The sequence below is a fragment of the Saccostrea echinata genome, unplaced genomic scaffold (assembly GCF_033153115.1).
Source record: "Saccostrea echinata isolate AGI-Se365-2 ecotype Australia unplaced genomic scaffold, CSIRO_AGI_Sech_v1 ptg000016l, whole genome shotgun sequence".
NCBI lineage: Eukaryota > Metazoa > Mollusca > Bivalvia > Ostreida > Ostreidae > Saccostrea > Saccostrea echinata.
In genome coordinates, this window is record NW_026889765.1 from 1,837,746 (window position 1) to 1,981,924 (window position 144,179).

The 144,179-nt window shown below is 34.5% G+C and overlaps 1 protein-coding gene and 2 pseudogenes across 1 annotated transcript; 2 read left to right on the plus strand and 1 right to left on the minus strand.

Annotated features, from left to right (window-relative positions):
• The first annotated feature begins 1,208 nt into the window (after window positions 1–1,208).
• LOC133188723 (putative nuclease HARBI1) lies at window positions 1,209–2,706 on the plus strand (annotated as a pseudogene).
• A 972-nt stretch (window positions 2,707–3,678) lies between these two features.
• Window positions 3,679–25,007, minus strand: LOC133188724 (uncharacterized; annotated as a pseudogene).
• Window positions 25,008–32,693: 7,686 nt separating this feature from the next.
• LOC133188802 (uncharacterized) lies at window positions 32,694–98,383 on the plus strand. Its single transcript, XM_061324288.1, has 13 exons — window positions 32,694–32,891; window positions 59,241–59,363; window positions 66,188–66,398; window positions 71,639–71,848; window positions 72,050–72,172; window positions 72,328–72,534; window positions 75,605–75,762; window positions 76,872–77,002; window positions 78,830–78,992; window positions 94,493–94,703; window positions 94,842–95,016; window positions 97,347–97,536; window positions 97,913–98,383. Exons 1-13 carry the CDS (start codon window positions 32,694–32,696, stop codon window positions 98,192–98,194), a joined length of 2,382 nt encoding a protein of 793 aa, XP_061180272.1. The 3' UTR covers window positions 98,195–98,383.
• Window positions 98,384–144,179: the final 45,796 nt, after the last annotated feature.

Sequence of the window (144,179 nt, forward strand, 5' to 3'; positions counted from 1 at the left end):
AAGTTGAAAAGCTGTCAAAACTTGCGGAGCAGACAGTCCTTTCATTGCATCACAAAGGAGAGACAGTGAGGTAAATTTAATTGCCATAGGTTTAGATATAGAAGATAAAAGGGTTACTCTCATAAACATATATGGTCCAAACACTGATAGTCCTGGGTTTTATGAATATGTTCGTAATATATTTTTGGAACATGATAATGAACATTACAATGTATATACTATTAGGAGACTCCAATCTTGCTTTAAATCCTGAGCTAGACACATAAAATTATAACCCAGTAAATAATCCAAAAGCTAGGGGAAAATTGTTGGAAATCATGGATGACCTTCATTTATTAGTTTATTTACTCATGGCATCTGATCCCACCTCTAAATTTTAAGGTCTGTGTTTGCTGTGCTCCAAATATGTATAGTTTAATTGAACTTTCGAGATTGAATACTGTTCGTTATCTTCATATTTCAGTCTACTATAGAATTATGAATCCACATAGAAGAGTTTATACATGGCATAAAAAGACGCCCCTAAAACAAGGTCTCTGGTTATATTTTGATTTCTGAAAGTTTGTCCATTCCGTGGAAACTTACTGGATAAAACCTGGTTACAGATCAGACCACTCCATTTTTATTATAGAATTAAAATTTAATTCTTTTAAAAGGAGACGCGGACTTTGGAATTTCAATAATTGTCTACTTTTAGACGGTGAATATGTACAACTGGAGAAAGAAACTGTTAATAAAACTTGTAAACAGGATGCAAAAGGGAACACCGATAACACTAGAATTGACGATAATGTTAATGATAGCTTATCCTTGAAGTTTTTTTTACTCATGGAGATTAGGGGTGTTACCATTTCATATTCTTCTTATAAGAAAAAAGAAAGAGAAAAAAAAAAAACAAGAAAAGTTACTTTTAGAAGAGATAGGTAATAAGAGTCTGATGAAAAAATTGATTTGCACCTAATAGAACAAAAAAGGTTGATATAAGAAAAAATTCGAAAAGAAAAAATGGAAGGGCATGTTTTTAGATCAAGAGCTAGATGGGTCGAGGATGGGGAGAAACCCACAAGGTATTTCTGCAACTTGGAAAAACGTAATTATTTAAATAAAAATATCTAAAAACTGGAACTGGAGGCAGACTGTAATATCTATGGGTGTATTTCTATTGTCTGTCCGGAAAGCATCCCGAACGTCCTATTCGCACTGTACCAATGAAATGCACGAGGATATTCCGGGTAAACATCATGGCGGACAATACATTGATTTTATTTTTCGTCACTGAACTGGACGATGACGATGAGGATAATCAAAACACCTACGATGCTGAATCAATTACCGCAATAGTTGCTTTATCAACATAGGTGCATGAATCGTAAATAAATGCGCGTTGCTTAACTATAAAGCGAGTTTTTGTTAGGTGATGTAGTTTCGGGTTGAGTGGGGAGTTGGTTGGTTGGTTACTGTCTCCATTCGAAAGGGGGGGGGATTGAACCCCCCTCCCCTCCCAATGTTGTATTCTTCTAAAATGATAATGTATTAACCGAAACTGAAAATAAAAGATTATTTTTACACAACTAAAACATGTAGGTTTTAAAGTGAATGTACAAAACAACAAATAATTATATTTTAGAACTTAGCAATTACTTAAAAAAATAATAACAATTTAACCTCTAGTTCTTTTCTTTCAGTGCCCGCCTGGAGAAAAATAAAGAACAGTGGATATGTGAATGAAGTAGTACCTCAGTACTGTTGCATGATTTTAAACGTTTCTTTAGAGTGACAAGAACAACCTTTGAAACTATTTGTGAAAATATTCAGATGTATCATGTGCTTCTACCAAGTTGGACAGGAGGCAGGGAGCATATACCTATTTCCAAGCAACTTCTAATCGTATTATGGTACGTTGCAAGCCAAGAAACACTAAACCATATAGCCGACAGATCTGATATTGCTGAAGTTTCTGTGGTTCGATGTAGAAATCGTGTGTTTCATGTTTTCTTGACTTACTTAAAAACAAAGTTCATGACCCCAAGAAGGAGTTCACAGACAAGAAGTTTTAGATGGTTTTGAAAGGAAAGCTAATTTCCCAGGTGTGTTAGGTACTATTGACGGTACACATATAAAAATAAAAGCACCAAAGCAACACCCAGAGACATATGTCAATCGAAAAGGGTACCACTCTGTGATTTTGCAGGCAGTATTTAGGGAAGATATGCGGTTCACACATGTTGTTGCAGGTAGCGTCGGCAGTTGTCATGATGCAAGGGTGCTGAGAACATCTGATCTCTGGGAAAATGGACCCGCGAGGTGTGGTGATGCTCACATAATAGGGGATGCTGCATATCCTCTCAGGAATTGGCTACTGACTCCTTACAGAGACAATGGACATTTAACCCCAACTCAACGCCACTATAATGCATGCCTGTCAACTACTCGAGTAACGGTTTAAATAGCGTGCATTTGGTGTGATTACGATATGTAGACATTCACAAAGTTGAAACTGCTGTTGACTTAATTATTGTTTGCTGTATTCTACACAATATTTGTATTCTGAACGAAGATAAAATGATAGACTACTTCGAAGACGATAATGCGATAAATCATAATCCTCTGCAGAATGCGGTAAATCATAACCCTCTGCAGAGAAATCAGGCAGATGGAAATGCTGAAACAAATGCCAAACGCGATATCATTGCAAACAGTCCTTGAACTTAAAAAGTGTTTGAACCTTTTTACAGACTTCTTTCTTGCTTGTACATATAATTGCAAACCTACTTTTAAATTGCAAAGACATAATCTTGGAACATTTATCTGTTGTTGGGAAAAACTCATTAAAGCGTCATTAATCCATGCAGATTTTTCCCAGTTAACCAGTATAATTACATTAAACCTTTAATATGGTTATTGTGTACAAGGTAATTTTCACTCACACAGACGGGTGTTTTAAAAGGGTCAAATTAAACAAGCATTCTGAGAGTACTGCATTAGCAATTCTAGTCCCCTACCGACAAGTTTAATCTGGTTCCCGTTAAAAATTGAAAATGCCATAATTCCGTCCAGAATCGATGAAGCGGAACGAAATGCAAATTTGATCTAAAACTCAAGATAAAGTCACATACCAAAACAAAAATCAGCTCAATATCTGCAAGCGTTCAGAAAAAAAAATTGCGGAAAGCCTAAAAATTAAAAAGGTCTTAATTTTGTCAAAAATCATTGAAGCGAAACGAAATGCGAACTTGATCTTTAACTCATCAAAATTCACTCACATACCAAAAATCAGCTCAATATCTACAAGCGTTTAGCAAGCTATTGATACAAACAAAAAATATAGTTTTGCAAGTATTACAGAAAGTATAGATTTTAATACTAATAAATTATTAGTATTAAAATCTATACTTATTAGTAATAATCATCAGTTGAAACAAAAAAAATATTTTGGTTCAAGATTCTAATTATCATATTTGACATCCCAATTTTAATACCACTATATATAGACTGAGAGTTTACCTGTAATCTTATGTTCTGTTAAAAAATGAGCAAATATTAAGTGGAAAAAAATCACAACCAACAAATCAGCATTGGTTGGATAATGGTAAACCAATTTTGTTAGTTTAGTCAGGGGTGATGTATTGTAAAAGATGACCGAATTTTGATAAGGCCAGTATTAAATGTTTTGAACATTTAAACCCTTCTTTTTGCATCATTGGCTCCTTTTTTAAGCAACTCAAGAAATCCGCCAAAGATTTCCATGCGTTCATTATGCATTTTCTCCTTTCTTTGACACTCGTCATCATACCTTTTCTGTTGTGTGTCAACGAAATTTTTAAGGACTTCAACAACTTCATTTGACCTTTTTCTCTTTGATTTTGGCTCATATTCAATAGATTCCTTTTTTACTTTCTTAGAAGCGCTCCTACCTGAATTTTCTGATATGGCATCAGACTCATTTTCATTTAAATTTTGTTGGTTATTAGTAGCAGTTGAACCTGCATCTACAGGCTTTGAAGCTTTTGAATTACCACTACCAGAGGACACAAAATAGGACTCTGCAATGTTTGGCTTTTCGGCCATGAAAGCCAACTCTTTATCATACGGATGATATTTGGGATTCTTTCCTGATTTCTTATGATCAAGCCCATTTTTTAATCCCCTCAAAAGGGTTTTCCACCTCCCCTCACATTGTGCACCTGACATTTTTGCGTGGACCCTGAGGTCCACGCAGAAAATATATAAACGTGGTTAAACCGGATCCCCTGGAGTTTGCGCGTCCTCCGTGGATTGGATGACGCAACCTATATTTATAGATCGGAAGTTACTTTATGCGGAGCGAAGCGGAGGCAGTCAAGCATTGCCGATTGGGAACAGATTGATCGGGATCAGAATGCAATACAATACAATGAGTAGGTAACGTGTGGCTTCGTCCCTATACATGTTGGCTTTGCACTTGTGGAATTTGGAATCTAGTTAAATCGCTCATGTGTTATGCTGTGTTTATGCGTGTGTGCTTTGGGAAAGCGTTTTAATGTATCTAAAGCGATCTATACAGTGAAATACATGTGTTGCGAACAGTCGCAATTTCAAGAACTTTTATAGAAATTTAATGAATTGATTTAGTTATGTGAAATCTAGAATGTTCTACATGTTACTTGAATGAATGATCAAGAATGCTCTAGAATATGTGAGAATATGATGACCTAGAATTTTACAGAACTTTCTATTTCTAGATGTTTCCTTCATAGTATATAAGTGACAGTTTTTGTGATCATAGATCAGATTGAGAAAAAGATTGAGATTAGATTGAAAACAAAGATTAAGTATATATTAGAAAACATTCCGAATATCTTAGCCAATGTGGTATTGTGATTGTTAACCGTTGTGGATTTGTTATTTGCCTTTAATCGCCATAATAAATGATAAAAAGGATTTCCGTGTGGTTGTGATTTGCCACAACATGTACCATTTTAATTGATTACGTTTAGATTTAAATAAAATGTATCTTTGTTGCGTAGACCCTGATTAAAATTTTTTGAGGCAAATCACAGAAATTGTTGGAATAAATTCACTCAGGTTAACCTATTTATATTACCTACATGATAAATAAAGTTGTAATTTTCGTGATTTTTGAAAAAAAAAAATTATATAAATTATAATGGGTCAAAACCACCCAGCGCGGACAAGTAATAGGGGCGAAACAACTCGAACTCCAACGAGCGCATGGTGAAGGAAAGGCGGGAAGATCATCGAGATGTCAACAATAAGTATGATTGCGTAGAATTTGAGCTTTGTTTTTGTTCCAGACAAAAAGTAAGCGATACAGTGTGTCTTTTTAAGAAAGATTATACTTAAGAGAATCATTAAGAAGTCTTTCGTTAGAACAATACAGGATTCATTGCACCAAGGTAGTCCTATATTTTTTCATGGTGGCTCACAATGCACTGCGATTGCATTCTTTGCCTTAGCATTGTTTTTACGTACGATTTCACATGCAATTTTTCTTCTGAGGATATTGACAATATTTTGATTCGAGGAGATAGCCTTTATGACCGTATTATTAGAGATTTGGGACATAGGGAGAAAGCTTATCTTGCACACTATGAAATGCCCAACACTGTTGTTGTAGCTGTGGTACCTTTGAATGCTCACATTCTGACATACTATTTGGTGTTGTAGGTGAAAATAATCTGGCACATGATGTAGGTGCTACAAACTTAATGGAAGCTTTAGAGACAGGGTTTTACGTTTCAGATCATTTACTTGCAACATTCCAACAGCTGAGTATTGCAATTAATTTTAACAGAAACAATGGGCATTATTTTGTGTTTGATTCTCACAGCAGAAATATAGTTGGTCAACACAATCCCTTTGGTACTGCTGTTCTATTAGAGGTTTCTGATTTCTCTTCTTTACTGGCATATTAAACAAGTGAATACCCAGGATCTATTTACAATATTTCTCCTGTTTTATTCAACCATCAAAGACCATCGTCATTTGAACACAACCAGTCAGAAAACACAGACTATGGGGGGTTCTTGGACGAGACACCAGGTACATCAAAGTATATTGATAATACAAGTAATCTCTGTGACGAAGATATCATCTCATTAAATTCATTCCAGAGTTTTTCACAAAGAAGTGAATTCCAAAGTACATTAAATTGCAATAGCTTAGAGCGAAAAATACTAATGAAGAATGTCTTGTTGAAAGTTATTTCAAAAGTGAAAGAAGGTTGCATGATTTCATACAACATGTAAATTCAACAACGGCTGTAACTCTAGAACATGGAAGGCCTGGTGAAGATATGTATTTAAGTAATCATTTGAATAGATCTTCAGTGGAACATAGTTATTGTTGTCCTGATGAATGCAAACGTAGGAAACGGAGAGAAAAATACAGCAAAAACAAAAGAATTTGCAATAATTCAGCATCTGTTAATTGCAGTGTGCTTGGAGACATACAAAAATCTGTTACACTAAAGGCAAACTTTGATGAAAACCACACATTAGTCTCTGAATGTGTGGAAGTTAACACAATATTTGAAAACAGTTCTGAACAAATGTCAAATCTCTCAAAAAATTCCATTTCCGAAATTTTTTTCAGGGAAATTAAACAGACCCCTTCCTTTATTTGTTCAAGTTGTGATAGAATTTTATATTGTGACCAGATCCACAAGCATACAAAATAAATTCTAGTAGCATTGTTTGTTCCTTTTACCATTGTTTGTTTCTTTTGCCAAGTCGCCCGCGTGGCGCAGTGGTTAGAGCGTCTGCTCTAGAGTCGCGAAGTAAGGAGTTGATCCTTACGTCGCGGGTTCGAATCCCACTGTGGGACGTGGAGACCGGTCCTTCGGATGAGACCGTTTAAACCGAGGTCCCGTGTCGCAGTAGGTGCTGGCAAGAAAAAGATCCCTCACTGCTCAATGGCCCTAAGTGCCGAGTATAGGATAAAATTTTCAGTTCTCCACCGGCAAGTGGTGGCGTCTCCATATAAGTGAAATATTCTCGAGAGGGACGTTAAACAAAATTCAATCAATCAATCAATCAATCCTTTTGCCATAGTCATATTAAAAAGAATGAAATGCCTCCTTTCAACAGTATACTATAAATGCTTTAGACCCAGGAAATATTCCTTCTTATCTGAAAAATCTAACTTATATGGAAAAAAAAAACTTCTTTGTAAAATTCAGGTGTTTATGACAGTGGTGATTTTACCAGGTGGCCAATTAGCAGAAAAGGGACTAGCAATTGATTTTCAAATAGAATTACAAAAGCAAGACTCTGTACTTCCTCAACCTTTAAAAATTCAATTGTTATCACAGTGTCATATGAGAATACCAATGTATTAAAACCAACTCACCTAGTAAGAAAGGAAAAATTATTACAAGCATTGTTGTGGTTTAAAGCAAATAATCAAATATATGCCAACATTTCTTTAAATTTTAGCTATATTCCTGAAGGTATAAACATCGAAAATGAACTAGCTGTAATCAATAACATTTATGAAGAGTATGCTGTAATACCCTCAGATTATGTAATGCTACAGATTGACATTGAAACTTTGTTGAATAGTGATATTCCTCATTTATCACTGAAAAGGTGCAAATGATATTTCAAGTAATCCTGATTTATTACAAAACTCTTATATGTTTATGAAATTCATCAAACAAACGGCTGCCTATTGGAAAAATAATTCATTAAATGTATTGGCAATGTTTAAATGTCTTGGACCTCCAACCTTATTTGTTACATTATCAGCAAATGACATGCATTTTTGGCCCGATTTGATCATGTCCCTTCAATGTTGCAGCTATGATACAGCATGTAAAATGACAAACTGTTTACATTTGGTGAAAAATGACCCAGTTTTGACAGCACTTCATTTTCAACGGCGCTTTAGGATACTACTGAAAGATGTTATTCTTGGTCCTTTAATCCCTATAGTAAAGGAGTCAATTATTTTGCAAGTGTAGAGTTCCAAAACCGCAGAAGCCCATATTATCATATCTTCTTTGGATTGAAAATTTTTCAGAAATATTTAGTGACCACAAAAAGCTTGTAAAGTATATCAATGACATAATAAGCACAAAACACAGCACAAGTCAGTATGCTTCAAAGTATCAAATTCATCGTCATTCTGACTACTGTTTTGAGAAAAACTGGCCGCTGTCGCTTTGGTTTTCCATTCAGAGAAATGAAGGAAACACTGATGCATTTTGAGTAATGTAGATTTACAATAAATGTTATCAAAGGCAGGTTTAATGAAACTGAACGCACAGCTGATGATTGTTAAATTAATGCTTTTAACCCAATCATTCTTAACCATTGGCAAGCTAATATGGACATACAAGTGAGAGGTAATTGTGAATCAGCTGCTTATTATGTCTGTGCTTATTTTTGTAAAGCGGAACCTGAAAATTTGAAATTTGAACTGTCAAAAGTCATTAAAAACTTAAATCAAATGACTGCATTGTCTCGGTGTTCTAGAATGCTAAAAATTGGATATTGTTTGTTAAAATCAAGAAAGCTAAGTGCTCAAGAAGCAGCATATAGGCTTCTTCCAGATTTAAATTTGATAATTAGCTCAAGGTCAGTTCAGACACTAAATACAAAACCACCACAAGAAAAGAGGTTTCGTGTACTGAAATCAAAACAAGAGCAAGGGACCAGATGATACAAGTACATACATATTTTGCAACAATGTGATAGACTATTATCATGCACGTCCAAATGAACTATTTAATCTATGTTTATTTGAATTTTCACAGTGGTACGTTATGTGTGCAGACAAGGATGTTGATAAATCTGTAGTTTCTTCAAGTAAGTAACCACGTATAAAGTTAAAGCCTCCGTTTCAACATGTTGTAAAGCGAAAGAGGTTAAAATCCTTGATAATTCGCTTCCCAAAGTTGCCATTGTTATCTGATGATTACTTTTGCAGTCTCTTGATGTGTTTTTTACTCCATCAAAATGAGGAAGAACTTTTACAAAGAAATCAGACATCCAATATTAATATAGCACAGCCAGAGATGCATTTATTGCTAAAAGACAGAACATGCAATTAGACTTCTTAGAATCAGCAACAGTAGTAGATGAAATTGAAAATGCAGTTCGTTTTATTCAGTGTTCTGTAAAAGAGATGGAGGTCTTTATTGTCCCATATACTAGTGAACATGTACATGTTGATGATGACTGTCTTTTGGAAGATCCCTCATTATCTATACCACACCCTAATAACTTGCATGATGTAGATTTTCAGAATACCAGTGAATTACAAAGTGAACTATGTTGTGAAAATAGTGATAGGTTGCACATAAATGAAATAAAATCATCATCTATATCTATAGATGAGATACAAAGCAGATTAGCAAGGTTAACAAGGTGTCAAAAACTGTAATGCGTTACATTTTTAATCATTATAAAAAGAAGGATGATTCTGGGCAACTTTCCATGTTTTTTAGTGGTGGAGCAGGAGTTGGAAGAAGTTACCTCACTAGACTGATAATTGACTGGTTAAACTGTTCTTGCCCAATTGTTTGTGGAAAATCCCCAGTAATGGTATCTGTTTCAACTTGAACAGCAGCTAGAAATATCTTGGGAATCACAATACATAGTGCACTGTATTTACCAGTACAACATGGAAATCAACCCAATTTTAATGAATTATCTGGGAAAAGTTTGAAGAAATTAAGATTCATTTATTCATACGTTCATACACTCATCATCGATGAAATTTCAATGGTTAGTGCAAAAAAATTTGAATACATTCATAGAAGACTAACTTCAATTAAAGATAATGATAAACCATTTGGAAATTTAAATGTTATTGTCATAGGGGATTTCCTTCAGCTGAGACCTGTTAAAGGCAAATATGCCTTTGAAAATCCAATTTTATGGTCAACTTTCAAGCCTTTTATCCTCAAAGAAAATGTACGACAATCTGAAGATATTACATATCCTTCAATTCTAAATCGAGCTAGGGTTGGCTTACTGAATGAAGATGATCTCAAGATTTTACAATCAAGGTTAATTCAACCCCCACAAACAGATGTTTCGTCCCTTCTTCATTTATTTTCTACACTAAAAGAAGTTTTAAGAACATATCAACAAAATGCAAGTGTTGTTAAGTCCAGAATGTATTGAAGTGAAAGTAAAACATTATTTTTCTGAAGATGACATAGAAAAAAAGGGTCCTATCTCAGATGATGATATCCCTGTAGATGATAGAAATGCAGGTGGTTTACCAAGCCAGTTACAAATATCTATTTGGACAAGGGTTATGTAAATAAAAATATCTATACATCAAAAGGACTAGTAAATGGAGCCCTTGGATATGTAGAATCAATAGAAATGCACAAAGAAATGACTGCAGAAGTTAATTTAATTTATGTAAAATTTGATGATCCAGATATTGGAGGTATTCTCAAAAAGGTTGAACATAATAATGCAATAGCTATTGAACCTTTATGTCAAGAATTTTATTACAATGGAAGAATACTTGTTAGAGAGCAATTCCCTCTTATTCAAGCATGGGCAACTACAATCCATAAAGTGCAGGTGCATCTTTATCACAAGAAGTTATTTCAATTGGTAACAGTGTTTTTGAAAATGGAATGGCTTATGTTGCTTTAAGCAGAATTAAAAAACTGTCAGGTTTATATTTACTAGCATTTAATTCTCAGAAAGTTACACCCCCTCTCAAAGCTTTTTGGAGGAATATGCAAGATTCAGTTCTTTAACAGAGTAATAAGCCATTTAATGTTGTATTTGTAGATATGTACAAGTTGCCTCCCTGTATACTGAAACCTTTTGAACACAAAAGCATTAAATTTATTTGATTTTTCCCTGTTAAATTCTAAAACGTGCAAAATTACAAAAAAAATTAAGACATTAAATGACCTATCTTCTTTATGCAACTGGTACCAGTATTACGTCTCCTTCGCTCAGATGACTGGATCTTGTCTTTAAAATATCATTTATTTCATGACATAACATTATAAATGACAATATAGGGTATTATTTGATTCATTCAGTATGAAAAGAGAAAATAGCTACTTAAATGTACACTGTAACAGCATTGATAAATGAAAGCAGTTTTCAAGAATATACTTTTAAAATATTTGATCATGAGGATCTAAAATTTACAAAGAACTGCGAACGATAGTATTGTTCTCCCGCCTACCTCCAAGTCAATTTTCAAAAGTGAAGATATTCGAATGATTTTTAATATTTATATTGATATTCATATGGATTTTCGTAAAACATCACTTCTTTGGGAAAACAACGAGAGATAACTCTAAAATTTTGGTAAAACTCGTGTTTTTCACTATAGAAATCAAAGGAAAACGGAAAATATTTTTAAAACATCTTCCCCCCCCCCCCCCCGTGAAACAAAAATTCCTTTTTACGGGTAATATGGACTGCCATTTCACAAATTCATACCAAAGCTTTTTGTGTTTCACGGGGGGGAACATATGTTTATATACAAAAAACGACAAAAATGCTTATTTTTTCAGCAATTTCCAAGTGCTTTACAACTGAAACATTATATTTTACTAATAAATATGCTTAGTTTTGTATGCATAAAACATAAGAAAAAGATTTAAGAAACATTTATTCATATCCAAGACTATTTCAGAATATGGTGATGCTTTATAGCCCGATTTCAGTGGAAAATATCGTCTACCCCCCTTATTTCAAGAGCTGGAATTAGGGATATTTTACTATTTAGCACTGGAATTAAAATAATTAATCAATTACCATTGAACTGTTCTTTGTATTAAACAAAGATTTTATGGCCAAATTGTCATCAATATTGAATTAAATGGTTGTAAAATGTAGGCGGGAATCAGGAGTTACCGTGCGTAGTTCTTATTGTTTCAAAATATGAATACAAATGATTGTGTAGACTATTGCAAAGAAGCCTCACATTGCATACATATTAAAAAAAAATATTACATGAAAAAAAGTAAAAAAAAATAGGTGCAAAATGTTTGATATGTAATTACAATACAATATTGTGAAAATTGCAGATGCTGAAAATAAAGGATATAGAAGACAAACATCCCAAAGACTTGCCACCATCCCCATCAGTGAGAGGAGTCGTGCTAGATGTTAGCGACATAGAAAAGTCACAAAATGAGCAATATAAAGATAAATTCTTCGCAATTCTTGAAGACAGGTGGAATATCAGTAACAGTGTATGATCCAAACAAAAGAAACAAATTTATTCAAGGAATGGCTGTAATTCTTATGAATATTCTTGTGAAGCAAAATTTCATAGCTGTTACAAGCAAAACAGATGTGGGAATATGAAGACCATTTGCTATCCCGGATGATGTTAAGCGTGAAGCCCCAACCCTTGCAGGACAAACAATGACTTTAAAAGCTGCATTAGCTTCACCAGTGAAAACATTACTTACAGTCAAGGGAAAATTTGTTAAGGTAGTATAAGATTTGAAGATTGAAATGTACATTATTTAGAATTTAAACTTCTCTATTTTTTTCCACATTTATTTCCCAGACCTATAACATTAAAGATGATATATAGGGCAGCTACCAGGGATGGGGCTCTGACTAAGCTCCCTCTATAACAATATATAATAATAATCCCTACAGCACCACGCAGGGTGCTACATTGTAAATATCTAAATCTTAATACAATGTCTCACATAATTTATTCATATCATACATTCAATATGTATATTAATTAAATTGTATAACATATAAAAAAAAAAAACCCAGAGAATATTTATCCGGATTCAATTTTGGTTCTAAATTTCTTGTTCGTATTTGCAATCCGGTGCGATTCATGAATGTATTGCAATATATTGAATAAATGGGAAAAAAATACATGGAACTTAATTTAAATCTGGATTGTGGAAAACAGGTAACAGTTTCTCGAATTTTGTTAATACAGTTAACGTTAAATTCATATCTCCCTTAAAATTGCGTTTATCATTTTTTAACAATTGGAAAATTAATTTCGTTTCTCTCGTGAATGCTTTTTGGAGCAATGAGGTAGTTATTTTTTTATTTTCTTACTTGATACTGTTTCTTGTTTTCCATATTGACCACTTATATATATAAATCAAAGTGTTAACACAAATTAACACAAATTCGAACGTTTTTGGGGTTCACTGGCAAATCCCAGTAGAACAGTACATGCATCAAATTTGATTGAATCCTTTACAGGTATTAGTAAAATTATTCTTTGTACCAATTCTAAAACTGGTTTGACGTGTTTACATTCAAAAAATAAATGCTTCTGGCTCTCAGTATTTGCTTTACAAAAAAGGCAATTCACACATCGGATCGACACAAAACTTCTCTATTTTAATTATGTCAATAAATACTTTAATATAATTTAGAGGTATGAATCAGTAAAATATGAAAAGACCTTTTTGGATTCTCCCATTTTCTAAATTATGTATTTTTATTTTCATTCAGTTGTCGCCAGCAAGCAAGAAAAGGGTTGAGCAAAATGATGTAAATTTTCAAGAGGTAATTCTGAAAGATGCGGATAGTCACACAACAGTTGCAGTGTGGGACTCAATGGTAAATACCATTCAAAAAGGCGAATGTGTGCAGATTACAAAATGCAGGGTGCGTTTGTTCAACGAGCAGAAGAGGTTAACCACTACAAGATCATCCTAATGTGAGGTTTGTTGTTTTACACATATAATCAATGGGATAATTCTATAAAACATTAAAATGTTGCAATGTTTATTGTATTGTTAAAAAATGATACATCTTAATGAGGCTGCATCAAAAGACCAAAAAATGCAACACATGTAATGACCAGATTAGAACACCATGATGATGCAACCGGAAACTGATTTATTAAGACTTTTAACATTAGAGAGTTCACATACTAATTAGATCATACATAAGATTATTCATGTCATTATATTACATACCCCTTCAATTAAATTTAAAGAATATTTTAGATGAAAATCAGCATCAAATTAAGCAGATCAAAACAATCAAATATTAATTATCAGAAATCATACCATATCAGATATAATCACATTTTATTACTTTTAATCAACAGTAAATGAAAGTAGCTTAATGTCAACATAATTGGGACTAGAAGGTTCACTGACTAGGTGATATCATAGAACTAAATTGTATTTTACTTGCTTTAGCATAACAATTGTAAGCACCTTGACCATGCAAATAAAGGGATTATTATGCCCTTTTTACAACCATTTACGTTTCACTGAATCACACGGTATAGTCAGAAAGGTACTTAGGTTTCACGACAGCTCGAGCCGAACGCGTTTTTTGTTGGTTGGTATCTGGTACTGGCAAAACTGGGTTCTTTTTGACTGTTGCTTCACTCTGTTGCACTGTGTTCGGTTTTGTGGTTAGCGGACTATTTGTTGACTGGTCTTTCGGAACCATAGTAATTGGAGGAATGCAGATTTCTTGTGTTGGTTGGATGGTGTGTGGATCTTCTCTGGTTTTCATCAACTTGCAATTGTTCCGGCGGTATGTTCGGGCTTGAATACCTGCTTTAACAAGGTGAGAACGTGGATTTTCAGTTTGCGAGATGTACTCAGCCGGTTTCCAACCCTCTGGAGTCTGAATGCGAATGGAATCGCCAGGCTCACACTGTTGTCTTGGCTTTGCGTGCTGATCGTAATAGAATTTCTGCTTTAGTCTGTATCCATTAGACGAGTTGAAACCTGATTCGGCTCTATGATGCATGGTTTACGTAGGTTGTCACTGGTAGGTATCAATGTTTTACCTCTTCTAGACACCAGACGCTGCATCGGAGATCCAATTCCAGAATAACTCGGGGTGTTGCGTAAATCAAGAAGACCCAAGTGTATATCATCTCCCGATTCTGCACATTTCTTTAGAATGTTCTTGACAGTTTGAACTGCCTTTTCCACCAAGCCATTGGATTGCAGATGTAAGGGCGATGATGTTATGTGTTCAATACCATAAGACCTTGTGAAATCCTTAAACTCTTGGCAGGCAAACTGTGGACCATTGTCGCTTACTAGCATGTCCATAATGATATAACGAGCGATATTCTCTTTGATTCTTTTGATGACAGTTGCTGCTCTTGTGTCCCGTTCCAATTCAGCAACTTCTATGAAATTCGAATAGTAATCAACCATAATGAGGAAATGGTGGTTGTCGAACTCAAAAAGATCTGTGCCAACTTTGCTCCAAGGAAGTGAAGGTATTGGATGGATGATCATTGGTTCTTTCTGTGGCTTGTTCCTATGCATCAAACAAGCGCTGCATCTACTAACAACATCTTCAATCTGTTTGTTCATCCCAGGCCAGAACACTAGCTCTCTAGCCTTTTGTTTGCATTTAAGAATCCCTTGATGAGAACTGTGGATAGTTTTCAGTGTTGTAGCTCGTAGCTCACTTGGTATGACTGTTCGTTCTCCACGATAGATTAACCCGTTGTAGGTAGATAACTCATCGCGAAACTCCCAGAACGGCATGACTTCAAGTGGTAAGTCACATTTTCTGTCTGGCCATCCTTGGCAGTTAACTTGTTTTAGAGTTTGTAAATGCTGATCTTTCTTCGTGGCTTCTACTAAGGTTTCGTGGTCTGTATGTGAAAGTGTTTCTACAGTAAAGACCATCATTTCATCGTCTATCACTTGTTCGTAGCTCCTCTGTAACGGTAACCTCTTCAAACAATCTGCCAATCCGATTTCCTTCCCCTTTACGTATATGAGATTAAATTCGTAAGGCTGCAGTCTTAACATCATTTTTTGAATTCGCATCGGTGCTGTGTGCATTGGTTTTTTCATGATGCTTTCCAGTGGCTTGTGGTCTGTTTCTATAGTTACGTCAGCTTTCCCATACAGCAGTTTGTGAAACCGTTCACACCCAAACAATACTGCGAGCATCTCCTTCTCGATTTGTGCATATTTGTGCGCTGGGGTTAGAGCTCGAGACGCATAAGCCACTACTCCATTTTTCTGCAAGATTGCTGCTACCAAACCTTTCATTATCGATGTATCAAATGTAACAGTCACTGGCTGTGTCGCATCAAAGTACTTCAAGACATCTGTTGATGCAAGTGCTTTCTTAACATTAGCGAATGCCTGTTGAGCTTCTGTGTCCCAGCTCCACTGGTCTCTAGTCTTAAGCTCTCGTAATGGTGATGTTAGTTCACTTAGTCTTGGAATGAACTTGGCCAAGTATGCGAGCATGCCCAACACAGTCTCTAGCTCGCTTCTATCCTCTGGATCCTTCATCTCAAGAATTACTCGTACTCTATCTCTTGACGGTTTTAGACCTTCTCCTGTGAGTTGATGACCAACATAATCTACTTCACAAGTACACACTTAGCTGAGTTTAATTTCAGACCAATTGATCGGGCCTTTTTGAGTACTGAAGTAAGTCTGTTTGTGTGCTCCTCCAGAGTCTTCCCATGAACCAGTATATCGTCAATCACAATTTCCACACCTTCCATGCTGCCAAAGTGAGTAACCATTTCTCTCTGGAACACTTCTCCTGAACATTTTAATCCCATTGGAATACGATGATATCGGTATCTTCCAAAAGGCGTGTTAAATGTTGTTAACAGGGAGCTTGCTTTGGTCAGTTTTATTTGATAGTAGCCCATATTGGCATCAAGGGTAGAAAAAAACATGCTTCCGTCAAACCTGGTTACTATGTCGTCTATGCTGTTCATAGGGTAATGCTCACGCCTAATCGCTTTATTGAGATCTGATGGATCAATGCAAATTCGTACACGACCGTTCTTCTTCCTTACACAAACCATACTGTTTACCCATGCGGTTGGTTCTTGGACTGGCGTAATGATTCCACAGCGAACGAGATTGTCAAGCTCACTTTTCACTTGCTCGCGAATGGCTACAGGAATAGCTCTTGGTGCGTGAATAACTGGTGTTACAGTGTTGTCAACTTTGATCTCATACTCGCCAGGTAGGCATCCAGGTTCCTGTCCGATAACATCTGTGAATTCTTGCTTAATTTGTTCCATGACGTCACTCACACTTACATTGTTTACTCTGGCTATAAGACCAAAAAGAATGCTGTCCTTCCTCCCCAGTAGCTGTAGTTGTAGAGAGTTGCATAAACAAAAGGTCTAGTCATTTGCCTTTCTAGTCAGATTTTGTCAAAAATTGTTTTAATGTTTATTTACCAAAGTGAAGACTAGTTTTATTTATAGTTTTTGTAATTTGTATGTACTGTTAATATACATGTATTTCAGTTTTTCTTTTTTGTCATGTATCTTTCTTTTTATATTCAAAAAGCTGTATCAACAAAAGCTCTCAAAATTCCTTTGTTTAAGTTAGTCATTATTTAACTACAACAAACAAATCTGCTTACATTTCATCACACAGTATCACCCTTCTACTGTTGAACTTTAAATAGCATATTAAAAGATTTTGTCTTGCTTTTTGTTCTAATGTACAAAGCTGTTCTTACATGCAGGACTGAGGAGAGTTGCACAAGCACAAGTTTTAACAATATTGTTTTTTTCAAAACTAATTCGGGGATACCAGCTCTTTCTCTTCTTATCAAACAAGTATTATTTGGGCAGATTGTTTCAGAACCCTTTATTCACTGCAGCTGCACATTAAGTTTTTTCAGTTGAAGTGACCTGTCCTTAGATCAAAAATTGAAAAAAAAATTGAAATCTTCAATATATTACTCAATTTGTAATCATTTTAAGCATTCAAGGCATTATGCTTAGATGAATTAAATTTTTATTTGCATGTTCTTTCCAATTTTTAGGTCACCCGAGTCACTCAGGTGACCTATTGCTATCCGTTTTCGTCCGTCGGCGTGCGTCGTGCGTTAACATTCGAACATTTTTAGCTTCTTCTCTGAAACCGCTTAACCAATCTCAACCAAATTTGGCACATAGCATCTATGGGTGAAGGGGAACAAAAATTGTGAATTTCAAGGTCCCTGCCCCCCTGGGTGGGGCTAAAACCACCAAAATTAATGCAATCTTTAAAAATCTTCTTTACTCCTGGACATCAAGCAGTCAAACTGTTGTCATGATTGTAATAAGCATTGAGCCCTCTACCAAAATTGTGAAATTCATGGTCCCAGGGTCAGGGGTTCAGGTGCTAGGGTGGGGTTAAGTAGATCATAAAGTGAAAGTGCATTATTCCTTTGAAAATATTCTTCTCTGCGCATGCTCCTGGGTATTAAAAAAAGTAACTTAGTACATAGTTATGATGAGCAAGAGTGCCTCTACCAAAATTGGGAATTTCATGGCCCCTTGGTCAGGGGTTCTGGTGTTAGGGCGGGGCTCTATTGATTATAAAGTGAAAATACATTAATTTTTTGAAAATCTTCTTCTCTGCTCCTGGGTATTAAATAAAGTAACTAAGCACATAGTTATGATGTGCAAGAGTGCCTCTTCCAAAATTGTGAATTTCATGGCCCTTGGGTCAGGGGTTCTGGTGTTAGGGCGGGGCTTTATTGATTATATAGTGAAAATGCATTAAGTCATTGAAAATCTTTTTCTCTGCTCCTGGGTATTAAATAAAGTAACTAAGCACATAGTTATGATGAACAAGAGTGCCTTTTCAGAAATTTTGAATTTTATGGCCCCTGGGTCAGGGGTTCAGGTGTAAGGGCGGGGCTCTATTGATTATATTGTAAAATTGCATTAATTTTTTGAAAATCTTTTTCTCTGCTCCTGGATATTAAATAAACTAAGTACCTAGTTATGATGAGCATGGTTGCCCCTTCCAAAGTTGTGACTTTCATCCCCCCTGTGTCAAGGGTTCTGGTGTTAGGGCGGGGCTCTATTGATTAAATAGGGAAAATGCATTAAATTCTTTCAAAATCTTCTCTTCTCCTGGGTATTATTCAAGTAAAGGAAGTGCATGGTTATGATAAGAAAGAATGCCTCTTCCAAAATTGTGAAATGTGTGACTCTATTGATTATATAGTGAAAATGCATATTTTCTTTCAAAATATTTTTTCTACTACTGGTTATAAAGCAAAGAAACAAGTGTATAGTTATGATGAGCAAGGGTGCTTCTTCCAGAATTGTGAGTTCATGGCCCCTGGGTCAGATGTTCTAGTATAAGGGTGGGGCTTTATTTATTTAATAATGTAGTGAAAATGCATTTCTTTGAAAATCTTCTATGCTTCTGGGCATATTCGAGGCAAACAGAGTAAAAGTTTTAATATGCAAAGGTATTTTTACCAGAATTTTGAACACCTGGACCATTTAGTCAAGTGTTCTGGACCTGGCCAGGGCTTCTATTATCTTGTATTCTGCTGAGCATTCAAGTTATTCTCCTTTGCCATTCACCTTTGATAATTAATCACTGTAAACAATGTATTTGAAAGGTCAATAGAATACGAGAATTATGCAAGAATATTTATTGTAAAATACAAAAAGTACTTTCGTAGTTTTAATGATCAGGTAGACTTGGAAATAATGGATGAATAAAAATGAGACAAAAATAACTTATCTTTTTAAATGTTCTTCAAAGGCCAAGAGAGGCCAATGTGAGAAGTAATTATATGGGGTTAAAGAATAGACATTTTGTTAATAGTCTGCATGATAATCGTGATAAATGGGGGACAGATTAGATACTAGACCAATTATTTTGTTGATGTTAATCATACTATTTTTTGCTTTATGGATTCTCTAAATTGTTGTATTGTACTCAGGTGACCGTTAAGGCCCTTGGGCCTCTTGTTCATATAAATGGCAGCTGCCTTAATATGTTGAACGTGAAATACATAAACTCAATATTCATACCATATTATATTTCATCAAATGTTCAAAAAAGGTTCACTGGTGTGTAATGGGTTCTTGTCTTTTATAAGCCATCAAAAATTATTTTTACCATTTTGTGTAGGTCACACAATCCTTATGTATAAACGTTTTTGTCATTTTTTAAAGGTGCTCATCATGCAAGAAAATTGCATTTACAATAGTTTTGTAATGGTTAGAGCCATGATCTTTAATATAGAACAGTTGTAGTGTTACAGTAGTTATATTTTGTTGTGTCTTTTTTTCAATTTGGTTTCACAAAGCAATGTAAATGAAAACTCCATAAGATTTTCCACTTTACACATTTACATGTTTTTGTCAAATATTGGTTATACAAGGTGTCCTTACAGAAGGATTTGTACTTGATTTATTGAAAGTTCTAGTTTTTTGCCAGTTCACCAAAATATTTTGTTAGTATGCTGCTTAAGAACATATGCAATGTTGTTTTGAACTTTATTTTCATATTCCCTGAATAATTTAATACCTACAATAATTGAGAGACCTTTATGCAGTTTTATAATGCATGGTTATGCTGCACACCTTTTCTGATTCAAATTTTGGAGTAATACCTGCTAAATTATTTTTCCTGAATTTTTCTTTAAAAAAAATAAAGGGATTTTCATCGTTTGATATCTGCTCAAAACTGGAAATGGATGCTGAATTCTTATCTACGAACATGTGATGGTATAACTGTTTTAAACTTAGAATCTATACTTATAAATTAATAAATTTTGCAAATAAACTCCGAAACGGGTGCACCAGAGTTCTCACTTACTCCTCTAACAAAACACTATATACAAGATGATGTCCGTAAACTATATTTAGATTTCACTTGCATAGTAAGTGTCGTACATAAAATTAAAAGTCTACTTTTATTTTCTATAAACAACCATGAAATAGCAAAAACGTGAGTACGGTGGCGTTTCCGGTTGGCGGATCTAAGTTACTGGCAATTTTTAATGAAACTGACAACAAGCAATCGTTTCTTTATTTCATAAAACGTCATCACTTTATTATTCAATAAAAACTTGATTTAAATGATATAAAAGAAATAAGTTGTGATAACCGATTAAAAAGGGAATGTGCAAATTACTTTCGTCATTCACCGATCTTAATATTGACGGAAGCTTCTAGAACATCATATAGCATCGAGCCCGATGTTAAAAAGAAAAACGAGGCGATTATAGCTAAATGAACATAAAAAAAAGCTTTTGTGTGAATGGTCAATGAAATAATGGTAAATCATTGATAACACTATAAGTTGTGAATATATTTATATATCGAAAGACTATTACATATATGTAGTAGGTTTTTCTAAAAAAAAATTATCGGTAAAATTTGTAAATTTGTCGGTAAAATTTGTATTTTCCTTACTCAGAGCATCGTGGTAACGAACCCGAAGTAGAATTTGTACTTCGTAATAAATTTGCTTATACGAAAAGGGAAAATTAATGAAAAAGGTATTGTTCAAATACAATTAAAGCTGTACAATTTTGTGCTTTAATCAATACATTTCAGATGTTTTCTGAATACAGTCTTTTGTATCAAATACTCGGCCTATTCATTGGGCGTTAAAAGCTAATCTTTACACAGGTACTTGGGTCTTGGTTTATAAATATGTATGTAACGGGTACCTTATTGATATGTAAAAAAGGTCATGTACATACTTATAAACGAAGACCCAAGTACCTTTGAATTGTTACCCCCCCCCCAATTAATTTATCAGTAAAATGTGCATATTCGTTCCTTTTATCCTTGACAGAAATGAAATAAGAGCATCTGAAATAGAATATCCATAACATAGTTATAACAGGTTTCACAATAAACGTCAATTAATGAAATTATTATTTTTTAAGTTAATACAAAAAAGGGATGGGATGGGGTATAGACGTACATCTACTTCCTGCGAGATTTTGAACAAAGTATTTCTTCTTTCTATAAGCCTGTAGTCTGTCAGTAGAAACAACAATATATTTTCTGTGGGTAGTGGTATAAATTCAATTCCCCGCGCTTGCTCGGGGTTTCATCTAGTATCTCAAAAAATTATAAGTAGGAAAGTTAAATTGTGAAGTACATGTACCTTGCATATGTCCTTAATGTTCTATACACAGTTAACAAAAGAAATTCAAAATATATATATATTATCTGTTTGCTTTCTGAAAAAAAAGTTTTTAAAAAGTTCCCTTTAATAAAATACCATTAATTTTATTCAGCCTTCTTTATTTATGCATGCACATGCATTGCATCAAATCCTCCACAGTAGAGGTACATGTAATATATTGCTGTTCATATTTTAAAATTGACATAATAAGAGAAATTGCACTGTGCTAGGGAATGAAAAGCAACATAAGGATAGTTTGTTCTAAGCATCAGCAGTTAAATAAATTAAAAATGCTCACCATACATGATGTTGAATTTACAAGGATATAAGTATATATAAGAACCCTGCCCTATTTCTTCAAAGTTTATAATTTGGCCATCTTTAAAAAAAATGTTTGCACTCTCCTGATCAACTGGCTAAAAATAGCGGACTCAAAACTTTTTTAACCCCCACGAAAAAAAAAATTGTCATACCTACATCTACACACCAACCTAATTTTCTTACTTTGGGTCTGGAGGCGTCAAGCAAACATTATTTTAAAGATGGCTTTATAGTTACGTGTAATCATACAGAGAAATCAATCTACAGTATATTTTCAGGACACATGAATATATAAAAGCACCAGTTCCGCTTTTTCAAGTTAAAAATTGACCTTCAAGAGTACATTTAGGATAAAAACTCCAGGGGGTAAATTAATTCATATTAAGTTCCTATTCGAAACACGTGCTTATTGTCCACGTATTGCAGTCCTTTTTTAAAGGACAGCAACTTGTATGTCCTTTTTCTCCCAAAACTTTACTTATTTGGTCCCACATTGATTTCTTTCTAAGCTTCCCACTGTTAAGTATATCCATTCTACTTTTGTATTCTTCTATTAGTACAAATATCATTTCTGCTTGAACTTTCAGTACGGCGTGATATTCTCGTACATATGTATACATAATTAGCGTCTCTCAAATAGTGTCTTAGATTCTCATTGGTTGCCAGATTAGCTCATCAATACTGAAATTTACACAGCTTTTCATTCACGGGTGAAATACACATGGAATAAAAATGGTTCAGACGTCAACGAGTGACGCAAGGAACCAATTACATCGTTTCTTACAGTAGAGGTGTGGCTTATGTCATCTCATTGTTTGTTAACAACAATCTTAAGTCGCTAATGTTATGAATTTCTTAACCAATGAGAATCTAGGTCAGCTTTTGAGAGACGCTAATTATGTATCGCCGAGATTGTCACGCCTTACTGAAAGTTCAAGCAGAAATGATATTTGTACGAAGAAGAGAGTTGCTGGCCGGTCCAAAACATACCTTGACCTTCTGAAGTTGAAGCACTGGAACTGGATGCTGTTGATTCCTATGCAGAGATAAAAGATCAAAATTCTGACAGTTTAACTTTTTTGTAAAAAATTATATCATAAATTGGAATCAAAATATAAAAATTCCCATGTTTATGTAATGTTGCTATGCATATGAAACGATTACAAGTATTGTTTTGCTTATTAGTATGTTTGCTTGAGAATTCTTCACTCACATGGAGATGTCACTATTTGTTAAATTTAAATTCAATATATTGATACCTTGAGTGCTAGGTTGAGCCCGGACACAGACATGTTTTGCAAAAATGTCCATACTGTAGAACATCTTTTTTGCAGTCTTGGCATTCATAGTTTTTCTTCTTTCTTGTGGGGTTGAATTCATTTCTAATATAAGGTCCTCTTCCTCTTCAACACTAGTTCCAACGCCAATAGGTTTTCTTTTATTGCCTAGATATATTTAAAAATAAGATTAAGCGTTACAAATAACATGGACCATCTTCGTAAAACCGTGTTTGATTACTTTCAACCATGTGATGAAACTGTGGGTTGGTAAGTGAGTAAAATTTGTGAATGTGTTTTGACATTGATTAAATTCCCCTCCCCCCCCCCCAAAAAAAAATCTTTAGTAGGGAAGACGACAAAGGTCCAGGGGCCCGTTTTCAAAAGAACTTACGACAAAGTCGTAAATATTTCAAGTCTCATAGAGTCATCCTCATGGTGCAAAATTCATATCAAATCAATTATTCCGAAATATTATAGGCCCTGCAAGGTATATTTTACTGGAATAATGTTTAATTTATCACTTACTAATGAATAATTAGTATTTTAAAATCAATTCATAAGTTCGTTTGTAAAACGCAGCCCTGGAATTCTGTTAATTAGTAAGTGAGGAATAACCCCCATTATTTCCTCCTTTGGAAAGGCACCTGAGTTTTGGATAGCGTGTTAAAAAAATATCGAGACGATAATTTCAAAGGAAAATATATACCCATCAATCACATCCGTGCAATCAGTTTGTACTTTCATCAACCCTTTAAATAAGCTGCTGCGGAAAATTCAAATTCAAATCCTCAATGGAATACACATTATAAATAGGACAAAACTGCTAGATGTATAGACTACTATGCAACCATTTTTGGTGGATTATACAAATGAAGCTTTTATTCACAATATCTTCTTACTCTGTCGCTCTGTAAAATAATAACATTTTTCGATTTTAAGTAATTTGTATACTGTGTTTATCTGTGCAATCATGAGCCGTGAATAAGCCCATTTTATCAAAACACATTCCACAAGATGAACACATAAGCAGCTGCCGCCATCTTCCTTCTTTCTGCACTACCTCGAAACATGGTGCGCGCTGAACTCGATTCGGTTTGTGCCTGCACACAGTTCTGGTACACTTCATTGGGTAGAACACGCGTCCGGAGCATTCCGAACAGACGAAAGAAATACTGTGGAATCATCATTGATCGTGGGGGATCAATGTTCGTGGGTAACCCTTACCCACGAATTTACATCCCCACGAACAACTATTTTGTCAACGTACTGATTAATTAGATCTTTCAAATAAACGAGCTGCCCACGAAATTACATCCACACGAACCAATAAAATTTTGCTTGCCCACGAACATTGACCCCCACGAATTTAAATGATTCCACAGTACACCCTATGACCAAGCAAAAATACTTAATTTCTTTGTTCTTGCAGTCCAAAAGTGTACCAGTAGCAGTCCTAAAAAAATAATAAATACCAGTCCAAATACATATTATCAGACTACAGCGATAACAAAATCGGACAGCAATTAAAAAGTCAAGGTTATAATACTTACAGACATTAGTTAAAAAAAAAAACTTTAAAAAATGGAGGTACTCACAAAATGATACCCTTCCTTCCCGTATATAAGTAAAATGACATGGTGCATTTCTTGACAGTACGCACAGTTGTAAATGAGATTCTATGAAAGTTCCATTGAATTTTATTCAAGGGTCTAGGAAGAGTTGGGCAACCCCTTTTATTGAGTATAATGACAAACTCTATCTTTTGCTATTGGAAACCCCAAATATATCTGTTCGACCAATACGTAAAGTAGAAGATGCACAATGGCAATGATTCTGTATAAAAGAAGATTTTGTGAAAGTCTCATCAATTTTTACTTAATGACAAACATATAAGAGGAGTTGCGGATGGGTACCCCCGATGTTAAATAAAGAAAGGCAAAATCTATGATTTGCTATGGGAAACCCCAAATATCTGTCTAATTGAAATATAGAATAATAGATACACAATGCCACTATGTAATACGGATTCTGTGAAAGTTGTGGCAAATCACAATCACACGGAAATCTTCTCTATCATTTATTATGGCGTTTAAAGGCAAATAACAAATCCACAAGGGTTAACAATCACAATACCACATTGGCTAAGATATTCAGAATGTTTTCTGATATATACGTTATCTTTTTTCAATCTAATCTATGATCACAAAAACTGTCATTTATATACTATGAAGGAAACATCTAGAAATAGAAACTTCTGTAAAATTCTAGGTCATCACATTCTGGCATATTCTAGGGAATTCTTGATAATTCATTCGGGTAACATATAGAACTTTCTACATAATACATTATTAAAATCAATTCATTAAATTTCTACAAAAAATATTGAAATTGCGACTGTTCGCAACAAAAGTCTTATTAAATTTTATTCAGTGGCGGTATAGGAGGAGTCGGGGATAAAAGATGTGCACCCCCGAAGTGAAACGGACGGACATCCCTATCACTTTATACCCCCGCTTTTCAAGCAGGGGGTATAAAGTTCAGGGTAACCTTATGCAAGGAATTTTAGCTGCTAATAACGGCAAACACATGGAGAACAAAATATTACCAAAATCAAGAACATCAAAACGTAGGACTTTTCAACACTTTATACATCAACTCCCCATGATAAATTTAAACTCAGGCTTTTTGACATCAGCTGCTTTTTCAATACAAATGTAATTCGTAAATTTACACTGTGCATACCGCGTCATTGGTTATTTGCAAAATTATTTTGTTAAAAAACATTCGGTTGTACACACAAGTACTCCGAAATTGAAAGATTATTTCAATATTTATATTATTTCAATTTATATTAAAAGATGCTTGAGTTTCTGATTGACAATTCCTTCGTAGTTTTTGGAGACAGTCTTTCAACAATATGTTGGAATTCCCATGTGTACTAATTGCACCCTGGTTGACCTATTTTTGTGTTCACATGAAGTAGAATTTTCTTCAAAAACTTCTATATGAAAAGAAGTCTCTTTGTCTCTTGCTGCGGCCTTCATTTCCAATATATAGATATAAATACATCGACGACGTTTTATCAATTAACAATATCCACTTTCATTTCTTCGTTGATTTGATATATCCCTCTGAAATTGAAATAAAAGACACCAGAGTCTGACACATCTGTTTCATATTTGGATATTTTATTAGAAAAAAGACACTATTGACAACCTTGTAACAAAACTTCATGACTTACCTTTTTTTACCGTCAACTTTCCTTACTTATGTACCATTATACCTTGCATATAGTTTATGTCTTCCAGTTGATTCGATACGCAAGAGCATGCTCTACGTACGGACAATTTCAAAACGAGGCAAACTATTGACAAATAAGCTGATGATACCAGGATATCAACAGTCCCGCTTAAAGTCAACATTTTGCAAATTCTGTGGTCGATGGAATGACCTAAATAGCACATACAATCCATTGTTAAGTCGATTGTTGATGAAGTTTTGCATAAAAATTCTGTCGCCCGCGTGGCGCAGAGGTTAGAGCGTTCGCTCTAGAATCGCGGAGAAAGGAGTTGATCCTTACGTCGCGGGTTCGAATCCCACTGTGGGACGTGGAGACTAGTCCTTCGGATGAGATCGTAGAAACCGAGGTCTCGTGTCGCAGTAGGTGTTGGCACGAAAAAAGATCTCTTACTGCTCAATGGCCCTAAGTGCCGAGTAGAGGTCAAAATTTGCAGCTCTCCACCGGCAAGTGGTGACGTGTCCATATGAGTGAAAAATTCTCGAGAGGGACGTTAAACAATAAACAAAGCATACAAATTCTTAGGCCTTATCTTCACATTGAATTGTCTACTGATTTTCTGTTAGCCCGATCATGTCATGGGGCAGGTGTGACCGGTACACAGGGGATGCTTACTCCTCCATAGCACCTGATCCCACCTCTCCTATTTTTAGAGGTCCTTGTTGTTCTCTGCTCCAAATTGTTCCAGTGGACATTTGAGCTTCATATTTCAAACAAAAGTCGGTACTTCGTTTATCGATTTATATACGATCTAAAACTTGGCATTTTTCTACACGGTCTGGAGTCGGCGTGGACAGTCAGGCTTAGTTTCCAACCGAAGACTTTGTGTCAGAGAACCAATTAATAACACTAACGAAAGAAGAAATTACAATGACAAGTAACTCGTACTCTGAAAGACACATCTGAAGAATAATTAACAGGTTAACCCAGGTACAGGTGGTATTAAATGCCCTGCAGTCATAGTCTATTTTTTTTTTTAGATATAGCACTATCAAAGAAAATTATTGTCACTCAAAAACCTGTTCATTTCTCAGGTTAACAATATGGTTCAACAGTGTCTCTATCAATATCGTATGCACTTTATTCAAAAATGTTCCGAATCAAAAAGATTTCTTGTACAACTGACCACTGTCCATTATTCCTGATCTGATATAAATGACTGTCACTTAATTAATGAAATGAAACAGAAGATATCAGTTTTTATTATCTAAAAAAAACTTTTCTCTGACTTTTGTCTACTTATCCGATGGTTTCAAGTGGAAAAACTATTGTTGCTTGAATTTTTATTGTGTTATTACCAGACTCCTCTGGGTAACGTTTGGACATTACATGACAATGTTTTACATGTAAGTAAGATATAGTTCATATATATAATAAGTATGCCCTACGGGTCTCAGACACTTTGATAATTTTACATATACAACTGTATTCAGCATATATTCCATTACATACAGACAGATGAGGTTGAGGAAAATATATGGCAATACCATATACAATTTGTTAGTGAATACAACCATGTTCTACGTGTCAAAATGTATATTAACAGCGTATTCCAGATTAAAATTTGCTGTCTACGACAAGTTGTATACAAGTAATGGATGTTTCCATCAGTTTTTGGAGCAGATGACGAGAATAATGCTTTTTTTCTAAAGAAATGGGTCCCCTTAGTATTTTTGTATAGCGTTAGAAGGATGTTCATTTCTGCTGGCTACAGCCATGTCATTTTAACCAATTATATAGGGTGGTGTAGTCATGTGTCGCATTATTAAGATTTCGAGCATTTAACTCTGTAGTTTTAACATCTTCACCATCGCAGTCTCCTAGTGAATCAGAATCAATATCCTTTAAATCCGTGCCAACCTGAATGGGTTGGGGTTCCATATGAGACTGATTAAAGCTGAACACGACCGGTGTGACCGGTAAGCAGGGGATGTTCACTCTTCCATGGCACATGATCCTATCTCTAATGTTTTGCAGGTCCGTGTTTGCTTTGCTCCTGATTTATATTGTTTAAATGGACTTTGAGCTTCAATACTGTTCGTTATCTCCATATTTCATCGTAAAAGGAATAGATTTGTCCCTGTCCGCCATATTTCTCTTCGTTCTCTTATATTTCTTGAGCCCCTGTATAAGCTTTTTATTTCTTCACAGTTCGAAGTACTTCGCTGTAGAGATCCTACGTGTATTGACATGTCTTACACTGCCATTATTACTCGGTCGCATAAATTATCAAATGTATGCAACCACGTCAGGAAAAAAGTAACATATATCGCACAAGTCAATGCATTACAAACACAAAATAATGATGCACATAAAATAATAAAATATAAACACATACATGTAATAATAATAATGCACATAAAATAATGAAATATAAACACTGACACAAATAAGAAATATTACATGAATTCCAGGTGTGCAATCAGGTGTAACGAATGCAAAGGGAATATGTACCCTAGTGCTGATGTTTAAGATAGGAAAACCAATATGGCATATTACTATTTACGAGTCGTGTTAGCTTTAAGAGAAATCTTCGTCTTAAAGAATGGGCGAAGTGGATTTCAGATTTCTCCTAATATAATCCTACTATTACAGAAAGTCATGGATATGCCTAATCATGTTGTCCTCACACCAAGGTATTGCATCATTATTCATTGATATTAGATGTAGACGGAAATCTGATAAGCAAAGGGTTTTTTTCTTCACAGCAAGAACTTGTTATAATAATACAGAATACGATGAACTTAACCTACTTTTACGTGAGACATTTCTGCATTTTTACAAAAGAAGCATGGCAAAGTCATTCACAGGTTTAACTATTACGTATGCATGCATTTACCAGGGACTGTGATATTGGAATATTTTGAATGAGCTGTCATTATAATGACGTTGTTCACAGATTCTATATTAAGTCAGCACCCGTTAAAATATTCTGAATGTATATTCAACAGAAGTGTATTGAAATGATGTATTTGTCCTAATTAAATACATAACGAATTCTTAAATTCACAACTTCACTGGGTTACTTTCTTTCGTGGGATTAAATGACGAAAACCCTTACGTATTTGTTTCTTATGTACATGAACCTCTGGCTATTATTTAAAAGAATAATTTTCAATCAAAAGTCATTATTACGGCAGTTAAAAATCACAAATACATATACTGTGGAATCATTTAAATTCGTGGGGGTCAATGTTCGTGGGCAAGCAAAATTTTATTGGTTCGTGAGGATGTAATTTCGTGGGCAGCTCGTTTATTTGAAAGATCTAATTAATCAGTACGTTGACAAAATAGTTGTTCGTGGGGATGTAAATTCGTGGGTAAGGGTTACCCACGAAATCCACGAACATTGATCCCCCACGATCAATGATGATTCCACAGTAGTAAAATAAACAAAACTGTAAAACTATAAAATAATAATTCTTGCAACACTACAGACATCATCAATTACACAATTAGTTGTTGACCTGGAGTCAACCAGGATATGAAATGGAACTCCGTATTCAGCGAGGCGAAGACGAGTACCAGTGCGAGTTTCCATTTCAAAGTCAGTAACATGTTAAAAATGTAATTTAAAATATCATTGAACATCATATATTCTCAGTATTACATCATCACATTTAAAGATACGTACAATTTTCAACAAACAAACCGTTTGATTGCCGCCATTTGTTTGCCTCAAAAACACGTAGAACAGAATCTTGCGCTCTATTTTTAATTTACCCCCTGCTCGGAGACGGTATATTAGAAAATTTCAGGTCGTCATGTGTTCTATATTTAGCCAATCAATATTCTACAATTTTACCTGAAGTGGGATAAAGAATAACACGGTCAGTTATAACAAGAGATGTTTGCGAAACACATCCCCCAATGGAATTTTTCTAAGTCCTAGAAGCATAACTGTGTCAAAAGTTGCTCTATCGTACCCAAAACAAAACTTGACCTAGATATTCTCATGATCAATCTGTAGACCACATTTCGTTTCAGTACGTGCAACCTCTGCGAAAAAAAAATGAAGGGAAACTGCAAATAATTGGAACTTTTCCAAGTCCAAGGGGCATAACTGTGTCAAAAATTGCTCTATCGTATCCAAAACAGAACTTGGCCTAGGCATTCTAATGATAAATCTATACCAAATTTCATTTCAGTATGTGCAACCTCTGTGAAGAAAATGAACGGAAACTGCAAATAACTGGACTTTTTCTAAGTCCAAGGGGCATAACTCTGTCAAAAGTTGCTCTATCGTACCCAAAACAGAACTTGACCTAGATATTCTTATGATAAATCTGTAGACCTAATTTCATTTCAGTACGTGCAACCTCTGTGAAGAAAATGAACGAAAACTGTTGGTGGACCGACAGACAGCAGCAAAGCAATTTGCCCTCCCTTCTTCGAAAAGGGCATAAAATTGACATTTAAAATATCAGACATTTTACCATGAAGAGGTTCTGAGATAAGGAATTTCTGAAATAATTGTAATTGAGTTTCTTAAAACATACTTAATAATTTAACAATCATTTAGGAGATAGGTCATGAATCATTTTGAAACATTCGCTACCTTATATTCATGTGACCAAAAGCTTACCTATGTGTACTGAGAGGGTGAAACTACAGGTAAGTTTGATGCTTGTCATACAAAATTAATGTATGAGATACCCCTTCTTTTGGGCAATCAGATAATTACGTTATTGAATTTTTAAAAACAGAGAACTGCCAAAATGACCGATCGAAAAAAAGGGGGAAAATTTTACTCAGCTTTTCTCCACGAAGTGGTGGCAAAGGCAACTGTGGACTCCTCTACTGGAAATGTTTTCCTTTTTTTAATTAAGTCTTTGCCTTCGACATGGAAATGAAATACTTTGTCTACTGAAATCTGTTCACTTTTTATTACAAGAAAATATTTATGCATTAATTAACCATGCATGGAACTGTAAAAACACCGTAAAAAAAGTTTGCCCATTGATGAAGCGTACCGTAAAATCACTAATTTTTCCAGGGGTCAGATTTTCGTCGTTCGAGGAAAAATGCAAGTTGAAGGTGAAATGATTTCGTGGTTTCAGAAAGGTACTTTCGATCTGAAATTGTAACATTTCATGAAGAACATGAGTTCGTGGATCTTTTCATACCACGAAAATAACAAAAACTCAGCCCCCACAAAAATAAGTGAATTCCCAGTATTCCAATATGACATGATTTTTCTCGGCATCTTGTCTAGAACTCTCATAAGCTAGTGGAATCTTTTGAAAAGAAACTTGAAATGAAAATAAGACAGTTATAGTAATTGAAAATTAATGTTTAACGAAATCACATACATACACTATTAAATGTTTAATTGCAACATCTGTGTTCCACACAAACACAAAACCTTTTCTTTAAAAAAAAATTTGAGTTCATCAAATCTATCCGATCTGTTAAGCAGTTTAGTCTTTAACAAGAAAGTTTTACTTCTGTGTTTAGATAGAAATTGTTTAAAAATTAAAAAATTACGAATTACAAATTTACAATCTCCAAGATATAGAAAATTAACTCCATGTAACAGTCTCATTGTAAAAACTGTGTAGTTTAGGAAAGTCGGGGTTTTTGTTTAATCTTAAGAGCTAAATGAAACATCCTTCTGCGAACTTCAGCCACAAAACGATATCGAAGATTCATTCATTGATTTGACTATGAAGATATATGTACAACCCTAAGGATAGCGCTGTTAAATCTTGGCTGCACGTAGAGGGAATCACATGTCGATGTTTGCGTCTGTAATATGAAAATTTAACGGATTAGAGGATTGTGAAGCTAACCCTTAAGATGTCTTGACGTACTAATCTTTAAAACATAAACGTATAATTTTGACAGATCAGTTGTAAGGTTTGTTCCAGTAATTTTGTTTTCACAGCTCTATTGACATGTGCATTCGAAACTTATTTTAGAGACATTTCAGATATTTAACAAAATGTTTACCATCTTCAATAATTCGGTGTGTGGATCTCTAATAAATGACCATGCGTCTTCGATAAATGGTGTATCTACTGGAATTCAGGGTTCACTGAAGATAACCGAGGCTTTCTGGCTAATACTAGGCTTCGGGTTTTTTGCTTCTTTACTAGCGGTTGGATTCAGCGCCATAAGGAAATATATATACAAGGACAAGGTATGGGATTTTTTCCATTAATGTAGTTGTACAATTAATCTTGAATGTTAAAAATGCGCGTTACATTCAAGAGTGGTAAACGGGGACTAGCTGAAATTTTCAAATGCAATACATATAGAGGTACATTTAAATCATGCCCCTACTTTTTCTCATATATTTGCCAATATTTGGTGAAACATTATTTTAAATTCAATACATATATAAAAGAAATACAAGTTTTTTGAGCAATTTGAACAGCATTGCACTAAGATTTAATGATATTCAAAAAAAAAATTAAGAAATGAAACAAACCAAAAGAAAAAAATGCCCATTGTCTTGAGACTAACATAAGTTTCCACTTAATTCCCAGCTTGTTCTTGAAGTTATGCGCACACAGAAGTTCCTTCTTGTCGTCATTGAATTTTTCACTTTTTCCGTTGCTGATGTTAATTAATTATATAAAATTTTTTGAAACGTGCTTTTCCTTTTCCAATGCATTACAGTGATTAATCTATTGTGTCATTCGAGTTAAATTATTCAGTTTGATCATCGATTCCTTCTCCATTAGGTATTTCATCACATTGCCACTCTAACTTTATGATAAATGTAAATTATCAAACATTCATATATAATAGCTGTAGTTCACGAAAATTTCTGCACTTAGAGACATATACTTCGGAATTACGTCCAAGGGTCCGTTGCTTACTGTAATCATGTTAAAGTTAGTACCGTTGTCTTAAAAAAGGAATTTCTACAAAAAATGCATTTTCAATATGTGCTGAACTTTGTGGGATATGAACCATGAAGTCGGGAAATTTCATTTCAGACGCTATGCTTTCCTGTTATCTGACAGTAAAAAAAAGTTTTTTAAAGGACCAAAAAAAAAAAAAAAAAAAAAAAACAAAGAATGAAAAAGTGGTATATTCCATATTAAACTACGTTCTGGAAGGCGGTTAAGCTCTTTTTCAGAAAAGCTGATTATATTCAAAAGCAACACACATGTAAGAGAAATATCCAATAATGTTCATCAAGATTGAAAAAAGTTTTTTTTTATTTGCCTGTACTTTAAGATTGTACTCAGTCTTATTTCAAACAAGACCGTGCCCTCTTTGCCCTTTACCAGTAATCGCATTAAAACGTCAAAAGGCGCTTATTAATAAAAACAACACCATGAATTTCCATATACAGTATGATGCTTTACATTTTATTCACAATTTAATTTGTCACCTAATATATAGTGATATATGGGCTGTATATCTTTTCATCATCATGAAAAATAAAGCGTTTGAAAAATACAATGTATGATTAAACGCCATGAAGCTGTTGGTGTATCCAGAGAAATAAGCCACAAAGAATAACAGTATGTAAGATTTTTGTAGACATATGCATAATCAAGAACTTCGTCTTTTTCTGATAAAAGATAAAATTACCCTGAATGTTAACAGAAAGATTTTTTTCTTTCAAAAGAAAACAAACCAGTGTTGATTTTTCTATAAACATGACAACTCCATTGCCTTGATATTAGTAATTAAGCCCCAATTTGAGATGTGCCTAGTACAGGATGATAATATCAGACAATCAATAACATGATTTGCATAGTATTAACTTTCTCTTCCGTAATAAATATATTTTACCATGAAATTATTACCAGTGAAAGCAGCATCACCATGAAGCAAGGCTTACAATCATTTATATGAATGTTTATTCTAAGGACTTCCATCCATGTATGACCATTTACTGTACATGTAGCTTAAGCTTTCCTTCCTGTTTGATTACTGGAATGGATTTTAGTCAGAGGAGCATCCAAGTGTGGGATTATGATACTCTTCGAGACAGACAGTGAAAAACAATGTCCGACGCCAACTTTTTTCGGTCCTGCCGAACAAATCTATAAAAGTAACACGGCAGGTGATACAACCAGAGGTATTAATAAATACAATGTACTAAACATAGAATGTTCTTGTTCCTTACCTATCTATCCTAAAGGCTTATTGAATACAAATCAAATTGTCCTAAGACCAAATAATAAAATCAAAATAAAATTTTTCCTCCTCTATCCATCCCTGAGCACAAACTTTGATCTCGTTAATGATGATGACATTGTAACTGTATTTTCTTTTAAAGAGATCGTTTTAATGAGGCAAAGTAATATTACATCATTCCGACCATGATTTTCATACTATTGGAATACCGATTCCGTTTTATATTTTCTATAAATTGAAAGAATATGTTAATGTGTCTGTAAATTATATTTTATTATGGTTATTCTTTTCAAAAATTGTTTTTTCCATAGTTTTACATATTTTTGACGATACGATATGTGATTGTATGAAAAATATGGTTGAAATAATTAAAAAAAAAAGAATAGCGTAAATAAAAATTATTAATTCTACAAGAACATCGAAATAACATGCTTACATGGTGTGTGTCTTTATAATTACCACATGCGTCATCATTCAGAAATATGATCTTAAAATTGTAACACACGACCACTTTTTTTTCTCACATGAAATTTTATTTTATACTATTTATCTTTGCGACCAGTGTTTATTCATGCCTTCCCATTATTAATAATTAATTTGAATGTGAAAATGTCGGGGTTGTCGATCTGCATTTTCATTAACTAACTTTCCTCTTTTCTCACAAGAACTGATTTTTGTTCAGTTTTCTATGTCATAGTTTTAAATTTTAATAAATATCCCATCCCATAGGAAAAAAGATTAATACGAGAACTCGATCGGAGTATTCAATTGACTATTCGCTGACAATGAATTGACTGTCAATTGAACATTAGTTGAATTTTTCCACGCAAATGAGGGAGCGTTCAACTCATTGCATATAGCTGACCACTGTAGAATGCTCTTATGTATTCTGTGCTGTTGACCACTGTTGAAAGCTCCTATATTTTCTATGCAGTTGACCACTGTTGAGACTTTACGCTTTCATAACGCTATGCGAAAATAGATGTAACGCTTCTAATAGTGTTACATACTAGCTTGACTGGTACCGTATCGTTATCTTTTTTAGGTCACCTGAGTCACTCAGGTGACCTATTGCTATCCGTTTTTGTCCGTCGGCGTGCGTCGTGCGATGTGCGTTAACATTTGAACATTTTTAGCTTCTTCTCTGAAACCGCTCAACCAATTTCAACTAAATTTGGCATATAGCATCTATGGGTGAAGGGGAACAAAAATTATGAATTTCATGGTCCCTGCCCCCCTGGGGCCTGAGGGGTGGGGCTAAAACCACCAAAATTAATGCAATCTTTAAAAATCTTCTTCTTTACTCCTGGACATCAAGCAGTCAAACTGTTGGCATCATTGTAATAAGCATTGAGTCCTCTACCAAAATTGTGAAATTCATGGCCCCAGGGTCAGAGGTTCTGGTACTAGGGTGGGGCTATATAGATCACATAGTGAAAGTGCATTATTTCTTTGAAAATCTTCTTCTCTGCTCCTGGGTATTAAATAAACTAACTAAGTATATAGTTATGATGAGTAAGAGTGCCTCTTCCAAAATTGTGAAATTCATGGCCCCAGGGGCAGGGGTTCTGGTGTTAGGGTGGGGCTCTATTGATTATATAGTGAAAATGCATTAGTTCTTTGGAAATCTTCTTCTCTGCTCCTGGGTATTAAATAAACTAACTAAGTATATAGTAATGATGAGTAAGAGTACCTCTTCCAAAATTGTGAAATTCATGGCCCCAGGGGCAGGGGTTCTGGTGTTAGGGCGGGGCTCTATTGATTATATAGTGAAAATTCATTAATTCATTGAAAATCTTCTTCTCTGCTCCTGGGTATTAAATAAACTAACTAAGTATATAGTTATAATGAGTAAGAGTGCCTCTTCCAAAATTGTGAATTTCATGGCCCCTGGGGCAGGGGTTCTGGTGTTAGGGCGGGGCTCTATTGATTATATAGTGAAAATGCATTAATTCATTGAAAATCTTCTTCTCTGCTCCTGGATATTAAATAAACTAACTAAGTACATAGCTAGGATGAGGAAGAGTGCCTCTTCCAAAATTGTGAATTTCATGGCCCCTGGGTCAGGGGTTCTGGTGTTAGGGCGGGACTCTATTGATTATATAGTGAAAATGCATTAATCCTTTGAAAATCTTCTTCTCTGCTCCTGGGTATTAAATTCAGTAACTAAGTACATAGTTATGATGAGCAAGAGTGCATCTTTCAAAATTTTGAATTTCATGGCCCCTGGGTCAGGGGTTCTGGTGTTAGGGTTGGGCTCTATTGATTATGTAGTGAAAATGCATTAATTCTTTGAAAATCTTCTTCTCTACTCCTGGGTATTATTGAAACACATTAAATACATAGTTATGATAATCAAGGATGCCTCTTTCAAAATTGTGAAATTCGTGGCCCCTGGATCAGGGGTTGTGGTGTTAGGGCGGGGCTCTATTGATTATAAAGTGAAAATGTTTTAATTCTTTAAAAATCTTTTTCTCTGCACCTGGGTATTATTTAAACAAACTAAGTACATTGTTATGATAAGCAAGGATGCCTCTTCCAAAATTGTGAAATTCATGGCCCCGGGGACAGGAGTTCTGGTGCTAGGGCGGGGCTATATAGATCCTATAGTGAAAGTGAATTATTTCTTTGAAAATCTTCTTCTCTGCCCCTGGGTATTGCTTAAACAGACTAAAGTACATTGTTATGATACACAAGGATGCCTCTTCCAAAATTGTGAATTTTATGACCCCAGGTTTAAGGGTTCTGGTGGAAAGGGGGGGGGGGGCTTCTATTGATTATAAAGTGAAAAAGCAAAATTTCTTTGAAAATATTCTTTTCTTCTTCTGGTTAAAAAAGCAAAGAAGCTAAGTGTATAGTTATGATGAGCAAGTGTGCTTCTTCCAGAGTAGTGAATTTCATGACCTCTGGGTCAGATGTGCTGGTGTGAGGATGGGGCTCTTGATAATTTAGTGAAAATGCATTAATTCTATTAAATAATCCTGTTTGCTCCTTAGTGTTAAGCAGATAAACAAAGTGATGATGAGCAAACATATGGTCCAAGGGTCAGAAGCTCTGGTGTTTTGGGGGTTGGGGGGGGGGGTCTTTTGATAATAGTATAATAGTGAATCTGTAGTAAAAATGCATTATTTATTTAAAAATCTTCTCCGCACCTGGGCATATCTGAGGCAAACAGAGTAAAAGTTTTTATAAGGAAGGGAATTTTTACCAGATTTTTGAACATCTGGACCATTTGGTCAAGTGTTCTGGTCCTGGTCAGGGCTCTATTAGTTAAATTCTACTGAGAGGAGTTATTCCCCTTTGCCATTTACTTTTGATAATTTATCACTGTAAATAATGTACTTGAAAGGTAAATAGAACAAGAGAATTATGCAAAAACTTTTATTGTATAATACAAAAAGTACTTCCATAGTTTTAATGATCAGATAGACTTGTAAGTAGTAGATAAATAAAAATGAGACAAAAATAACTTGTCTTGTTAAATATTCATCAAAGACCAAGAGATGCCAATGTAAGAGATTTCAACAAAGGATTAAAATAGTACAGAAGCATTGATAATTTATTAACATACTGTATGGTGATAGTGATAAATGGGGAACAGATTAGAACCTAATTTATGAACTGTTAATGAATATTAAGACCAATTATTTTGTTGATCATGATCACCCTATTTTTCTTGCTTTTGGGCAACAAAGCTTCACCTTTCAGTTCATTTTATACTCTATGCATCCTTGAAATTGTTGTATCATACTCAGGTGACCGTTAAGGCCCTTGGGCCTCTTGTTGTAATTGAAATATGAGTTTAAAAAACAATAGCTATGGACTACTTGTAATTAAATAAATGAACAAAAAGGGCTCTTTCGATATGTTTGTGAAGTTTGTAAGTTACTCAAAGCACTCTTAAACACATTTTGTGCATTACGTTGAAGCAAAACGAGTTACGCGCCAGAAACGTCCACTGGACAAATATATTGAACCTCCTAAAATATTAAAGGAGTAAATTATTCAATTTGACATTCATTCTGACCGTTTGGATTAGCATATTATGAACATATAATTATTTTTGTAATCAATGAAGAAAAAATTAGAATTTAACCCCTCGAAAAACAGATTGATCTTATTTTTGCATGTCATTTTAGACTCAAGACATTATCGCTGAACTTGTAATCCATTTATTCGCTACAAAGCATCCAGTTTAATATCAAACTTAATGAAATATTTCAAATCTTTAAGAAATGCACATTATTTTTCTTCTTGAAATTGAGTAAATTTAATGTTTATATTAATATGCACATGTTTAATTTTTGCGTTAAAGATCCTTTCTCTGTATTTTTGTTGTTGTTGTTGTAAAAAGTATTGTAAAGAGTATAATTATAAAGTTTCAAATTTCTTAAATATAAAATTTAACTTTTTTAAATCTATTGCATTTTTTTCTTGCCACCATTGAATGCAAAATTGCTAATGAAGTCACAAACGATATGGATTGCGCTTGTATTGCGACTGTATATTCATTTTTAAACACTCTGCCAAAGAAAGTTAGAAAGTTGCGCGATCCTTGGTTAAAATGTTAACTAAAATACCTGTAAAATTCTATATTTTGCATTAAATCTATTTAAAAGGTTATTTTCTGACTAGAATCGGGTAAACCTATTCAAAACCTATTGATTCATAGCAAAATCGCCCATATTGCGAGTATATTGTTTTGAAATCACTGAGAGGTTTAAAAGGCCTGGTACTAAACAATTACATCGTGCGTAACGGCTGACTACGTCTGTATTTTCTGTGCAGTTGATCACTATTGAACTCCCCATATTTTTTTCTTTACAGTTGACCACTGTTGAATACACCTTTACGTTTCATGCAGTTGACCACTTTTGAATGCTCCTATATTCTATGCAGTTGACTACTGTTGAATGTATAACGCCATTAGTCAGTGCATGTTTTTCAAAACAGAAAAAAGCGCTCGCTCCGTGCGTTCGAATCACGACTGCAACTGACCTAAGTTGATAAAAAATATGTAGCAACTGTTCCTTCGCCAAGCGCTCGGCACTTTGAAGTGAAAGTTACGGGTCTTTCGGATGAGACCTTAAAAGCCAAACCCCGTGTCACGGTAGGCGTTGACACAAGGAATCCTCACTGCTCAATGGCTGGGTGCCGAGTAAAGATTTAAATTTGAAGCCTTCACCGGTATATGGTGACGTCTCTATATGAGTGAAAAATTGTCGAACGGAACGTAAAACAACATACATACAATCAATCAATCAAAATGAAAGAAAAATGGAGTTAGTTTTGAAAACCTAAGGCAAGCAATGTGCTTTGATATACTGTCAGGTAACCGAGTAGGAAAAGTCAAAACAATGGGCTTCTAACATGTATATTAAGGTTCATAAACCCTCTGCCCACTCATACAAAATGTTTCTTTAACTCTCATGATTATCCAAAAGAAAAGTATTTCTTCAGTAAAATACAAACAATTACAGCATAGCTTGCGGGGCAAAATTGGACAAAAAAGACTTTTCGACCTGACAGATTTATAAAGGAATAATAGACATTTATGTCATTAAGAGTTATCTCTCTTATCAGAGTATCGTTGAACCTTAATGCACAAAATTGAGCTGACACACCCTCACATATTGCTATACCTCCTTTATTTTCTGTTCAGAAAAAGTATAATATAAGTCAAAAGCAATGGTATATTTTTACCAATAAAACAAAAAGAAGCACAACAAAACATTTAATGCGCGAATAGCTATCGAAATTCTTTTAATATGTTAGCAAGAACACAATAGTAGGGACCTATTACAGCTACATTATAGGTAGGGATCTATTAAAGCTATTGCCAGGTTACAGTATTACGTCTTTCCAATATCTTTGAGAAAAAATATATCAACAAAAATATTTTTGAATTTTAGTACTTATATAAATTACACAAGCTAAATCATTCATAAAACAACATTCATATGTCTCAATTCATAATTCTCCACTTACAGAAACTTGAACTCAAATTAAATTGTGTAAGAATTAATGGAATTGCAAACCCGATCTATACAAATGCGACTTCAAACCCAGCATAAATATAGTCTTAGAGGTTTTCAAACTACAGTCAACTCGGCAAGATTTCACAAAATTGAAGTCTTCAACAATGGTAATTCTTTTCTCTATGAAATTTTCAAAGTATTAGCATATTCAACTTATGGATAACTCGGCGAAAACCATCAACTGGCCAATTTAATCAAAATAGTTGAGAAATTTTCAGAAAGACATTCAACTATGTTTTCAAGTCAGTTGATGATCAACTACTAGAGACATTTTCGTATGGGATATGCATGAATTTCAATCATTACTCTCGAATTTAGTATTCACAGATCGTATCACTTTACAAAAAACCCTTGGAATTATTTTTTGTTTTAATTTGATGTATAAAGTTGAATGATGATAACTGTACCTCGGGTGTAACAACATTGATATTGTGCGACATATTCGTATACAATACATACTATGCAAAATTTGTTTATAATACGATTATATACAATCAAGTGTCTTTGACAAAACCTGTGGGAAGGTGAAGATCCTTGTTGTTGTCAGAAAGTTTACTTAATTCCACAATAGTATGCATTTATAATATCCAGATAATATTACAACACCTAAACTCAACTCATCCTAAGTTTGTAATTATCACGATTAATGTCGTAATCATGCTTGAAATTTGGCCTCGCATTTGAGACCTTGTGTTTCATGACCAACTTGTTTTTGCTAAAATTAACAAAGGAACTGCCTAATGAGTTTTTTTTAAATCAGGACAAGTGACCTATTGCCATTCGTTTTTGTATGTCGTGTCTATCACCTTTTCTTTAACTTCTCAGAGCCTCTAGGCCAATTTTCACCAAACTTGCCACAAAACAGCTTTTGTTGATATGTATTTAAGTTAAATAGATGGAGCCCCCCCCCTTTTTTTATTAAAAAATAATTAAAATAGGATGGGCTCATTTCAAAAGCATGTTAACTTGAACCACATCCTTAAAATGAGCCAAATTAAGCAGAAACTATATTTCTATTTTCCATACCAAACATTCATATCTATTCAAACCATGACCCCTGAAGCTGTGATGAAGCCACAATGGGTTCTAATTTTTTTAACAAAGAAATTCATAAGAAAACCTCATGAACAACTTCAAGGTTACAAATTGTTTAACTTACTAGCAAGCATCCTTCTGCAATGAAGATTAGAAGATATTTCTTTAAAAAAAAAAAAGATGGTTCCTGTACTGAAATGGGTTCACAAGGGTTTATTTACATAAAGATGTATAGGGGGAAATTTTCTTCTCAAGAACGAGAAGGGTACAGACTGTCCAATCTATAGCAAGCATCAGCAGGGAGAGGTCGCGTAGATTAAAGATTATAGGAATGTGACGACCAAAGTAGTTCAAAGTTTTACCCCAAAAATGTACAAGAAAAATAATCTTCATAAGATCTTCCATCGTCGCAAGCCACGGGTTTTGTGTCCATTCTATTTCCACATAGAATGGACACAAAACCCGTGGCTTGCGACGATGAAGATCTCCCAAGCCACAAATTATCAAATATATGCAAACATCCTAATCTGTTGAACGATACATTATACGAAGGGATAGGCCCACAAAAAGGATTCAAATGCTTTGAAACAAGTATTGAATTTGTTAAAAGCAATTTTAGAAATCTATCCCAACAATACAGGGTTCAACTGAAACAAGAGGCCTACGGGCCTTATAGGTTACCTGAGTATCATATAACAACTTTCCAACAATTGACTTTGGTTCGTATTTTAAACCAGAGGCCACGAAATTAACAATTTTGAAAGAGGTACCATTGCTCATCATAATTATACAGTTAGCATGCCTTTTTTGATTACTTAATATCCAGAGGCAGAGCAGAGGAACAAAAAAAAAATGCATTTCCACTATATAATAAGTAGTGCCCCACCCAACAGGAACCCCTGATCCTGGGGCCAGACATTTCACAACTTTGGAAAAGGCACTCTTGCTCATCATTTTCACTATACATGTATATTCAATAGAGCCCCGACCTAGCACCAGAACCCCTGACCCTGGGGCCATGGATTTCACATCTTTGGTAGAGGGCTCAATGCTTATTACAATCATGCCAACAGTTTGACTGCTTGATGTCCAGGAGTAAAGAAGAAGATTTTGAAAGATTGCATTAATTTTAGTGGTTTTTGCCCCACCTGGCACTTCTCATGCCTCGAGGGGGGGGGGCGTGCTATGAATTTCACAATTTTTGTTCCCCTTCACCCATAGAAGCTATATGCCAAAATTGGTTGAGCGGTTTCAGAGAAGCTGGAAATGTTCAATTGTTAACGGACGACGCACGCCGACGGACGAAAACTGATAGCAATAGGTCACCTGACCTAAAAATCATATGGAGGCATTATAATACTTTGTAGTGCAGATTAAAGTCAAGAGAATAAATATCTTTTACAAAGTGAGATGAAGAAAACATTTTTATGAAGGGACCGACTCACCATGAAAATATCGTCGTTTAGTGTAACCCCCCCCCCCCCATTATTTGGCTGAATAATTGGTTCTTGGACCAAATGAACGGTTCTCTTTTACAAAGGGACAAGAAAGTATAAGAAATTAATAATATACATGTAGCTCGGGGAAAAAACAAACTCGCACTTGGAGACAGCTCAGGAGACTGGCAAGGTTCACGAACATTAATAGTTAATATGACAATTGTTTTCTTTTCCATTAAACTTTTAATTCCATTATTAATTCAAAACTTATTTCGCTCTGCACTATTTGTTCCGTGAATTACACAAAGTCATCATCTTCCTACGCACATTAATGAAGATATGTATCATGTTAATGCAATTTTCCGGTATTGGGGGATTTCCAAGAACAACGGTAACTTTAACAATTTTTTTTTTTATATTTTAACAAAGTACATGTATTAAGCGTTTTATTGCCTTCCCGCTTCTTAAGCTTAATAACCAAATGCCATTATCTTTGGCAAGCTTGCTACTCAGCACAATGTCAATTCGCCTGGGACTCATGGCAATCACCTTTGGATACTGCAAATTATCAGGAGTACTGAATACCTTTTACAAACTGAAACAAAGTAACCATAGAAATCGAATAAATTGTAATTAAATGATTTGATCGAAGGCTTTTCTTCGACATTTACTATAAAACGATCATTAACTGCTGTCCATGGAGCTCTGAACCCGGTTAAGTGATGCAGGTAATATGTATTTTCCGATAAACTGCAAACTTTATTAATGAATTCCTCATTCTGAGCAGAATAGGGTAACTCTTCACAAAGTAATATTTAAATCTGATCATTTAAAAATGAAATTTACAAACGGTATCCTGCTAGTTTTTAAAAAGAATTTCGATGGACTTCGATAAAATAAGGTTGATCCCCAATTATGCTGCTAAATTGGGCACAAATGAACAAAATTAATTTTCCGCTGGTGAGTTGTCTGACGTTATCCAAGAAATGGGATCTCGTGACTTTGGCCACTCACGTCACTCAGATGTCTTCTTCTTGTGTGTTTTTGTCCGTCGTCGTTCGTAAACTTTTGAACCTTTTCTGTTTCTTTCTGTTTAATCCCAAAGATTATGATAATAATATCTCACTCATCATAATCTATGGGATATACCCATGTTTAACAAACATGTATGGGAGAAAATGACTCATTGTGGATTTATCCCATTTAAGCAAATTTGTGGGAGAAAAATCCCAATGGGAGAAAGTATCCCATCTGACACTTTTTCTCCCATGGGAGAAAGGTGGGATAGTTGTTGGGACTAAACTAAAAATCCCACCATCCTCCCATGGGATTCTGACTTTTAGGACTTCATATCTTTAAAAAAGGAGATATTTGAGAATTCAACATGAGACCCGTAGATGCTGCTAAGAAATCCCACCAAGTGCTATAATTTATTTAAGGACATCACAATTAGAAATTGTAGTAAAAAGTCTGGACATTGTCGTGCCCGGAGTTAAATGTCGCACTGTAATTAGCTCTCTCATAGTATCAATAAGTTATGAATTTTCTCATTAACTTTGTACATTAATCTGACAAAATAAGTGCATAGATATGATGAGCAAAGGATATTTATCAAACAAACTAAGTGCATGGTTATGATAAGCAAGTGTGCCTCTTCCAAATTGCGATAATCATGACTGCTTGATCTGGGATAACCGTTCTGGTTTTTGGACGGGGCTCTATTAATGGTGTAATGAAAATAAATCAATTCTTCGAAAACCTCAAATAGTAAAGTGTGTTCTTTTAAACTTGAGAAGGTACCTTTATTGTAATTCCTTTGATAATTAATCGCTGTAAATAAAATAATTGATAGCTCAGTCGAATAAAAGTTTTTAGACAAAATATCTTCATCGTTTAATATTGTTTAAAAATTGCCATTCCGTGGATCATTGAAAGTTGTATTTTACGTAGAAGGTGGCTTTTAAGGACCTTTGGTCCTTTCTTTAAAATATGTTTCATTTTTATCCTCTTAAAAACAATACTAGTGCCAGATTAATATGAACGTATCCTACCAAATGCTTCTTAGATTCAAGTATCTTCACATTGTGACTTTCTATTCATTATCTCGGCAAAAGTTGCACATATTCAACTCATATTTGACATATGGAAACGTTATAAAAATACGCAAGTCAAGTTCGAATTTGGTCATGGTCCGATAATTTTTGACAGAGTTATACCTCTTGAACTTAAAGAAATTTTCTGTTTCTGCTCTCTAACGTTTGTAGGTACCGTCACGGAAGCTCAGTTGGTAGAGCGCTCGCTCCGTAATTGAAAGGTCGTGTGTTCGAATCACGGCCGCGACTGACCTAAATCGATAAAAAAATAGGGAGCTACTGTTCCTTCGCCAGGTGCTTGGTACTTTGAAGGGAAAAATGCGGGTCCTTCGGATGAGACCTTAAAAACCGAGGCCCCGTGTCACGGTAGGCGTTGGCACGATAAAGAACCCTCACTGGTCAATAGTCCTGAGTTCCGAGTAAAGGTCAAAATTTGAAGCTCTTCACCGGTATATGGTGACGTCTCTATGAGTGAAAAATTCTCGAATGGGACGTAAAACAACATACAATCAATCAATCTAACGTTTGTAGGGATGTATGTATAACGTTGAAATTGCATAGCAATGTATTTTTACCAGAAAATACAGGTCAAGTTCGATTTGGTCGTTGTCCGGTGATTTTTGACAGAGTTATCACCCTTGAACTTGGAAAAGATTTTTTAAAAAGTCACAATTTCTAATCATTATCTTGGCTACAAATATGCAATTTACAATTTGAAATTTTGTCATTCGTGGCGTTACGGCACATCTGGTTTCTTTTTTTATCTTGTGTATTTTCTTTTTTTTTTTTGCAAAAAATACTCCATTAAAGAACAAGTACCAGTCATATTATCATTGTCCAAATCATATCTAAAATTAAACGCATATTCCTATTTTTTATGTATTTCATGTTGAATCCACTCCAATATTCAGATTTAGCTTAATATGAACCTTAATCGGAATTTTGTGTGACGCTATCTTTTGAGTTCATTAGCGCTGGGTAATCGTGACTTATTCGAGATCGGTAATTGTTTGCGTTTTTGAAAATAACTATCATCATAATTATGGATCTGCATAAATATGAAAATTACGCAAGTTTTCAATATTTTTTAGAATCAAAACAGGAAGCTCAAAGGTACATATAAAAACAGCATTCAAATCAATAGAATAACAGGAAGCAAATAAAGAAAGGAATATTGTCTATTCTCTGGGAGGGGGTTGACATTGTGTATACCTGTTCTTCGACAGAAGAAACTCAAACTGAACAAGTAAGAATTATATTTTGAATCAGGCACTTACAAACTGGGATTAACAGTTATATCTATATCATTTAACTAAAGCTATACATTGGCTACAGATCGCTAGGCTCGAAATTTAAAAAAAAAAAAAAGCAATACACACTTGCGAGGAAATGGGAAAACTAAAAAAAAACAACACAATTCATACCAGAGAGTACAAAACCTCCCATTAAACAAGCTAGAAAGGAATACTTTATCAGATTTACTCTCTCCCGAGTCAAGTATTTTCTGTATTTACCTTGAAAAGGTTAAAGTGCGTTACCCTAGTCCAAGATGGCGACAGGCAATTACGCTTCAAAAGTTCTTGAACAAATATTTGTGACTTCTACTGTAAAATTTATTTAATATGCACCCATTTTTTTCAGCATCAATTTTATATGTTTAATAGGGGACTATATTCAACTTTCGTGTAAGCAGAAGAAAACACTCCTCAAAGTCTTGCCGTAGATTAGGGTAAAGTTTATGAACTGCTTCTTTATGATAGGGGTAAAGTGTTTTCGAGACTAGGGTAAAGTTATTTGTTCTACAACATGATTGTGAATAAGTCAAATTAGTTAAAATATTTTCTCAGGAACATTTCAAAACCGATAGTCAAGGAGATTCCAGAATCAGGAGATTTGGCATTTAAATCGTAGAGCGTGCCCCTTTCAAAAATTGTGAACTTTATGGCTCCTGGGTCAGGGGCTCTGATTTAAGGACGGGGCTCTAATGACTATATAGTGAAAATGCATTATTTATATAAAAAATCTCCTCTCCTCCTGGGTATTAATCTGATGAATTAAGTACATGATTATGATGAGCAAGGAAATCTCTTCCGAAATTGTGAATTTCATGGCCCCTGGGTCAGGGTTCTGATATGTGGGGGGTGCGGGGGCTTATTTAATTTATTATGTACTGGAAATAAATTAATGCTTTGAAAATCATCTCCTCTGCTCCTTGGTATTAAGCAAACAATCTAAATGCATGATTATTATGAGCAAAAATGCCTCTTTAAAATTTGTTAACTTCATGCATGGTCCCTGGACCAGGTGTTCTGGTGATTGGGCAGGGCTGTATTAATTATATAGCAGGATTGTATAAATGCTTTGAATGCATCTCATCTGCTCCTGAGTATTAAGCAAACAAACTAAATGCAATTATATTAATGTAAATCTATACTACTATATTAAAATAATAGACTCGAATTTTTGGCCTTTAATACTGATAAATCGGAAGAGTACTGTCGTTTGTTTTATATATTTTAAACATCATTGGTACTTGAAGATTACCAATATGTTTTTATTTTTTCTCAATTAAGCTTCGATAATTAATAATCAACGAAAATTCCTCAAAAAATTCCGGAAATCATCTGGATTTTTTGGATTTTACAATCTTGCGCGTGCGTATTACATTCACGCTAAATCACGGTGTTCAAATCGGCGAAGACAAATGTAATTTTTACTAAGTAGATATATATTTGTTATTTTATAATTTTCTCTAATGAGAAATCATATATATATATGAACAAAATATATAGCAAATTTCCAATGAAAATTTACACGTATTTGTATTAATGTTTCTGAGTTTATCCATGCAAATGTGATATTGTGCCACGTGGGTAATCATTCGCCATCTCGAAGACACATTTATTATATGTTATTTACGTCTCTGGTCATCTCAACGGAGGCAAAAAGCTCATGATCGTAGGAGCAATATTAATGTAGCTACCCGATTTTATTTTATCCTTCCTTTCTTTTATGCTTTTTTGAGGGAAAGGGGGGTGTTACAACTCCAGCTAGAATCACATCTTAGTGAAGTAGGCATTCTTTTCCCGCCAAAAATTACAATAACATTATTTTCATTTCTTAACTTTGAAATAAATCGAAATAATTAAATAACGTCAATATAAGCGATATTTTCAATTTGAAATGTGTCTAAATGATTGCAACTTGAATTTGTTCGCCATGTTTACTATTACCTTCACTGCTGAGATTTATAACTTCACCTCCAAAAATTTCTTTAACTTTAAAAAATAGTGGGTGAAATATGTAAATTATTGTTATTGATCTTCGGTACGTTATATAGAAGGGACAGCCTGTTCTTCTAAATATGTAAAGGTTGTCGTGGTAACTACGCTTGATAGGTAGTCTGAAGTCAGCTCTTGCGGCCCGTACAGTTCATTCTTTCAATGCTGCTATAATATCGATTGTTTGTAAAATTTAATCCATGCATAGTAAATCTCAAAACTATGAGGTGGGACTAAATTAAGATCGTAAAAATATTTATTCACTGATGGAATGAATTATATTTAATCGTAGCAAACAAACTTATGTTTTATTAAATCGCCACAAGAAAAAATACACCAGCGTGAAAACAAGTTGTCTTCTTCAGCAGCCATGACAGTTCTCATGTGATGTAATGACTTTTGATTGAAAACGTTTAATACTGCAGTAGATTAATTTTTGTTATCACTAAACAGATATATAAATGTTTATGAGGCATGTATTTTATTTTTGCTGCATTATTTACGTATGAAGTAAGAAAAATTCCCATATTCAGTTCAAGATCCGCTCCCAAATTCTCATTGGCTGTCCCAAAATAAAATCGGTAAAGGTCAGTAAACTTTAAAATTTGCGCTTAGCTTTACTAAATATTTTGGAAAAATTTATGCTCTGAATAATAACATTAGAAACATTTATTTTAAAAATGTTCCTGATTACATTGTATGATTTCAATTAAAAAATGGAAATGATATTCATTTGTATGATCCAAAAAGAGTTGTACCCAACCCCCAGGAAAAGGCTTCATTATTGCAGCAAGAAGTACCTTCAAATTCCTACTTTCCTACTTAGGATACGCTTGCTTGGCTTATCTAAGATAATGATAATTTATGCTTCCCATATATTTTATACTTAGTATGAACAAGAGGCCCATGGGCCACACCGCTCACCTGAGCAAATATGGTCAATTACTCTAACCCAAACAGCTTTAACAAATCAGAAATATCTGAACAAATTTAGTTTTTTATATTAAGTTTTTGATATATATTCTAACTTTGAGATTTTTCTCCAAAGATTTTCATATGTAAAATTTACAGTAAATATTCTGTTCCCCCCTCTCCCATTGTGGTTGTACCCTATCATGACCCGCAGTGATCGTCATCAAATTTGAATGTACATTATATGAATTTACATTTCAGAAAACCTCTCTGGTCAAGTAGTTTTGGAAAAGAAAATTCATAAAAAAAAATTTCCTATAAATATTCCCATGGATACCCCTCCCCCATGGTGGCCCTACCGTGCCCCCAGGGGTCATGAAAGGTCATGATAAGATTTAAACGAAATTGAGAATGCTTCCACATAAGTTTCAACATTCCTGGCCAAAAGGTTCTTGAGAAGAAGGATTTTAAAGATTTTCCCTATATATTACTATGTAAAATTTCAAACCCCCATTGAGGCCCCACCCTATCCCTGGGTGTCATGATTTTAACAATTTGGATTCTACACTACCTGAGGATGCTTCCACATAAGTTTCAACTTCCCTGGTCAAATGGTTCTTGAGAAGAAAATTTTTAAAGATTTACCAAGAAATTTCAATATTTCTTAATTATCTCCCCTTGGCAAAGGGCGTGGTCCCTCATATTAACAATTTTGAATCCCCTTCACATAAGGAATTGCTTTGTGTCAAGTTTGATTGAAATTGGCTTAGTGGTTTTGGAGAAGAAGTCGAAAATGTGAAAAGTTTACAAACAGACAGCTAGACAGACTGACGACAGACAAAATGTGATCAGAAAAGCTCACTTGAGCTTTCAGCTCAGGTGAGCTAAAAAGTAAAACACATTACATTTGTTGAATCATAAAAGATGAAAAAACTTTCAAATTCGTTACTGTTTATTTCAAATTTTCAATAACTATAACAGGTTTAAACACAACTGAAGCAAACATATTGTTTCCAAATATCGAATCAAAATTATTCAAAAACCGAGGTTTTTGTTTTAATCGAATCGATTCAAAATATTACTAATTCAAGGATATTACATTAATTTTTATCAAAACAGACAGTCATGAGAGCATTTTCCAATATCATATATAATGTACATTTGATATTCTTAATTTTTATTATGATCTCTTGAACAACCAGTATGTTTTTTTTTTTTGGGGGGGGGGGATATTTGCAAGATAATTTGTTCTGCTTCACATCTGCTAAATTGTGTAGAAATACCAGTATAGCACATTTGTCCATTTTCATTTCTGCTTTTACAGATTATATACATGTCTATAACCTGTGTATATATAAACTATATGTATTAGCAGTGCTTAATAACTCTTTTATTGTTGAGGTCATATTTTGAACAAGTTGAGACCTGCAGTGTTAAAATTGTTACAAAATTTTTTACACCTTTAGTTTAATAACTAATTGTGTAAAAATACCAGCTAAACACATTTCTTCATTTTCATTACTTTGCTTGATATGTATCAGCAGTGCTCAGCACTTTGTTGTTGTCATATTTTCAATAGATATCAATAATTTCTTTTATTAAATTTGTTTGGAAAGGTGAAATTTATGTAAGCTCCGGCGTGATTTGAACTCATGACTTGATTTATAGCTAACTTTGGGTCAAACCCATTCTGCGCTACGCTGTTTTTGCAACAAAAAAAAAAAAAAAATTATATTCACATTCATTGTTTATTTCAAAAGTACCTTACAATATATGAATGTGTCGATGTATCTATTTTGTAAATGTCCGTTATGCGCATGGATGCATTCATAACAATGTCAACCCGTGCACGCACGGGTCAAATTCTAGTGTATAAATAAAAATTAATGCGCCTCTTCTCTACTCCTCGATATCTAGGAGGCAAACAGATTACAACATTATAATAAGTGAAGTGAATGAGAGTTACTAACCTTTACTAAATTCTATTAATCAGGATATCCTTGTAAATAATATTTAATTAGCAGGTTATTTGATTGAATGAAAATACAAGAAAAAATTTTATATATATATATATATATATATATATATATATATATATATATATAAATATAGGGTTATTTTCACCCCGTGTTATTTTCGCCCTTTCACACTTGGAAACAATTTTGCCCCGTTTTAAATTCGCCCAGTCACAATCCTGTTTTAGAAATCATACTGTGTTGTTGTTTTTTTAAATTCGCCCACCTGTGACTAGGGCGAAAGGGGCGAAAAAAGGGGACGAAAATTTACCTGTATACAGTATACAGAAACCAAAAAAAAACGCATGTGTGGTTTGAATTAACAAATTAAGCTTACTCAAAGTTGATTTTTGCCTGTAAAGCAGTATAAAAGATTGATATAAAGTTTATTTATATTCAGCAAAATTGCCAATACACTGTGGTGTCCTATTTGATACTTGATGGTTATTGTCAGATAAAGTTATGAAGATAAGAGAGTGTATAAAGTTGTTTTATACTTTAATTTATCAAAGAGACCAGGTGATCACAGAGAGCCAGGAGGACAAGGGAACATGTTGTAAGTTGAGACAAGTGGCAAATTGTCATATTGTATAGTGTAGTGGTGAGTGCTGGTAACAAGTATTACGAAGAGGCAAGTGTTGGTACCAAGTGTTACCAACTGGCAAGCAGATAAGTTGTTTAGGTAGCCAAGAGGCATCACCTCGAATAAATATAACCGTTCACGGTAGCTCAGTCGGTAGAGCGCTCGCTCCGTGATCGGGAGGTCGTGAGTTCGAATCTCGGCCGCGACAGACCTAAGTCGATAAAAAATAGGTAGCAACTGTTCCTTCGCCATGCGCTCGGCACTTTGAAGTGAAAGTTGCGGGTCCTTCGGATGAGACCTTAAAAACCGAGGCCCCGTGTCACGGCAGGCGTTGGCACGATAAGGATCCCTCACTGCTCAATGGCCCTGAGTGCCGAGTAAAGGTCAAAATTTGAAGCCCTTCACCGGTATATGGTGACGTCTCTATATGAGTGAAAAATTCTCGAATGGGACGTAAAACAATATACAATCAATCAATCGAATAAATATACAGGCATTAGAGATTTCTCTTTGTGTACATAATTGCAGCACTATGCAAGTTACAAAACATATCTGTATATATGGAATACCTTACACACTAGGAGTGTCCATTGTATTTGTATATTTTGCATTCATTATTCCTTGTAAAACTTGGGCAAACCAAGTATGATACCAAGAAGATGGCTTGTGTCTCCGGCATTTCAATAAGCAAGGTTTTTTTTACCAGATTTTTCTTGGGCAGCATATCTTTATCTATCAGCTAATCAGTTTTATACTTCTATGGATCTTTACAGTGTTGCATTAAACTCAGGTGACCGTTGAGGCCCTTGAAAAAAATACCCAACTGTCTATGTTGTTAAACAAAACATTAACAATATGCAATGATGATGACATATCTGTATCAATTTCTATTTATAAAACGATTTTAAAGTCAACATCACAAACGTGATGTAGTATAGTAGTCGAAGTTAATAGACGAATTTCACATTTACGAAAGTTCTTTCCCTTTGCGGTGTCAATCTGGGGTATACTGGCATAAGACACTGTTTTCCCGCTATAACATTACCAATTTTGGGAGGTAATATCTCGCAAATTAAATCCGTTTGAATATGTTCATTATGTTTTTCATGTTGCCCCATACTAAGGCAATTCAGGAACAGTTAAAAATTGTCCGATTCCGTTTGAAGGTTGAAAATATTTACAGGTAAGTTACAAAGGATATAGTGTAACGCCGACAACGGGAGATAACTCTTAAGAATGTGAAATTCGTCTATATCTCAGTTCCATAAAAAAGAATGCACTTTCTGTTCAGATTAAACTTAATTCAATAAATTATTGAATTTTTTTCTTAGCTGTTAATAGTACTTTTACGCAACTTTTTTAACTATAAACTAGAAATATCTAACAAAAGTTGTTTGAATCAATGCCGAAGCTGATCTCCATTTATCCTACTCTTAGACAAATGCTTTGCCAAAGTTTTCTCAATAGTACAGCAAAAAAAAATTTTTGTGCATCGTTTCCCCATCTAATATTTAGTGTAAAAGTACTTCGTAAATCCCATTTTCTGTAAAATATGTATACAAGTATATACCCCCAAAAATCCATCTTTTTTCTCTCTCTTCTGCATGTTTCTTAATCACTCTTTATCGATGATACTTTAATTGATCTATAGATGTTTGAAGCGCATCGAAATCAACATTTTGTTTTTAATTACTATATCCAATTTATAAATAGAATCAAGCTGATTTGAACAAACGTACGCCATTGTACTCATTTAAAAAATGAGAATTGTTCAGAACATGGTGTTTGGTGTAATGGTTTATGAATAGGCTGGCGGAGTGCGTTTCGAGCCTTCTGAAATACGAGTAGCATCTTTTAGACCTGAAACAAGAAATGACATTTTATATATGTGACCTTTATCATTCTAAGAGCTCAGAATATCTTTTGGGTAACACAAATTTATGATTAGGGTAAAGATATTTGCGTTACCCTAAGCATTTTTTTTTGGCAATAGTTACCTATACTTTTGTACAAAATATTTTAAATAAAACTATTAAGTTTGTAATTAGAGTCTGTATGACGAGTAAAGTCCAAATATAACCGAGGCGTATTTGCCTGTCGCCATTTTGGACTACTTTACTCTAGTCCGTTTCTACACATACACCTTTTAATACCTTTTTGTTTGATTGTTATATTTTTTTTCACATTCTATTCTCTGTTGAAGAATCCTTTTACTTAGTTCAGATCTGACTAAACATAAACATTAACCGACATTTTGCATGGACCCTCTTTCCGCTTACACCTCATGCTTATAGATTCCCCGCATGTGATAAAGACATTACATTAGTTCAGGTCATTGGCCACAATTACTCAGTTTCTCGAAAGCAGTTTCATGTTAATGACAAAAAAAGATTGTATGGATTTTACCCGACAGAAGTATTTCTGGGTAGCTTTTCAGAAATTAAGTTTTGAGTCACAAGTTTACAATTTAAAAAGGGGATGTGAGTAAGGTATCTTAGTCATTTGAAGTAACACAGGAAATTTTCGTCAGTTTTGCTTTGATGTGTACAAATATATTTTGATTGGTTCTTTATTCCACCACTCAAACCCCAGAATCATTAAATCCACAATCATCCATTGATGCAATACATCAAAACTCCTTAAGATTGCTCCAAATATATTAGAAAAGAAGTGGAAAATATTCAAAAGTTTTTGAACAATGTACCACGGACGGATGAGAACAGATAGCAATAGATCATGGATGTCTTTCAGGTGACGTCAAAAAGCTTATTAAAAGCATTTACAATCTATTAGAAAATCCCCATGGCCATAATTTAGGTTGAACTGTAATTGATTGCACAGTTGTACACCTCTTCGTTAGCCGTTATTTTGAGTACAAAAAATAATTAACCCTCCGCAGTCCAAGCAAAAGAATGGAAAATTTTACATTTGTGTCATGTGACCTTGACCAGTTACAAACAACTACATGTACGTCATGCAATCATGACAGACCTCTTTGTCAGAAGCAACTTTTGTGCCAGATATGGCCTACTGTAGCGTTATGGATTCATATTTTAGTCTCAGACCATAACGTTATGGTCAAAGACTACTATAGTATAAAACCATAACGTTACAGTATCTGCAGCTAGGCCTTCTTTTGCTCCTTAGCCTCCAAAACAAAGTGTTGTCGTTTATATATTTTCGAGACATAGTTGTAGGATTTGACACCTCTAATCTAGACTCTGTGTCCTTGGTCCTGTATAAGTGACCCTTGTTCAGGGTCGTGAGCCATCTTAGTTTCATAATCACAATCATGTTTTGGAAAGAAATTTTCTCTGTGCATCTTAACCTAATCCAAATGGTCATGATGAGGGATTGTTATCCTGTGGTAAGAAGGTTCCGAGTATACTTGTCAAAAGTTCTAGCCCTTTTATTTAACAGTTTCAAAATTTTAAAAATCGTTAAAGGTATTATATAGTTCTAGCCCCCACCCCCTCCCCCTCTAAAAAAAAACCATGCCACGTGCCTGTTTCACAAAGAAAAATAGATTCGCATGTCCTTGAGCGATAACCTATAGGAGATGTGGGTTCATATATCTACCTTTTCAAAGTCCTGTAAATAAGTGACAGTTGTGGTGGACTGGAATTGAAGCACTGTTAATCCATTACTCGGATCGTCTTAACTGCTACAAACCTTTCATTTAACCTCCGAACATATTCCTGCCTGCGTGACGCAGTGGTAGAGCGTCTGCTCTAGAGTCACCGAGTAAGGAGTTGATCCTTACGTCGCGGGTTCGATTCCCACTGTGGGACGTGGAGACCGGTCCTTCGGATGAGACCGTATAAACCGAGGTCCCGTGTCGCAGTAGGTGCTGGCACGAAAAAGATCCCTCACTGCTCCTTGGCCCTGAGTGTCGAGCTTAGGTCAAAGTTTGCAGCTGTCCACCGGCAAGTGATGTCTCCATATGAGTGAAAAATTCTCGAGAGCCACGTTAAACAACAAATAAACTGATTCATTTATAAGGAATTCGATTTACAATTACCTGCATTCCTAGATATAATACAAATTGTATCCACCTTCTATTAAGCATTAAGTTAAAAAAAATTGTTCTACATTTAACGTTTTTGTCACGGTCACTTGGGTAAACCCTCCCCCTTCTTTTTAAAATCCGGAATCGTCGTTTTCTAATATAAATTACAAATTATCGATAATGTTACCTTTTCCCCTCTATGGGCTATGTATTTGAAAAATATACTAAATGTACATGTAAATGTATTTGACTGATGCGTGTTTAGTAAAAACAAGTTATTTCCAAAAATGTCACAGAGAAAGAGAGAGACGAAAATGCTACATTACTGATTACATTTATATAATGATCAATAAAAATCAAAATTCAATACAAATGAGCCAATTTCATATTTGTTTAAAAAAGCAATTGGAAGGAGCTGGAGACTTGTGAATGTTATAGTTGAAATAAAAAAATTATGCTGTGTACGCCCGATTTTCCAGCGAAATTTCAATTAACTAATCAAATTTTTCTGAAGAGTATTCCCATTTTCAGATCTTCTGGCCTCCCTTTTCTAAGATCTACATGTTCTGAATGGGTGGTGGGGACACCGAGTTTGGAGCGATATTTTAATAAACAGAATGGATATTAGGTGATCATGAAAAAGTCAAAATGTTAGAATCGAGGGGTTGATACCTAAGAAATCCACAATTCTAGAACTTTTAAAATTTTATTAACGAGGCCCAATCTACTTGGATTGCGCATACGTTTTCACGCAGCGTTGTTTCAGACGCGTCACAATACCCTTGATTGGATACCATAACGTCACAGTTGACATGACGTCTAATTGCGCTAAAATATTTCGCTATTCTTGCATTCCTGGTAGAGCTTGACTATGCGTGTTGAAATTTCACTTATTCTGGCGTTTTATCAATTCTTGTGTTTTAATAAATAAATGTTTTGATTAAAAACAACTTTGATGATTAAAGATTTTTTTATCTCTTCTCTAAGATCTTTTTTTAACATCAAATAAAACTTAACAACAAAAAGAAAACCCGCATGACGAAAACCTAGGTGGTGAGATAGAAATTCGAACTTGTATATAATCTTATTGAAAAAAAAATCATTTAGATTTTATAGTTAAATCAAGGTTGTCTGTACAAACTACCAGCTAAGGGAAGAACATAGCCATGTATGTGATAAAATATATGAACGTACAGCAATGTTGTTCAACATAATCAATTGAAATCTTACACTATGAATGCATTTCATTGATCATTATTGGGTTTATTTTACATTTCCTATCGAAGGAGATGTAAAATTAACTCTTAATAGTGCTGCAGAACAAGAGGCCCAGGGACCACATCGCTCACCTGAGCACTCTGGCTAGGAAAAACCAGAAAGCAGTTCAGTCTTTAAAAGTTTTGATATAAAAGCGGTTCGAGGGGAGGGGGGTTGATTTGAACTATATTGAATCTATACTTCATAGGGATGCTTTTGAATTAATATGACAAATAATGGCTTTGCTGATCTTAAGAAGACAATTTTAATTGATATATCATTTGCATTCCTTTGCTTGACTATGATCCCCTGTTACGACCCCTCTATTCTCCTGGGGGTTCATGAGTTGAACAAAATTTAAATCTACATTACCTGAGGATGCTTCCATTTAAATAGGACTAATTATGGCTTTGCTGTTCTTGAAAAGAAAATTTTTAAAGATTTCTTCCTATGTATTCCTATGTAAAACTTTGATCGCCCATTGTGGCCCCACCTTACCCCAGGGGGTCATGATTTGAACAAACTTGAATCTACTCTACCTGAGGATGCTTCCATTTAAATATGACTAATTATGGCTTTGCTGTTCTTGAAAAGAAAATGTTTAAAGATTTTTTTCCTATGTAAAACTTTGATCGCCCATTGTGCCCCAACCCTACCCCAGGGGGTCATGATTTGAACAAACTTGAATCTACTCTACCTGAGGATGCTTCCATTTAAATATGACCAACCATGGCTTTGTTCTTGAGAAGAAGATTTTTAAAGATTTTTCCTGTATATTCCTATGTAGAACTTTGATTGCCCATTGTGGCCCCACCCGACCCCCGGGGGTCATGATTTGAACAAACTTGAATCTACACTACTTGAAGATGCTTACATATAAATATAACCAATCATGGTTTTACTGTTCTTGAGAAGAAGATTTTTAAAGATTTCCCTGTATATTCCTAAGTAAAACTTTGATCGCCTATTGTGGCCCCACCCTACCCCCGGGGGTCATGATTTTGAACAAACTTGAATCTACACTACCTGAAAATGCTTCCATATAAGTTTCATATTTTCAAGCCCAGTGGTTCTTGAGAAGAAGATTTTTAAATGATGCCGTTAATTTTTCACGAATTCATAATTATCTCCCCTTGGAAGAAGGCGTGACACTTCAATTGAACAAACTTGAATCCCCTTTACCCAAGGATATTTTGTGGAAAGTTTGGCTGAAATTGGCCCAGTAGTTCTTCAGAAGAAGATGAAAATGTGAAAAGTTAACGACAACAACGACGACAGACAACGGACAAATTTCGATCAGAAAAGCTCATTTGAGCCTTCGGCTCAGGTGAGCTAAAAAGGTAATAAAAGAAAGAATTAAAAGGCCATCATTCATTATCTGTCTTCTTCAAATGTATTCCTTTCCCTTTCTTGGCACGGATGCGATTTGCAAATCACATCTTGTTGCCCACTTTGTTTGAAGTGCCACCATTTTGCAATTTCACTCTTATTTTGTTTTGATTGTTTTGTTTTATACGACCTCTGACCTTTTCCAAGTTTTTTTTTTCGGGGGGGGGGGGGTAAGACATGATATTTTACATTACGTCAAATCAGAGTTTGATTCTCTGGTGTAAAATAGTTTACAGTTGACATTATTCATAAACATATTAAAACAGCAGATGACATGAGAACAAAACCATTTGCATAAAAAAAAACTTTAGTTTGGTTTTTTGATTATTTTAAACAGAATTCCTTGGATGTGTCTTTTGATGCTGGTGGGAATGTGAACGCTGGACTGACTGCCACTACTCTGGTATCCCAGTGGACCTGGGCAGCCACTTTGCTGCAGTCCGCAACCGTTGGTAGTAAGGTAGATAAAGTCAGTCATACTAAAAATATAAATTAGTGCATTTCAGAGTCTTTCGCAATACAACTTTTAATATCCTCTTTATAACCCACCAATTTCAGAAGGCCTTATAATATCTACAGTTAAGAGCATTGTTAAATAAAGTTTGTCCTGGAGAGAATTCTGCTAAAGTGTATATCTGTAATTAATACGATAGTTGATATTACTCTTTTTCATGACGGTTATATGTATACTCAATTCATCAGAAATAGGTTCATCTGATAAATAAATGAGAACCTATAAACTACTTTGTAACGTTTTATGAACTTTGTTACCTTTGTGAAACTCCTGATATCGAGTCAAATGTACCGTTCGTCTGTTTAAACTTTTCTAGTTTATTTGACTTTCTGAAACTTCTTAGTACATCTAATGCCTTTGTGCATTTTTCTTCGAGCATTTTAATATGTGAGATTAAAGTGAGTTTATTATCAAAGATGATACCTAAAAATCTTCATCTATTTAACTACTTTGATAGGGTTTCAATTACGCTGGTTCATCTTGGGCTTTCCGTTTGGCCCAAAAATGCACGCAAGCGGTTTTACTTTTTGAGAACTTAAATCCATTCACATCAGCCCAATTTGGAATTTTGATTACACAATGCTGTAATCTTCGCTGAATAGAATTCATATTTTTGGATTTATAGCGAAGAGCAAAATCATCGACAAATAAACTTCAACGCACATCACTTTAAGTACTTCCGCTAATTAAAACTGTTAATTTTTAGCATACCTAAGCTGAAAACCCTAGTGAGCTTTTGTTGGGCTCCGTCTGTCTGTCTGTCCGTCCGTTTGTAAACTTATCACATTTTCGACTAAGAAGCACTAGGCCAATTTTAACCAAAATTGGCAAAAGAATTCTTGGGTAAAGGCAATTCTAAATTAATCAGTTAAGGGGGCTCAAGTCATATTCGAAGGGAGATAGTCAAGAAAAGGCAAAAACAGGTGGAGTCATTAAAATCCTTCTCAAGAACCACCAGGCCAAAAGAGAAGAAACTTGTGTGAAAGATTTCTGAGGTAGTGGAGATTCTAAATTGTTCAAATCAAGTCCCTTGGGGTAGGGTGGGCCAAAATAGGGAATCAAAGTTTTACATTGAATTATATAGCACAAATTCTTTAAAATATCTTCTCATCAACCACTGGGCCAGAAGAAATGAAACTTATAAGGAAGCTTTCTTAGGTAGTGTAGATTCTAAGTATTTCGAATCATGGCCCCCGGGGTAGGGTGGGCCACAATAGGGAATCAAAGTTTACATTGAAATATATATGAAAAATTCATATAAAATCTTCTGAGGAACCACTGGGCCAGAAGAGATGACACTTATTTAAAAGCTTGCTGATGTGTTCCAAGATTCTAAATTCTTCAAAACAGGGCCCATGGAGTTAAGATTGGACCACAGTAGGTAATCAAAGTTTTACATGGGACTTTACAGGAAATTGATCTTGAAAATCTTCTCAAGAACCACATATTCGCAACATATATGCAAACATTCCCAAGTTGAGTGGATTCATTATTTCAGATTATGCACCGTGGGTAAGTTGAAATAGGAATCAAATTTTACATAATACATGTATCCGGAAAATATTCTCAATAACTGCAAGGCCAGTTAATCATAATGATATTGAAGCATCCCCACGTGTGGATTCAGAGACCCTTAGAGTTGGACTTTAAAGTGGGGTCCCAATTTTTCATGGGAATATAAAAATCTTTTCGGAAATCTAAAGAAGAACAGCACCTAGATGAGCGTTATGACCCTCTTAGAATACTGAATGTGACAAAAATAACACTCCGTGTGGTACGCCCATTTCCTGTTTAAATCTTTCCAAATATGTAGACCCCGAGAGCACTCAATTTAAAATATCTATCATTCAAAATATTCTTGATAGAATTAGGCAAGTGTTCTTTAAGGCCCATATTGTAAAGATCTTTCAAAATGCCATATCTGTGGTATCATATGATTTTTCTAAATCGATAAATACAGACACAACATTCTCTTTTAGAACTAAGACATCTCGAATATGTTTTCAGTCATGGGGTCAGATAAAAATACTTTTCTTAAATTTTATTATCACTATTTAGTCTGATCTAAGTTAGACTACGGCCACATTGTTTATGGCTAGGCAAGAACTTAACCCATAAGAACAATTAAAGAAATCGGAAACAAACTCTCTTATTTTTAAAAAGAAATTAGCCGAAATAAAACATTCCAAGAGTTCTTCTAATCAGTCGAAGTTCAAAAGACAAAAATAACTCAGCAGCGGCTGCAGTGATTAAAAACAATGTTTTCTCTTCATGACTTCCAACAATTTTTACAGCAGAAAAGCCATAGAACTTGCATTTGAGTTTATTCGATCTTACATTTTCGGAATCGCTCTCTTGCTTACAATCCATACAAAATATGAACACTGATCACCCATACAGTTTAGATCGATAAAATCAGTACAACAAGGTAAAATAGTTGACATTTATTGGATTCCAAGTCATACTGGCATCCCTGGAAAAACTAAGACTGATGGTGATGCAAAAAGGCACTTCAGTATGGCATTAATCTTTTCAAAATTCCTTACACTGATCTGAAATATTTTTTAAAAATTTATGTTCATTCTCTTTGGCAAATTCAATGGGAATTAATTGATACAAGTAAACATATACTGTAGAATACAAATTAAACAAACCATCTGACATCGGCCTGAAAAGTCAGGACGAAATGTTTATTTCAAGAATACTTATTGGTCACAAAGGGTATTGCATAGGAATACTATGTCTAATTTTAAACCTTTACATGCTGGAGTCCGTCAGGGGTCTGTATTGGGACCACTTTTATTTTTGATATATGTCAATGATGTTGCTGAAAATATGTCGAGTTTAAGCAGGTTGTATGCTGATGATAATTCTTTACAGAACTGTTCTGAAAATATACATGATATTCAAGTAGGATTGAATTATGATTTAAATCAACTTGAACAGTGGTCTATACAGTGGCTATTGAAATTTAATCCTTCGAAAACCAAAGCTATCTTTTTTAGTACTAAGAAAATTGTCGACCTACCAAGGCTTAAATTTCAGGACTGTTATTTAGATTTTGTATCATCACACAACCACTTAGATATTCTCTTTTCACACGACCTTACATGGTCAGCGTACATTGATTCTATCGTTGCCAATGCATATAAAAAATTAGGTCTACTTAAAAAATTGCAGTTCAGGGTAAGTGCTAAAACTTTATCTTTTATATACTACTTTTATAAGACCTCAGTTAGAATACACAGCTGAAGTTTGGTGTGGGTGTTCTAGTCAAGATTCCGAAAAACTAGAAAAATTATAGTTAGCAGCAGCAAGAATAGTCACTGGATTAACTTCTTTGGCATCGCGAGAATTTCTCTATTTTGAAACTGGATGGGAGCCACTTGCTATTAGAAGAATGTCCTAAGTAAGAACAACTATGTATAAAATTTTTCATAATATGGTACCCGAGTATCTGAAAGAAATATTTCCAAACATTCGATCACACGAATCAAATTACGTAACAAGACAATCACAAAATTATTGCATCCCTAAGTGTAAATTAAATATTTATAAATCATCTTTTGTCCCAATGGCAATAAGGGAATGGAACTCTTTACCTCTTGAAACAAGACAATCCACTACTATAGGTTCCTTCAAAAATTGTATAAACTCTCAAAAAACTCCTTCTCCTGCCTTTTTTGGGGGGGTGTTCGTTACTGGAATGTAATTCATACTAGATAAAGACACAATTGCGTTCTGAATAAAGATTTATTTAGGTGCAACATCATTGACAGTCCATTATGCACTTGTGGAAAAATAGAAGACGCATATCATTACTTTTTTTCTTGTGCGAAATACACTGTCCCAAGAAACGATTTAATGCTATTTTTAGAATGATTAATTTACGTATTGTAGACACTCACGTACTGTTATGGGGAGAAGATTCGATTAGCATTTCTGAAAATGAAAATTTATTTTTAAATGTGCAATTGTTTATTAAGAGATCTGGTCGTTTTTGAATTTATATATTTAGATTCATTTGTACATACTACTTCAAATCAATTTTGTACATGCATAACCTATGTAAGATAATCTTATTGACCTTTGGTTCCAGTGTAGTTCAATTCTTTTAGAATGTACCGATTTTTCGCCTAGTCGAAGTTGACTTTTTTAAAAATGTGCAAACGATGCATGAATAATGTTAATACGATTTTAGATTATATACATCAAACTGATTTTTACAGTAAAATTTCAAAGTGCATAATTTAAGCAATTTAGTAGGTAAACACATGCAACAATCTATATTTTAACTGTGTACTTATTTTTGATATTTTAAGTCCGTCGGATGGGACGTTAAATGGTGCCCCGTGTCAAGGTTAACAATCCCTTTGGTCCGCAAAAGATCGTTTCTCTAAATTTCGAAAACTGGTCATATAAACTTAATTTCCACCGGAATAAGGCTGGGATATTGCCGATTCGACGTTAAGCATTATTATAATCAATTCAGAATCTGAAACTTCTGAAGTCCATATATGCATCTTTATGTGCAAAAAAAAAATGAATTTGAAAATTCTCCTCTCTTAATGACATTTGAGCAGGATCAGAAAACTGAAATCATCGAGCAATTTGTGACAGTTTTGTTATAACTCTTATTCTGAACACTTAGCCGAAGAACTGTTTGGATCCTATTTTACTGAAGATGCACTCCTACATGTATCAGAATTTTAAGATATCACAAAATAAAGTTTGAGCAACAACAAAATCCCAAAATAAAGTTTGATTCATGACCAAATCACAAAATAAATTTCGATGGACGAGAAAATCATAAAATAAATGTTTTATATTTTGATGAAAATGATGGGATCAGAAAAACGTTTGATCAATGAGGACATTACAAAACCACTGACGTCGACGCTAGTGGTTCGATTTAACACCAGTGTTTCAGTCAGTAAAAGAAATTAAAACGTTAGTGTTCTTGAAAACACAAGACAAAGGTTTTGCAGATACAGACGTTTCACAGATTATGGGTTTTTATCTTGCCATTTCTTTTTGTTGAACGGGTATTGTAAGATCACATATTTTGAGGAAATATTGGTTCATGGAGATTTGATTTCGTGGCTGAAAAAGTGTAGAACTGTTATATATTGAAATTTTTACATTTCATAGAGGATGTGAATTCATGGGTCTCCTAATGGTACGAAAACAGCGAAAATAAATCCCACGAAAAATTAGATTACATGTAAAATCTACATTAACCTACTTAAGCAGTATAAAACCATTTGATGAGATATATAAAAATAAATTATTATTTTATATAGAGTTTTAATTATGTACAATTAATTTGTGAAAGCTGTGCTCAGCGGATTTTGAATTGAACAAATAGCTCAATAAAAAATCAAATCAACAAATCTCATTTGCATTATAATAGTTATTATAAGTCGCGCTTGAATCGAATCGATTTAAAACCCATTAGATTTGATTGTGTTGAGCGAGAATCAATGTTTTCAGATTCATATTTCTAAAAAAGTTGAATCTATACATCAATTTCGTCTCTCGTCAAACAAATACGAGTAACAAAGTTTGCTAGGTAGTTAAACATCTCTTGTATAACAATATATTTAGTTCATTTCAAATTTGAGAAATAGGGGTAAAGATTAATTTTATAGGTACATTAGCTCTGTAAACTGTCATTATCGAATTTCATAAATTGACGTTTACGAACCCATCTTTCATAGTTACAATCATGACTGTTTTGTTCAAGTATATATGAAACCTTTTCGTGTAGATTTCGAGAAGGCAAGTTCATTACCCAACTCTATAAAAGCAAATATATTTTTGCATGCTACTGAATTATTCCAGTCTTCACCGTAAAAGTATATGTACAGGCCCGTAGGAAGCAATTTCGGTTGGGGGGGGGGGGGGGCAGCCATACATTTTCAGTTGAGGTTGAAGGGGCACTACCAAAATTTTCCCTACTAGTATCTAAGTTTACTATAGTTATCTATATATCGGCAAAATTATTGCCCCTTCTGCCCCCCCCCCCCCCCGTTCCTACGGCCATGATGTAATTACATAGAAACAGCTGAAGAAAAGTTTCTATTCTTTGCCAGTGCATAGATGTATAGTATATATAATTATTGAAGTTCTATGTAAAGTTAATTCTCAAAGATTTATAGCTGACATTGAACGATTTGGAGAATCATTTATCGATTTAATGTCGGACATCTACAAATAAATTATGGCCATCAGGAATAAGGGTTATGCTGCGTAGATGAATAAGGAAAAAATATTTACGGTTCTCTAGAGAGACATCAATTACAGTGCGGAAGTGTATAATTAGTAAAAGGGGGTATTGAGCTAACCTTTCTAAATGAACTTTCCTTTGTAAATTTACAGATCACTTGTTAGGTAATTTTTGTGCCTTTTCAAATGCCCTCTGAATTTTTGTATTTTTGAAACAGTGATCTTAAAGACAAGTAATAATAACCCGTTTTCCCCTCGAATGCTTCAAAGAATAGGAATTTACCTTTAAATTAAAATTTGACTTGTATATGGAGACAAATAAATACGTGACTTGGCCTTCATAATGTATTGTCACATGTCATGGCCTTGCAATGACCGTGAAAATATTTTAGTTTTTGAAGAATATGAAATCACGTAAAAACAGTAAAATTAGTTTAATGTATGTCAGGAAACAATGTAAAGACATGTTGTTTTAAAAAGTTGTTAAATGTACATGTACAAGTTTATTTCTATGCTGATATTAAGAACCTTGTACATTTCAGTACGGTATTAGCGGCCCATTTTGGTATGCAGCTGGAGCTTCTATACAAATGTTGCTGTTTTCCATGGTGTCTGTTCAATTGAAGATTCGAGCTCCTGGTGCCAAAACTTTTCTCCAAGTGATTAAGGCCAGGTTTGGGTCAAGGACACATAAAATTTACTGTGCCTTCGCCCTGATGACCAACGTCATTGTGACAGCTATGTTGATGCTTGGTATGTTTCGTAGAATCTCGTAGTTTACTGATGTAGTTTCTTCGACTACAGAAAATTTTATCAGATAATGGAAATCCAATCTGTTCATATAAAAGGCTATGACGCGTCGATAAGGATATAGTTAAAAGTGAAAAGTAAGGTTGCGTCATTTCAAAGAATGACTGAGCCAGAGATGCATTTACGTATATTATAATTATAATATTAAAAGTATCTAATAGATTTCTGAATATTAATTTGGATATTTACTTTTCACTTTATATACCCATCGTCATGATACTTCCTAGAAATAAGTACAGGGATTTAGAACACAGAAATATGAAGATATCTGAAATCATCTTAACAGGCAATAACTATCATTAAATGTAGCGCAGATTCAATTTTTTAATCATGGCAAGGTATGGGATCAGACAGGAATTTCATTCTTTCCCAAATCCTCAAAATATTTGATTTGCAAGCACTCCCATTTCCCTGGGACAGTGATTGGACCAAACTGTGTATGAGCAAAAACATAGCAAAACCTGTAAATGTATTTCTAATTAACTTTAGCTACAAACTGCAAAAATCAATATGCAATTTTTTTTATGACTATAATGTTTCGAATGTTGACATACTATTGACATTTGAACCAACTGGGGACATGGTAGGGCTCTCAAAACTTTCAAAAGGAGTTAATAAAACAGAAGAAACCGAAGTTTTAAATAAACATATATATGCAGGAATAAAGATTTTTTTCAACAAGATGAATATACTGTAAATTTTTTAAGCAAAGTAATGGATATTGTTTTTCTTTAATGAAGAGTCCCGGAAATGCTTGTATCAAAATCTTCAATTTTTGATGTCGAACTCTGAACGGGTCACCTAGAAATATGTTTGATTTATTTGTATAATTAATGATATCTGCATATTGAATTATACAAAGGAATGTTCACAAACCAAGTTAAAGTGAACGCATATCTTTCAGTATTTTTACTTAAATTATACTTGCATGTTGCTATGATTGGCAACATACAAAACAAAACAAAAAAAACCCTCCCACTCCAACCCAGGAAAACACCGAAGCAAGATCCAAGAATAAAAAATATTCAACGTGAACAGGATGTGCATTTTCAGTTCCTTAGGAAAAGCTCCCTTTGACTAGTAAAAAGATTGTATCATCTGTCCATAAGACTTGGGTTAAATTAAAGAACATTCAGTGTAGCTGGGAGTGTGGTGCTCCGTTTGACGCAGGGGATACTTTAAGCAATATGAGCTACAATTTTCTCTTTATTATTATTTTTTTTTTTGTTGGTAAAATTTTTATTTACTAATGTCAGTGACAGAAAATTTGAAGTTTTATATTTCGTTATTTATATTCAGGAACTATTAAGAAGGTCTAATAGAAGCAAAATTATTTAATCGTTCCTGTACAAAAATTTATTTCTTAAAATTATTTCACATTCCAAATTAAAAAAATTCTTTCTTCTAGTAAAATATAATGGTTAGTGTTTGTACTTCTCACTATAATAATAAATATAAAATTTTTAAGTTATAAATATATCATAATACATTTTACAGCACAAAAAAATTCTCAGCAAGATGTGTTTGTGAAACACTATGCCCCCGATGTAACACAACTCTGGAGTGGGACGTAGACTACAGTGCAATAGTTATGGCCAATGTTAAAGTTTTTCAAATGTAGGTCAAAGGTCACAGTTGAGGTCACTTGATCAAAAATTTCTGTACCAATGGAAAGGTCTTGTAATAATGAACACTCATGTCAAATATTAAAGCCTTACCCTTGACAGCGCAATAGTTATGGGGTAGTTAAAAGTTGACAACAGACAGACAGACAGCATTCGGCAAACCTCGGCTGATTCCGTCACCTTCATCAAACCTTGGCTGTACGAGGAAACTTAATATGCGTCTCCACTTAACATTTGTGATAAGGCTGCCTGTTTATCGCTTAGGGAAAACGTAACGCTTTGAAAACAATAATAAACATGCATCTGACATACGATAAAAATTTTCAAAAAGCATTTAGGTAACACTAAGAATAACACTTACCAAGAAACATGCATTAAGTATCTTTACATAATCACACGTTTGTTAACTGATCGAATTCAGCACACTGTGCACGTGTAATTATAGGGAGCAGCCATATTGTGTATAAAGTAGCTCCGGTTCAATGGAGGTTTACATGATACAGCCGAGGTTAGATGAGGTACGAATCGGCCGAGGTGTGCCAGGTGAGACAGACAGGACAAAAACAATATACCCCCGGGATCTTTCGATCCAGGGGCATAAAAATGAAGCTCATATTGTCCAAGGAATTGATTATAATGGATATAAAAACTGAAACCTACAATAACCAGAAGTCTCTGATGAGACTGTAGATCTACTGGTTTGTACTTTTAACAAAGGAAGAGATAAGTAGAACTTGGATTTGAAACAGTAATAAAAATAATGATCCTTGGTTTAGTCTCTTTTTTGTGGCAAGGTTTATTGCAATCAGATTAAAACTGTAAGAGGAGTAGCCTTTTAAAAGAATTTTACAGAAATTTCTATTTTAGTAACCATGGCAACACTGTTCGTCGAAATTAAAAACCGATACACAGATTTATGTATTTTATTGTAGTCTACTTGTGTGCCAAGATATATTGAAATCAGACCAAATCTGTAGGAGAAGTACATGTAGTGTTTTGAAAGTATTTCAAAGAAATTTCTATTCTTAGTAACTATGGAAACACCGCTCATCGAAATCAAAAACTGATTAGTAGAAGTATGTACCTAAGTGTAGTCTACTTGTAAGGCATGTTATATTGAAATCGGACCAAAACATGGGAGGAGTAGCGTTTTGAATGTATTTCACAGAAATTTCTATTTTGAGTAACCATGGCAACATCATTCATCGAAATCATAAACCGATAAACAGAATTATGTATCTTTGTGTTGTCTACTTGTGTATTAACTTATATTGAAATCAGACCAAAGCTTTAGGGAGTAGCATTTTGAAAAAAATGTTTACAGACAGACGGACGACGGACACTTTACTATCGCATGAGCTCTTCTGGTCTCTGACCAGTAGAGCTAAAAATGAAACAGCAAAGTTTATTGAGTTTTCTAATTAATTAAAAGATTTTATAGATAATTAAATTGAAAACCTTATAGTAGGTTTCAGAAAATACAATCTAAACTTCAAATAGACGCGGTGTTATTGGTATGATTGCCTGTATAATAAAAGTAAGAAAGATACTCTGCCTTCAAAGGTCTTAATTCTGAAGATCCGACAATGCAGGTCTATTGTCGTGTTAAATTAAGAGATTAGGACTAACACTTTCACAGATTACAATGTATAGATTGTGAATATAACTTTGTTTTAATCTCTGTTTCTGACACATGGATCGATATTAATTTCTTGATAAGATAAACGCATTATACAATTATGCTTTCATCGTAACAAAACTAATTTTCTCTTCGAGAAATGAGAAAATAATCCTGTAGTCGATATTTTGTCAATACTTACACATTAAGTGGTCTCATTTAAATTTGTTTATCTGTAACATATGTCTCAGCTTCTGATCAAAAAGAATCTGAATTCATACTTTAAATTAACGGGACTTCTTTGCTTTCATTTACGTATGGTGATTTGTACAATATTGAAATTCCTGAATTCAACATTTGAAAATATATCGAGGACGTTTTATCAATAAACAATATTCATTTTCATTTCTACGTTGATTCAATATGCCCATCTGAACTCGAAATAAAAGATACCACAGAATCTAACACATCTGTTTTATATTTGGATAACTTACTAGAAAAAGACGTTAATGGTAACCTAACAACAAAGCTCTATGATAAACGTGATGACTTCAATTTTCTATTGTCAATTTCCCTTACTTATGTAGCAGTGTACCCTTATCACATGCAAATGGAGTTTGTCTCCCAATTGATTCCCTACAATGACCTAATCAGCAAATTCAATCTATCATTAAGTCGAATACCGACTTGCGTTTTTCATACAAATTGTTAGGCCATTATTAACATGCTAAATTGTCCACGAATTTTTCCGTTTTTCGATCATGACAATGAGCACACGGTGGGTGTGACCAGTTGGTAGGGGATGCTTACTCCTCCATGGTACATGTATCCCAAATCTGAACCATTTAGAGACCCGTGTTTCCTCTGCTCCAAATCCATATTGTTTCAATGGACTTTTGAGCTTGATTACTGTTCGTTTATCTGCATATTTCATTGAGGAGATTTCTTTATAAAACTTTGCACCATTTTTGAAGTTCCAAATGACCCGGGCTCATAACTTGAACAACTGAATAAATTATACGTATTAAACTTAAAGCTCCTCTCAAATATCTCATATTCTTTTTACTATTTATTAAGAAAGTCTGTACCTTAGGTTCTGAAAATCAGTAAATGAATATACTCACAACATTGCCACTGAATTCATAAATTAATGTGAATATACTTGTTATTTCTTCAAAGTTTATCATAGTTATTCAAATTATAAAGAGAAAACGATCAGATTTCAAAATATATTACATTTACAAGGAAACATGAATAAAAGCAGTAATTATGCATTTCTTAATTGAAATTGATCAATAAGTATCCATGCTTGCGAAAAATTGCATGTTTTTATACTTACGTATATCATATTAGTTCTACTTGCATGTACTTCGATTTAATATAATAAACAGTGTAAAAAAGATGCGATGTCACTGCAAAATTAACTTCTACTTTCATTTTATGCCAATAAACACTGATATTAAAGCAATATTAAAATTAAATTTGACTTTCCCTTTTAATGTATTAAATACTAAAGAAAATTCAACTTTCCCTTATAATGTAATGTTTGGGGTACTTTAATGCGGTGCAAATGTCTTCTGACAGGATCGTTTCTAAGACTTAAAGAACCTTGAATCATATTAAGATGCATGATGTGAAATTTGTTGTATGTATAATCTTTAATTACAAACTTAATTTTGAGACTTAATCAAATAATAATTTTGAGAGTTATTCTTCCTGGCTTAGGAGCGGATATCCTTTGGTAGATTCTCAAATGACCATCATTAACAATTGAAAGATTTCGAAAAATCTCAGTACTTTTTTCCTGTAATTTAAGGTTAACAAAATGTCCCTTTGATAAGCATTTCTTGTACTGAAAATTTGCTCCTTTTCCTTTCAGAGTTTAGATTTAAGTGAATTGTCGCAAAATTGTACATTGCATTTTCTACATCTTTTTTCAGGGGGCGCTGCAGTGATGAAGAGCCTTGTCCATGACATCAGCGTGGAATACGCCACTCTTCTTGTGACCGCCGTTATTGGGGCATATACTTTCATAGGTGGACTCGGTGGTACCTTTTATGTATCGTACTTCAACACTGGAATAATCTACATCCTCATAATGGTTTTCGTCATGAATGTGTTCAATGATGAAAAGAGTACAGGCTCATTGGGTAATGATTAATATGACTTCATTGACCCTATAATCGACACTTGTTATCACTTTGAAGACATATGAATGCATGTATTTTGAGCTATAAAATAAAGATTAAAGCTGATTAAAATGAGAAAAACAAAGACAGAAACAACTAAAATAGAGTACGTATTTTGTGATGTATTGACAATTTTACGAATCATTACCTATGTACTTTAAGGAAAGGTAGAAAAAGTCTACGCCCTAGTCTCGTGTAGCAAAGGACCAGACGATAATTATCAGAACAGTTTCCTCACTATTCAGTCTAAACAAGGCCTCATGTTTGGAATAATCAATATTGTGGGTATGGGGTATATCATCACTCATTTTATAATAATTATCATAAGATTGAAAAAAGTAATGTTTGTAACAATTTAATTAAATTTTAATTAATACTTCATGAAGTATTCATTTTGAAATGTGTTTTTTTTCCTATTTTAATACATTAGATCTTTTTAGGAAATTTTGGGACAATTTTCGTAGACCAGTCCTATTGGCAGAGTAGTGTTGCTGCCAAGCCAAAGCAAGGTGTAATAGGGATTTTAGCGGGTGGTCTTTGTTGGTTTGCCATTCCTTTTGGTCTTGCCACAACAACCTCTTTAGCTTACATAGCCTTAAGCGCCAGCCAGAATCAAGCTCTACTGAATGACGCAGACGTTGATGCAGGTACTTAAGACAGAAAGTACAACGGTTGTTGCTCGAAATTTACAAATTTATCATTTCCTCACGGTTGTAACCAAATAACGGTTCATGTATAAGACCAGGAAGTATATGTGGACCACAACGCTCACCTGAATCGCGCTTTCCCTTCTACTTTCCGAAAAAAAAAATTAATAGATTTTTCCCTTTGTATTTGGTCAAATATTGTGGCCCCAATGTAGCCACCAAGGAACCATGCCTTGATCACACTATGTGGGATACTTAATATCAATAAGACTGATTGTGACTATGTTGTTCCGGAGAAATTTTTTCCTTGAATGTATTTTGTACTAGGGGAAAGTTGTCAATGTGACAGCAAACCGGGTTTTATTTTTTACTGGTATTTCTTACATAAATTACAAAAAATTTCTATTCTGAAAATGTTGGATGTGACATCGTAACAATATCAATGTACCATAATAACATATTTTGCATTACAATGATTAAATTCAACAAATTGTATTTCCAAATTATTGATTATTAAAAATCCAGTGACTGTGCACGTCTGATGTATGTACAATTTATTTACAAAATAAAAATTTATCTTGAAAAAAGTAAGAAGGAGTTTTCCGGACAAATGATATACCATACAATATTTTGCATAAAAATGACTATTAGGTAATTGAATTTTTCAAATACATTACGAAATACAAATATTATGCAAAACTCTAATATATGTGCAGTTGATCTGCAAAATAAAAAACTTCATATATTGAAAACTGTAGGAGGAGTTATCCGGATAAATATTGTACCCTGTATGCAATAGCTTGCCCTAAGTTTAACTAAGTTCAACTTCTGGTATCTTTCTCAATAATTATCAAAAATCATAATCCAAGAACAATGCAAATCTCGGATAAGTTTACAATTGATCTGTAAAATAAAAAAAGTTTATATCTCGAAAACTGGGGGAATTACATGTATCCTGAGTAATGATGTAACCTTTTGGCAGCCGCCCGCCTACTATTTCAATTTACTACAGAAAACCCCTTTTAAAAATTCGACCCGCCATTTTTCTCCCACCCTAACCCCAGTATCGATTTTTTTTAACAAAGCAGAAACCAGTTGCCTTGGGAATAAATTGTTTATCTACGACTCTTGATTTTTTTTTATATTAAATTAAGCAAATTTATGTATAACTTTCTATTATCCTTATTTTACCCTAGCTCTAGGGGCCATGCTTTGAGTAATTTGAATGTGCACCACATTAGGATGCTCACACATCAATGATTCATTATGGCCCCTTTGTTGATTTATTAAAAGAGCATTTCCCAAATATAAACCCTTATATATTATCCCTTATATATATGTACATTTTATATATCTTTTGTAGCTCGTCCTAATTTCCCGATTCAATTATTTGAATAAATTTGAATTTCATTATATTTGGTATGATTGTATTATTATAATATGCCAAATCATGACCTTTTGTTCTTTAGAAGAAGATTTTATAAAACCCAATTGTATTCCTATGAATTTCGATCCCCAATTGTTGCCTAATCCCCAGAAGTGTTGTTTGAACAAAATTAAATCTACATGTACTGAGGATGGTTGCATATTGATATGGCTAATAGTGGGCTGCTACATTTGTAATCATCCCACGTAAAACTTTGATCCACTATTGTGCCCTCACACCTGGGGTTTAGGGTGTTGATTTGAACAATCTTGAAGAGACTGACATATTTAAATGTTTTGTCCTTGAGAAGTAAATTTTGTGGTCCTTTTTCTCTATTTTCCCACGTTAAACCCCTTCTATTGTGGTCACTACCTTATCCCATGATTTGAATAGGAATCTCCACTAATTGGGGTGCATGGCTTTTCATCTTAATTCGACCCATTTTGAAGGACAATTACAAAAGAGTGTTCTAATCGTAAAATTCTAGACCTTACACTATTGCAGACTGTCTGAACTATTTTAAAATTATATTTCTGCGTTTATTTCTCTCCAATACATGATGAAATTCTTTATCTGATGATATAATAATATTGAGAAATTCATGGAAACATAATGCAATTTCAAAAATACCACCAGCTCGATGAATCAAGTGCAAATAGGGTAAATAATTTCTAATTTCATCAGATAATGAACAAAGAGTTCCGAGGTCTGTTAATGTTAATACTCTGGAAGAAAATGAATGAGAGATGCAATAAAATAAATGCGTTGTAATTGTAACAAGTGGTCTCCAACGTCATTTAGGGGACACTTCAGTTTCATTCATTCGGAATAAAATATTGAGCGTCTTCCGAATCGTCGAAGATACGGCAAATGTTCTATCATTTAACGGATATCAAGTAGTTTTGATCTTTGTGTCGAAATCGCAAATACGCAAGATTATATATTAAGGAATTACCAATTATAGTATTACCAGAGATTGCAGAAAATAAACCATTGAAGTACGATTGGATGAATCCAACTGCGAAAATTTTAATCCGCTTATTTCACAAAGCATAAAATATTGTGCGCGCATTATCAACAGTAAAAAAGGAAATAGCAAAGTGAATGCAATTAATCAATATTTTGTAATTAAATTTCCTTTTGTCTTTAATGTTCCAACGATTTTTATTTCGATAACCCTGGATTCACCAAATTATTAAACAAATGTATTAAACAAATTGCAGTATCAAAATTTAACTGACACAACAGCTTGATCAGTGGAGTTTTGGACGTCGTATGTTCTAGCTATTGCAAAATCGGTAGGTCGTATCGGGTACTCTGAAAATTTTTGCCACTTTCTCATGCTGGTGTTATACGGGAGCATTCGAAAGTTTCACAAATTTCTCTAGAATGCAACAATTTGTTTGTAAACTACCATCAGCAGATCATGCAGTTTCTTTCGATATGAGTGCAATACATGAACCAGAGTCTATACGATTTAAAAAAAATATTTTTCTTTCCCATTTAAAACATTTACTTGAACATCACAATGCCTTTGGTTTAATTCAACAGAATAGAAAATGACAAAGCTTAAATTTGAGTTTCACAGGTTTGTTCACAATTTTTTTTTCTGTTACTCTTAAAAATATTTTTACTTTATCACAGGTTTAGTTCCGGTTATTGTAGCCCAGAAAATATTGGGACGTTCTGGAGAACTTATGATTATAATTATGATACTGATGGCTGTGACGTCGACAGGGTCAGCAGAAATTATGGCAGTATCGTCCATTTTAATTTACGATGTTTATCAGCTTTACTTGAAGGTATATTAATCATCTATCAATTCCTCCTGTTACAAAGAAAATTAAAAATAAAAAAGAACAAAAAATTACTATATTTTTATCAGAGTATCTTCAGAAGATCCTTGTTAAATTTGATGCATATTACGACATTACATAGTTACCAAAAGAAAAATAATTCTATTCGAAATAAAAATAGTTTGCAAAATAAAAAGTCATATGAATTGTTAAAATATTTCTCTGCTCAGGTGTTATAATGCCTAGAATAATCCCGTACCCCCCCCCCCCCCCACTTGATCTTTTCCAAATGGTACTTTCTACAGTCGTTTCTTGGGACTTCACTTTTTGCATACATACACCTTAAAATTGATTTTGGTTTTATGGAAGTATTTTGACGTTTAATATGCATAATAATCGCTACCCCTTCCCCAATGAAGTAATACAAGTAATAGAAAATTCTGGAAATTATGGGTATTTATTTCCGATTTATTTAATGCACTTTCGTATTGATTCTTCTACCGTTTTATGTTAAATTATATTCCTTACATTTAAATTTTGTTCAAATTCACAAAATTTAAAACTTACTATAAATTCGAGATTGTTACAGGTCTACATGAAGTTAGTTTTTAATTCTGTAAATTCTTGAACTTTAATTTTACTTGACAAAACATGCTTCCAAGATGGCATAATCTCCTGGAAACGTCTATTACGGAAAAAAAATTCAATTTCGAGATTTTGAAAATATTCGAACAAATTATTGAAAGTAATTTAACATTTGTAAAGTTTTAATACATGCATTTGTTTATCAACACAGCTTTATCAAATATCGGCTAAAATTCTCGTTTATTGACTCCTTCAAAAAAAGTAATATTTAATCTAATGGCTCCATATGAAAGGTGGAAAAAAAAATACAGTTTAAGACCGACAGGAGCGCATCAGATGACCCATTGAAAATGTAAAATACAAAACAAAGAAACCCCCCCCCCCCCATCCAAAAAAAAAACAAAACAAAAACGAAAAAAAACACACGAGTTTGGGTATTGATATTACAGAAAAAAAGTCATATCCTACATTTATTATCGACTTTTCCTATCGGATTTTCAACATGTAAATAACAAACTTTCAAATTGCAGCCATATAGGCTGGTTACAGACGCTAATAGCTGCATTTTATGTGGACGTAGTCGGGGACGTTTAGCAAACCCACGTGACAAATGTAAATGTGAAAGCATGATGTATTGCAGTGCCTGTTCCGACGACGATAAGTATGTTTAAAGTTTTTTTTGCAAAGTATGTTTTGAAAGCTACACACATAAGCTTAGATGCATTTAATATGAAGTTTCTGCACTGAATTATTACTTATACATAAATCACTTTTATCTCTTGTATTTTTTATCTTCATGAATCAAGGCATCAAAAAGTCCTATTCTATAAAAACTAGATACATTGAATTGTGACAAAGAAAAGGTTCAAAATTACATACATACATACATACATATATATATATATATATATATATATATATATATATATATATATATATGGCCTTTTTGCACTCACAAAATGCGATTATTCTAGAAATATAAAATTTTGCAAGCAATAAAATTATTTGAAAGGCTTAAAAATTTTTTTTACTGAATTTATAGCAGATTGATCAAAATTATCTTATATATACATGTATTCAGAAGAGAAAATTACAAGCGGGTGTCAATGGTTTAGTTTTTAGATATATTTTACTGACTAACGCTGGGATTCAGTGACGATAGAATTTATAAAAGTCGATCCAATAGGAATTTCCGACTGACAGAAAATATCCCATTCTACAAACATATTCAAACTAAGTGTTCTTCCCTCCGCATCAAAATTTAGCTCCTCACTGATTTATTATACACCGATTGAAAATTTGGGTGGCGGATATAGTGATGGGCCGGGAGTGTATATGTACGTCCGTCTGTTACACTTTTTCATAGTCTTCCCTTAATCACAACACTTCTTGCACCTAATTAATGAAAAGCCATTTTTATAATCAGTGGTTTAATAAAATTTAAATTGATTTCAAATTAACAAAAAGTTTTTGAAGTGTTAGGTTCCATGTACTCTTTTTTTTAATGCTAGCTAAGTGCACTTTCCAAATACAAATACACATCCGACTGATGAACTGCAGAACTTTGTACCCGTAACATTCATTCCATTCATAATAAATTTAGAAATTAGTACTTAAAAAAATAAGTTAGACGGTTCTTGTGATCTATTGCTAATCGTAATTAGAAAACCAAGTTAAGAGAAAACATTGTTTGAATTTTGCTTCTTTAATCTTGAATTTACCTCTTTGATCATGTCTATTCTACTTTTGATAATCTTGTTCTCTGTACCCGTTTGAAGCAAGATAGGAAGAAATCTGCCGCGATTTTGACGAAAATATTATTTGCTCCAGAGTGTGGAAAATGGCTTTAACCAATTTATTTTCATTTGATCATAAAGTGAGACAAAGTCTGCATAAATACTGAAAATACATCGTATTCATACACCATTCTTCCGCCTCAAATGCGTGCATTTAATTTTCATCAGAATTCATGTAAAGAAACAACTTTTTAATGTTAGCTGTATTCAAAAAAAAAAAGACGCCTTGGGAAAGAATTAGGGAGAGAGAACGACTGCATTAACATCAATGAAAAGAAAAGGATCACAAAGACCTTAGTATGTCATGTATGGCGCGACTACCATATTCATAGAAGAAAGTAATCCAAGCAATATCCTTCCGCTGCTAATCAAAAGAAAAGTTTTCAGAAAAAAATTATGGTGTTCAAGATATGATTAAGATAACATTTTATTATACAAAGCTAAATTATTTCGCATTTGGATCATTTTAACTTTGTTCCAGGCTGTGGCACACAACTCCACTTACGATGTTTAAACTGATTAAAATGTTTGAGGATTTTATATGTCTCAGAGCTTCCAAGATATAGATCGCTCTCGGGACAGTCAACTAACATGACGTACTCCGTTGATAAACAACAGATTTAGACATTCTTTCCATTATTAAAACCATTCTTGTTTGATTAGAACTAAGCAGGTTTAACATATTATTGTAGAGAGCGGCAGTTATGCAAGAAGGCAATCAAGCCGCGATATAAATGCGCCACACATGGTTCCTTCAGGGAGTACTGCGACTATCTTGGACAACTGAAGAATTGGTGCCTGCTGTGGAGCACACTTGCTATTCTACCGCTCACTATAACACTTAATTTGCTCGGAGTACGTATTCTTATACTAACGTATACTTATTTCAAACATATTAATTTTTTTCTTCATGAATATCAGTAGTTTTGTCAAATATCTCCATACCCTTTACTCTGCAAAAATTATGTCATATTCCTTTGTGTATCTTCGCACGCACGACTGGTTAAGTTATTAATTGAATATTATTTACATAATTATACGTTGTACGAGTGACCAATAACACATATTTGCTAAATGTATTTATTACATATGTTACATTACGTATCCCATTCTTTTTATATACGTTGATAACTCGGACAAGAGATAAGACTGGTACTATAATTTAAAATCACTATGTCTTACTTTGGGGGGAGTCGCACCCCCCCCCCCCCAAAACAACCAATAAAAACAAAACAAAACAAAACGAAACAAAAAACAAACAAACCGGGAGAGTCGCTAGAGGGAATCGGCAGAGGGCCATCTGTGATAATTCCAGATCGAGGGAATCGGAAAAACCTGCGGTTCAAATTATACTGGCGGAGAAAAGAAACTGTGCATTAAAGTACATAATAAAAAATAAAGTCTGACAACGTCATTTCAATGATGGCTTCAATTAAATTGTTCAAAATGTCTGGGGAATGTTCCAGATATTGGTCAATTCCTGACCTAAATCGCCCATTGTCACTGGCTGGTTTGGTAAACGACGTAACCGTCTTTCCATTTCATCGCAGATGTGTTCAATTGGTGATAAGTCGGGTGAAACTGCTGGCCAGGGCAGGACATCGACATTCTGCTGGGCAATAAAGTCTCTGAAACGGGTAACATGCGGTCTAGCGTTACCCTGTTGCTGGGTATCAGATTTTGTTGTCACCGTATGAACGGTATCAAATGACGTTGGATTATTTCATCCCTGTAGCGAATGCCTGTCAGGTTTCCATTGATTATCTGTAAAGGGGTCATATCGCGTGCTGTAATACCATCCCACACCATTGTGCTTTACCGCCTCCAAATTGTCGACGCTGAACTACACAAGCATCCGAGTAACGCTTCCCAACCCCTCCGGCGACCGTCACTGCTGTCCAAATGAAATCTTGATTCATCTGTGGACAAAACATTGACCCAATCTTGAAATCGATACCTCAGATGTCTCCGATACCATGTTAATCGTGCATTTCAATGACGTTGGAGCAGTACTGGACGTATCACAGGACGTCTCGGTCTGATGTTATGCTCACGCAAGCGATTACATACAGTTCTTGCACTTACGCGATTAAGACTGTAGTGTATTCATAACGCCATTGTTGGTTAACAACTAATTTATTCACCTTCTCTTACAGGAGAGCTCATTTTCAAGAACAATAACTCTTACTAAATTTAGAACATACATTACATCCTTCCCCTTATAGAATTTGATACTTTCCATTAACATTAGATTTTAGATAATTAAAGTTCATTATTAACTGTAACACAAAATAAATTTGATAAAATATCAGTTCAGTTCAGTTTTCAATACGATTAACAGTAAAGTTCATTCTCGGTATCGCACAGGAAGTTTAACACAGCGGCCACTACGGGTAACATGCGCAGGGTTTTCGGCTGGTGGTTCGATATCAGATGTAGCTGTCTCTGTGTCGGTATTTGGCTGCACATCTGAAGCTGTGGATATGTCATTGGTGCTCTGAGTGGTCTTAGAACGCAACGTCACATCGGTATTTGCAGGGACATCATCTCTGGAGACCGAGTTACTTCGGACACGAGTAGATCTCAGGAACGTGCGGTTACGTCTATAGCATCTTCCTTTGCTCTCGATGACATACGAACGTTTTGTAGGGTGCAAGTCTTTAACGAATCCGCTTGTCCATTGTCCTGATTGGCTCTGCATCATTACTGGGTCTCCTGCCTTGAGAGGTTTAAGTGGTTCCTTCTTAGTATGTATGTTAAAGTTCTCCTCCTGTTTTTCCTGACGACATTTCATCTTGACCAATGTGTTGTCATCTACACACGATTTCAATAGAGGGACTGCAGTAGGTAAGATAGACTTCAGTCTGCGTCCTAGAAATAGCTGGGCTGGAGACATATCAATACCATTAATCTTGGTGTTCCGATACTCCAAAAGAGCCAAGTATGGATCCTGAGATTTGGTGATGAGGCGTTTCATGGTCTGAACCATTCGCTCTGTCTGTCCATTACACTAAGCATGGTACGGACTGATCGTGGTATGTGTGATGTAATACGATTTCACAAACTCCTTGAACTCATTACTGACGAACTGTGGTCCATTATCACTAATAATGATTTCTGGAATTCTATATTTGGAAATCATGCTTTTCACATGAGTGATCACGCACTTAGAGGTGAGCGACTCCAGTTTGGCAAGTTCTGGCCACTTTGATAAATAGTCAACTACCAGTAAGTAATGGATACCACAAACTTCGAACAGATCCATTCCAATCTTTGACCACGGTCTTGATGGAAGTTCACTTGGGATCATTGGTTCCTTAGGATTAGCAGCCTGATATTTGGCACAAGTTGCACATGCGCTTACGAGGTTCTCTATGTCTTTTCCCATACCGTTCCAAAAGAGAAATGTCTCTCGCTCGGTTTTTCGTCTTCACAATTCCTTCGTGTTCAATATGTAGCTCTTCTCCAGCATTTCATTCTGCATAGACTTTGAGACAATCAATTTGTGAGACTTGTAGAGAATACCATCAATGCATGAAAGTTCTTCACGGAAATTCCAGTAGGCTCTAATTTCCGGTGCTAGGTCTGCTTTGTTGTTTGGCCATCCATCCAAGATTGTGTCCAAGAGTTGTTGTAACTCATCATCTTGGCCGGTTTCCTTTCGGATCCTGTCCTGTACTTCCTCTGGCACAGGTAATTATGAAGTAAGATGTATTTCATTCACCTGTAAATCTGGTACGAGGGCTTCCTTAGTCTCTTTCAGATAGGAACGACTCAAATGATCAGCCAGGAACATTTTCTTTCCAGGTTTGTAAACTACTTGAATGTCATACTTTTCAAGTGCTAACACGAATCTTTGTAGTCTTGGAGGTGTAGATAAAGCTGGTTTCTTGAAGATACTTTCCAAAGGCTTATGGTCCGATTCAACCAGTACACTGTGACCATATAGATAATCATGGAATTTTGTACATCACTACAGAATTGCTAAAGTTTCTTTCTCAATCTGAGAATATCGTTGTTGTGTTTCTGTCAGTGCGCGCGATCCGGACGCAACTGGCTTATCTTCCTGAATCAACACTGCACCTAGTCCTTTAGAATTGGTGTCTACAGACAACATCAGTGGCTTGTTTGGATCAAAGTATTGAAGGATCAGTGCATTAGTAGTCATGCGTTTCAATTTCTCGTAGCTTTCTTCCTGTTCACTTTCCCATTTACAGAGAGTATTTTTCTCCAGTAACTGTCGTAATGGACTGCCAACTTCTGATAGATTGGGCATAAACTTTCCTAAGTACTGAACAAAGCCCATAAATGTTTGCAAGTCCTTCACATTATTAGGACTGTCCATTTCCTGTACAGCACAGACTTTTTCAGGATCGGGTTTCAGACCCGAGTCAGTAAATCTGTCCCACGTAAGTCAGCTCTGAGCGTCTGATGTCACACTTGTCCACGCTGAGCTTCGTTATATTGTCTTGCTCGATCCAGTAAGGCTTTCAAACGTCTGTCATGTTCAGCTTCTGTGGTTCCCCATACAATGATATCATCGATAATTGCCTCTGTTCCGTCGAGATCCTGAATCATTTCAGATATGGCACGTTGAAACACTTCAGGTGCGGACTTGATTCCAAAGGGCATTCGAGTGAATCGATAACGTCCAAACGGAGAATTAAATGTGCAGAGTTTCGAACTCTCATCATCTAGTTTGGTCTGCCAAAATCCAGAGGTGGCATCTACTTCGCTGAAAATCTTGGCTCCAGTCATCCTAGCTGCTACACTTCAACAGTTTTCAAGGGAAAATGTTCCTGAAGTATGGCACGGTTTAGGTCACGAGGATCAATGCAAATCCTGATCTTTCCATTCGGCTTCGTAACGGTTACTATGGAGTTGACCCATCTCGTCGGCTCACGTTGCGTCACAATCACTCCTTCACGCTCCATTCTGTCGAGTTCTTCCTTGACCTTATCCCTCATGGCTATTGGAATCTTGCGTGGAGGATGTATAACTGGCTGAATGTTTTCATCCACCCTGATTGAGCAGGTGCCTGGTAAGCATCCAAGTCCACTGAACAAGTCCTGATAATCCTAGGGAATGCCATGTGGTAGAGCACGGTTTTTCCTCTCAATGCTGTGTATTCGCTGAATGAGTCCTAGCTTGGAACATGTGTCAGCTCCCAGAACAGGGTTCACAGTTTGTTCAATAATGTAGAATTTCACAAATGGCAGCATTGCATCCTTCCATACAAAGGGTAGTATAACAGTACCAGCACAACGAATATAGTGTCCAGAAAATGACTTCAGTGGTAAAAAGGTTGGAGCAACTTTCAGGTTTTTGTCTTGAGATCAGCTGATGACAAAACATTACACATTGCTCCGGTGTCAAGTTGGAAGTGAATATTAGTGTCCTTCACCTTCACTGTCTCATACCATTCTGCATCATGATTTTCACCATTAAATTTCACTGAACCAATAAAGAATTCTTCATCTGATGCGTCTACTGCATGTATAGTCTTTGATCTATTGTTTTTCTTTGAACTAGCACCAGAATGCTTTTTCCCTTTGTGACACTTAACCGCAAAGTGGTTTGGATTTCCACATTTTCTACATGTTTCACCATATGCAGGACATTGTTTAAACTCTTGTGTTTGGCCACAATTTTTACAGTCTTTTTCACTTTCAATTTCGCTTTTAGTCGGTGCTGACTTCCGGCTGTGGGTGTCCTACCTTTCGAGATTCCATGTACTGATTTGTCTTCCATAGACTGTATTTGCTGCTTAAAAATTCCACATGTACGCGCCGCAAGTTAATAGCTTTCTCCAAGGTCAAGTCTGACCCTTCATCAATGCATTTTTCACGTACCTTGTGATCCTGGGTACCGAACACGATAGCGTCTCGAATCATATCGTCCTGATCCTTATATCCACATTCTCTCACTAAAACTCAGAGATCTGTCAGAAATTTTCAAACGTTTCTAGTTTCTTCTGTGTCCTACTGAGGAACTTGAATCTCGAATAAACACGATTTGACTTCGGTTTCACGTGGTTTTCAAATTTCTCCTTTATCACTGTGAATTTCTTACTATCTTCGTCTGATAGATTTCATGTTGAGTAGATATCTCTCCCCTTGTCTCCTATCCATATCATCAGGTAATTACAATGTTCCTCTTCCTTGTTTTTGCTCAATGGGCCCTTTCTACAGAATTCCACGTGTTGTATAAACGTGCGCCATTCCTCAACGAGATCCTGGGCCTCCCAGTTAAATTTCGGCGTGACAGCTGGATTCATTGTATCCATCACAATCCTTGAATCTTCTTCTGTGCAACTGCAACACTTATTTCTGCAGATGGCGACGGAAAAAGGGAGATATCAACCGTTTCTGACACCATGTAGTGTATTCATAATTCCATTGTGGGTTAACAACTGATTTATTCACATTCTTTTACAGGAGAGCTCATTTCCAAGAACAATAACTCTTACTAAATTTAGAACATACATTACAAAGACCAGGGATGCTACGAGCAGTCATACTAGCTATCTGAAAACGATTTCGTAGATAAATGAGTCGGATATGGTTATCTTGGCAAACCGACGTCACACGGGGACGTCCCGAACGTGGTCGATCCAAAGTGTTGCCAAATTAGTGGAAACATCTCCATTATGACCGGATAGTGTTTCTGTGAACACCAAATTGTCGTGCAACATTCTGGGCCATCCCAGCCTGCAACATTCCAACAGCACGAAGAGGTTGATTTTTCATGTAGCGCTGGCATAGCACAATTACAGATTCTTTTGATTTCAAAGTGATTTTTTTTAGCGAATCCAGTCTTGAAAAATATCTCGTACTCTTTGACACAAAAATTATTGCCCGAGATGCCATGCGTACGGAAGCCGGTTGGTGCCAGGTAGAAAAAATATTTTATCTGGCGGCCGCCAGAAAATTATTTGGCGGCCGCCACATAAATAACTGGCGGCCGCCAGAAACTTATCTGGCGGCCGCCAAATAATTTTCTGGCGGCCGCCAGATAAAAAGATCTGGCGGCCGCCAGATAACTTATCTGGCGGCCGCCATAAAGTTATTTGGCGGCCGCCAGAAATTATCTGGCGGCCGCCAAATAATTATCTGGCGGCCGCCAGAAATTATGTGACGGCCGCCAGAAACTTATCTGGCGGCCGCCAGATAAAATATTTTTCTACCTGGCACCTACCGGCTTCCGTACATGCGAATACAACTACGTCAAAAAACATGTGCTGCCCATCATGAAAAGTCCGTGCAATAGAGTCGAGTTCAAGTCTATTGTCATTATCACCACCTGTGTCGATTATTAACCGCTTATAACTATAAACAACATGCTTTTTTATGCTAAATTTACCGATGCACAGTTTCTTTTTTCCGATAGTATATGAACATTGAAAATTTGCCAGCTTTAACCATCTCGTATGCTTCAAATACTTCGTTCTACTACTATTTCCTATAGAAATGAACCATAGTACGCAGTATTTGAAGCAGACTATTGCTGGAACTCTTCAGCACCGAAGGTTTAAACAAATAGCTTATTGCTATGAAAAATCAATAACTTTATATTTTGATGGATTTAAACCTTTCAGAGGTAAGAAACGAAAGTTTGATGGTGATAGGGAATTAAAAGGATGTCCAAAGCATAAAGTTGAAGCGGACAGCTAATTCATTTTAGCCGGTATTAATCGAAACAAGCGGTCAAAGTCCGGGCACGAAACCCCGAATGAGATTATGTGACTCTGGTCTGAGATCCGTAGAGACACCAGACCAAAATTTTTAGTCTCTACGGATCTCGCTGAGATTAGTAAAAGGATACGTATACTCATTATATATTTAGTTTGCTACGAACCCAAGGCTTTTGGGGCTGGATTACAAGGGTTTGTTTATTGACAGTTGTTTATTAACTGTTATTAAAAGTTTTATTACTTCTTATCATTAATTATATCGACAAGAAATGATAAAAATTTATTTTTAGAACATTTCATTTTTGCACCATTAAATCTCTAGAATCAAGAATTTTCGCCTCCAAGACGGCCCCCAGACCCTGTCAAGTATTTTTTTTTAATCAAATACTTGTAAAAGGTGAAAGGATACTCAGATTCAGTGTTGCATTGTATATTAGTTTGCTACGAACCCAAAGTATTTTGAGAATCCCTTAAGGCCTATTTAATCTTTACCGAAGTCGACTCCCTCCTCCCCCCTTCCTGTTGCTAGAAATAGTCTTCGTGTATTCTTTAATATTTACTTCCTAGTTGTCAAACAGTGAGGATCACCAAATTATAAAATATTATTTATAAATTATTTATAAATATTCTTCAATGCAATTTTTTGGTCGCCGACGTAGCGAATTGTGATTTGAGCATACGTGGCAGAGCCTGGCAAACTAAGACTGATAGAGCTGCAAAATATGCACTTCAGTATGACGTTAATCTTTTCAAAATTCCTTACACTGGTTTGAAATATTTTGTTAAATTTTATGCTTATTCTCTTCGGCAAATGTATTGGGAATTTTGTGATACAAGACTAGTGAACTATATGCTATAGAAAATGAAGTTAACAAATCATCTTACTAGGCCTGAAACGTCATGACGAAGTGATTATTTTAAAAATACGTATGGTCATTCAAAAATAATGCATACATAGCTATTTTATTGAGGATTTCAACCAGAATTAATATTCTGTAACTGTCCGCTACTTATAAATCATATTATTTTAGAATACACTGACTTTTCGCTTATTCGAAGTACATTTTTATGCCACTGGATCGAAAGATCCCCGGAGGTATATTGTTTTTTTCCTGTCTGCCTGTTGTCAACTTTAACCTTGCCCATAACTTTTGATTGGTTGGAGCTATGACTTTCACATTTCATATGTGTATTCCTTGTGACAAGACCTTTCTTTGGGTACCATCATATTTGACCTTGACCTTGGAGTGTGACCCACTTTTGCAAAATTTTATGAGACTTTAACCCTGGCCATAACTTCTGAACAGATGGTGCTTGGGGTTTCAAACTTCAATATGTGTAATTTTTGTGACAAGGCCTTCCTTCGGATATCAACAACTTTGACCTTGACGTTTGACCTACTTTTGAAAAACTTTAACCTTGGCCATAACTTTTAAACAGTTGGTGCTTGGGGTTTCAAACTTCACATGTGACAAGACCTTCCTCTGGATATCAACCTCTTTGACCCTGACCTTGGAGTTTGACCTACTTTTGAAAAAACTTTAACTTTGGCCATTACTTTTGAGTGGTTGGAGCTAGGGCTTTACATACTTCACATATGTATTCCTTGTGACAAGACCTTTTTTTCGATACCAACCACTTTGACCTTGACATAGGAGTTTGACCTGCTTTCGAAAAACTTTAACCTTGGTCATAACGTTTGAATGTTTGGTGCTAGGGCTTTCATACTTCATATATGTAATCCTTTAGACAAGACCCTTTTTGGATACCAACCACTTTGACCTCAACCTTGACGTTTTACTTACTTTTAAAGAAACTTTAACCTTCGCCATAACTTTTGAACAGTTAGGTCTTTCAAATTTCACAGGTATATTCCTCGAGACAAGACCTTTCTTTGGGTACCAACATTTTTTATCTTTTGGCCTGGATTTTGACTTGCATTTGAGAAACTTTAACCTTCGCCATAAGCTGCCATACGGGGGCATCAGTGTTTCACAAACACATCTTGTTTTATATACATGTAATGTACGAACGATGTATGGACTTTTCACAAATATTAATGTTAGTACACTTTTAGATTATTTGCATGAAGCTAATTTTTAAAGTAAAATTTAGAAGTACACAATGAAAGCAATTTTGCTTATATAATGTATTGCTTACATTACAATCTATATTTTGACTTTAAAAGTCTTGATGGGACGTTAAATAGTACCCCGTGTCAAGGATTAAAACCCCCTTGGCACGCAAAAGATCGTTTCTCTGGATTTTGAAAATGAGTAGGCTCACTGGGGGCCGCCAGAGAAACCCAAAACTTTCAACAACCGGCAATATGAACTTAATTTTCAGCCAAAATATGGCTGAAATATTGAAAAACGTGTTTATCCAAGAGTTTTAAAGAGTACACTTTGTGTGTGTATATTTATTCATACATATGTACATTTGTAGGTATATATGATGAAGAACAGCCATATTGAATAATTAACTGATGCTTTCAAAATGAAAAGTAAAGTTATAAAAAGTTATTACTTACCTAACTACCTTCCTTAATTTTTGTGGCATGTTACCGGAAACACACACACATATATATTTTTTTTATTTGGCCTAATGGAGAATCACTGGAGGGATATACTTGGTTCACAGATTGTTTATGACTTAGGGGTGTGTAATAATCTTGACCTAAGGTCATTCAGGTAACTATGTTCAAGGTAACTGGCAGAAAAGTGTAAAATTATTGTAAAATGATTGGAAGCTCATACTTGGTACAAAGATTTTGTTTGACCTGGCCCAAGGTATTTCCACCTATTTTAAGGTCAGTGGTAGAAAAAATTTCAAAAAAATTCTAAATATCACTTCTTGTAATAAGTAAGAGGCCCATGATACACAACAAACGATTGCCTGAGTCATTTTAAGAGGATATCACCATTTTCAGTCCCATGATAAATGTTGAACCTCTGTGTTGGCTCCATCTTATCTCCAAGTTGTCATCTAAACCAAACGTGGTTCCAAATAATATTGGGATTTTGCAATATCAGTATGATTAACATGACCTTTCTATTTTGGATATTCCTTTTTTTCTTGTAAAGATGCATAGGTAAAATACATTTTGATACGATTTAAACCCCACATTAACCTCATGAACAACTTAGATATGTTTGCATTTTAACATGATTAAGAGTACGCCTGCTTTAAAATGTTCTATATTTTTCACAAAATATTTGAATCCCTATTTTAGTCAAACCCTAGTACATTGGGCCATGTTTTTGAACAATTATAATCTATACTTTATTGATATGCTTGCAAATTTATATAAGCAATATGAGCTGCATCTTTGTTGTCGGAATTTTTGTTGCAATATTATATTTCAATGACAGAAAAAAAGAAACTGTATAAACTTTTTATTTTTTATATCTGCGATGGAAGAACTAATTTTAAGCTTTGATTGAAGCAAAATTACATTATTGTCGTCCTGCACATATTTCTTATATAATAATATTCATTCTAATCTACAGAATTTTTTCTTCTGAAACAATTTATTACTTTATCATGTTTATTTCAGTGTAATTGATCATACAGATTTATCATAAAATCACATTTTAACGGCAAAATAAAATTCTCAAAAATGCAGCTCATATTGCTTTAATATGATAAATGATGCCTCTGTTGTTCTTGAAAAGGTATTTTAAAAAAAATGTTCCGATATATTCCCATGTGAAATTTGAACACCTGCTGTGGCTAATCGATAACAACTCTGTTAATTGAGAGGATCTTTTCCTAAAAACATGTATCCCCATGAAAAAATCCCTCATTGTTGCCCACCCTATCACGATTTGAAAAATTTGGAATCTACTCTAGACATTTAAAAGCAGTTTTTACACAATCGTTATCTTTTCTTGACCAGTGGCTCAGTGACTCTTGAGTCTTGAAATATAGCACATAACTTTTCCTACTACTTTTCTCCAACCTCAAAGGGGTCGCTACCCTCATTTTAACAAATCTCATTCCCGTTACCCGAGTATCCTTTGTGGTAAGTTTAATGGGAACTTGTCCGCAGTCGAAAAAGTGTAAAGTTACTAGATGGACGGACGCAAGACATAGGGAAATCGGGAAAAAACTCAGAGAACGAAAAGGAACGATTCTTCTGATAACGTGAATTCCTGTGTAAGTTTTGTCCATTTAAGTAAATAAGGCTTGCAGTATACATGCAGTAAAGAATCAAAGTTTTACATATATATACACGGGAATATATACATATGAAGGTAAAGCCCAAAATATAACGTCAAAACTATTCATGCGTATGAAGATAGGAAAAGCTCGTATGAAAAATCTTCAGCAGAACAGCAGGCCAAGGTTATTTCGATGACCATGGCCCATGGGCGAGCCTTTTCAATTTTTTTTTAGGTCACCTGAGTCACTCAGGTGACCTATTGCTATCTGTTTTCGTCCGTCGTCGTGCGTCGTGTGTTAACATTTGAACATTTTCAGCTTCTTCTCTGAAACCGCTGAACCAATTTCAGCCAATTTTTGCATATGGCATCTATGTGTGAAGGGGAACAAAATTTGTGAATTTCATGGTCCCTGCCCCCCTGGGGCCTGAGGGGTGGGGTTAAAACCATCAAAATTAATGCAATCTTTAAAAATCTTCTTCTTTACTCCTGGACATCAAGCAGTCAAACTGTTGACATGATTGTAATAAGCATTGAGCCCTCTACCAAAATTGTGAAATTCATGGCCCCAGGGTCAGGGGTTCTGGTGCTAGGGCGGGGCTATATAGATCATATAGTGAAAGTGCATTATTTCTTTGAAAATCTTCTTTTCTACTCCTGGGTATTATTGAAACAAATTGAATACATAGTTATGATAAGCAAGGGTGACTCTACCAAAATTGTGAAATTCATGGCCCCAGGGTCAGGGGTTCTGGTGCTAGGGTGGGGCTATATAGATCGTATAGTGAATGTGCATTATTTCTTTGAAAATCTTCTTCTCTACTCCTGGGTATTATTCAAACAAATTAGATACAGAGTTATGATCAGCAAGGGTGACTCTACCAAAATTGTGAAATTCATGGCCCCAGGGTCAAGGGTTCTGGCGCTGGGGGGGGGGTATATAAATCATATAGTGAAAGTGCATTATTTCTTTAAAAATCTTCTTCTCTACTCCTTGGTATTATTGAAACAAATTAAATACAAAGTTATGATAAGCAAGAGTGACTCTACCAAAATTGTGAAATTCATAGCCCCAGGGTAAGGGGTTCTGGTGCTGGGGGGGGGGGGGGGCTATATAAATCATATAGTGAAAGTGCATTATTTCTTTGAAAATCTTCTTCTCTACTCCTGGGTATTATTTAAACAAATTAAATACATAGTTATGATAAGCAAGAGTAACTCTACCAAAATTGTGAATTTCATGGCCCCTGGGTCAGGGGTTCTGATGTTAGGGCGGGGCTCTATTTATTATATAGTGAAAATGCATTAATGCTTTAAAAATCTTCTTCTCTGCTTCTGGGTATTATTTAAACAAACTAAGTACATAATTATGATAAGCAAGGACACCTCTTCCAAAATTGTGAAATTCATGACCCCAGGGACAGGGGTTCTTGTGCTAGGGTGGGGCTATATAGCTCCTACAGTGAAGGTGAATTATTTCTTTGAAAATCTTCTTCTCTGCCCCTGGGTACTATTTAAACAAACTAAGTACATTGTTATGATATGCAAGGATGCCTCTTCTAAAATTGTGAATTTCATGGCCCCAGGGTCAAGGATCCTTGTCAAAAGGGGGGGGGGGCTCTATTGATTATATAGTGAAAAATCAAAATTTCTTTGAAAATATTCTTTTCTGCTTCTGGTTAAAAAGCAAAGAAGCTAAGTATATAGTTATGATGAGCAAGAGTGCTTCTTCCAGAGTAGTGAATTGCATGACCCCTGGGTCAGATGTGCTGGTATAAGGGTTGGGCTGTTGATAATGTAGTGAAAATGCATTAATTCTATTAAATGATCCTGTCTGCTCCTTAATGTTAAGCAGTTAAACAAAGTGATTACTTATGATGAGCAAACTTGAAACTTCTGGTCCCAGGGTGAGAGGCTCTGGTGTTTCTCGGTGGTGAAGGGGGGGGGGGGGTGGGGGTGGGGGAGGGGCTCTATTAATAATATAGTGAATCTGTAGTGAAAATGCATTATTTCTTTAAAAATCTTCTCTGCACTTGGGCATATCAGAGGCAAAAAGTGTAAAAGTTGTAATAAGGAAGGGTATTTTTACCAGATTTTTGAACATCTGGACCATTTGGTCAAGTGTTCTGGTCCTAGCCAGGGCTCAATTAATTTGCATTCTACTGAGAGGAGTTATTCCCCTTTGCCGTTTACTTTTGATAATTAATCATTGTAAATAATGTACATGAAAAATTAATAGAATAAGAGAATTATGCAAGAATTTTTATTGTATAATACAAAAAGTATTTTCATAGTTTTAATGATCATGTGGACTTGTAAGTAATAGATAAATAAAAATGAGACAAAAATAACTTGTCTTATTAAATGTTCATCAAAGACCAAGAGAGGCCAATGTAAGAGATTACAACAAGGAATTAAAATAGTACAAAAGCACTGATAGTTTGGTAATATACTGTATGGTGATAGTGATAATTGGGGAACAGATTAGAACCTAATTTATGAACTGTTAATGAATAGTAGACTAATTATTTTGTTGATCCTGGTCACCCTATCTTTCTTGCTTTTGGGCAACAAAGCTTCACCTTTCATTTCATTTTAATACTCTATGGATCCTCTAAATTGTTGTATTGTACTCAGGTGACCGTTAAGGCCCTTGGGCCTCTTGTTACATAGAATATTCATAAATTCAAAGCATTTTGAATTGCCTCGCTTTCAATTGTTTTCGTCAGATGTCAACGATTTTTCTTTAACAGTTTTCGATTGGTGTTGACATTTCAGGTCGTGTGATCCTCAGGTTCTGCAAGTCACGAAAAATGTGACTGAAATCACAGTGTGAATAAATATGTTATTTATTCAAAGATCTTCATCATGGTTAATCATATTACATGTACATGTATAAAGGGAAAATCATTAAATCCCTAATATTTTCAGGAAACATAACTGAAAGTACCAATTACATGTATGTACATGCATTTTCTACACGTGACAGAATATTAAATCATAGTAAGATGCATGAAATGAAAATTTTTGCACAAAAAAATCAATTTCAACCTTCATTTTGAGACTTATTCAATAAAATAACAAATTAAGAACTATTGTTTCTGGCTGAGGAGCGGATATTCTTTTAAAAAAAGTTCACGTACCAAGGATGTTTAGTGCATCCTCATTAAAAGAAAATTCATTACATAGTTAAGAGTTCTTTCTCCTTTGGGCATTTGTAGCTGCTATATACCGAAGTTTTAAAATTCATTTCCCCGGATAGGTTGGAATTCTAGGACTGGGTCTATTATCGTATATTTTTGATAATATCAAAGGCATCAGTTTGTTAATCAGTTTTTCTCTATATAACAGAAGGTCGAAGCATTTCTGTTTTAATTCTTAAAGAATAGCATTTTAATTAATATAGCCGAACATTTTTTAAACTTAAACCTCTACAAGGAGATTAACATCATAATGTTTTCCGCAGTCCACTCGCACAGGTTGATCCAGTGAGGTTAACCAATGAAGACATTCAGTGTAACTGAAATTAGTTTTCTTTGCATGATATTTGAAAGATAAACGAGGGTTGATTCAAAAGTAATGTAAAAACTGCTATTTCATCTTTAATAATCGAATGTTATTTACAAATTTTTATATACTAATACCTCTATATATTTTGACTTTTGCCTTAACATTTCATTCAGATATATGCAGCACTTTTTGAAATATTAAAATTAACACATTACCTGCCTCGTCTATCACCACACGGCAAGTATGTACCGACGTTGTAATGACGTTTCTCTTCGGCACTCATTTTCAGTTTTACCGCAACTAATATATACGGAAACTGGAATTAATTTAGGTATAAAATTTGGATAAATTTCAAATAATTTTAATACAACTTAAAACAAGAAGCTTTATAGCAAAATGGCTGTAAATATTTTTAACAAGAAACACATGAGAGGTTTACTAAGATATGCGGATGAGCTGAAAATAAGTGCAGAAAAGTAACGTCATAACGAGGTCGGTAACAATTTTTGCCGTGCGGTGATAGACAAAATCTTTTAAAGTTGCGTTTATTTTGATATTTAAAAAGGATTTTATATAACTGAATGAAATTTTAAAGCAAAATTCAAAATAGATAGGGGAATTAGTATGTAAAAGTTTGTTGACAACACTCCATTATTAAGGATTTTATAGCAGCCATGACATTACTTTCGGATCAACCCTCGTATATGGGTCAATATTCATAAATATGGAGAATATATATTGCCAATTTTTCAAACTCCAGCTGCACGTCTTACCCTAAGGTACTTGCAGTGCTTTTAAAGGACAATACTTAATTATATGTTTCTGCAGTTAAGAGAGTACACGTATATACTTCGCCAAATCATGCTATTCAGAAAATGCTACTTTAAGTACATTTGATTGCTTACAAGTCTCTGAGAGTTAAGCTTAGATACATATTTCAAAAGATGCATGAAAGGGTAGGTTCATCGTTTATGCATCTCTTTTTGAAGTTGAGTCTTGGATGGGTTTATTTATTCATGGGGATTCTGATCGGATCTGCTGTCGTACCAATAGCACTCTGCATGTGCTGGGAAAGACTAACTGGAAGTGGAATGGTTGCCGGTGCAGTTTCTGGAACTGTATTGGCTCTAATCACGTGGTTATCTGTTGCTGCATCCAACAAAGGCGGTCTCAGTCCAGAAAAGTTTTTTGAAAATACAGGTAATCTGTGGTTTATTTCTTTTACCAAAATAATTATTCAAAAAAAAATATTAATAATTGCAACATTTTATTGCAATAGCAATTATACAATGTCGCTCTCGCAATTAATTACCAAGAGTATTATTCTGAAATAACTAGGTAAGGAAAACGCTATGCTGGCCGGGAATTTAATGGGCATTTTGTCAAGCAGCATCATCACACCGGTAGTCAGTATTCTGACATCAACGAACGGAGTACGAAATGCTTCAGAAATTTGGGAAAATACCAGAGATATCGATAATCCTCTTAGTCCTTGGACGGAACGTTATGCAAAGTACGTATTTACCTTTGAATAAAATTCATTTTAATTTGATTATATTTCACTGTGAAGGTTTTTTATACAACAAACACTGAATCCAGAAAATAACACTAAATTCTACGTATTGTAGCGTATTGAAAAGCTTTTCATCTTCAATCATACAATGTCAATGTTATACAATTATTTGATACTTCTCTAAAATACAAATTTTAAACTTGAATTAAGCGATAAAAATAGATTAAATAATTTCCTGTATTGTATTTAAGTACAATAAGTAAACTAACTAGAGAATTTTAAATTAACCTTCCCCTGATTTTTGCACTTTTAATACCCGCAAAATCACAAAATTATCAACTTGGACCGGAAGATGCGGGTATATAAAAACAATTAGAGGGACAAGACGATCGAGAAATGGAAAAGAAAAGTGTTTTTGTTGTAGACTATAGTATCAGAAAAACAGATATTTAAACTTGCAAGAACCCATTACTTTTAATGTTCAACTGCTTACATATCACAATTACCGCACATCTTGCTTGGAAGTACATGTATATACTACGACCGAAATAGCGATGCGTAGAGCGATGACACTTCGATTTGACAATTGAAGCATGGCGTTACATTCTATAAAACATTCGTTTTAATTGGTTGATTGGGGCCCGCCCACTCTAGAACTTGTGTGGTATATCCTTTGTCTATATATATATATAGTTTGAAAGCGTCTAAAGGCCTAAAACCATATTTTTATTAGTTGATAAGCGAAAAACAGTGGTTGACTTTTTGAATTAAGAAAAAAAGGAAACAAACCATAAAATCATTCAGCATGTGATATTCTATTAACAGACGTTACATCTACATGTATATTGTTAAATGGCACACACTGCTTATCCTACTATACATGTATTTTTGCCGATTTTCTCTGCAGTAAATTGACATTTTTTCATTTTCGGTGTTCGTTAAATTGAATAGTTTGTGTGACTTTTCAGCGCACTAAAATCTTTCTCTCTAAGTTTTAGTTCCTAGTGTTTGTAAACAAGTGAATTATTACATTATTACACGCGTCGGCAAACCCAAGCAAACTGAAAACTCGGGTATTACTGTAAATCACACCGAGCTGGTAACGGTATTGAAAACAAATATTTGTAGTCAGAAAAAACGCAATATGAAACATCTGGTTTATTGACACAACTATCAAAATTCCATAGAATTTCAAATGTGTGAGTTTTACTGCATTTCTACTTTTACCAGCAGTCATGGCAAGTCGCCTGCGTAGCGCAGTTGTTAGAGCGTCAAATTTAGATTCGCATAGTAAGGAGCTGATCCTTACGTCGCGGGTTCGAATCCACTGCTGGACGTGGGGACCGCTCCTTCTGATGAGACCGTATAAACCGAGGCCCCGTGTTGCAGTAGATGTTGGCATGAAAAAGATCCCTCACTGCTCAATGGCCCTGAGTGCCGATCATAGGTATAAATTTGCAGGGCAAGTGGTGGCGTCTCCATATGGGTAAAAAATTCTCGAGAGGGACGTTAAACAACAAAGAAAACCAGCCTTTATGGCAAACAAGCGACCAGAAAATCTAGATCTCTGCGTTTTTCAGTGCAATTTTTACAGTAAATATTATTTGTATTCATTACTTACTAATAAGTTTTCACTGAATTTAAGTACTTTAAATTTTATTGATGTACTGAAAAAAAAACATCGGGGAAAACGGCCGTGTTTTTCAATCGCAGAAATATGCCCCGGGGTATCAAGTCAACTCCTAGCACAGATTTCACTTGCCATCTCACACTTTACCAACACTCACAATCATTTAACAAAGTTTTCCATTGTCCCGCTTAATTATTCACTAAAAGTCGATACTTAGCTCAGTAAACACAACTTTTTTGCCCGTTTTCAAAACATTCCACATTTGAGAATATGGGCGAATCTATAAAAATGCACCAATCGTTCTTTGTTGGATTTCGCAATTGTTATTCAGTCAGATTCAGTTGTATTTCAGTCAGATTCATTAGTGTCGTCACTCAGTGCATCACTATTTCGGTTGTAGTGAATACTGTTTTAATACTTTTAATGAATGGTCAATTGCTTAACATGTCAAAATTAAGACTGTTTAGGTGGTATTATTAGCACGTTATTTTGTTAGGTATATAAGTGGTTACCATCAGGGGTTATGCACACATCAATCTCTTTAATTTTGTCTGATTTAATTTTGATCCAATGATCAGATCACCTTTGTATTTGTGTTTACTGTATGCAACTATATATAATAGGGATTGTGGACAATACTTTACATACTTTATCATGTACATGTATGTTAAATTAATATGCTTTCATTTGCTATTTAAAGGGATCTGAAGTTGAGCGCAGCTCATCAGCTGGACAATAGACCATCATATGAAGACGTGTTTTCTTCTCTCAGGTCCGCGCGTCTTTTAGCCAATGGATGTTCTCCAATTCTCACAATACTTCTAGTTTTTATTTGGCCCAGTCTAATGCTTTTAGAAGGTGTTCTTGATTTAGCAGCTTTCAGAAGATGGGTAAGTGCCTAAATAGTACGAATGATTTCATATGGAAACATAACAATTGTGAGAATGACCAACTTTCAAAAGTAATAGTGTTATCCGTGCTTCCGAATTCAAAATAAATCATCTTTCAGGTGGCCATGCTCATGACTTTTTTTTCTCAAAACCTCGAAGTGTTTTCTAGGATTTATATAAAAGAAATAAACACCTGTGTTTGCAGTTGAAATCATGCGTAGTTTAATTATATTATTATAATTGTTGTAAATTTAGCTTAATAGGAAGATAAAATAAAATGTGATAACACTAATCCTAAATTAGAATTTGAAAAGAAAAAAAATAGTATAAGTTATAGTTATGCACATTATTTAATAATTTTCTTCGTTTATTTCAGATCTATTTAGCAATGACTTGGTCTCTGTGTGCCACAATCTTTATAATTATTGCCCCTCTTGTGTACGAAGGCATTGACCTAAGAAACGCTGTGAAGCAAATGAAAAATGTTCATCCTTCCAATGTGCGCTCTTTGGGTGCAGCGAAAGATAACTGTAATGGAGTCAACATTAAAAAGACCAACCAAGTGCATATTTCACCTGTGAAACAAAGTTTTTCAGATCCAAGACTCATTAAACAAAGCAGTAGCTGTAATTCAATTTTAGCAACCCAGGAAATATAGGAATGTTGTCCGAGTTATAAAGGCAAAGCCGTTCTTTGAAAATAGGCGTTCATTTCCGTATCTATCAACAAAGCTACGCAGAATTTTTAAACTGTTACAAGAAGTATTTTTGAGAATAGAAAAGTCATGTCCGTTTTGTTGGAATTGCTGACGATTTTAATCTTACTGTTACAAATATTTGATGATTTTTTATACCACTGTATTAGAAGACGAATAAAATGTTTTGTTATTTACTAGGTTACAGAAAAAATGTATAAAATATTGAAATATTCAAAACTCTTGCAAATGAAAAAAAAAGTAGCAACACAATTAAAGCCGAGACTATACGATATATAATTATTAGAGCCATGTATGAAATGCGGGAACTATTATTAATAGGAATCACATCATCCGTCCGTCAACACTTTGTTCTGACACGATAAATCAAAGTTGTCGATTTAACGTTTTTAGATTTTGTACACAATGAATCAAACGGTTTTTAATTTAATTTTTTCAAATCTCATACAGAAATACACAATCATATATACTGAAAGGTAAAAGAAACTCATGTATTACCTAAATGTATAAGGTTAACATTTATTACTATGCGACACAATGATAGCCAAATAAAATTCAAAGTAGTAGTCATTCATTGTCATTTATCAAGGCATACTATCGAATCAAACGATATTTTAGCACCGCAATTTTTTGACTATAGGGAGTAGGGGTCTGAATTTTTAAATTCAACACTTTGCGTGTCAATATTGCGTGTATCCTCATCCTGCATTTACAGCTGCTGGTATCATTTTTAGCATAAAATTGATCCGATTGTTGAATGTTCGAATAGGGATGAGATTTCACTCCCCGTAAGTGCTTGCCTCAGCTCATTGATGGCGTTTGAATTTACAGGCACCTGAAGAATGGTTGGTGTAACCCCCTCCTTCTGAGAATTTTAAGACACGATAACTTAGCAAATATACATAGATTCCTTATCTATCATATCAATTCTTCGATATTTGATATCATTTTCCGTTTTTGTCACGTTAAACACGTTAAAGAGATTGCCTCTTTACGGTATATAAAAATACTCAAAGTAAGAAACAAAATCTTGTAAACACTCAGGGGTGCCCAGCTTCGAGGGAGATTTTCAACATTAATACAGCATAACCGATGAAAGAAAAAGGTACGGTATAGGTCGATTTTCGCCGAATCTTGAAATATATTGATGTTTCCCTGATGAAAAAATTGATAAGTTAATATTTCTAACGATATATGATTTGCTTATATCTGATTACTTGTAACACATCGCAAATAATGATAAAAAGTGGTGTTTAAGCGATAGTAACGTCAGTTCCTACGTTCGATTTGCTAGACGACGTCAATGATGAACATATCTCGCTTGTCTCATGTAAAAGTCCTATATGTATAGAAATAGTGTACGATTGTCTGTAAAATAGGAATCAATCCATCCAAAAATATTTTAAGAAAATCATTTGCAATGAAAGAAAAAGTGAGCAAGCTCGCATACCCCACGCCCCCTCAAAACTTGACAATGCAACACATAATAAATGGCATGGTGCACTTTAAATACACAGTATAATTCAAAAAGGAGCATTACTTGCATAAAATCATCACATAAAATCTTCTTGCATATAAGAACATTTAAACCTTTGTATGTTACAAAATATGGAATCAAAATTTCTTGATAATATAAAAATCTACACATTATGTCTGAAATACCTACAAGTTTCAAAAAACCAGTGCAGGAGCTATGCTTACAATCTGTTATTTAAATTCCTCAGTCATTTCAATTTGTTAATGAGTGTAAGTCCATGTCCAATGTATGACAATTTACACATTTAAATAATTGATGAAAACAAAATTATGATGTAGTCATATAAATTTGTTTATATACTGTACTTATGAAATTATTTAATGGACGGCACTAATTTAAAGGGGGGGGGGACTTTGTGTGTGTGAGTGTGTGTGTTGAATCCTGAAAATTTTGCTCTCAAATTCAAGAGGGGTCTTTTTAGGTCATAAAATATTTCACATAAAATTTCATTACAAAAGCTGATTCCAGTGGATTTCCTTATTACCTAGCTGGAATATTTCTTCAATAATAGCCAAAACTCTAAGGGCAAAAGTAATGGAATCGGAGTTTCCTGGTAATATGCACATCTGCACACTGTATTCTAAATATCTGCAAAGTTTGACAAAATTCTGTGAAGCGATATAAGAGGAATTGCGCTGACAAAAAGTTCATCTCTATATTCAAGATGAAAAGTGACGAAATTCCCAGAAAAATAACGCAATCGGAATTTCCTGGCATTATGAACATCTACATATTGTATCCTAAATATCTGCAAAGTTTGACGAAAATATCTGTGCAGCGGTTTAAGTGTAGCTGCGCTGACAAACTATATGACCAAAAATCTAAAAAAAAAAAAAACAAAACAAAACAAAACAAGACTGACGGACGGACTGACTGACGGGTCAAAAACATTATACATGTACCCCCGCAACTTGTTGCATGGGGGTATAATTAAGTTTACACTTTGTCATTTGGGCCATGGCCGAGATGGGGTGGGTATGACAGACTTTTACATGTGCAATTGCATATCAAATCAATCATATTTTTTTACACGTGAGGTGAAGTGACAACTGGATTCCAAACCTGTTAACGGGGTTCGCTCCTGAGCTTTTGAGTAGATTTTTGTCTTGACCTCGATTTTAAACATTCTGCACAATGTTTTAGTTCTTACAATAAATTTGGATTCTACAATGCTAATTAAACTATATTCAATCAAAACCCTATGATTAAATTCCATACCGAAAGCATTAAGTGAGGAACTATATTTCGTGGCGGAAGTTTTTTTTTTTTTTTTTAAAGAAAATGATCAGTTTTTCTCTGTCGAAATAGTTACAGAATTGTTAAGTTTAGATTGCTATTTTTACATGCAGCCTGCACTCAGAGTTATTTTGTGCAGTGAAATGTTTTATGCTAGTCCTGCTAGTCCTAAATAATATATTAAATTAACCGTCATATTGGACAAATATTGCAAATATATTGTGAAAGTCCTGGGAAAAAATAGCCCACTTTAGACTAAAAATTAAACTATAAAAATTTTTTTTAGTTATATCTAAAAATTAACATCACAGACCCCAACTTTTAATTTTCTTTTGTGAATATACAAGATAATTTCAACCATTCTGCTTAAATTCAGAAAAATGTCATTTCTTTCAAATGATTTTATTGCTTGTTAAATTTTTAATGCCAGACAAAATGACATTTAATGAGTGCAAAAAGGTCAAATAATTGAATATGCGAAGTAATTTGAAACTTTTTTGTGGTCACAAATTTTAGAGAGACTATTCAAAATAAAAGACTGTGTTTGTTCCCATAATTTATTTGAATAAAAAATATTAGAGGAAAAACTTAGAAAAATTATTTATGTGTTAGACGTAATAACAATGCAAAAAGGTCATAGTAAATGCTTCTTGGCGCCAAAAGAAGCGCATTGATCCCCATTTTTGGTTTTGACTTTTAATTAAGCTATGCGTATAGATTTCAAAAATATACTTGATAAAAATTCTCAATACTTTTGATAACAGGATCCAACCTCCTTAAGCTTTTTCACAACTCTAAATACCTTTCAGTAACGATAGCAAGCCATGTTACTTTTTATGTCACCTGAGTCTTCGTGCAATGTGTGTTAACATTTGAACATTTTCAGCTTCTTCTCAAAAACCGCTCAACCAATTTCGGCATATAGAATCTATGGGGTAAATTGAACAAAAATTGTGAATTTCATGGTCCCTGCCTCCCTAGGGCCTGAGGGGTGGGCTAAAACCACCAAAATTAATGCAATCTTTAAAAATCGTCTTCTTTAATTACTTCTGAACACCGGGCAGTCAAAAACTGGAGGTATGATTGAAATAAGCATTAATAGCGATTCTCTGTAACCACTTAAACTTCTTTGCCACGCATGGTCACCGATTTTGATGAAACTTTGCCCATTATTACAACTTGACACCAGAAACATATATCAAATAAAATTTCGTTGCTATGTATCTTGGTTGCCATGGTAACAGCCAGAAAAGTTGAAAAAATTGAGATTTTCAGCTACTTTAAATCTTTATTAAGCCTTAATAAAGACTAAGAATAACAAACAAACCACTCTCACAAAAACCTGACACCTTGTTGCCACTTACGCTATAAAGAAACTATTTAGAATTTATCTCTAAGTAAGTGGTAACCATGGGTACATTTGGAATACATTTTAGATGCTGAAAAATGCTGAAAAACGCTCTATAGTCACAAATGATAGATGTTACATGATCAAACTCAATCAACAACGTTAGAAAAACAATGAAAAATATTTGACCTCATGTAATTAGGTATTGGCAATATTATTCTAAAAATAACTTTCATGGTTGCCATGGTAACACAGTGTCACCATGCAAAATCTGTCGCTATTATTGGGTTAATGCTACTATTGTGAGGAAAAACAATAAAATTCATGACATACGCATCCTTAGGACCTTGCAACACCGACAACATAAGAAAAATTGAGATTAATTGTTACTTTGCAGTGTAACCATGGAAACAACATACTAGTTGTTTAAAGTGATATTTTTTTGCTGCTTTAGGAATTTACTAACCTTTTAATCAAGAAAAATATTATTTGAATCACCTTGAATAGTACTTATCTCGTAGAACTAAAGTTGAATATCATATATTGATAAAGGTTGTTGAAAAATACAACACTGTTGCTATGGTTACCAAGAAGAGAAAATGTTCGATTTTGTTAATTTTTCGTCAATATTGGACCCTATTTGCCAGCTTTTTGCATCCAGTTTGAGATTGGGTGATAGTCAAAATTAAGTCGGGTTACTTGTTCACAAATATCAATCATTAAAGTTTTGGGAATCTACATACAACGGTACGTATCCAAGGAAACAGAGTATTTTTCAGATTTTTATGCATGTTTTTTCGCCTTATTTCCATAGCAACGCACTATTTAAAGAATTGAAATTGAATTTTTTGAAATGTGAAAATTAGGGTCACATCAAAGCCTTTAAAAATTGATCATCAGTTATATAGAAATATGCTTTTTAAAAAGAAAGGATAAGATTAAAACACTAAGAGAGTTAATTTAAAATCCGTTTGTGGTATTAAAACCATGGCAACCATTGCCAACCTATAAGGAATATCATATTTTGTCCTTGGTATATGTTACAAGGATCTCTTCTCTATTATTTGCTTGCATTTCAACCTATAATTGTTTTTATTCTTAAGTGTATGACTTCATAAAATTAAATGAACAAAATTATTACTTTTGAATACTTTGTTTCCATAGTAACGTATGTTATAGATGATTTACCAAACATGTTTATCATGCATTTAAGACACCAGGCCTTCAACTTTCAGAAACAGTCGTTGCCACTTGTTTGCTTTGCTGCAAACGTTAACTGTGGGACTCTGAAGATGTTGAAAAATGCCATTTTTCAAACTTTAGGACATGTTGCTATGGTAACCATGACACGTAGCAACTAATTTTTGCCTGATTTGAGTTTAGGGTATCAAAGACTTTTATCATAGAGAGTTTGGAGAAATTCTGAGACTATGCGTGCCACAGCTCCTATACAAAAGTTCAAGTCATTACAGAGAATGGCTCTTAAGCTCTCTACCACAATTATAAAATTCATGGCCCCAAGGTCAGGGGTTCTGGTGCTAGGGCAGGCTCTGTTGAATATATAGTGAAAAAGCATTATTTCTTTAAAATCTTCTCCTCTGCTCCTGGGTATTAGCGAAAAAAACTAAATGCATAGTTATGATGAGGAAGAGTGGCTCTTTCAAAATAGAATTTCATGGCACCTTGGTCAGGGGTTCTGGTTTAAGGGCGGGTCTCTAATGATTATATAGTGAAAATGCATTAATTCTTCGAAAATCTCCTCTGCTCCTGGGCATTAGTCCGATGAACTGAATACGTAGTTATGACGAGGAAGGGTGCCTCTTCCAAAGTTGTGAAAGATATGGCCTCTGGATCAGGGGTTCTGGAGTTAGGGCGGGGCTCTAATGATAATATAGTGAAAATGCATTTAATTCTTTGAAAATCTTCTTTGTTGAGTACAAAGTTGTGATAAAGAAGGATGCCTCTTCCAAATTTGTGAATTTCATGCCTCCTTGGGCAGGGGTTCTGGTGTTAGGGCGGGGCTTTAATGGTAATGTTAATTCTTTGAAAATCTTCTCCTCTGCTCCTGGATATTAAGCCGAGGAACTAATTATATGTATATATAAGTACATAATTATGATGAGGAAGGGTGCCTCTTCAAAATTTGCAGCTCTCCACCGGTAAGTGGTGGCGTTTCCATGAGTGAAAAAATCTCAAGAGGGACGTTAAACAACACACAAACAAATCTTCCAAAATTATGAAAGATATGGCCCCTTGGTCAGGGGTTCCATGACGTGGGCTTATTTATTATATACTGAAACTGAATAAATGTTTTGAAAATCTTCTCTGCCATTTGGTATTAAGCAAACAAACTAAATATATAGTTATGATGAGGAAGGATGCTTCTTCCAAAATTGTGAATTTCATGGCCTCTGGGACAGGGGTTCTGGTGTTTGGGCAGTTCTCTATTGATTACTTAGCAAAAATGCATTAATACTTTGAAAATCTTCTCTGCCATCGAGTATTAAGCAAACAGACTAAATACGAGTGTAATAATGTAAATGTAAGTAAATATGTATTTTCTCTGCTCCAGTGTATCTAGGAAGCAAACAGAGAACAGAATTTGTAATAAGTAAAGCAAATGAGAGTTACTCCCCTTTGCTAAATTGTGTTAAATCTAGAAATCCTTGTACATTATTTAATTAACAAGTTATTTGTTTGAATGAGAATACAAGAAAGAATTTTACATATATAGAAGCTGTATAGCTCAGCAATTAAAATTCAACCGTCTGTTGTAGCCATTTATTCCATTGTTTCAACCTAAAATTACAATACAACAAAACAATGCCAAATTTATGACGATAACATTGTTCCGTAATTTTTTCATAGCTTTACAATGCAAGTTTATCCACATGAGTGAAAAATTCTCGAGAGGGACGTTAAACAACATACAATGCAAGTTTGTTAAATGTTATTCTAAAGCTTAACATTACAAAATCTGTTGGTCTACACTTTACATTTAATCAAATAATTCACTATTTACTCGCACACTGATGGATCCAAATTTACTGAACTATAATACTCATAACACAAAACGTGGGATTATCTATCCATGTGCAGGTAAACAATAAGCTTTCGTTGATGTATATAAAAAACCCATTAATGTCCGGTTCTCAAATTTTCGGAATATCGTTAACGATACCCTCCCTGCAGACGTTTCTTAACAAGTCTACAACTAATCACATTCATCAATGGGTAGAATTACTACAAGTCTATGAACAGATCTGCGAACGAGTACGTGTCAGTACATCCAACATATTTTGCGCCTGGGCCTACATTCTTGTATCGCACTGTAACGCGTCTCGTACCTTTCCGTCTGTTCCTGGCTCAGCCTCAATAACTTGAGCAAGCTTCCATTTTCCACGAATCATGTTTGTATCTTGAACTAACACCAGATAACCCCTCGTTCCAAATTCCTCCTGCTTGTATGCCTTTTCTGCCTAACAATAAGGGTTGGAAAATAGTCCCAAATCCACCTCCTCCAAAAAGTATCAACCATCTGTTGAATAAACTTCCATCTGAGTCGTGGAATGCACCGTTCATCCATTTGCATCTGAGAAACTTGCACACTAGATCTACCCAACAATAACTCGTTTGGGCATAAGTATGTTCCTTCATTTGGGTCACACACTTTGGTTCCAATAGGTCTCACGTTGATCAAATTTGAAACCTCAAACAACACAGTTTGCAATTCCGAAAATGTCAAAATTGAATCGCCAACAGCGATTTGCAGTCATCACTTAACAGACTTGATTAAGACCTCACTGCACCCGTTCTCCAATGGGGCATCCGCAGATTTGATGATATTCCATTCTACTTCAAACTTCTTTAGTTCTTTTCCTGCAGCTACTGGTTGTGTGCCTGCATCAGAAATTATTCGCTTTGGACTGCCACGAAGAGATACAAATCTCCTAAACACAACAATGTCGTAACCTTCAGCCAAATCAATGTAAACACCCCTGCAGTTGAGGCAGTTAAACAATACGCCATATGCCTTTCGATGTATTCGTTTTTTAACCGTGTCACGAATGGTAAATGGTCCAAACGTCGACGGCACAATAGTAGAATGGAGGTGACGGGTTAAGTCTGAAAGAAGGTAAGACACCCATCTGTTGTTGTTGTATTGTCATCTTATCCCGTTTTCTACACACAATTATCTTTAATTCGTTTTATGATTTTTCGAACTCCAGGGATCCAGTATCTACTTCTTATCTTTGCCAAGGTCACCTCTAATCCCGCATGATCTTCACAGTGAACACTGCGAACAACTAACTCCGTAAATCGACCCTTTTTTGGCAACAAAAAGAATTCCCTCTGGTTCCATGATTGTTTAATCCATTCAGCCATGCGTTGTCCAACACATACAATCCCATCTTGATTAATAAATGGTCCAAGTCTTTGAAATTTCTTCATGCAGTCCTCTGGTAACTCCCCTTGTGCAAGCTTAACCCAACTCGTCTCTGCTTCAACTAATGTTTCTGACTTGATTTTGTCACAAATACCACTAAAGGTTCTCCATTTAACAATGGACAGAATAATGCTGGTAACTCGAAGTAGTTTTCTCAAGCTGGCAAACCGATCAATATCTATGATAGTGCTGCTATGGATAGCATGATTTTCAGCAATGTCAAACATGGTGACCCCAATAATATCAGGTATCTAATCATGATCTAATGTGTTTTCTTGACTTATTGGCCATAGTTCAAATGGAGTTCTCAAGAAATCTGGACCTCTTTGCCACTTGGAGTCACCCCCTGAGCACTTGCTGGCGCAACTCTTGTAGTCATGTCTGCAGGATTCTGATCTCCCTGAACCCACCACCATTCGGTTGGATCTGAAATGCCTTCTATTTCAGCAACACATGTTGCTACGAATGTTCCAAACCCGTAACTTTTTCGTTGTATTTGGGCTCTGACAATCATGGAATCAATTATGTGCACAATCTTGCTAAATCAAAAATTCATTTCGGTTACAAGTTTTCGACGAAGTCTAGATGCGAGAACTGCTCCACACAATTCGAGACGAGGGGTAGACAATTGCTTTGCTGGTGCAATTCGAATTTTTTGATCACTAGACTCGACTCTGTCTCATATGTGTCATTGTTAGTGTGCCATCTGACATAAGCACACGCACCATAGGCTTATTGACTTCCGTCCGAAAATATAACAAGAATTGGATCACCTTCAGCATTTTCTGGCATAAGACACCTTTTGAATGTTAAAGTCTGTAATTCATACAGTCCCCCAAAGAACTGAACCCATTTGGCCTTCATACCTTCACTCGTAGGTTCATCCCATCCATTCTGAATCTCTTTGGAACACATACTTCTCATGAGAATTTTTGCAGATAAGAGCAACCAGTCCAAGAAGATCATATATGCCTGCAACCTGACTTAAGACCATTCTCCGAGTTAGACTCTCAGGAATAAGATGTAATTGTCCTTCCTCAAGATCATCTTCTACATGTACTCCACGTCTTTTTGATGAAAAATTCAATTTCACCTTGAACATCCAGACATCATCTTTGGGTAACCAACCCATGACAAGAATGTTTTTCAATTTAACACATTCATTCCTGCAAAATGTTCGTCTCGATCACCAGAAACTATCCAATGCTTGACACGAAATCCTCCGTAGTTTAACAGCATGTCAGTGTTCTGAATTATTTCCTTGGTCTCACAAACAGTATCCACTGATGTAAGTAAGTCATCCACATAACTGTTTTTAATGACCAATTTAGCTGCCTCTGGATATTCAGTCTGATACATTTCAGCTGCCATTTGCGAGGCCATGGTGGAGATTGCTCCGCTGGGTTTTTCTCCAAATGTCACTGATGTTAACACATAATGATCCGGCATTCTGTCCATCTGTAAGTTTCTCCATACAAATCTGTGTGTATGTTGATCATTTTCTGACAGTTTGATCGCATTGTACATTTTGGTGATATCTCCTGCAATAGCAATTTTCCTTTGTCTGAATCTGATGAGGATTCCTAAAAGGTCATTCAGAACGTTTGGCCCCTTTCCCTAATATTCATTCAAAACATGACCCATGTATGATGATGATGAATCATATACAATCCGCACAGGTGTAGTCTTGGAAGTCGGTTTTAAGTTCTCGTGGTGTGGAATGTAGTGAATAGGCCCTTCATAAGTATCCATTTCTTCAGTCGTTAATTTTCTTGCTACACTCCTCTGCACCATATCTATAATCTGGTCATCATATGCTTTACTGTATTTTGGTCCTGCCTTTTCCAAGCGTCTTTCTGTGGATTTCAATCGACATACTGCTGCGCTCACATTGTTAGGGAGAAATTTTGGATCTTTAACTCATGGGTATGTAACAGTCCAATATCTACCCGTTTCATCATACTGAAGTCCATTTTTTATGAGATGTAACTCACGTTCTTCTATCAGTCGCCCGCGTGGCGCAGTGGTTAGAGCGTCTGCTCTAGAGTCGCGAAGTAAGGAGTTGATCCTTACGTCGCGGGTTCGAATCCCACTGTTGGACGTGGAGACCGGTCCTTCGGATGAGACCGTATAAACCGAGGTCCCGTGTCGCAGTAGGTGTTGGCACGAAAAAGATCCCTCACTGCTCTATGGCCGTAAGTGTCGAGTATAGGTCAAAATTTGTAGCTCTACACCGACAAGTGGTGGCGTCTCCATATGAGTGAAAAATTCTCGAGAGGGATGTTAAACAACATACAAACATCTATCAGCGTATAGTTTCCATTTCCTGGTGGACACTCCCCGCACTTGCAACTTCCACACTTTGGTACACAATGTGTCCCGAGGCTTTCCATGTCGAAAAAATGGTTAAAAGCATTTTTCAAGTTTTCTTGATTTACTCGAATGGGTTCGATTATCCTTCCAGATGTATGATGAATGCACACAAGATTTGATTCTGTTGTAACGGGTACTTGTAAATTGGCATGACTTCCCCTTAAACAATATCCGAACTGATTTCGCATTAGTTGGAGATTTCCAATCTGATCAATTTTCTCAGGTAGTGAAATACAGCAATCAGCTCCTATTAGAAGATCCACTTTTCCTTCTGGTCTTAAGATGTCTCCCTCATTGATCCCCTTAAAGAATCTCACATTTTCATGGACATTCATCTTTGAAATATCTGCTGTAATTTTGTTCATTCCATATACTTTAATTTTCCAGATCTTGCCATCCATTTCTGTCAGTGGTAGTAAATATTCTTTACTTTGAATACACTCAGAAGTATTTCCCACCTTTGTTACTGATAATGTTACTTCACGCCCTTTTAGTCCAAGTTTTCTTGCTTATTCATAAGTCTAAAGTGAGATATTGGCACCTGGCTCCCATAAGATAATCAGTGGAATACTGTTGTTCTCTACTTACTGATCATGAGAATTACTCCCTTCTTCCCTTGCTCTTCATTGACTACGTTCACACTATGATGATGTGCACTTGCATTCAATATTGCCCCGTGTAAGAATGGATGTTGAAATCTGCCACATTTTCGTTGATGAAAATCTGTGATTTCACAAGGTTTTCTGTTAATACACCTTTTTGAAAAATGGCCACTTTTTAAGCAACTAAAACAGGCACCATTTCTTTTTAACAATTCAGTCTTTGTTTCTCCATCCAGAGCAGAAAAACCTGTGCATTCCCCAATAGAATGATTATCAGTCTCGTGATACCAACATTTTTTTCCTGAAAGGGACATCGTTTCTGGGAACATCATGTGTCACACCTCTTTGCTTTCCGTTAAGAAGAGCATCTGTTACTTGTGCTAGTCCATCAATCACTTGTTGCATTTTCTGTTCATTTTGCTCCATTTGAGTTTGTATGACATTAACAAGCGCATTCTCAAATTTGTCATTTTCCTCCTCCTCAGTATTTGTTATGGTGTGAACTCTTCCTTTACGGGAGACACTGCCAATATCATTATCTCTAATATCTGAAGTCATGTATTCAATTGCATTTTTTTTTCATCCAGAAGAAATCTCAAGAAATCTGAAAAAGCCGTATACTTAAGTTTAAGTTTCAGCAAAGCCCATTCTCTCTTCTGAATAGGTGGTAATACCTTTTCAATCTCGCTGATCATGGTAGCGTTATCCATTTCCTTTTCCAAGCCCACACGCTTTAGAGTGAGCCAGCATCCCTCCACAGTTTCCACCATTTCTATGAACTTCTTGCTGTCTCCTTCTGGAACTGTTTTTTAGTGCCTTAACGAGGTTCGCTCCTGAGCTTTTGAGCAGATTCTTATCTTAACCTATATTTCAAAAATTCTGCATAATGTTTTAATTCTTACAATAAATTTGGATTCTACAATGCCAATTTAACTATATTCAGTTAAAATTCCATGATTAAATTCCATACCAAAAGCATTAAGTGAGGAACTATATTTTGTGGCGGAAGGTTTTTTAGAAGAAAATGATCATTTTTTCTCTTTCGAAGAATTAAAAGTATGTTAAGTTTGGATTCCTATTTTTACATGTAGTCTGCACACATAGTTCTTTTGTGCAGTGGACTGTTTTATACTGGTCCTAAATTATCTATTTAAAAAACTGCCATGAATTCTATCATCATATTTGATAAATATAGCAAATATATTGTGAAAATGAAGAAAAAAAATAGCCCTAATTTAAGCTTAAAATTAGCACTATTTTAGTAATATCTAAAAATTAACATCACAGACCCCCACTTTTGATTTTCTTTTCTGAATATATACGATACTTTTAATCATTCTTCTTAAATTCAGTAAAGTGTCATTACTTTCAAATGATTTTTTTTGCTTGTTAAATTTTAATACCAGAAAAATGAAAATGTTTGAGTGCAAAAAGGTCAAATAATTGAACATGCGGAGTAATTCAAAAATTTCTTCGTTGTTACAAATTTTAATGTGTCTATTTAAGATGAAATAAGACTGTGTTTGTTCACCATAATTTATTTGAACAAAAAATATTGAAGGAAAAACTTTAAAAATTGATTTATGTGTAAGACGTATTTACAGTGCAAAAAGGTCAAACTAAATGCTCTGTAGCGCCAAAAGAAGCGCATTGACCCCCATTTTTTGTTTTGATTTTTAATAAAGCTATGTGTATAAATTCTAAAAATATACTTGATAAAAAATTCTCATTACTTTTGATGGCAGGATCCAACCTCCTTAATGTCAGTCAGAACAGTGTCTGCTAATCTTTCTGGCCTTCCATACTTCAAATCAAGGCGTTTAAACATTTCCTCAAAATCGTTGTCCACTCCCTGAATAATTTCAAAAGGCTCTCCAGATAATGAATTTTTCAGAGCAAAAGGGCCCTTTCCGTAAGTTGGAATCATGTGTGTAATATAATCTGACTTAAAACTCGGATAGTCACGAATCTTCCTACTGAAATGAGGCGGATCTAATTTTTTCACCTTGAGGGACTGTTTCTCAACGTGCTTCTTTTTCGTTGTATTTTCCTTTGACATTAGTTTGAGAGAAAGAGATCTTGCCTTGCATAACTCTTTATATAAAGTGTTCATGTCATGGTTCACTTCTTTGTTTTTATTTCGTCATCTTCATTGTCTGAATCAAAATTCTCTAGATACTCACTATGCCGAACTTCCATGTCTTTGTATGAATGTTCCAAATCATCTAACATCTCTTTGATTACACCAGATTCCTCTTCATCCTGAATTTCTCCAAAAGACGCCCCTATATCCTGTGGAATCTTCCTTTCGCAGTACTCCGTTTTATCTTTACCGCCTTCCGAAATTTCCTCTCCCATGTTCTCAAATGTGTTGAAATGTTTAGCTCAGCAATTAAAATTCAACTATCTGTTGTAACCATTTATTCCACTGTTTCAACCTAAAATTACAATACAACAAAACAATGCCAAATTTATGACGATAACATTGTTCCGTAATTTTTTGAAAGCTTAACAAGTTTGTTAAATGTTATTCTAAAGCTTAACATCACAAAATCTTCCGGTCTACACTTTACATTTCATCAAATAATTCACTATTTACTCACACATTGATGGATCCAAATTTACCGAGCTATAATACTCATACATATTACACAAAACGTGGGATTATCTATCCAATAAGCTTTCGTTGATGTCTATAAAAAAACCCATTAATGTCCGGTTCTCAGATTTCCGGAATATCGTTAACGATACAGAAGCAAAATAAAAATGAATGTTTGGTTTAATCGAGTAAAGCATGCTCACAGTCGGATATTTGCCTGGAAAGCAGTATAAAAGCTTAAAATAAAAATTATTTATGTAGCAAAAGGGCCAATTGTACTTAAACTCAAAACTAAATCACGGCGTATGAATACACAACTGGAACTTCTTATGCAGATGTAGTCTGCATACTAAATGTAAACAAATGGAAAACTACATGAAGTCAAAATGGATGAATTCAAACAAAATTTCAATTTGAATTTTGAGGATATGGACATTTTTGAACTGTTTTCCGACACAAATTTTGATTCTGGTGATTTATCAGAGAGCGGTAATTTAAATGTAGATCTAGATGCACATGTAGGTCTAGAAGAAAAATCTGAGGCTCCATTGCCCGAAACACTCAGTTCCTCTGAACAACCAAAAGCAAAGGTATTATTAGCAAGAATTAAGCTAGTAATAATCATAGATGTTTCTTACTTAATTATCTATTAACATCTAAAATAAAAGTGAATCAATTACAATTTTAGATATAAAATTATACAATATGGGTTGGCCCAAGTTATATTGAATGCGATTCTAAATAAAACCTGCATTTTCAAAGAGATTTAAAACTGTAACAAGTGAAGAAATGTATAGATTATTTGAATCTAAACAGGCAATAACAAAAAGAAACACAGCATGGGGGATGAGAAATTTTCAAAGTATTTAAGTTGCAAATTGGCATTTGCATAAAATCTTTCAAGAGTCAACATTTGTTGTACTAATTGCTCAAACAAATACATGACTCTGAAAGTTGCACAATGTCACTTCAAAACACAACTGAATAGGTCTATCCCTTTCAAAACTCTTATAGATTGGAACATAGAAGTCTTTGGTACCTTTTATGACAAGCAGACAGTAGACATCCCAACACTTTCAAATCGACTATCAAGGTTCTATTGTGAGCCAGACCAAAAAGCAAACATGAGGATGACAAATCTTTGTACCACAAGAATACTCATTAACATCAGGGCCGCCATTAATCGTCATATAGCTGACCTTCGTAGACACGTCAATGTACGTAGTAAGGGACAAAGAATTTCACACTGCAAATGGTATCTTGGATGGCCACTTCAAAGAGCGGACGCAGCTTGGGCTGTCTAAGCCTACAAAACACAGAGATCATAAAGATACATGATATGCAAAAAATATATCAGTACCTCAAAGGGGCGCCATCATCACCTGTAATCTTGCGTCAAGCCGTATGGTACTTTTGGCCATCCATTTTGTTACAAGAGGGCTGGAATTTCATCATCAGCTGAATATTGACAGCTTTGAATTTTCCACTGATGAGACTGGAGAGTATGTTGCACAAAGACATAAAACCCTGCAAAAGAATAATCAAGCAGGGGTGGAAGCACATGATACCCTTACTGACAAGCGGGTGTACGCAACAGATGATGAAAACAATTGTTTCCCAGTTAAATTACTTAAATTACTCGTATCAAAAACTTATGAAAATGCCACAATTCTCTTTAATCAGTAGCTTAAAGATCGAAAGTTAGATCCTAATGTTTGGTTTTCAGCCAAACCCCTTAAAAACGCACTTTCGGAAAGTTTCTAGGTGAAATATGTATAGCTGCCGGTGTGGAGCACAAGTACACCCCACGTTGTTTAAGGGCCACAATCATCACTTATCTAAACGGCCAAGGATTCGAGGCACATTATGTTCATGTCTAACCACAGGAACGAAAGTTTACTCAGATCTTACAACATATGTCTCTCTTCCCACCAGAAGAGAACTCCGAGTCACTCCCTTTCTTCTATGGCATCGGTCTCATTCCCGTCTCCATCAACAACAATAGCCCTACCCCCCCCCCCCCTTCGTATTTTAGAAATCGCCACAACTTGAAAACTCACCACGTGAAGCCTTGGCTCTCCAGTCCTTGTCACCTCCATCTGAGTTAAACCTCGCTGAACCGACTGCCGTCCCATCACAGTTCACCATGAACATGCAAAACATTCAACCCTCGGATGGTTTCTTCACTAACGCAAATGTCAGCGACTGCACGTTTTACTTTCTTTAAATTCAAAATGACTGAGGATCGTTTCACTCCTGTACAGCTTGTCATTAAAAATTAAACTATTTAAAGACATTTTGTCTTTTTAAACATATAACGAACACTCAACATTGATATTTTTTTTATACTTATTAAAAACTGTTTAATTCTGATTAAATAAATTTATTTTGCCCAAAATATTTTTTATTGTTGCAATATTTACAAGAACTATGCTTTCCATAGTTAACGTATGTTATTGTCAGCTGATTATCGGCTCTTCCGTTTACTGACCATGCACACCAATTAATTCTGAATGGCGCGGAATTTAAATACGGACAAAAAATAGCATTAATATATAGGGAAAATTAAACTAGTATTAATTGTAACGGGGACCGTTACAGATGTTCCCCAAACGCTCCCCAACTTCCTTTTGGTGTCTTATTCCCTGTAAGCTTCATTAAATAAGGCAATCAAGTATATTGGGTTTTTTACGCATTACACGCGCGCGCACGGGCATGCATGTACAAATGACCATGTCAACTTGTCTACACTTTTAATACATCTTTATATTCAAATTTCATTAAAAGATAAAAAAATTCGGCTATATTAAGTATATCTGTTATTTTACGCATTGCACGCGCGCGCACGTGCATGCATGTCCATGATGACCGTGTCATCTTGTCAACACTATAAATATATCTACATATTTCGGGTATCAAATCATTTCATCAAAAAGTATAAAAGTTACAGCTATATCAAGTATATTGGTCATTTTAGCATTGCATGCGCGCGCACGTGCATGCATATGAATGTTGACAATGTCGTCTTGTCTACATTTATAATGTGTCTATATATTCTGAGTATCAAAGCATAACATCAAAAAATGTAAAAGTAATGGCTATATCAAGTATATTGGTGATTTTACTCATTGCACGCGCACGCACGTACATGCAAATGCATGCATGTGCGCGCTGATCATGTCATCTTGTCTACACTTCTAATATATATTTATATTCTGAGTTTCAAAGTAATTCATCTAAAAATATACAAGTTAAGTCTATATCATTCGTATAGGTTATTTCAATCATTGCGCATGCGCACACGTGCATGAATGTGCATTTTGACCATGTCATCTTGTCTACACTATTAATATATCCTGATATCCTGAGTATCAAAGCATTTCATCAAAAGATATAAAAGTTATGGCTATATCAAGTATATTGGTCATTTTACTCATTGCACGCGCACGCACGTGCATGCACGTGCGCGCAAAATGACCTTCGTTCCGCAAATCTACATAACATTCCTATTAACCCGAAAAAGGTTTCAACTCAATCGGATGTATAGTTTCGTAGATCACTCACGGACAAAAAAGTACCCAGGAAGAAAAATAATAACTAGAAACTCATTGCGAGCAATGAGAGGTCTTCCGTCCGATTCTGAAAATAAAAATGAAAATTCAAGCTGAAAAAGTGATAAAAGAAATTCAGACACTCTGGAGATTTAACCCTGGTCGTCAGCGTGAAAATCCAACGTGCTAACCATTAACCATTCACTTTTTTGCATCACTTCCTGTCACCACCGGAAGTAACGGCGACACACGATTTTCATACGATGCAAATAAACTGAGGATGGAATATCAGTCCTGAAAGTTTCAGACTTCAGTCGTTTATTGTTGCCGAGCAATTGTGAGAACAAATTTTGAGGACAGGAAAACACGCGACCGGAAGTGAATTTTATAAAAAATCTCTAACATGTCTCTAGACATTTACAGTATCTACAACATGTATTAAAACATTTCAATTCTTTTTCTAAAAGCGATATTTATGAGAAAGTTAAATATCGAAATAACGTATTTTTCTCCTAAAACCGGAAGTTGACGTTTTTGTTTCTGGAGGATTCTAACATATTTCAAAACAGCGAAAGAGATGCAATAAGGTGATGCAAGTGTTAATTTAAACAAGAAAAGTTGAATTTTTTGATTTCTTTGATCACTTCCTGTGACGACCGGAAGTGACGGCTGACAGTTTAACCTAAATGATTTTGCCTACTCTTCAAGGTGTATTACTCATATAAGTTTGTTGTCTTAATCTCTTACCGTTTCTGAGATCTCGCTCAGATGTTTTCTCATTTTGAGGACAGAAAAACACGCGACCGGAAGTGAATTTTGCGAAGATATTTGACGTTACTCTAGACATTTGCAATCTGAATAACATATCTAAAAATCATTTCAAATACTTTACCTATAAAAGATATTTATGGGAAAGTAAAATACTCAAATTATGTAGTTTTTCTCTTATAACCGGAAGTTGTCGTTTTTGTTTCCGGTGGGACCAACATATTTCGAAACTGCGAAAGAGTTGCAATAATGTGATGCAAGATTTGATTTAAAAAAGAAAAGTTGAAATTTTCGATTTCTTTGAACACTTCCGGTGACGACCGGAAGTACTGACGACGAAAACCAAGGTAATTTCGAACATCTAGAAATCATGGTCTATCATCTCTAACAAGTCTCCAGTTCATATCTTTAGCCGTTTCTTAGATCCTTCGAGGACAAAATTTCATTTTAAAATCAGGAAATTGTCCATAACTTGGCACTGGAACCGAGTTTACCAAAAAACGGAATTTTATATAAAATTCATATAAAGACCTTTTATCTCTGAAAGTTTCAAAGAAATTCATTGAATAGTTTTCGAGAAATCGCGTGCACAAAATTTTGTCTAAAAAAAAAAGAATAATAACTAGAAACTCATTGCTAGCAATGAGAGGTCTTCCGTCCGATTTTGAATATAAAAAACGTAAATTCAAGCTTAAAAGGTGATAAAAGAAATTCAGACACTCTGGAGATTTAACCCTGGTTGTCAGCGTGAAAATCCAACGTGCTCTCCATTAACCATTCACTTTTTTGCATCACTTCCTGTCACGACCGGAAGTAACGGCGACACAAGATTTCCTCGCGATTCAAATAAACTGATTACTGACTATCAGTTCCGAAAGTTTTACACTTCAGTCGTTTACTGTTGCCGAGCAATATTGTGAGAACAAATTCTAATTCTGAGGGCAGGTAAACACGCGACCGGAAGTGAATTTTATAAAAAAAAAAAATCTCTGACGTTTTGCTATACATTTGCAGTATCTACAAAATGCATAAAAACATTTCAAGTACTTTATCAATAGGCAATATTTATGAGAAATTTAATACAGAAATAACGTAGTTTATCACCTAAAACCGGAAGTTGACGTTTTTGTTTCCGGTGGAATCTAACATATTTCAAAACAGCGAAAGAGATGCAATAAAGTAATGCAAACTTTGATTTAAAAGAGAAAAGTTAAAATTTTTGATTTCTTTGATCACTTCCTGTGACGACCGGAAGTTATGACTGACGCGTTTAACCAATATGGTTTTGCCTACTCCTCAAGGTCTGCTACTCATAAAAATTTGGTGTTTTAATCTTTTACCTGTTTTTGAGATCTCGCTCAGACAATTTTTCATTTTGAGGACAGAAAAACACGCAACCGGAAGTGAATTTTTGAAAAATATTTGAAGTTTCTGTAGACCTTTGCAGTCTTGAATAACATATTTAAAATTCACTTCAAATACATTATCTATAAAGAATATTTATAGGAAAGTAAAATACTCAAATTTTGTAGTTTTTCTCTTATAACCGGAAGTTGTCGTTTTTGTTTCCGGTGGGACCAACATCTTTCGAATCTGCGAAAAAGATGCAATAAAGTGATGCAATTCTTAAATAAAAAAAGAAAAGTTGAAATTTTCGATTTTTTGATCACTTCCTGTGACGACCGGAAGTAACGGCTGACGCTCTGAACCCAAATGGTTTTGGCTACATCTTAAGGTCTGTTGCTCATATAAGTCTGGTGTCTTAATCTCTTACCGTTTCCGAGATCTTGCTCAGACAACTTCTCATTTTGAGGACAGAAAAACACGCGACCGGAAGTGAATTTTTGAAAGATATTTGACGTTACTCTAGACATTTGCAGTCTGAACAACATATTCAAAATTCATTCTCAATACTTTATCTACAAAAGATATTAATGGGAAAGAAAAATACTCAAATTATGTAGTTTTTCTCGTATAACCGGAAGTTGACGTTTCTGTTTCCGGTGGGACCAACATATTTCAAAACTACAAAAGAGATGCAATAATGTGATGTAAGTATTAATTTAAAAAAGGAAAGTTGAAATTTAACGATTTCTTTGATCACTTCCGGTAGCGACCGGAAGTGCCGACGACGAACGAAAAGGCGCCCTCTCCAATCTAGAAATCATGTTCTATCATCTCTAACAAGTCTCCAGTTCATATCTTCAGCCATTCTTGAGAACACTCAAGGACAAAATTTGATTTTAAAATCAGAAAATTGTCCATAACTTGGCACTGGAACCGAATTTACCAAAAAACGGAATTTTATATAAAATTCATATAAAGACCTTTTATCCCTGAAAATTTCAAAGAAATTCGTTGAATAGTTTTCGAGAAATCGCGTGCACAAAATTTTGTCTAAAAAAAAAAGAATAATAATAATAACTAGACTCTTGTTGCCATGGCAACAAAAAAGTCTTCCGTTCTTCTAAATCTGTAAGAATTTGCTTTTTTTTCTGTGTAAAAACATACATATCATATATACTGTGAAAGAAAAAAATAACTGGAAAAAAGTTCTTTCAGTACTTAAGGTACTTTGATTTTCATGATCAATCTTGTATAATGCATTTGGCACCTGTAAGAGATATACGTATATCATAGAGCAATGATAATTAGCAATCAAAAAAAAAATGTTTGCAATCATTTCTTAGACAAACAAACAGACGAACGAACACCGTACTATCATAAACTTCACTGTGTATACGTTCTGGCATAATTGTGATGGTGTTATAAAAAAATATAATGAATTAAGTTAGTATCACATTAAACGTAAAGTTACTGAGTTTTATAAAGTTATAATATCAAGATTTGACAGCATACCTATAAGAAAGATTATTCAGTTAGAGTAATTATTCAGCAATCGATTGATTGATTGATCATATGTTGTTTAACGATTTATACGATCTCATCTAAAGGACCGGTCTCCACGTCCCACAATCGAAGTTCATTATACCGAGATATTTCATTTTTTTATTTTATTTTATTTTTTCACAAGTTTGTTGCATCAGATTTACTTAAAGATCACACTTCAAGATTATTTCCAACTCAGGCTACTTTATTGCATGCAGTGCATACAGCGTCAGGCGATTTTGATTGACAGGTCAACACACGTGCACTTCGTGTGATACTTTTTTAAGCAGAAAAATATACAGGATGTGACCATGACTATGAAATCAGAAAACATTTAATAAAGAATGGGTGTGACTAATATAGAACTAATTTTTGGTCTATGTAAATGGATAGGAGGATCGGGATTAAGAGGGAATCTCTCTCTCTTCCTCTCTCTCTTTCAGATATGTAGACATAATGACAAATGTACCATTATAGAATACGAAATTCTGTATACATGTAAATGTTTATTATAACCACATGTTCCATATTTAAATCTAAAACGAATATATAATTCAAATGCCAAGCTGCACGAACGTCTCCAAATATTAATCAAGACGGGGGGGGGGGGGTCAAAGGAATTAGATAGTGTTATGTTTTATGAATTATAGAGAAAAGTACGGACGTCAGTTGCATGTACATAATTATATATTATTGTGCTCATTCAGGTATACTTATCCCACGTGCACATATCCACAGACCTGTGCATTTTTTTTTTATCATGTTTTTTTTTTTTTTTTTTTTTTTTTCAAAAGAAACATTCAGCGTAGCATTATTTCACACAGAATCGCGTTTTCACATATTTTTTTTTAACTCTTTGAGTATTTCACAAGAATCCAAGAATCGCCTTTTCACATCTTTTATAATTCCTTGGGTATATAGAGTATAGATCATGTGTCATAAATAATTTAGTCTTTATCAAATATACATGTAATAACCAAATCTAATCTATAGATTGATTTTCTTCTTTTCAGTGGCAGATATCAATTTATTTATAAAGGCTTTAAAACAGTACTATATTACAATTTTCTATCGCTTAATTCCTTTTTTGAGTGTATGTAATATTTTTTAATATCGAAAGTAAAACTCGGAAATCGGGATAATTTCGCATTCAAATCATAGAGAATAATAAATCGTCTGCATTATAGAAGGCTTATAACTGTCGTATTCTGAACTTAATATACGAAATAGATAAAACTGCATGCCTGTCCATCACTATAAATGTATATTCAGTGCTTATAATATATTTACTTGAATTAGCTACCTAGCATATATATTAATTTTTTTTAGATATATTCATGTGTAAATCAATTAACTGTCAATACAGACTTACACTACACTGGCAACTTCAAACTTTACATGCACTGGAAGCGGTAACCAACGTACTCTTAAATTTTGAAGAGTGAATATAGAACGTCTAAATATTTTGATATGGAGAGTGTATATGTCTCTGACGTCATCGATACAATTTCCGCCTTTATCTCGAAAGTTCTATTCTCACTTACAAGTCAGAGTTATCTTTCTTTGCCCATTGTCTACACACTAGGTAAATAGGGAAAATGAGGGTACCGAAAATCTGCAAAATGTGGAATCTGATTTCAAAACAAATTATATATTTAGTATTTGTAGAATAACCTCTGTTATACATAATAATATCTTGAGAAAATATTAAAAAACAAAAAAGTTGAAAATTGACCAAACACAAGTTCACTTCCGGTTCGGACAGGAAGTACCGGAAACACACGAAAACAACTTCGAAACAAAGAGAATGTCATGATCTAATACACCTGTAAATTTCACATCTTTACCTCAAACCGTTTCCGAGAAAAATTCCGGACAAAAGTCCATTTAAAAATTGGAAATTCGGCCGTAACTTCGGACAGGAAGTGAATTTTTCAAAAAACAGAATTTTATGTAAACTTCATATATCAGCCTACTATCATGTGAAAAATTGTGAAAATCTATCCAACCATCTCTGAGTAATCGCGCTCACAAAATTTGGGAGGAATAATAATAATAATAACTAGATTCTTGTTGCCATGGCAACAAAAAAGTCTTCCGTTCTTCTAAATCTGTGAGAATTTGCTTTTTTTCTGTGTAAAAAACATACATATCATATTTACTGTGAAAGAAAAAAAAACTGGAAAAAATGTCCTTTCAGTACTTAAGGTACTTTGATTTTCATTATCAATCTTGTATAATACATTTGGCACCTATAAGAGATATACGTATATCATTACCAATTTTAAAAAAAAATTGTTTGCAATCATTTCTAAGACAAACAAACAGACGAACGAACACCGTACTATCATTAATTTCACTGTGTATATGTTTTGGCATAATTGTGATGGTGTTATAAAAAAATATAATGAATTAAGTTAGTATCACATTAAACGTAAAGTCACTGAGTTTTGTAAAGTTATAATATCAAGATTTGACAGCATACCTATAAGACAGATTATTCTTTAGCAATCGATTGATTGATTGATTATACGTATGTTGTTTAACATCCCTCTCCAGAATTTTTCATTCACATGGAGATGCCACCACTCGCCGGTGGAGACTGCAAATTTTTGTCCTATACTTTGGCACTTATATTATCGCAATTGAGCAGTGAGGAATCTTTTTTATGCCAGCACCTTCTGCGACAATCCTCGATTTATACGATCTCATCCAAAGGACCGGTCTCCACGTCCCACAATCGAAGTCCATAATACCGAGATATTTATTTTTTATTTTATTCTATTCTTTCACAAGTTTGTTGCATCAAATTTACGCAAAGATCATACTTCAAGATCATTTCGAACTCAGGCTACTTAATTGCAGTGCATAGAGCGGCAAGTGATTTTGATTGACAGGTCAACACACGTGCACTTCGTGTGATACTTTTTAAGCTGAAAAATATACAGGATGTGACCATGACTGACTATGAAATCAGAAAACATCTAATAAAGAATGGGTGTGACCGATATAGAACTAATCTTTGGTCTATGTAAATGGATAGGAGGATCGGGATTAAGAGGGAATCTCTCTCTCTCCCTCTCTCTCTCTTTCTCTCTCTCAGACGAAAATTGAACATTTCATAATGACAAATCTACCATTATAGAATATGAAATTCTGTATACATGTCAATGGTAATTATATTCACATGTTCCAGATTTAAATCTAAAACGAATATATAATTCAAATGCCTAGCTGCACGAACGTCTCCAAATATTAATCAAGACGAGGGGGGGGGGAGGGGGGGGGAGGCTTCAAAGGAATTAGATAGTTTTATGTTTTATGAATTATAAGGAAAAGTACGGACGTCAGTTGCATGTACATAATTATATATTGTGTTCATTCAGGTATACTTATCCCACATATCAAGAGACCTGTGCAATTTTTTTATCATGGTTTTTTTTTTCAAAAGAAACATATAGCGTACTATTATTTCACACAGAATCGCGTTTTCACATATTTTTTTTTAACTCTTTGAGTATTTCACAAGAATCCAAGAATCGTCTTTTCACAACTTTTATAATTTCTTGGGTATATAGAGTATAGATCATGTGTCATAAATAATTTAACTTTTTATCAAATATACATGTAATAACCAAATCTAATCTATAGATTGATTTTCTTTCTTTTAAGTGGCAGATATCAATTTATTTATAAAGGCTTTAAAACAGTACTGTATTACAATTTTCTATCGCTCAATTCCTTTTTGAGTGTATGTAATATTTTTTAATATCGAAAATAAAACTCGGAAATCGGGATAATTTCGCATTCAAATCATAGAGAATAATAAATCGTCTGCATTATAGAAGGCTTATAACTATCGTATTCTGAACTTACTATACGAGATAGATAAAATTGCATGCCTGTACATCACTATAAATGTATATTCAGTGCTTATAATATATTTACTTGAATTAGGTACCTAGCATATATATTAATTTTTTTAAGATATATTCATGTGTAAATCAATTAACTGTCAATACAGACTTATACACTGGCAACTTTAAACTATACATGCACTGGAAGCGGTTACCAACGTACTCTTACATTTAGAAGAGTGCATATGGAACGTCTAAATATTTTTGATATGGAGAGTGTATATGTCTCTGACGTCATCGATACTATTTCCGCCTTTATCTCGAAAGTTCTATTCTCACTTACAAGTCAGAGTTATCTTTCTTTGCCCATTGTCTACACACTAGGTAAATGGGGAAAATGACGGTACCTAAAATCTAGAAAATGCGCAATCCAATTTTAAAACAAATTATATATTTAGTATTTGTAGAATAACCTCTGTTATACATAATAATATCTTGAAAAAATATTAAAAAACAAAAAAGTTGAAAATTGACCAAACACAAGTTCACTTCCGGTTCGGACAGGAAGTACCGGAAACACACGAAAACAACTTCGAAACAAAGAGAATGTCATGATCTAATACTCCTGTAAATTTCACATCTTTACCTCAAACCGTTTCCAAGAAAAATTCCGGACAAAAGTCCATTTAAAAATTGGAAATTCGGCCGTAACTTCGGACCGGAAGTGAATTTTTCAAAAAACGGAATTTTATATAAACTTCATATATCAGCCTACTATCATGTGAAAAATTGTGAAAATCTATCCAACCATCTCTGAGTAATCGCGCTCACAAAATTTGGGAGGAATAATAATAATAATAATAATAAAAAAAAGAAACAATACAAACACTATAAGTCTTCCGTTGTGAACGGAAGACTTAATAAAAAGAAACAATACAATCACTATAAGTCTTCCGTTGTGAACGGAAGACTTAATAACTAGATACTTATTGCCTAGGCAATAACAGGTCTTCCGTTTTCTTGATTCTTTTGTCAACTGGTTTGAAAAAAAAAGCTGAAAATGAAAAAAAAAAAGTTTTTCCAGCAGGGATCGAACTCAAAACCTTTGGTTTGTAAGGTAGGCGCGCTAACCACTAGACCACGCATTCCGATGAAAATGGAAGTAGTAAATAAATTGTTTAGGAATAAATAGTAATAAAAACACGTGTTCTTTTGTTTGTCATGGAATGTAGTAATCAGCATTGAATAGATTGAGAAACACGATTGGTGTATAATGCAAATGCAGATTTTCGGTTTAAAAAAATATTTGAGTTTGTCTATAATTGGAATGCATTGAGTTAATCATTCAGAGCCTATGATGCATTAGAACTGCAGTGTCGAGACTTTGATTACAAATATATGAAAATGTCGGATCGGGTTCGGATGTGACTGAATATCCTGAAATAATAGGTAAGATTAAAATAAGCATCGCTGTGTGGGTTGAATTAAATGTAAGTAGCATAAATTAAAATTTCATATATGCATTTTAGGAAGAAAAAGGTGTCAATGAGAGCGTGAAAATTTATTTGCTAGTAAAAAAATCCCTGTTTTCGACATTCATTCGATGAATATTAATTCTAAATAAAATTGAAATAAATTCCACATACTAGAGAAAGCAAGAATGCTTGGTGTTAAAATATCATATCATATCAAGAGAATCGACTGCTATTCATAACAACTGAAGAAATAACCGAGAAAAGCTTTAATTAATTTTTATGTTCATCGGCAGCTAAATTTCAGATACGAAAAAAGATGTAGTGTTTGCCGTTAACATTCATAATTTCTATATACTTCAGAGATTCACCATCAATTTTTCAGGAAACTTTCTTTCAGGTATCTTCTGCATAACCCCGAAATTTCATGTCGATCCGAGTTGTTGTATGAGTTCTAGAGAAATATTCTAGGCTGATATTAATCTGACTTTTTTTTATTTTATTTTTTTTTTGGGAAGGGGAGGGGGGAAAGAGGAGTAAATTAATTATTGATTCTGACCTTTTGGTCAAAGGTCAAGGTCATCAAAGGTCAAGATCAAAGGTCAAGGTCATTGAGAAAATCCCGGAAATAAATTTACTTTCTATGTTTTTTTTCTTACTTCATCAAGACTGAATTTACTCCAAACAAATAAAATGTTCATTCTACACCTAAATCATTCAAAACTGATTCTCCCTAAAAGTTTCCATGAAAAACTACTCATGTTTGAAACAACTTCCAGTTTTTCGGCCGGCACTTCCAGCGAAAATAATTTGCACGGTTTTAGTCTATCTAACATATGCATTATCCAAACATTTCTGTAAAAAGAAAAAAAAACTTGGAAAATTTACTTTTTTTTTTGCATCAAGACGGAAACTGACGGCAACGTACGATTTTCACATGATGTAAAAAGACTGGTGACTGACTATCAGTCCTGAAGTTTTAGACTTCAGTCGTTTACTGGTGCTGAGCAATTAGGTGAATAAAATCTCATTTTGAGGGCAGGAAAATACGCAACCGGAAGTGAATTTTACTAAGATGTTTGACGTCAATCTAGACATCTGCAGTCTCAGTAACATATATACAAATCATTTAAAGAACTCTATCTATAAGCGATAGTATGGGAAAATCCAAAAATCCGATCATGTAGTTTTTCTCTTATAACCGGAAGTTGTTGTTTTTTGTTTCGGGTGGGACCAACACATATCAAGACTGTGAAAAAGATACAATTACATGATGCAAGTCTTATTCCAAAAGAGAAAAGTTGAAATTTTTGATTTCTTTGATCACTTCCTGTGACGACCGGAAGTGACGACTGATGCTCTTAAACCAAATGGTTTTGTCTACTCCTCAAGGTCTATTATTCATAAAAGTTTGATTTCTAAATCTCTTACCGTTTCTGAGATCTCACTCCGACAATTTCTCATTTGCGGACATCTAAACGCGCGACCGGAAGTGAATTTTACAAAGATATTTGACGTTACTCTAGACATTTGCAGTCTTGATAACATATTTAAAAATCAGTTCATATACGTTATCTATAAAAAATATTTATGGGAAAGTAAAATACTCAAATTATGTAGTTTTTCGCTTATAGCCGGAAGTTGACGTTTTCGTTTCCGCTGGGACTAACATATTTCGAAACTACAAATAAGATGCATTAAAGTGATCCAAAAAAAGATTCAAAAAAGAAAAGTTGAAATTTTCGATTTCTTTGATCACTTCATGTGACAACCGGAAGTGACGGCTGACGCTCTTAACCCAAATGGTTTTGCCTACTCCTCAAGATCTATTAACCATATAAGTTTGGTGTCTTAATCTCTTACCGTTTCTGAGATATGACTGGGACAAAATATTTTTGAAAGAAACGGAAATCGGACATATCTGACGACCGGAAGTGAATTTTGAAAAAATGAAAAAAACGCCTGGGGGTATTTTCATTCTCTATCATCCCTGAAAATTTCAAGAAAATCCGTCCAGCCATCTCTGAGAAATCGCCCGGAAAAGAAAAGGGGGAAAAAAAAATAATAATAAAAAGAAACAGTAGAATCGCTATAAGGTCTTCCGTCTGAAACGGAAGACCTTAATAATAAAAAGAAACAATAGAATCACTATAAGGTCTTCCGTGGAGACGGAAGACCTTAATAATAAGAAACAATAGAATCACTATAAGGTCTTCCGTGGAGACGGAAGACCTTAATAATAATAATAATAATAATAATAAGAAACAATAGAATCACTATAAGGTCTTCCGTGGAGACGGAAGACCTTAATAATAACTAGAAACTCATTGCGAGCAATGAGAGGTCTTCCGTCCGATTCTGAAAATAAAAACAAAATTCACGCTGAAAAAGTGATAAAAGAAATTCAGCGTGAAAATCCAAGAAAGCTAACCATTAACCATTCACTTTTTTGCATCACTTCCTGTCACGACCGGAAGTAACGGCGATACAAGATTTTCTCACATTTCAAATAAACTGATGACTGACTATCAGACCTGAATGTTTTAGACTTCAGTCGTTTACTGTTGCCGAGCAATATTGTGAGAACAAATTCTAATTTTGAGGACAGGTAAACACACAACCGGAAGTGAATTTTATAAAAATCTCTGCAAACTTTTTCAATCAAAAAGATGAAAACATACATAAAACTCCTAGAAGACTCTCTATTAACCCTGTAAATCCCAGAGAATATTATTGAAAAACAAAAAAGTTGCAAATTTAACATTTGTGAATTCTCTTTTGTTTGCGACCGGAAGTGAGAACGACGAAAAATAATGGTCAATCACCATATCTACATTTGATGCTCTATCACCTCAGCAAGTTTCATATTCGTATCTTTAGCCATTCTCTGATGATACAGTTTACTTTCTTTTATTCTTTATGTATTCAACTTTTTATTTCATGTAATTCCACATACAGGCATGTCCATGTAATCTTTTTCTGTACTTCTATATACTTCTACATCAGACCATTTGTCTACTACGAAAGGTTGGTCACGATACATTATTTCGCGCGGAACGTCACGGATAAATATTCGCGCATTTCCATTGGAATTTATTTTCTATTGAATGGTGATAGCTTCAATGAAATTTCAAAATGTATGTTCTTATAACCTGAATGTCGAGCTTGAGAAAGTATATTTATCATATTGTACTTATTATATATCGTATGGATAAGTAACACTAAAGCAGTGATTTAGGTCAGATTTTCTACAAGTTTTATTTTCCTGTTTACCCCCAAAGTGGACTATCCCAATTAGTTACACATTCATGAAAAGACTGGAATGTTTCACCCAAAAACATGTCTCGTCCTGCGACGGTCAAGGAATCTGATATAATTTATGTTCAATAACAACATCTTTTAGAAAAAAATATTTATATCAACTTCATTAAACAATCTTTTCTGTTCATTTAATATGACACAAGCCTGCATGGGGAAAAACAATGGCCACGTAATAATTACTATATATTGATTGCTTTAGTCAGGCAAGTTTCTTGAAAAGCTATTGCTTATAACCATGGTTTAGGATAAGTTTTTCCGTGGTGTAAAACAAAAGGTTGTAGTTATCATATTTCCACTTGTAGTCATGTCGTTTTTCTACTTTGAGATACAGACAAGAACAATTATAGTAGACGTTTGAAGAAACCCCGGATTAAAACTCTAGTTCGAACAGAATTGCAACGTAATTGTGATGTGACAATTCAACAATTCCTTCACATTTCTTTGATCCTTATGGTACTTTCATTCAAACAAACGCTCGGCTGACTCCGTAAATTCCGACCTACTTATCAGAGTTTACGGAGACAGCCGCCATTTTGGACCCGCTTCAAATTTAGAAATGCGAATATCTAGAGTTTGGATTGATCCATTCTTAAATAAATTATATATTAAGCATTTTCAGAAGAGCCTCTATTAACCGTATTAAAATAAAAGAAAAATATAGAAAAACAAAAAAGTTTAAAAATACGACTTTTTAAAATTTGCATCCGGTAACGACCGAAAGTACTGACTACGCACAAAAAGGTGATTCCCCTCATCTAGAAGACATAACCTATCATCTCTAATAAGTCTCCAGTTCATATCTTAAACCATTTTTGAAAAAAAGGGGGGACAAAATTTCATTTCAAAATCAGAAAACTGTCAATAACTTGGCACCGGAAGCGAGTTTTCCAAATTTTCCTTCTGATGAACAAAGTCCATTTAAGGACGCATAATTCCTGAAAGTTTCATTTAAAACCACTGAATAGTTTTTGAGAAATCGCCTGCATAAAATTTTGGGGAAAAAAATAATAATAATAATAAGAAACAGTAGAATCACTATAAGGTCTTGCGTGAAGACGGAAGACCTTAACCAGACTCTTGTTGCCATGGCAACAAAAAAGTCTTCCTTTCTTCTAAATCTGTAAGAATTTGCTTTTTTCTGTGTAAAAACCATACATATCATATTTACTGTGAAAGAAAAAAATAACTGGAAAAAAGTCCTTTCAGTACTTAAGGTACTTTGATTTTCATTATCAATCTTGTATAATACATTTGGCACCTATGAGAGATATACGTAAATCATTAGCAATTTAAAAAAAAAAATGTTTGCAATCATTTCTAAGACAAAAAAACAGACGAACGAACACCGTACTATCATAAACTTCACTGTGTGTATGTTTTGGCATAATTGTGATGGTGTTATAAAAAAATATAATGAATTAAGTTAGTATCACATTAAACGTAAAGTCACTGAGTTTTGTAAAGTTATAATATCAAGATTTGACAACATACCTATAAGACAGATTATTCAATTACAGTAATTCTTCAGCAATCGATTGATTGATTGATTGATTATACGTATGTTGTTTAACGTCCCTCTCCAGAATTTTTCACTCACATGGAGACGCCACCACTCGCCGGTGGAGACTGTAAATTTTTGTCCTATACTTTGGCATTTATCGCAATTGAGCAGTGGGGAATCTTTTTTATGCCAGCATCTTCTGCGACAAGAGACCTCGATTTATACGATCTCATCCAAAGGACCGGTCTCCACGTCCCACAGTCGAAGTTCATAATACCGAGATATTTTATTTTATTCTATTTTTTTCACAAGTTTGTTGCAGCAGATTTACTTAAAGATCATACTTCAAGATCATTTCGAACTCAGGCTACTTAATTGCAGTGCATACAGCGTCAAGTGATTTTGATTGACAGGTCAACACACGTGCACTTCGTGTGATACTTTTTAAGCTGAAAAATATACAGGATGTGACCATGACTGACTATGAAATCAGAAAACATCTAATAAAGAATGGGTGTGACCGATAAAGAACTAATTTTTGGTCTGGATCGGGATTAAGAGGGAATCTCTCCTCCTCTCTCTCTCTCTCTCTCTCTCTCTCTCTCAGACATGTAAATTGAACATTTCATAATTATAAAATATGAAATTCTGTATACATGTAAATGGTAATGTTATTCACATGTTCCAGATTTAAATCTAAAACGAATATATAATTCAAATTCAAGACGGGGGGGGGGGGGGCTTCAAAGGAATTAGATAATTTTATGAATTACAAGGAAAAGTACGGACGTCAGTTGCATGTACATGATTATATATCATTGCATAAAATTGTGTTCATTCAGATATACTTATCCCACATATCAACAGACTTGTACAATTTTTTTATCATGTTTTTTTTTTCAAAAGAAACATATAGCGTACCATTATTTCACACACTCTTTAACTCTTTGAGTATTTCACAAGAATCCAAGAATCGCCTTTTCACATCTTTTATAATTCCTACGGTATATAGAGTATAGATCATGTGTCATAAATAATTTAACCTTTTATCAAATATATATGTAATAACCAAATCTAATCTATAGATTGATTTTCTTTCTTTTCAGTGGCAGATATCAATTTATTTATAAAGGCTTTAAAACAGTACTGTATTACAATTTTCTATCGCTTAATTCCTTTTTTGAGTGTATGTAATATTTTTTAATATCGAAAGTAAAACTCGGAAATCGGGATAATTTCGCATTCAGATCATAGAGAATAATAAATCGTCTGCATTATAGAAGGCTTATAACTATCGTATTCTGAACTTAATATACGAAATAGATAAAACTGCATGCCTGTCCATCACTATAAATGTATATTCAGTGCTTATAATATATTTACTTGAATTAGCTACCTAGCATATATATATATATTAATTTTTTTAGATATATTCATGTGTAAATTAACTAACTGTCAATACAGACTTACACTACAATGGCAATTTCAAACTTTACATGCACTGGAAGCGGTAACCAACGTCCTCTTAAATTTTGAAGAGTGAATATAGAACGTCTAAATATTTTGATATGGAGAGTGTATATGTCTCTAACGTCATCGATACTATTTCCGCCTTTATCTCGAAAGTTCTATTCTCACTTACAAGTCAGAGTTATCTTTCTTTGCCCATTGTCTACACACTAGGTAAATAGGGAAAATGAGGGTACCGAAAATCTGCAAAATGTGGAATCTGATTTCAAAACAAATTATATATTTAGTATTTGTAGAATAACCTCTGTTATACATAATAATATCTTGAAAAAATATTAAAAAACAAAAAAGTTGAAAATTGACCAAACACAAGTTCACTTCCGGTTCGGACAGGAAGTACCGGAAACACACGAAAACAACTTCGAAACAAAGAGAATGTCATGATCTAATACCCCTGTAAATTTCACATCTTTACCTCAAACCGTTTCCGAGAAAAATTCCGGACAAAAGTCCATTTAAAAATTGGAAATTCGGCCGTAACTTCGGACCGGAAGTGAATTTTTCAAAAAACGGAATTTTATATAAACTTCATATATCAGCCTACTATCATGCGAAAAATTGTAAAAATCTATCCAACCATCTCTGAGTAATCGCGCTCACAAAATTTGGGAGGAATAATAATAATAATAACTAGACTCTTGTTGCCATGGCAACAAAAAAGTCTTCCGTTCTTCTAAATCTGTAAGAATTTGCTTTTTTCTGTGTCAAAAACATACATATCATATTAACTGTGAAAGAAAAAATAACTGGAAAAAAGTCCTTTCAGTACTTATGGTACTTTGATTTTCATGATCAATCTTGTATAATGCATTTGGCACCTATGAGAGATATACGTATATCATAGAGCAAGGATGATTAGCAATTTAAAAAAATTGTTTGCAATCATATCTAAGACAAACAGACGAACGAACACCGTACTATCAGCTATCAAGATTTGACAGCATACCTATAAGAAAGATTATTCAATAACAGTAATTATTAAGCAATCGATTAATTGATTGATTTATTATATGTTGTTTACGTCCCTGTCGAGAAGTTTTCACTCACATGGAGACGCCACCGCTCGCCGGAGTATACTTATACTTTGGCAATTATCACCATTGAGCAGTGAATAATCTTTTTTTGTGCCAGCACCTTCTGCGACACGGGACCTCGATTTATACGATCTCATCCCAAGGACCGGTCTCCGCGTCCCACAATCGAAGTTTATTATACCGCGATATTTTATTTTATTTTATTTTTTCACAAGTTTGTTGCATCAGATGTACTTAAAGATCATACTTCAAGATCATTTCGAACTCAGGCTACTTTTTTGCAGTGCATACAGCGTCAGGTTATTTTGATGGACAGGTCAACACACGTGCACTTCGTGTAATACTTTTTAAGCAGAAAAATATACAGGATGTGACCATGACTGACTATGAAATCAAAAAACATTTAATAAAGAATGGGTGTCACTGATATAGAACTAATTTTTGGTCTATGTAAATGGAAAGGAGGATCGGGATTAAGAGGGAATCTCTCTCTCTCTCTCTCTCTCTCTCTCTCTCTCTCTCTCTCTCAGACATGTAAATTGAACATTTCAGTATCATAATGACAAATCTACCATTATAGAATATGAAATTCTGTATACATGTAAATGTATTTATAACCACATGTTCCAGATTTAAATCTAAAACGATTATATAATTCAAATGCCTAGCTGCACTAACATCTCCAAATATTAATCAAGACCGGGGGGGGGGGGGGGGGCGGCTTCAAAGGAATTAGATAGTTTTATGTTTTATGAATTATAAGGAAAAGTACAGGTCAGTTGCATGTACAATGTACATAATTATATATAATTGCATAAAATTGTGTTCATTCAGGTATACTCATCCCACATATCAACAGACCTGTGCAATTTTTTATCATGTTTTTTTTTCAAAAGAAAGATATTGCGAAGCATTATTTCACACAGAATCGCGTTTTCACATATTTTTTTAACTCTTTGAGTATTTCACAAGAATCCAAGAATCGCCTTTCACATCTTTTATAACTCCTTGGGTATATAGAGTATAGATCATGTGTCATAAATAATTTAACTTTTTATCAAATATACATGTAATAACCAAATCTAATCTATAGATTGATTTTCTTTCTTTTCAGTGGCAGATATCAATTTATTTATAAAGGCTTTAAAACAGTACTGTATTACAATTTTCTATCGCTTAATTCCTTTTTTGAGTGTATGTAATATTTTTTAATATCGGAAATAAAACTCGGAAATCGGGATAATTTCGCATTCAAATCATAGAGAATAATAAATCGTCTGCATTATAGAAAGCTTATAACTATCGTATTCAGAACTTACTATACGAGATAGATAAAATTGCATGCCTGTCCATCACTATAAATGTATATTCAGTGCTTATAATATATTTAATTGAATTAGCTACCTATAGCTAGCATATATATTAATTTTTGTTTTAGATATATTCATGTGTAAATCAATTAACTGTCAAAACAGACTTACACTCCACTGGCAACTTCAAACTTTACATGCACTGGAAGCGGTAATCAACGCACTCTTACATTTAGAAGATTGAATAAGGAACGTCTAAATATTTTGATATGGAGAGTGTATATGTCTCTGACGTCATCGATACTATTTCCGCCTTTATCTCGAAAGTTCTATTCTCACTTACAAGTCAGAGTTATCTTTCTTTGCCCACTGTATACACACTAGGTAAATAGGGAAAATGAGGGTACCGAAAATCTGCAAAATGTGGAATCTGATTTCAAAACAAATTATATATTTAGTATTTGTAGAATAACCTCTGTTATACATAATAATATCTTGAAAAAATATTAAAATACAAAAAAGTTAAAAATTGACCTAACACAAGTTCACTTCCGGTTCGGACAGGAAGTACCGGAAACACACGAAAACAACTTCGAAACAAAGAGAATGTCATGATCTAATATTCCTGTAAATTTCACATCTTTACCTCAAACTTTCTGAGAAAAACACCGGACAAAAGTCCATTTTAAAATTGGAAATTCGGCCATAACTTCGGACCGGAAGTGAATTTTTCAAAAAACGGAATTTTATATAAACTTCATATATCAGCCTACTATCGTGTGAAAAATTGTGAAAATCTATCCAACCATCTCTGAGTAATCGCGCTCACAAAATTTGGGAGGAATAATAATAATAATAATAAAAAGAAACAATACAAACACTTTAAGTCTTCCGTTGTGAACGGAAGACTTAATAAAAAGAAACAATACAATCACTATAAGTCTTCCGTTGTGAACGGAAGACTTAATAATAAAAAGAAACAATACAATCACTATAAGTCTTCCGTTGTGAACGGAAGACTTAACTAGAAACTCATTGCGAGCAATGAGAGGTCTTCCGTCCGATTCTGAAAATAAAAACGAAAATTCAAGCTGAAAAAGTGATAAAAGAAATTCAGACACTCTGGAGATTCAACCCTGGTCGTCAGCGTGAAAATTCAACGTGCTAACCATTAACCATTCACTTTTTTACATCACTTCCGGTCACGACCGGAAGTACCGGAAGTAACGGCGATACAAGATTTTCTCACGATTCAAATAAACTGATGACTGACCATCAGTCCTGAAAGTTTTAGACTTCAGTCGTTTACTGTTGCCGAGCAATATTGTGAGATCAAATTCCAATTTTGAGGACAGGTAAACACGAGACCGGAAGTGAATTTTTAAAAAATCTCTGACTTTTCTCTAGACATTTGCAGTATATACAACATACATAAAGTCATTTCAAGTACTTTATCGATGAGCAATATTTATGAGAAAGTTAAATATCAAAATAAAGTTGTTTATTTCCTAAAACCGGAAGCTGACGTTTCTGTTTCCGGTGGAATCTAACATATTTCAAAATAGCGAAGGAGATGCAATAAAGTGATGGAAGCCTTAATTTAAAAAAGAGAAGTTAATTCTTTTTAGATTTCTTTGATCACTTCCTGTGACAAGCGGAAGTGACGACTGACGCGATTAACTCAAATGGTTTCGCCTACTCCTCAAGGTCTATTACTCATAAAAATTTGGTGTTTTAATCTTTTACCTGGTTTTGAGATCTCGCTCAGACAACTTCACATTTTGAGGACAGGAAAACATGCGACCGGAAGTGAATTTTTGAAAGATATTGAAGATTACTCTAGACATTTGCAGTCTGAATAACATATTTAAAATCTATTTCAAATACTTTATCTAGAAAAAAATATTGATGGTAAAGTAAAATACTCAAATTATTTAGTTTTTCTCTTATAACCGGTAGTTGTCGTTTTTGTTTCCGGTGGGACCAACATCTTTCGAATCTGCGAAAAAGATGCAATAAAGTGATGCAATTTTTGATTAAAAAAAGAAAAGCTGAAATTTTTGATTTCTTTGATCACTTCCTGTGACGACCGGAAGTGACGGCTGACGCTCTGAACCCAAATGGATTTGCCTTCATTTTAAGGTCTGTTGCTCATATAAGTTTGGTGTCTTAATCTCTCACCGTTTCCGAGATCTTGCTCAGACAACTTCTTATTTTGAGGACAGGAAAACACGAGACCGGAAGTGAATTTTACAAAGATATTTTACATTACTCTAGATTTTTGCAGTCTAAATAACATATTTAAAATTCATTTTAAAAACTTTATCTACAAAGGATATTAATGGGAAAGAAAAATACTCAAATTATGTAGTTTTTCTCTTATAACCGGAAGTTGACGTTTTTGTTTCCGGTGGGACCAACATATTTCGAAACTACAAAAGAAATGCAATAATGTGATATAAGTAATGAGTTAGAAAAGCAAAGTTGAAATTTTACGATTTCTTTAATCACTTCATGTGACGACCGGAAGTGCCGACGACGAACGAAAAGTAGCGACCCGTCTTGTACCTATCACGATCTATAATCCATGAAAGTTTCACATTGATATCTTTTACCGTTCCTGAGATTATCCGCGAACAAAATGTCATTTTGAATTCAGAAAATGGTCTTTAACTTGGCACCGGAAGCGAATTTCCAAATTTTCTCTCAGATAGATCAAGTTCATGTTACGGCAAATCTTTCCTGAAAATTTCATGTAAATCCATCCAATAGTCTTAGAGAAATCGCGTGCACAAAATTAGAAAGTCAAAAAAATGCTATGCTATCTCACTTTATTTAATACTTTATTGAAGGTATTTTTCGTTTGCGTTTATGTAACACAGTCTTTCAACATAGATCATAATTATTAAAGGATTTCTGTAGAATCTCCGTTAACAAAGCTTTAAAAAATAAGCAAAAACTATCATACATGTCTTTACGGAGAAAAATATTATTTATAACTGAAAAAAGAGAGAAACAATCTCCCGCCCCAGCAGGATTCGAACCCGCAACATACGAGAAAGTTTGGATCGGTCATATCTTTGCAATAAATGCATCAATCAAAATGATGAAACCATACATAGAATTCTTGGAAGACTTTCTATTAACCCTGTAAATATCAAAGAAAAATATTGAAAAACAAAAAAGTTGCAAATTTAACATTTTTGAATTCACTTCCGTTCGCGACCGGAAGTCCGAACGACGAAAAATAAAGGTCGATCACCATATCTCCATTTGATGCTCTATCACGTCAGTGAGTTTCAATTTCATATCTTTAGCCGTTCTCGAGAAAATTAACGGACAAAATTCCATTTAAAAAAACAAATTTCCCCAAAAATCGCGAAAGGAAGTGATTTTTCAAAAAATGAAAAACACGTCTGGAGATATTCTCACGATGCATCTTCCCTGAAAAAATCTTTGAAATCCGTCCACTCACAGCCGAGATATCGGCCGTACTATGAAAAAAGAATAATAATAATAATAATAGAAAACAGACGGAAAACAATAAGGTCTTCCGAAGGAAGTCGAAAGACCTTAATAATAGAAAACAGACGGAAAACAATAAGGTCTTCCGAAGGAAGTCGGAAGACCTTAATAATAATAATAATAAGAAACAGTAGAATCACTATAGGTCTTCCGTTGAAAACGGAAGACCTAATAATAATAACTAGTTATAATTGTAACGGGGACCGTTACAGATGTTCCCCAAACGCTCCCCAACTCCCTTTTGGTGACTTTTTTCCTGTAAGCTTCATTAAATAAGGCAATGAAGTATATTGGTCATTTTTTGCATTTCACGCGCTCGCACGTGCATGCATGTACAGGATGACCAAGTCATCCCGTCTATACTATATATGCATCTTTATATTCTCAGTACCAAAACATTTCATCAAAAAATATATAAGTTCCGGCTAAATCAAGCATATTGGACATCTTAGCATTGCGCGCAAGCGCACATGCATGCATGCATGTTCATAATGACCATGACATTTTGTGTACACTAATAATATGTCTTTTAATTCATAGTATCAAAGCTTTTCATCAAAAAATATAAAAGTTACGGCTATATTAAGTATATTGGTCATTTAACACATTGCACGCGCGCGCATGTGCATGCATGTGCATCATGGCCAAATCATCTTGTCTACACTTGAAATATATATACATATTCTTAATATCAAAGCTTTTCATCAAAAAATATAAAAATTACGGCTATATTAATTAAATGAGTCATTTAACACATTGCACGCGCGCGCACGTGCATGCATATGCATGCATGTGCATGATGACCATGTCATCTTGTCTACTCTTTCTATATATATATAAATATTTTGAGTATCAAAGCATTTCATCAAAAAGTATAAAAGTTACGATATTATCAAGTAAATTGGTCATTTTACGCTTTGCGCGTGCGCGCACGCGTATGCATATGCATGTTGACCATGTCATCTTGTTCACACTTTTAATATATCCTTATATTCTGAGTATCAAAGCATTTCACCAAAAAATATAAAAATTACAGCTATATCAAGTATATTGGTCATTTTACCCATTGCACGCGCACGCACGTGCATGCACGTGCGCGCAAAATGACCTTTGTTCCGCAAATCTGCATAACATGCCTATTAACCCTAAAAAGGTTTTAACTCAATTGGATGAGCAGTTTCCGATAACACTCGCGGACAAAAAAGTACCGGAGAAGAAATAAGAAGAAAAAAGAATAATAAACTAGATGAGATCTCGTTGCGAGCAACGAGTAGGTCTTCCGTCCGATTTTTCGATGAGATGAGATGTGATTTTGATGTGATTTTGATTAAGTTTTTGTTTCCCCCCTTAGATTTAATTTTTTTGATTTAAATAACATAATCTTGAACATCTTTTGTTCAACATTGCTATTCAAAATGTTTCCCCTTTGCGCAAAAGAGTTAACATTCTGGCCCCTTATGGCTCCTAATTACGCAATAGAGAATCACAATTTTACTACATATTGTTGCATATAATTAAGTTAAGCATTGTTGCTTCAGTAATTGATAACAAATTCTTGATCATTGAAGAGTTACATATTAGTCTTTTGGCCCCTCTGAGCCCCTACTTTGAAGGGTTAGCCCCTTTCTCTTGATATCAAATGAAAAGACTTGTGATTTTAAACATTTTTTGTTCAACAACTATTCAGAAGTTTCTTCTCGTTTTCGAGATAGAATAGAAATATTTAGGGGCCAACCCTTCATATTCTTAATGAGGCCGTTTTCCATAAATTGAAAGGATGCATATTGTTCAGAACATTATTCTGAACATCTTTTGTTCAATATTGCTTATTAAAATATCTCCCCTTGTTGAGATATAAAGCGTCAAATATTTAGCATTCTGGCCCCTTTTGGCCCCTTATTATGCAACATATGATCTTAATTTTATAATATATAGTGGCAAATTGTAAGATGCGCAATTTTGCTTCAGTAATTGATATTAAAATATTGATAGTTAAAGACTTATAGATGAAAGAAATTTGGCCCCTCTCAGCCCCTAATTTGAGGGGTCAGCCCCTTTTTCCTGATATCAAATGAAAGGTCTTGTGATTTTGAAGACTTTTTGTTCAACACCTATTCAGAGATTTCTTTTCGTTGTGGAGATATGCCGAATGGAAATATTTAAGGGCCAATCCTTCAAGTTCTTAATGGGGCCGTTTGACAAAAATTGAAAGGGTGCATATTGTTTAAAACATTATTCTGACCATCTTTTGTTCAATATTGCTCATCAAAATATCCCCCCTTTTAGAGATATAAAGCATCAAAGATTTAGCATTCTGGCCCCTTTTGCCCCTTATTACGCAATGTATGATCTTAATGTTATAATATATGGTGGCAAATCTTTAAGATGAGTATCTTTGCTTCAGTGATTGATAACAAAATATTGATTATTAAAAAGTTATAGATGAAAGACTTTTGCCCCTCCTGAGCCCCTAATTTGAGGGGTCAGCCCCTCTTTCTTGATATCAAATGAAAGGTCTTGTGATTTTAAACATTTTTTGTTCAACAACTATTCAGAAGTTTCTTCTCGTTTTCGAGATATGTAGAATAGAAATATTTAGGGGCCAACCCTTCAAATCCTTAATGGGGCCGTTTTGCAAAAATTGAAATGATGCATATTGTTCAGAACAATATTCTGAACAGCTTTTGTTCAATATTGTTTATTAAAATATCTCCCCTTGTTGAGATATAAAGCGTCAAATATTTAGCATTCTGGCCTCTTTTGGCCCCTTATTATGCAACATATGATCTTTATATTATAATATATAGTTACAAATCATTAGGATGAATATTTTTGCTTCAGTAACTGATAACAAAATATTGATATTTAAAGAGTTATAGATGAAAGACTTTTTGCCATTCTGAGCCCTTAATTTGAGGGGTCAGCCCCTTTTTCTTGATATCAAATGAAAGGTCTTGTGATTTTGAAGACTTTTTGTTCAACACCTATTCAGAGATTTCTTTTTGTTGTGGAGATATGCCGAATGGAAATATTAAAGGGCCAACCCTTCAAGTCCTTAATGGGGCCGTTTGACAAAAATTGAAAGGGTGCATATTGTTTAGAACATTATTCTGACCATCTTTTGTTCAGTATTGCTTATCAAAATATTCCCCCTTTTCGAGATATAAAGCGTCAAAGATTTAGCATTCTGGCCCCTTTTGCCCATTATTACGCAATGTATGATCTTAATGTTATAATATATGGTGGCAAATCTTTAAGATGAGTATCTTTGCTTCAGTGATTGATAACAAAATATTGATTATTAAAAAGTTATAGATGAAAGACTTTTGCCCCTCCTGAGCCCCTAATTTGAGGGGTCAGCCCCTCTTTCTTGATATCAAATGAAAGGTCTTGTGATTTTAAACATTTTTTGTTCAACAACTATTCAGAAGTTTCTTCTCGTTTTCGAGATATGTAGAATAGAAATATTTAGGGGCCAACCCTTCAAATCCTTAATGGGGCCGTTTTGCAAAAATTGAAATGATGCATATTGTTCAGAACAATATTCTGAACAGCTTTTGTTCAATATTGTTTATTAAAATATCTCCTCTTGTTGAGATATAAAGCGTCAAATATTTAGCATTCTGGCCTCTTTTGGCCCCTTATTATGCAACATATGATCTTTATATTATAATATATAGTTACAAATCATTAGGATGAATATTTTTGCTTCAGTAACGAATAACAAAATATTGATATTTAAAGAGTTATAGATGAAAGACTTTTTGCCATTCTGAGCCCTTAATTTGAGGGGTCAGCCCCTTTTTCTTGATATCAAATGAAAGGTCTTGTGATTTTGAAGACTTTTTGTTCAACACCTATTCAGAGATTTCTTTTTGTTGTGGAGATATGCCGAATGGAAATATTAAAGGGCCAACCCTTCAAGTCCTTAATGGGGCCGTTTGACAAAAATTGAAAGGGTGCATATTGTTTAGAACATTATTCTGACCATCTTTTGTTCAGTATTGCTTATCAAAATATTCCCCCTTTTCGAGATATAAAGCGTCAAAGATTTAGCATTCTGGCCCCTTTTGGCCCCTTATTACGCAATATATGATCCTCATTTTATAATATATAGTTACAAATTCAAAAGATGAACATTTCTGCTTCAGTAATTTATAACAAAATATTGATCGTTAAAGAGTTATGAATGAAAATAGTTTGGCCCCTTTGAGCCCCTAATTTGAGGGATTAGCCCTTTTTTCTTGATATCAAATGAAAGGTCTTATCATTTTGCACATCTTTTGTTATATATGTTTTAACAAAATATTTACGGTTAAAAAAATAAAAAGGAAAATGTGTCAAATTTTGCGAGATGCTTGTGAGCCTATTTTTCGAGCCCAGGCGAGCTTCGGCGCCTTTTGAGCTGGAAAGATAAAGATGCCAAATGGCACATCTACAATCTTTCCTCTATCTTCACTGAAAATCTTATCTCTTTATCTCTATTCGTTTAGGAGGACACTCCAGGACATGCCGACCCTCTGAAAATCAGAAAATCGTCCATATCTCACGACCGGAAGTGATGTCATCAAAAAGCAAAAAAACCTATCAAGATCAATAGAATATCTTTTACATCTGAAAGTTTGATGTAAATCGGCCCAGCCGTTTCTGAGAAATCGCGTGCACAAAATCGGTTGGAAGAAAAATAATAATAACTAGATGAGATCTCGTTGCGAGCAACGAGTAGGTCTTCCGTTAGATTACTAAGATATTGATTGGGAAATTTTGATTGATAAAAGAAAGTAAACAATTTTGAAATGAAAAGAAATTATTCGTGTCAATTCTTCAAAATATGTTTAGCAACACATGAAAGAATGAAATCTATCAATTTCAAACAACTTCCGGTCTTTTTATTCACTTCCTGTGTGACCGGAAGTACTCAAACTGACTTTTAACTCCTCACTGAGTGTGGAGGAATCATCCCTCAAAGTTTCGAGGAAAAATGAGCAATTTTTCGACTAATTCCGGTTTGGAAGAAATCACTTCCGGTGGAAATAATATGACTCGAAACAGTCTATTTGCCTCTACTGTAAAAATTTCAAAAAGAAAAAAATAAAAATTTGCATATTCTACGAGTCACAGTCTATCATCCCTGAAAGTTTCAAGACTCAATCTTAAACCGTTTTTGAGAACACTCGCGGACAAAATGCCACTTTAAAAACGGAAAATTGGCCTTATCTCGCGACCGGAAGTGACGACGGCAAAATAAAAAAAACGCATAAAGTTCAGATGACTTGCCATCATTGCTGAAAGTTTCATGAAAATCTGTCCAGGCGTTCTCGAGAAATCGTCTGCACAAAATCGGTAAGAAAAAAAAAATAATAATAATAGTGGAAAAGAAACAACAGAATCAGTAGAAGGTCTTCCGTTGGAAACGGAAGACCTTAATAATAATAGGGAAAAAGAAACCGAACGAAAACAATAAGGTCTTCCGTTGGAGACGGAAGACCTTAATAATAACTAGATGAGATCTCGTTGCGAGCAACGAGTAGGTCTTCCGTTAGATTTCTGATAAAATCTTGATTGGGAAATTTTGATTGATAAAAGAAAGTAAAAAATCTTTAAATGAAAAAAAATATTCATGTCAATTCTTCAAAATATGTTTAGCAACACATTAAAGACTGAAATCTATCAATTTCAAACAACTTCCGGTTTTTTTTATTCACTTCCGGTATGACCGGAAGTACTCAAAATGACTTTTAACTCCTCACTGAGTGTGGAGGAATCATCCCTCAAAGTTTCAAGGAAAAATGAGCATTTTTTCGCTTACTTCCGGTTTGGAAGAAATCACTTCCGGTGGAAATAATATGACTCGAAACAGTCTATTTGCCTCTATTATAAACATTTCAAAAAGAAAAAAATAAAAATTTGCATATTTTTAAACTACTTCCGGTGGACAACGGACGTCACGGCAACAAAAACGAAACACGTTTCTCAATTCTACGAGTCACGATCTATAATCCCTGAAAGTTTCAAGATTCAATCTCAAACCGTTTTTGAGAACACTCGCGGACAAAATGCCACTTTAAAAATGGACAATTGGCCGTATCTCGCGACCGGAAGTGACGACGGCAAAATAAAGAAAAATGCATAAAGTTCAGATGACTTGCCATCATTGCTGAAAGTTTCATGAAAATCTATCCAGGCGTTCTCGAGAAATCGTCTGCACAAAATCGGTAAGAAAAAAAATAATAATAACTAGAAACTCATTGCGAGCAATGAGAGGTCTTCCGTCCGATTTTGAGAATAAAAACGTAAATTCAAGCTGAAAAGGTGATAAAAGAAATTCAGACACTCTGGAGATTTAACCCTGGTCGTCAGCATGAAAATCCAACGCGCTAACTATTAACCATTCACTTTTTTGCATCACTTCCTGTCACGACCGAAAGTAACAGCGATACAAGATTTTCTCACGATTCAAATAAACTGATGACTGACTATCAGTCCTGAAAGTTTCAGACTTCAGTCGTTTACTGTTGCCGAGCAATATTGTGAGAACAAATTCTAATTTTGAGGACAGGTAAATAAGCGACTGGCAGTGAATTTTATTAAAAAAAAAAAAAAAAATCTCTGACGTTTCTGTAGACATTTGCAGTATCTACAAAATGCATAGAAAACATTTCAACTACTTTATCGATAAGCAATATTTATGACAAAAGTTAAATATCGAAATAACTTAGTTTATCACCTAAAACCGGAAGATGAAGTTTTAAAACAGCGAAAGAGATACAATAAAGTAATGTAAACTTTTATTTAAAAAAGCAAAGTTAAAATTTTTGATTTCTTTAATGACTTCCTGTGACGACCGGAAGTTTAGACTGACGTTTATCCAAAATGGTTTTGCCTACTCCTGAAGGTCTGTTACTCATAAAAGTTTGGTGTTTTAATCTTTTACCTATTTTTGAGATCTTGCTCAGACAATTTCTCATTTTGAGGACAGAAAAACACGCAACCGGAAGTGGAATTTTGAAAGATATTTAAGGTTACTC

What these genes read in the sequence shown, in the direction of transcription:
- LOC133188802 (XM_061324288.1), top strand. Translation starts at nt 32,694, where the DNA reads ATGTTTACCATCTTCAATAATTCGGTGTGTGGATCTCTAATAAATGAC. An exon ending in AATATATATACAAGGACAAG is followed by an intron (nt 32,892 to 59,240) that starts GTATGGGATTTT and finishes TATTTTAAACAG; the next exon opens with AATTCCTTGGATGTGTCTTT. An exon ending in AAAGTTTTTTGAAAATACAG is followed by an intron (nt 94,704 to 94,841) that starts GTAATCTGTGGT and finishes TGAAATAACTAG; the next exon opens with GTAAGGAAAACGCTATGCTG.